Here is a 141,313-nt window from a genome sequence, read left to right as displayed (position 1 = left end):
TCTGAAGAAGAAAAAAAATGAAAGGAAAATAAATTAGTATTCATGGATATAAACAACTGTGTTGCTATCAAGATAAGCGTTGCCGTCCTGGCATCACTGTCCATGCAATGCAGATTAGTGAACAGTAGTGTTATGCTCAGCAACATGATAGACAATCTTTTAGAGGAGCATTATAAGTAATCTAATGCTTGCACTTGTGCTAATGAGGACAAAGAGAAACACATAATCTAATCACTTCTTCCTGTGCGGACAAAAAGGCTATGCCATGTACAGTAGAAATATCACAAATCCAGAATCCAAAAGAGGAGATGCCCCAAAAAGGTCCCGTTGCGTGCAAAAGCACTTTGAAAAGACGGTTATATTTGACTGGCAGTTTGGCAATAATTCTAGTAGGTGCCCAATATAAAAATTTATGATTTTTAGTTGTTCTTTTAAAGTTGAAAATTTAATCGAGAATGGTGCTAGTCGCGGGATTACGTCTCTATAATTTCTCATGTATAAGGACAATTTAAAAGTACATCAATAATACTACACCGTCAAAGATATAATATGTTCATGTGGCAGGTTGGATTAATGTTATCAAATAGATCTGATGTTATTAAACAAGATATACATTTCAATTTTTAAGATTCCTTGGCACTTGCAAATACAGAAAAAAGAAAGATGTAGTTTTGTACGGCTGTACCCATCAACGTGTTTTAAGACGACAGAGGCACATGCTTGTTGCGCCCTCCCTTTTCCCAATATTGTGTCAATGCTAGTATCCGGGTTTTCTGTTCCTTGTCTTTTGCACTGCTAAAATCATGGTGCCATTCAAACTTGGGAAATTATACAATGGAAAATAAAACATGACTTAAAAGTATAAATTTATAGAAATTAGAAATTAAATTTAAAACATATCTTTAATGAGATAATCTCATTATCATCACACAAGACAAAAACCCTTTTTTTAGGATAAGGCAAAATATTTTTGCTTCAAAGGGACCTTACCTTAGAGTAAAAACTTCCCCATCATAGGATTCCAGCATCCATAAGGAGAGCATCATGATAATCAATCAAACTAACACCCAACCAAACCCTACTTAAAGAAACTAAAATAACATTATTTTAGCATAAACCTCCAAGTAAGAAGACCATACAAACCAGATGATACAAAAGGCTCAACTCTACAAGACCTTCAAACATCAAAACCCTACAGCCACAGATTGCAGCAACAGTCACCAGTTACCACCCTATTCTGTGGTCCACCGTGTTGCCTCCCTCCCATTGGCCGCAATGGGCTCCTGCCTCTCCTCCGAGGCCCCCGCCGCCGGCGCGGGGCCGGCGTGGCGGAAGAGGCGGCGCGGGGAGCGGGAGGGCGCGGCTGCCGGCGGCGCCTTCTACAGCGGCGGCAAGAAGCTGCCCGGAGGCAGCGGGGCCGGGGGAGAGATGTCGGAGGAGGAGCTCGCGCGGGTCGCCGGGAGGACGTGCGCCAACGGCGCTAGCGCGGCGGCGTGCCTCCACACGCAGCAGGGGCGGAAGGGCACCAACCAGGACGCCATGGTCGTGTGGGAGGTGAGCTCGGAACCGCCGTTTCTTGCCTGGTGATTCGCTCCGGTGGGTTCTGACTTCTGAGCCCTGATCAGTGGCGGTGTTCGGTCCGTGACCGATCCTTGGTCCCAAAGGAGCCGCCTTTTCCGCCGCGTCGTATGCGTTTTAGAGCGTTGAGTGATCGCGTTTACTCGACCAAAGTGTTATTTAAGCTGTTCGTGGTAATGGCTTGGTTGGGTTTTGATTAGGGGCATATTTTGATTTTGAGAGTTGTTTTGATTCGAGGGGATAATCGTTTGTTTCCAAAAATATTTTGATTTTCTAAGTTAGGGATTCAGCTTTAGGACGGTGAATACTCTCTTCTCTGAGGTGTTCTTTGCAATGATTTAGATAGATCCGGATTTGTAATTGCAGTTGGAGTTGGAGTATTTTTTATGATTTAGTTTTAGGAGGCACCCTTTTGCGCCATTGGATGGCTTGGTTCGAAATGCGTAGGATTTTGCTTTCGATTATACGAGCTTTAATCTGAATTTGAGAAGTTTTTAGTTTGGAGAGTAGTAGTATAATTTTTTCTGATAATTTCGTAAAAAGGAAAAAAAATCGGATAGACGGGGCATGAATCGATTGAGATATTGGAACATGGTTCATTTCTCGTCTTTGCTTTGGTTCTAAACTTTGTTTGTAGTTTCAGGCGAGATTCTTTCCTGTGATCCTTGGCAAACTTTTCTACCTTTCTTTGTTTTGATCTCTTTTTATTTAAAGAATGGTATAATGTTGCTGTTTTCTTGAGTGGGATGTGCTTGTGATGTCAGGTGATTAGTTGGGCTAGTAATAGCTGACGTGTTCCATTTAGGGTCCATCATCATCAATTCATCGATTTCACTTTAATTTCATACGTGTTCCATTTAGGGTCCATCATCATCAATTCATCGATTTCACTTTAATTTCATGAACAAGTAAGTAACTGCAAGATATATGCCACGGTCTCTATAAGATATATAACTTTAATCCCAAATATAAGTCCATTAGGGTATTGACACGGTCTCTAATACGACACTTTGACTAAGCAAGATATATAGATATACATTATTTTAAATAGAAAGTATATTTCATGATGAATCTAGTATTACCAATCTTATGTTGTCAATCTATATGTTTTTTACAAATTGATGATCAAAGCTAAAAGTTTGACTTTGGACAATCCTACATAGACTTATATTTGGGATTAGATGTAGTAGTAGTCTAGTACTGACAATTGGTTCCATATCACAATAAGTTGTTGTGATCCTTATCGCATAAGTGGAGTTTAGCCATGGGAGAGGGTGAAGTGCACTTATGAATATCAGATACTCCGTCTAGTAAAAAATAAGTGTCGTTTTGGGTTGCGTGCAATCAACCGTTCTAAATTTCGGTTACAAATTATGTTTTATGTGTTGAGTTTGGATATTTAAAAATCATATGAATAGATTTGTCTCAAAAAATAGTTTCATAATAGTATACTTTTGCTATGTTTTATACATATATTACAACAAAAATTACTAGTCAAAGTTGTGTTTTGGGGACCGTACTGATGTCCAAAACGACACATTAGTGACTGGAGAGAGTAATTTCTTACTTTTTTTAGACCTCGAAGTAGCTAAGCGTATGTAGGTGTTGCCTTGTAGGTATTTAAGATATCTGGGTCACTATATGCCATAGTTTAGCAAGTAAAAGAAGTAAAGGCATCCACGTTTTAAGATGCACGGTGGATCATGTCTTCAGAGGACAATAAAAAGAATTTATGCCTGTAGATTCTCATTATAGTGCTATTGATTGCTAATATTCAAAGCAAAAAGGTACTTCCTTAATTAGAGTGAGGTACTTCCTGCACAAATATTTTTATTTTTGTAGAGCCTTGGAATTGAGTTATTGGCTTTTGGTTCTGTCTTGGGTTTTAGTTTTGCTCTTTGATAATATTTACTCGCATTTCTTCTTTATAATGTCCACTATACCAGAATTCACATTTTGATTCCTCTTTGAACATTCCATTGTGAATACATGGTAGTGTTGTAGGGACTATTTGATGCCTTCCAATAGGAATTTCTTAATGTTGGTATATTCTCATAAATTAAAGATGGTCAGTCACAATTGTTTTGAAATGGGCTTAGGCCTACTGAGAGTTACATTTTATAATTCCCTGTGAGTTTGCTAAGTCCATGCCATGGATGATCGGGTGTCCATTTAATAGTTTTATCCTTGCCTAAGTTTCCCCATAGTATTCTTTGTTGATGTTTCCTTTCTATTACTTCATAACTAATGGACAAATAAGATCCGACCAGCGCATTTTGTTGAAAGTCGGTCAAGGAGGGGTGTAGTCTGGAAATACTGTTCACGCGTGGTACTGTGGCACGAGCTCAAATTAGTTAGAGAGAAGATTAGTTAGATTGGTTTGTTAGTTTGAATCGGATTTAGTTAGAGATAAGATTAGAGATCGGTTTAAATCAGGTAGGAGTTAGAGATAAAATTAGAGATAAGTTAGAGTTGGATTTGAATTAGGACTCTGTAGGCCGGTTGGCCGACTATATATACACGTCAGCCGTGATTAATCAATCAATCAAGCAAGCAAGCAAGATAAATCAATCTGGTTCCCAGCCCCCTTCTATGTCTCCCCTAATGTTCTAAGTCCTCCCAATCTATACTCCAATCCCTCCCCTAGCAGCTGATGCCGTCCAACTATCCTCCCGGTGTGTGTTTACCCTAACACAGTCCATCTTCTCAGTTCTTTTAGCTGAATAGTAGAATACAATATACATAGCTGCCTCTACTTTTAGAAAACTACAGACATCACTATTCGATCAGACCATTGGAGACGCACAGAGAAAAATATTCACCTATCGTGCAGTAAATGCTATTACTTAACTGCTATATGATGTTGCCCTTCTGTTGCTGCAGAGTTTTAATTCAAGTGATAGCATCTTCTGTGGTGTGTTTGATGGCCATGGGCCATACGGTCATTTTGTTGCCAAGAAAGTTAGAGATTCTCTTCCTGTCAAGCTACGCACACAATGGAAAACTAGTGCTTGTGGGGGCACTAGTCCTCATCAAAATGGAAGCATTTCTGGAAGTATCAACTCTGAAGAAACAACTTCTGTTGTCGATGATGAATGGGGTGAATCTGTTAATGGTGATGAGAGTGAAAAGCTTCCTGAGATGTTTCTTCCACTTAAGCATTCTTACTATAAGGCTTTCAAATTGATGGACAAGGAACTCAAGCTGCATCCCACAGTTGATTGTTTCTGCAGTGGATCTACGGCAGTCACATTGGTAAAACAGGTAACAGATACTTCTAAACTTGCTCTGCTGTTTGTAGATACTGCAGCTTTTGAAAAAAGTGGAAGAAAAACGGCTTGAAATTTCTGGATGAGCTGGACATGGTTTATTTTCAGGGTTGGGATCTTGTAATTGGAAATCTGGGGGACTCAAGAGCAATAATGGGGACAAGGGATGCCTCCAACAATCTAACTGCTGTGCAACTCACTGTTGATTTGAAGCCTAACCTTCCCAGTACGTTCATTCCTCACTTTAATCATTTCATTGGGTATCCATGTGCATGGCTTTCAAACTGAGGCCCTTCTTAATCTGCATGTAGGATCTTTCTTTTCCTTTCTGTCCTTGAGGCGCCTTTAATCGAACTATGATATAAATATGATACTTGCCCAGAACAATGCTTCCTTTTGCTGGTTGTAATCTTTTATGTTCGTTTCTTGTTCTTTAGGGGAAGCCGCGAGGATTCAGCAATGTAAAGGAAGAGTTTTTGCTCTTCAGGATGAGCCAGAAGTTGCCAGAGTATGGTTGCCAAATAACGACTCTCCTGGATTGGCGATGGCAAGAGCCTTTGGAGACTTTTGCCTTAAAGATTACGGTTTAATATCTGTTCCAGAGATATCGTATCGCCGTCTTACTGAAAAGGATGAATTTATAATATTAGCCACTGATGGGGTATGCTTCTTATCATCCTACGTTCTTACTTAAAATGGTGCTGCAATCCAGAAATTTCGCCAGTCAATGCATTATAATTATATCTTAGTTTTCCGGTCCCTACCTTATCCCTAGGGAGTAGTTTTCTTTTTTTTTAGCACCTTTGCACGGATAGGTTTTACAACCTCCAGCTGCATCAACTTTGTTATATTAAAAAAGTTCAATGCCTGTAGGTTTGGGACGTTCTCTCAAACAAGGAGGCTGTTGACATAGTAGCATCAGCCCCATCTCAGGGAACAGCAGCCAGGGCTCTAGTTGATTGCGCTGTCAGAGCTTGGAGACTGAAGTTCCCGACATCCAAGAGCGACGACTGTGCGGTTGTCTGCTTATTCTTGGACCACGAAAAGTCGCCTGATTTGGTTCAAGAGAGTAAACCCAAGGTGGAGACGGCAGAACCCACTGGGGAGGAGGTTTTGACTCCAGGTGCCAGTGCTATGGTTGATGAAGACATTGCAGATGTAAATGTGGGTATATCCAGTGAAGAGCAAATCGAGCCCACATTGGAGCACTCCAACACATTAAGGGAGGTTGATGAGATTGTACCAGTTGATGAACCTCCTATCTCAAAGGAGCCCCAAAGGTGTGGATCTGCTCGCAGCCTTGCTGATTGCATATCCACAAACGAGGAGGAGGAATGGTCCGCACTTGAAGGCGTGACACGGGTAAATTCCCTCCTGAACCTCCCTAGAATACTGTCTGGTGACAAGAGATCCACCAGCTGGAGGAAGCGGCGGTGAACATCATATCCTGACATCCTGTGGTTGCAGATGCACATTTCAACCAGTTCTGTCATTTTCAGCCATGCGTGTGTAAAATTCTTCGGTCTCTGGGATTTGTTCTAGCTGATTTTTAGGCTTCCCCAGATTGTTTCGACCGGCAGGCGTGTACATTCCAGATTGTTTGTTCATTCTTGTGCTTTGGCCAGGAGGTGTTCCATGATAAGGCTTCTTTACTTCGTTTGTGCATAAGAAGGTTTTTGCTCTATCTATGAGAAGCTTTTTTGTAAATCATGCAATACCTCCTTTGCTTCTGACATTAAATGGATGCTCGCCTGCCGTCCTTTGCTATATTAAAACAAGAAGAATCCAATTTTATATGTATTATTAGGTTATGATTTTATTCACCTTCTTTGGCTTGGACTTTGCCTGAACCTCACCGATCCTTTCTCAAGCCTTCCCTTCCATTCGTAACGGCCTTGTGTGTTCTTTCATCGTCTCTGAATTCTGCACCAGCCAAATGTCACGATCCCCACTCGATCAATCACTCAAACACTGGAACAACCACCAAATCAGCACATGAACACCCAAACCATCTCAAGCTTCAGAGAGTTATGTAGCCAAACCGAGTTCGGGAACAGAGTACTGGTACAAGCCAAGGTAGAGAGAAGCTCAGATGGAGAATAAGCACTCTAGTCTGATAGAAGAGGAGGGGATTGGGAACAGAGCAGACAGCACGGGGGAGGATCGGAGGAAGAAGAAGCTGAAGGTAGAAGAGGAGTTTTCCTGTCAAAATGTTCTTCGATGTTCACTTCGGTCCAGGCCTTCCCTCTTGCAGTTGCCTTATCTCTGATGGCATGGGCCACCCGACAGAGAGATCGATGGCTGGGTCCACTTGGCAGCCGGGAAGCCAAGTCCGTGACACCAAACTGCAATAGTGGATCAAACAGAGTGATGGTCATTTGGAAGGCAAGAATGCCATGGGAATTGGGAAACAGAGTAATTTCTCCATGGTTCATGTCAAAATCTTCCGTTTCAACTTGATTTCGAATGTAAGAAGGTTAGAGGAATGGAATCAAGAAAACAATACAATTCCTACGTGATTGCTAATTTGCTATGAAGATCCCTCTACACGAACTTCAGTGATTGTTGGCAGCAGCTCGCCTTGGATAACCACAGGTACGAAAGTAATCGTACGAGACCCGGTAACATGCATTCGAAAAGTAAAGTAATCGTACGAGACCCGGTATCATGCATTCGAAAAGTAAAGTAATCGTACGAGGCCCGGTAACATGCATTCCAAAGGTAGACCTTATTCATCGTCTGACATGTGATATTTTATTATTTTGGTCATAAATACATATTGTTTTGAATAAGGTACGATCTTCAATGCATATCTTTGATAATTTTTTATTAAAATATATTTATAAAATTCATTGAATTTATGATATTATGAAAGTATTTTTCAAGAAACATCTACATAAATGATTTTAAGGTTTCCAAACTAAATAATTTTGAAGATATTATTGGTCAACCAAAGACATGTATTTATGAGGGGGTATTTTTTCATTTTCTTACCCATAAATTCCATTAAGTCATTTTTTTATAGATAATTCCATTAGCTCGCCTGTGAGTTACGTCATAATCTGGGGTCTAGCCCTAAAATGCTGGGCTAGCCCTAAAAGCTGGGCTTTTCAAACTGCTAAAGATGAGCCCATTTGTAGAATTAGCCCAAAAAAATTAGGTTGCCACCGTACTGTTGGGCCTGTTCGGCCCCATTATGATAACAGGCTCAGTCTCAGACGACCAACCAGAAATTAGGTTGCCACCATACTGTTAATGTGTTTTGAATTTTGAAAGTAATGAAATACTGTATTTTTATTTTTTTTAATTTGTTGTCTGTTAGAAGGATGATATATTTATTTCTTAAAATATAGTGACTGTTGTAAAGGTGAAATTTATTCGTACTAATTTTTTTTCAAACGGGTGATTAAAATTACTGAATTTGAAATTTTAAAATATAATAATATAAAAATCCAGCAACCGTCCTAGCAACGGTCGTCGTTGCGGCTGAGGTGGTGGACCATGTCCACGTCGCTGTCGCTCGCCCCCATCACAAAAACGACTCGTGGTCGAGGCCTCGAGGCAGCGGTTGCCTCCCGATCGTCTCTCTCTCGCCCTGCTCACCTCGACCATGTTGGTCGTTCCACCTTGGTCTCTCCGTCGGCCTTCTAGTTATCATGTCTTCGCCAATGTGGCCTCCTAGTGCTCCTCCGCCACATGCGCCCTCAGATTGGCCCTTCCCCTCTCTCAGGCCAACCCACGGCTAGCTAGGGTTTAACCCTGGTTGTTGGTCATCGTCGCCATGGTCGTCTCCTTCGCTCCGACCACCATGGTTGTTCTCAAGAGGAGCTCTATCATCATCGGCTCTTCCTCCCCTAGTTCTACGGCTTAGTTACCCCTACTCTACTCGATGGGGGTGGCTAAGCCCTAGGGCTTGCCACCGGCATCGCGAGCTCTGGTGACCACATTGGATCTCAAGGAGCTCCTCTAGGCCCCATGCTCAACCTCTCCGCCTTTCTCCCTCTTACCTGCTTGGTGGTGGTCTCGATCGTGAGGCCTTACCTCACCAGCCACGTCTCCTTCCTCCTTAGCTACGATGGGGGCTCGACCTTAGGGCCTTGCACCGCCACCACACTAGTGGTGGCTCAGCTACCTCGACGCTGCCACCATCATGAGACAATGAGGGCTTAGTCCTACGCCACTCAGGTGATCTACGGTGGCCGTCAGCCATGGAGCTTGGCACCCCTATGATTTTCTCTCTCGGTCAACTTTAACCTAGCCTAATTCACTCAATCAAGATGCAATTGATGCAATGCTGATGATCTATATGCTCGATGATGTTCTGTGATCTTGTGATGTGATGATATGCTCCATGATGCTATGATGTTTTGCATGAACTAGATGAAATCGACACGTTTTAATCTTAATTGAGCTGAAAGCAATTGCTGCCCATATGCTTACTGTGATGATTGCTAAAACTGAGCAAGGATGAAACTATACAGTTGTTAATCTCTAGCTAGTTGTGATCCTTGTGATGACTATTCATGCTAGTTGATCATGATCACCTAGAGATTGATTTTACTAGTCCCTTAATCACGTCAATGTGAGATGGCTTGATCTATATGCTACACTTCAACTCCTATCATGCTAGTTTGATCAAGAAATTCCTATGCATGCTAGTATAAGCATTTTGAGCAACATGCATTGTGTTTGTTCATTCATTTTCTTACGCAATCTCTCATCCTTGAACTCACCTAACAAAGTAGATCAGAATGAGAGGGATGCTTGATGATGCTTACGTCCTAGCTCCCTTGATTTTCCTCGTCCACCTTTGATCCTATCATGGCATTGCCTGAGCCTTAGCCATGATCATCACAAGAGAAAGAGAAGAGAGGGAGGGATAACCTCACCCTTGAGCTTGGCCAAATGGAGATGGTGGCCGGCCAAGGGGGTCTCCCCTTCTATTTATGCTTGAAAAATAGCAAGCTTTTTGTTTTGGTTTTGGCATGATTGGGAAATTTTGTAGATTGACACCTCACCTTTGCATGGCTAGTGACATAATAATTTTGTGACACTTGGATTATGAGGTGTAATGGTAAACTTGACTTTCAAGGAAAGGGTAATTTGGTCTTTGACATGTGGAATATTTGATAATTTAGGCTCTTTGGAGGCTAAACATGTAGGAAGAATTATTAAAAATAATTATTTTGCAATTGGAAATGGTGGCCTTCTTGTGTTTGGGCCCTTGGCAATGATACGGCCTTGCCCATGAACCCTTGCCCCTTGGGCTAGGTCGGGTTGGGCTGGTTTCTCTCTTGATCCATGTCGATTTGTAATCAACTACTACATACTAAAGTGTCTGGAATCGGTGAAATCTCAGGGCCCTTGCTACTGTACCTACTGTAGCAGTAGGCCCTATGTATGTGTATACGTATACATATATACATATAATTTTTTTCGGAAATTCTAGAAAATGTCGAAATAAATATTAGTTATATTAATAAATCGGCTGAAAAAAATCTAAAATGCAAAGAAAAATATCTCAAAACTCAAAAAAAAAAATGAAACGGATTATTTTAGTTAGTATTACTTCCACCTACATGTTAAAACTATGTGCATGCATAAAAGTAATATTGTTTTCTCTATAATTAATAGAATGTGTTTAACATTAATAATTCCATAAATAAATATTGAAATGTACAAAATTTGCGAACCTAATTTTTTGTCTTTTTTTTCATGCTCTACACAGCAAAATAAAAACGGGCATGGCATAGACGCGCTAATCAGACTAGTTTTTCTAAAGCTTAAGGGTTTTTCTGTAAGGCAGACTTAGCTTGAAAAGTCAAAGGACCTGCATGAAATTTCTAGAAAGTTTTAGGGTCTCTTTGCATAATTCTCCCGAAATGCCATGATCATCCGATGTGCTCTGATTAATAGACATAGTCTGACAGTCTAGGGGATTCAAAAGAATTTCTAGGTTGCTGGTTTGGTTTCCTACAACAAAATGCTTCCCCTGGGAAAGCAAACATTTCCTATAGCTACAATTTCAAAGCTGGGATCTCAAGGATGTATATAGCTCTAGATGTGAATATGCCAGTGTGAAGTGTATGTAATGATCAAGATATGTAACCTTAATGCAATGCAATGTAATTTCTATCTCAACATATATAAATGCTGAGTATGAGATGAGAGTCCTCATTCCAGTGAGCTGCAACGAGCTCTCAACTACCGTTAGTAGAAAAACCAAACACACAGAATATATGGGATATATTCAGCTTTTAACTAGGTCCGGGGGTATCACACCAACAACCATTCACTGCCACCTACACGACCAACAATAACTCCATGTTGCATTTCCTTTACTTCATTGAACAAGCTGAGATTCCGTACTCAAAATAAAGAATTTATTATTCAACCATTCTTTTATTCCTGTCATGCCTCCTGTAAGTCTGTAATTACAAATGTTGTCCCCCGTTTACCACCATTGCCTTTTGCCGTGGTCTCGACTTCCTATACATCCCCCCTCTTGTTACATAGAAGAATCAAGAACACAAAAGCTACTAGTTTCATATTCCATTTTGATGAGCGCAGCCAATTATGCGATGCATCTTGAAAGTTTGCTGCTTGCTTTCCTGGATGAAGAGCTGCTGAACAGCTGATGTCTAGAATGGACTGATCGAGGACTCACAGAGGAAACTCTTTCTGAAGAACATCAAGGTTGCGAGAATCGCATGCAGCAATCATGTCAGCTCGTGAAGCATTACTGAATTAAAATGAAACGTGTCAGTCAGTTAAAATCAACACTGCCTGTCATAAAACGGTAAAAGGTTCACACGTGGGTAAAGCAAAAGTGTATAAGAATTACCTAAGAGAAATCCTCAAGTACTGCCAGGCATTGTCTGCTTTTGGATTCATGGAAACTGCCCTTACATAGTATCGAATAGAATCCTCGTACAAACCCTGCGTAAGTAACATTGAAAGACATATCAGTAGGGGTTATGTGTTGACAATTGTTGCCATGCAAAAGTACCACAACAGGTAACAAAAAGAGAAGTTCCACCATAATTCATGACATCATTATTTTCTCTTAGATATATATTTAGGCGTTTGGTTTATGGAACCACCTCATCCAAGATGGGTTGGTTCATTATGGGATCATCCCATGATATTGTGGGTTGGCCATATTACTTATTTTCCTACTAGACTTGGTGCTTTTGAGGGATAATATGGTGATGGATAGATCCATTACGTTCCACAAACCAAGCAAGTGGATTTGTGCAAGGATCAGGCTGTCTGTTCATCATATCCCTCAAACCAAACAAAGTAGTATTCATCCATTCTGAAGTTACACAAGTTTAGTAGTTCACACTATCATTTTTCTGACAGAGTAAAATAGAAGTCATTATATGACACTTGTACAAAAGGTTGACCAGCATTCTCATAATTGAGTGGAAATCACAATAACAGAAAACCATGGCTAATAGAAGTGTAAAAAAAAACACTAAGCCTGAAAAACCCACTGATAATAGCATGGTTCTGCATGAGTGGAGTAGTGTTGAGAAGCTATAATAAACAAAATCAAAATATGCTATCTTATTTCACGTCACAAGGTATTATTAAAGAATGCAATTACACAGTTGATAACATAATCAAGTGATAGCATTCTGCTAGAGAAGAATTACCTGGTTGGCATAGCTAATTCCCATATTAGCCCATGCACGCACATAGTTGGGTTTCAAGTCTAGAGCCTGAAACCAGAAGCAAATATTGTCATTACTTCCAGGTGTTCAATCCATAAACAAGTTATGATACCCACATGCCACAATCTTGTCACCATTGGGGAATAATAAAAAAATAATAGTAGTAAGCCAAAGACAAGTTTAAATTACGACTGATTCAATCAGCCGTAGAGGTAGGAGATAATACAAGGATTGATATATTTATCAAACAAGTGAAGGTGCTAATTTTTACTGAGATGTCTTTGCAGGATTGGGCACCTTATGAATCAAATAAGTTGATGCCAAGTATTTTGGATTTACAATGATACTAGAAGTACTGGAATTTAGCAATAACCTTATCACATGGAATTTTTTCCCATCGAGGGCACGAGTTCGCAAAGGTTACAACATCAAACCTCAGCATCCATGTCTGTCTATGGACTTGTCATTCAGTGTTTCAGTAACAAGTCCAACAGGTCCAGAGATGCATTATTTAGGAATTAATGTTAGACCAAAACCATACTGCTTTTTACTGCTAGCTTTTGCAGCTTACACAGAATATAAAAGCCGGAAATGTTTCTCCAAAAAAAATAGTCAAAGCCCAACAAAAGACTGGATGAAGTGGCCATTTAAGCATCAAGCACAATAGAGACGAAGTGCCATCCTTGTTTAAACAAGCATATATATACATTTCGGTAGTTAATTGGACAGAACAATCAAAGTTGAAAGATTTAACATGTTTCAAAGCTAATTACCTGCTGATACGCCAATATTGCTTCAGCACTCTGGATGCTGTTTGCTTGGGTAGCACCAAGCTTGTTCCAGAGCGAATAGTCCTGTGGTTTGAGCTGTAGTGCTGTCTTAAATGAAGCTATAGCTTTATCGTATTCTCTTGATAGGTTGTATAAAACTCCCAGAACTATATGGACATCAGCATCTTCAGGTGACATCTGAGCAGCTTCATTAAACAATTTAACAACCTGATGAAGCATAAGCATTTAGTATGTCAGAATGTTTTTTTTTTTTGAAAAAATAATATCTTGAAACATATAAAACATGGGCAAAAGTACATTACTGCAGCTAAAAACATCTAATCACGTGTACAAGATAACTATCTGAAAGCTGAAGATGCCAAGGTTTAATAAGTTAATAGAGTAAATTGAAACATCGACGCTACAAGTAAATAGCATGCACTTACATCTGGACCATAAGGTGAATCAGTTGATTGTGGAGGGGCAAGGCCCCCATATTTTGGATGATTCTGAAGCCACCTATAAAGATATCTTAATGCTTCTCCCTGCTCCAATTCTGCAGCAATTGCATAGAAGAATTAAACCCTCCCAAGATAGAATATAATTGCTATTTTGATTAATTTCCCATTTGAACTAAATTTTAGAATGTTGAGTTATAAAATGCTATCAGCAAAGCTTTCCATTATTGGACATGAAGCTTGGAGAAGCATGGACAACAGGACAAGTTTTTCTTTTCTTTAAACTAGAAAAGGAAAAGGAAATAAACATGTTTTTCTCAGACATGAATTAGTTTTGTTTAGTTGTTCTCCGTTCCTGGTGAAATAGCTTCCATCAATGCGGAAATCATGTAACTTCCAATCATAACTTCTGTCAGTTAAATTATCTCCGAGAGTGCCATAGCAGATTGAACAGGACGCTAAATTACTCTCATGATTCCAAGCACTAACCGTTTGTGTGACTGACACCAAGAGCGAGAAGAACTTCCAGGTTTGTCGGATTAGCTTCTTGCGCCCGCATCATTGCTGCAATGGCCTGAATTTGAAGCAAGAAATTAGATTATTAGAAACAAAAACCACCTTATGAAAAGCAGAAACATGGAAACCCTAGGTCATAACATAATATTTCATAGTGCTGAAGACTAACAATAGAATTACATTTTCCTGATATAGATTAAATATTGAGTCACATATATATAATGTATGTAATTCTTGCAAGGTACACAGAATCGCAATGGAGCATGGTTCACATAATTCCTCATGAGAATTAGCATACCGCATGCAGAGCAGCTACAAACAGTCAAATTCAGCCATCCTGTATTAAAATTTATGCTTTGGCCTCTAGGATTTGGTTAAAAGATTCTTGAAATTTGATCTAGTTAAAACTCATCACGCACATAACTGATACACAGAAACATGCAGCACGTACATGTCGGACTACCATAGTGAGAAAAAGTAAGTACATGGTGACTTAGCATGTTGTTTGATAGACCCTTATTGGCATATCAACATCTAACATTAAAGGAAGACACATCACCTGTTTGTCATCATCATTTTCTGCATGTGTTATTCCAAGCAACCTCCAACCTTCAGCATTATCAGGATTCTTCAAAACTTCAGCCTCTAAAGCAAGAACAGCTTCACTTAAGAGGCCCTTGCGGAAGAGATCCTGTCCTTCCTGCATTGGATTAGGGTGACCAACATACGGGTTTGTCTCAGAAAAAACATAAACTCCTCGAGAAGCACCCGAACTTTGTTTGGAGGCTGACAGTTGTTCCTGGAACCTACAAATAAAGCATGGCAACAGTTAGTGGTACGATGTAACAGTTAAACCAAACAAAGGGGCTCCTATAAAACGTAACATGATTCACCAATGGCAAAATAAAAAAAAAAATTAATAATTGTGTCATAATTTACCAAACTAGATGGGATGTTGGAACAAAGAACCCAAAATTCTTTTAGTATTTGACATAAAGATCTGACAACACTCCAAGAAAGAAGCAATAGATGTTGACTCAACCTTAATGATATTGCCATGACAAAGCAAATGTATAGAGGCACAAGAGGCTTGTACTTACTCATCTACCCATGGATCAGCAGAGCTTTCACCAAAACCTCCTCCACTGAACTCCTCTGCCCATTCATCAGTGACATTTAATTTCGAGAACTCATCAATCCAGTTCTCATTTAGCCCGCCCTGATTATGTTCACTAGAGAACTCGCTAACCCACTTATCTGCCCCTTGTGAAAGCTGGAGAATAGAGATTAGTGGAAAATATCATCAGAGCACAACAGATATAAGTATGAAAGAAGCAACAAGTGTGATGCTTCTAACGCCAAGTATGCCAGAACACTGAACGGTTTGTATTAAAGGACAACCATTTGATCATATGCATTAAAGAGTTTTGCAGGTCCTCGAGCGAATGTTATCCAGCCACCATGGTCTGAGGATATTTAACCAGAACCTTCAGCAGTTCTGCAAGTCTGTACGGAGTGAAAGCATCGCACAATTTCTAGTTTCTCACACACTCATAGGCGCAAAAGCTCTTATAAAGCACCATGATGTTTCAGTGATTTATCAAATTCTATATTCTAACCCGAGAAAACTAAATCCCCATTAAGTGCCGTACATATATTTGCATACATCTAGCTCTCTGGTATTACCTCTTCATGCACAAACTGATCCGCCCATGAGTTTGCATTAGCATTGTACTGTGTTTGAAATTCATCAGCCCAGCCACTGGATTGGGATGCTGAACCTTGTTTTACTTGATTATCTTCTATAATAAGTTCACCGCGGCTCATCTTTGAAACAAACTGGAAGAACTTAGAATTCTTCCCCAAAACAAAGGAAAAAAATGTATTGTCAGGTCCTTAAAACAGGATGATCCAAATGACCCTATAGTTAAGATAAGGTTGGTAACAATATCGTCGATTAACTTGGAGTCCAGAAAAAACTAAAGTCAGTACTGAACAACAATGGTTCAGATATGACATAATATATCAATGCGTGATATAAAATTGAGCAATCAATATAAAAGTAATACACAGTGACACCAATCCACATTATGCCCTCCCTGCATATCCAATGAAGATTCCCCTCTGTCACTCCAGTAAGCAAGATCATATTTTGGTAATTAAGGCAAGTTAAATTCAAAGAGATCCAAAGTATAGCTCAAGTTTTACAATGTCACAGAATTTATGGAGAAATAATATCAGTTGAGAGAAAAAATTGCAAAGCACTTTTCCATAAAGTGGCATGCAATAAAATATGCAAAAAATTCTAAACTGATGAATCATGTGTCATCCTATTCAAGTCAACAAGTTATCCATAAGAATAAAATGCCACAAGCCCCTATACCACACAGTTTCACTGGATATCATACGAAAAGCCACTCCAAGCAGGATGTGCATATACAATGGTAAAAATGTTCCCCATTCACATGTAGCAAAATGATAGATCAAGATCGCCACATGTGCGCATTGCCATGGATTTTAATTATTAACAAATCACATCCAGTCAACCAAGTGTGCGCAGAGAAACTAATCAGAACAAACAGAGCAAATTAGGACGAGTTGTGATTCGTGATTCGAGCAAATTTTAACAGAGTTATATAAACAAATCAGGTCATCATTTATACCTGAAACTTTGGATCATTATTGCTTGCTAATGTTTGTGCAAGCATACGTGATTGCTCCATAGCAGCAAGGTTGGCCATGTTTGCTCCTCCCATCTGACCCATGGCCATCTGAGATTGATGCTGCCACATGATAAAAAATAGATGATAATTTAAACGTGGATACTAAAAATGAACATGTCAGGCAAAAGGATATTGAAAGAAGGCAACTCAAATTCAAGCATCCAAATTGGATATGGAATTGGATTGAGAGTAAATAATATCGAGAAGGAGATCCATATCCATTCCACATCCTATCTGTTTCTAAGAGGTCTTGTCTACTGAAATTGTTAACATAAGTAGCAAAAAAGCATATTTCAGAATTGATACTTGCAGAAATGCCAAACAAGCATGCTAAAGGCTCTGACCTGTTCAAACTCGGAGGCCCAACCATTGGGACCATATTGCTGCTCGAAAGAGTGTGCCCAATCTTCTGGGTTATTATTTTGCTTGCCGAACTCGGTAATCCATTTATCTGCAGCATTATGCATTGGGGCAGATCTCATAGCACTTTGGGACTGATTCCAGTACTCCTCCAGCTCTGGGTATGTTCCATGCATGGGGCCTCTCATTCGGTTGTCAATATCAAGTGAATGCAGCAATGTGTTGACCTGACAAACATAAAAAGAGTGAGATCATCAATAGACAATAAGAGAAATACTGAACCTCAAAGGTCATGTCATGAAAAAAATGAAAATACTGTACCATTCTAGTTAAACATGTGAACAAAAGACATAAGTATTTTGAGCAAACCTCAAATGGTCCTAGGAAATTTTCATATTCACAGAGGTTAGAAATTATATGTCAACCTGGGCTTGTATATATTCTTCCGGTTGGTCAGCCAAAATATGCCGTGCCATTATGCAGCTACGATCACGTATGCATTGTTTGTCACTTTCAGATAAACCAAGAGCTGGTACTGGAACAGGTTGAAACGGCACACCAGCTCGGCCACTTGCAAGAAAAGAATGCAAAACACCAGACAACACCCTTTGTGGCGGACCTGAAATGAATTATGTCGAGGGTCATTATATTATGTTGTATTTTGGCATCACTGTAAACTGTAAAACTAGGAAAATAATGTTGCGTCTGAGGTAAACTCTCCGTTTTCATATAGTACGGTAGCAGAACAATGCATCTATTTATCATAGCATCAAGGCTATTGTAGTTCCTACTATATCTTCTTCTCGATATGCTAAATTTAAATCCTCGCAATCGAACATAATTTGGCATAATAAAGACCCTCCAAGACATTTGCTATTCAGGAGTATGTGAGCACCATACATTAAAGCAGGATCTAATGCCAATTGTCATAAGCAATCAAGATACCAAAGAACATAAGACAACTTGCCCAGGATACAACCAAACCTTTTGTCCCAAGCAAATTGGGATAGGCTAGAGGTGAAACCCAACAAGAGCCACACGAACCAAAAAAGATAGTAATGAATAATGATACAAAAAAAGGTAATATATTAGTCACAAGAAAAACTATTAAGCCGTACATGATCAAATGATTTTCTCAAAAATTTACGCGTATTTTCAAGGAAAAAAACTTGGTACAGTATAATGAACTTGTGAATTTACCAAACTACAAGATTTGCATTTGGTACCATGTGGTGCACAGACAAACATCCAGTCCACAGACTAAACTCTAGAAATTTACCATCCAAGGGTGGTCCAAAGGTTGTCCCTGTATTATTATAAATTTGCTCAAATTCTGCAAATTGGGATCCAGCTCCTCCAAATTCAGGAAGCCCCGGAGGCCGAAAAGATTCGACCCAGTCATTCGCAGGACCCCCACGAATGAAGTCGGCACCCTGCAGGTGCTCAGTTACAGTTAGGACTTAGGAGTGCCTTGGAGGCACAAAAAAAGTAGCATTGAGAATAACCCTTACCCGTGCGAGAGGTCGTTGATCTTGTTTAAACTCATTCTCTGAACCAGGGATGGTTGACAAGGGAGCAGCTGTGCTAAATTCAGATGTTGATGGAACACTAACAGCAGCGCCAGGAAGTTCCTTTATTGACTGCAAAAAGAAAAGGGTGTAGCTATAGAAAAAGTTGTGTTGATGTTAAATATAACCTATTAATGCATTTGGAAGTTAACCAATATCAAGGAAACATGGTACAGTTAGTGGGTCAATCAGAAATTCTCACTAAGCATTGTTTACTGAGCATTTACTCACAGCCTCACTAGCTTTGCGAAATTACCGGACGATGCAACACACATGACACAAAACCAACCTAAACAACACGGGATGATCAAACCACCCAACTAGACTAGCAGAATCGCCCTTGCTTCCAGAACAATCGGCACTGTTGCTCCGTCTGCACCAAATCATCACCACAAGGACTCAAGGAGGACCAACCTAAACGGCAACAAATCGTTGATCCACGCCTAACCATCACCGCAGGTCCGCAGCAACGGTGGATCCTCTAAACTCGAGGCGAGACCGACGGGGTTGTACCTGCGCCTTGGAGGACTGGCCGAGGACGGCGTTGGCGAGGGCGCCGAAGGGATTGGACGACGACGCGCCGTCCGGGGCGCAGTTGTTCTGGCCCGTGATGAGGTGACGCATCGCCATCTCCGCCGCCTTCTCCGCAGGACGGCCGTGCTCGCCGACGCCGGCCCGGTGATGCTGAGAGCGCCGCTTCGGCCGCCGGCGACGAGGGGCGTGCGGCTCGAGGGAAGAGGAGGGTGAGGAGGACTGGAGGAGCCGCGATGGCTTTGCGGGTGTGGAGGGCAGTAAGCTGTCAGACCCGATAAGACCTGGGTACGGGACACGTTAGAGATTGAGCTGCGTACGTATGGGTGGTTGTGAACTTTTTTCCCCCTCTTTTAAAATTTGCAGTTAGTTGAATATTTTCTCTCATTTATTTCGTTTCATTTTCCGGTGTGAAACTAGCGGCAGATCTAGGCCACTAATTAGGTTTTTTTCTCATCTTCTTCTTTTTCTTTGATACTCAAAAATTAAGATGAGCTTCTAAGTACGTTCGGCGTAGAGAGCTTAAATCCACTCCACCCTCGCGGTAGATCAGTTCCTAGGTAAAAACATTAGAGAATACTAATGATATTTTTGAGGTTCAACGAAATCTCCTAGCAATTGACTCTAACAATATTTTTGAGGTTGAACGAAATCTCCGAGCAATGGACTCTAACAAAAATGTTTAAGATTCTGGCTGAGTAATGTGGTGTAAATGAAAAAAATGTGCATATAGGTAAATTTCCTTAGAAAGGCTCTACCAAATGATAACATGACAAACCATTCGATAAAATTAACAAACTAGTTTTTTCTTCTGTGTGCGTCGCATGATGCAAAGACGAGCATGCAACGGTAGTGTTTTTTCCAAGTGGAGCTTAATGTCAAGCAATGCTAGTTTCAGTTTTATCTTGGCTACTGTAGTTTTAGAGCATGTACATCCATGTGTGTTAGGAAGAAACCAAAAGAGAACGAGTTAATATCGGTGCTAAGTGATGTAATTTTTGCTTGCATATGTAAAAACACTTGGTAAACCTATTCGATAACTTTTTTCTTAGCTTCTGTTGTCTTGTATGGGTTTGTGAAACTCGTATCATTTGTGACGAATGTTCCCACTCATTCTCCATAAGGCCCTTCGGTTCGTATTGTTGGAGAATGGGTAGGCTACGCTAGGCTAAAACAAAAAATTTCTACCGTAATCAATCAGGAAACCATGCTAGTACCTCAACGCGCGGTGCAGCGGAAGAACAGTTGGAGTAGGCCGATCTAACTTCGTGCGCGTCAAACTCCGAACAGCTTCTCGATCAGATACGCGACCAGCCCCGCGCAGGTGGTCACGCTCGACTAACTTCGAGCAGGTGGTCGTACTCCTTAACCAGTTCCTCGATCAGCTCCTGATCAGGTCTATCACAGCCTCGACCAGTTCTGAGTGGTCGTGTCGTGCTATCCGACCAGATCCGAGTGGTCGTGTCGTGCTCCGTGACCAGATGAGTAGGTCTGTCGACCAGTGCGTCACGGCCGACGACCAGTCCCGAACACGTCATAATCAACTCGTCGAGAATATCAGTGCCACAATAGCAGTAGTGCCTCTACGGTATCCACACGTACCGGGTAAAAATACCGAGCACCGATGTGCTAGCACCTCGCGCGCGGCTAGGGTTTTCAAGTGGCTCAACCTATCCATGCCCCACCCCCACGCCTCTCCTTATATAGAGCTCGCTAATGAGCTCCTATATTGAAAGCTATTTAAGACTTTAACACCTCATGGATCACAATCCAATCAAACTCATATACGAATCCAATTCGTATGTTTTGTTCTAATCCATTAAGTGTGTGACCCGTTAGATTCATGTACAAACGGCTACGACTCGAAAACCCTTTCCAAACCGAAATCAATAGCCGTCCCTAGTAGGATATATTGACTATCGAGTATACACAAAAGATCATATCTTTTGAGCCTTGATATATACATGCACCGATCCCTTCGCCTCATGATATCAATCAAGCTCAAGGTGAGATACGTGCCACCCTTGTGATAGCTCGACCATTCACTCGATTAAGTAGTGGATTCATCATGATTAACTTTTTAATCATATTAGCATGTCCATGTACTTTCTCAATCCAACTACCTCGAGGGGCCCAAAAATATATCTTATGTTATTAAGGAGGGGTAAATTTTATCTTGATCGCTCACACCTCATGACATATTTTATGACAAACCAAAAAACTACCTTTATAACTATCCAGTTACGGAATAGCATTTGGCAGCCCCAAAGTATGTCACTATACATTCTAAGAATCAATGATAATCTCAGGTCTAAGGATCATGCAGGTACACCATTTGAGATAACAACTGATGGCACATCATAATAACAATCCCAGCAGTATCTCAAAGTGGGTATATCCAATATTATGTATAAATGTCCATATTATTGATCTGGTATCTCTATACCTATGATCCATGAAACATGATCAACAATCAAAACATGTGCTGGTCTTATGTATCATCACAATGATATGCGACCAGGGATCGACTAAGAATAACATCATGATATAAATAAAAAGTTTCACGAACAAATCACATACTTATCAATCAAAGTAAACGATAGTCATTCTTAGATAACACGTTATTCAGAAGTATATGAACATAAACGTGTGATATAATCATCTATATGATTGTCTCTAGGGCATATCATCTTCACGTATATATATTGGGCGTCGTATGTCCTCTGGACTTTTTCTTTCTATTATTAAAGATAGACCTTTCTGGTCACAGGATGCATTGAGTACCTGCGAGTATTTTTCTTTCTTCTAGGGATCTCCTTCACAGAGATAATGAAATGCTCCAAAAAATTATAGAAAATCCTAGGGCACCTAAATATGGTAACTATCAATTATTCATCGTCAGGTCCCAAAGTACCTTGTGGCTTACTGTCAGACTAATAGGAACTGGAAGATGTTTTGGTGGAGTTACTGTTCTTCTGCAATTTCAACTTCCCTTTCTCCATCACTTGTTCCTGAACTTGAGCCAACAGAATAGCTCAATCAACTGTTGAGGGGACTTGTGACTGCACTGTTGCTAGTATCTCAGGTTTCAGTCCTTTCACAAAATGAGATACACAAATCATTTCATCATAACTGACATGGTGCATGGAGATCTGGTATCGAACATCCTCAAATTATCTTGCATAATCATCCACTAATCCCTTCTATCTGAGATCCAATAGTTGTTCAATTGCTCGATGATAGTCATCAGCACCAAAATTATCCTCAACCACCTTGATAAATTGATCCCAACTTCGTAGACCATGGGCCAATTTGTACACCTAAAGCCAACGAGCCGCATTCCCTTCCATATGCAATGAAGCAATTATCGTCCACATCCCTTCACTAACATTGAATATCCTAAAGTAATCAAGGCATTTATCCCTCCAAATCTGTGGATTCTCCCCAGTGAATGTCGGGAAAGACAATTTGGGCAAGGTATGGCGCGGGAAACTACAGGCATCACTAGATCGACAACCAGCATAATCATGAAGAGTGTGAGATGGCTCACCAAAAAGTGTCTAAAAACCCAGTCGTTCTGGTGGTTGCAGCGGTCGAGATGTGTGGTGGACGCCAGAAGGCGCCCATGGTCTTGGTGGACTGAACTAATCCGCCTTGCCTACCACCTTTGCTCTAGCGTCAACCCAGCCACCACCTGATTTGTAGTCTCTAGTTGCTTCGCCATCAACTGTTGCTCGCGTGTGATCTGCCCGACTGCCTTTGTATTGAGATCGAGCTATGCCATCATATGTTATTGTGTCGTTGTGAGCAAAATGATGATCCCTGCGCAGATCAGGTCGATGGTCTCCATGATCCACTCCCATCTACTGTCGTCCTTCTTCTCCACCGCCGCCATCGCGTCCAAGACGAATGTAGTTTACACGGAGGGCTTCGGAGGAGCCATGGTGCCCGTGCCTCAAACTGAGCCAACCCAATCGGGATGTACATGATGTCGGAGAAGTGCCAAATGCGGCAAATAATCTCCTATCTCAACTGACCCTCTTCGAAATTTTACAGCTCAAGGTCGAATGAATGGATCGAGGCACCACCCCCTGAAACGCTGGCCAAGTTTCGATGTCTCTAATACCACCTGTCACACCCGTGGCCGTCGGTATGGATCACCAGGGCATGAGCACCATCTCTCAACAGACAGAGGAAGAAGAACATGTGAAAAGGGGAAAGAGAGGTAGGTAACTTTTACTTTTTTATTTCTTATTTGTTTGATGGATTACAAGACCGGTTATATACTCTGGCTCACTCACACTGCCCTCAGGGCCCCACGCACACAACTCAGCAGCCAGCTAGCGCCAACTCTTGCGAACTCTCCTTCGAATTCAACACCTGCTTCTGCTTGTCTAAACCTATTGTTCTCCGTCAGTTTGTTGCCAACGAGCTAACACTTCGGTCCTTAGGGGAGGTCTGTTCTGGCCGTACCGAGATAGTCTAGCCCAGTCTAGTCTACGATCTCTCCCAAACTTGGGCCCAGCCCAGCATATCGAAGCCCTTCTCAGAAGCTGGTCCGTTAGAAGCCCACGGGATATGGCCCAGCAAAATAATGGAGTTTTTTTTTACGGGACATCAAGTTCCAACCCTTCTCAAGTTCTCAGAAGCTCATCCATCAGAAATCTGCTGCCCTGATTTGCAGCCAATCTTCATTTTTGCCGTTTGGTACCTATGTTGCTACCCTCCGGGAGATTCTATTCATGGCGTGGAGTCTTCAGATTTGCTCATTTTGTCATGAAAGTAGGGACAATAAGGTTTATGCTCATAACTTAGACTTGCTCCTTTCGTCGTGAAAGTAGGGACACTAAGGTTGATGCTCATAACTTACATGTATGGTTGCTAACCCCTCCTGGTTTCATTGATGTCAGTGTGACCAATGCCGAATGAATAAAGTCCATCTTCCCCTAAAAAAAAGAAAAGAAAAAAGGAAAGGGAATCCCAAAACACACACCCTCTCAAAAATGAGAAAAAGAGGAGAAAGAAATCCCAGCACCAATGACCCTTTGTCTCATCGGCAGCCATGAGAGTCTGAGACGACCAATCACAGTCGCGTGTGACCTCGTCGCTGATGACTCTACGCGCGTGACGGTGAATACCCAGGCGAGTCCATGGAACGGGCCTGACACGCTCCACGTCTCCAATTTTTCACACGTGAAAACCTCGAAACGTTTGAAGCATGGTCAGCCAACGTGGGTTTGGCGCCGGGCACTTTGTATGGTCAGTCAACGTGGGTTTGCCTCCATACGGACATGGTGTCAGAATCAGAATCGGATTTGACTATTCGATTCGATAAAAAAAATTGAACACGGTAGCGATGTAAAGAATAAAGGGTCTTCTATCAGAAGGCCTACACTAACAAATACCAGTTACCAATTGATATTTTCAAAATCATGGCCCCGCACGACCAGACAACTCTCACGTGACCAGTCCCCTGGTCGTCGATGGATACCCGCGATCAGCCATTGTTGATTGCAGGGCAAGTACTCACCTAAACAGTCTAATCGCATTTAATGATATACACTCATGCATTTTCCTTCCCTACACACTCTCTCGATGAGCAAAGTCATGGGGCGACGCAGAGACGATGTGACCCAACCTATAATATTTAATGTTACGGGATGGTATCGCAAGCGAGCGTGACTGCCAGACAGGCGAGCACGATGGGCTTACAACGAGTGTGATGATGTTTTGCGGATGGTACATGGCGTGCAGGAATATCATGGTAGGCCAAGTGTGCCCACCCCATGTAATGATAATCTAGGAGTAGCTGTTTTCATCAAATATAGGGCAGTCGCCGTATTTGGCACAATATGCTTATATATACATGGTACACCTCGCCTCCTGCAATATAAAGGGGAGGACCGGGTTTGTAAAGGAGGACGCTCTGGATAAATTCATCCAACCCATAAGAAAATACATAGGACATAAGGCTATTATCCTAAGAGAGGTCTGAATTTTGATAAACCTTGTTGTTCTTGAGTTCCTTTGACACACACTCACCAAGAGCCACCAGAAATATTGATCACGCACCCATCGTTCGGTATACCCTAGATACGTTGTCAGGGATTAACCCTCGACAGTTGGTGCGCTAGATAGGGGGCATATTTTCACGTTTTAGTAAGTGTTGATAACTCGATTGAGCTACCCATGGTCGGATCCACGGCAACCACTGAGTCTCGTTTCGAGGACCCGATCGTCGTGAGGTATTCGTCATGAGATAGGCCCAGATGAGCCTGGTGTGCTCCAAGTTTGGGGCACCCAAAATTTGGAGTCCGAATGCTCCAAGGCTCGACATGGAGTTTGCATGACAAACCATGCAGCAGGGGGCAGCGAAGGCCCTTGTGTCCCAAGCACCGTTGGTGAGCCCTAGGCCTTGCGTCCAGAGGGAAACCGATATGACACTAAATAGGGAGGCGCTCTGATACAACCCCCGCATACGGTGCGGTCCTTGGTGGCGTCGTCGTCTAAACCATCACACCACGCGAGTGTGGGGACTCCCCTTTTCGTGATATGTCACCGCTCCATGCTCAATAGCTCGACTACGAGGCCATGACGTATGCGCAAAATCTATAGATCGTGCGAATGCTTCTTAGCCACTTGTCGGTGGCCGTGCTAGAGGGTTCGCCAGTAGCACCATAGCTACGTGGCCTAGCTCTCTTGGTAGGGTCCGTCTAATGCCAAACCGTGGCGGCAAACACCACATCCGTCGTGAGGACTAGTGAAGCTCGCGATCGCCAATAATTACAGAAGGCCACGCGACAGGAAAGATCACATGCTCCCTCTATGACAGGAAGTATTCGGAGACCCCCACTGTGTCAGGATAGCCGACCCACTAACCCATACGAATCTCTTTGCCAACACGACCTCTGCAGCGTGATCCGGAGCTAGAAGGCCAACCGAGAGCATTAAAAACATGCTCAGCAAGAGTAGGAAAAGAGCATGTAGCCGTACAACTCACCTCCTGATCGCAGTGAGTTGTCGGACTCCTCCACCCAATCGCCAGGGCAGCAAGATCATCGTCTCTCTCGTCGAGCACACGTCGCCGCCCATCAGCGAGCGACTCCTTGTTACGAGACAGGGTGCAACGCCTTGTCTGCCTAGCTACAAGAGGTGCGTTGGTCGGACAAGTCCCGGCCAGTCCTAGTCAAAAAATACGATGGCTCGACCAATCCCGAGGAGTTTCTGCAGATTTACACCACCATAGTGCAGGTCGCAGGAGGCCACACGAAAGTCATAGCCAACTATTTCCCGATCGGCTTAGTCGGTTCAACACGGTCCTGGCTTATGAACCTCCCTCACGTGTCGGTTCACTCCTAGGAAGACTTGTGCGACCATTTTATTGCCAACTTTCAAGGGATCTACGCCTGACTAGGGGTCGAGGACGATCAGGCAGCGATCGGGTGAGTCGTTGCAAGACTACATCCGACGTTTCACCGAACGTTGGAATACCATTCAAGGATCATGGGTGAGTCCGTTGTCATAACATTCTGGAGGGGGTCAGAGACCAGAAGATGATTGAAAAGTTGGCCACCAAGGAAGTCCGGAGTACCACTGAGCTCTTTGAGTTCGCAGACAAGTGCGCACAGGCCACTAAGGCCTGAGAGCGCCATAGCAGCCCAAAGCCACAGCTGACCTCCGACTAGCCCGCCTCTTTCAAAGGGGTCGGCTGGAAGGAGAAAATAACAAACGCAAGGTAGGACCGCTCGATGTCATGGTGTTCGAGCAGACCGGCCAACCACGTCGGCGCTTCGAGAAAAAGGACGAAAAAAAGGGCCAAGGCTACTGCCCAATCCACCGCACATAGGCCCACGACCTGACCGAATGCAAGATCATGTGGGGCATCATCGACAAGGAGCTTGCAGAGCGTAAACCCAAGCGCGACAACAATGGTGAGGATGGGGCCGACCCCAACCAATCGGCGCTAGGCTTCCAGCAGGCCAATCACATGCTCCACCATATCTTTGAGGGTGTCACAACGTATTCCTCGAATAATGAATACAAGTTGGTGGTACGTGAAGTGTGGGAGACCACGTCGGGCCCGAGTCCGTGTCTGAAGTGATCGGAGGTACCCCTCACCTTCAGCTAGGTAGACCACCCCACGTGTGTCAGATGCCATGGTCACTATCCCATCGTGGTTAAAGCCACGGTACAGAACATCCGACTGGGTCATATACTAGTCGATGGAGGGAGTTCCATCAACCTCCTCTTCACCGACACACTGGACGCTCGGCTTGCAGCTCTCGAAAGCCTGACCACAACTACTTCACAGATACATTGGAGCTGTTCTCCTATTTCAGGCTAAGGAACCTCTCATGGTTGTCAGCATCAAATAATAATTTACTCTCTGTTGCATGGAATGCATCAAATGCCGAAAACAGTAGCAGTAACACCAGTTCTTGGTTAGGTACCTACCCTTTAAAAACTGACCAGTCACCCGGACGTAGACTAAGTGGACTAGACCTCTCATGGAATCAAATTAGTGGGGAGATACCTATCTGGATATGGAGCAAGGTAGTCCGCATTTTGAACCTGTCCCACAACAGATTTACAGTAGTTGCACAGCCCCCAGCCAATACCACAGCTATGAATACCTCTAAGTTACAACATGCTTCGTGGGGCAGTACCTCTCTTAGCCGTTGGCCTCAACCAGGAATTACTCACACAATAGCTTCACCTCTATCCCTTCCAGCAATTTCAATCAGCAGTTTAGAGCAGCCTATTCTATCAATCTGGCTAACAATGAGATAAGTGGTCCGACGCCTTTCTCAGGGTGCTGCCCTGGTGATAGTCTTAGGATCATCGATTTGTCTAATAACAATTTCAGCGGTCTAGTTCCGTCTTATCTTCTGAATTGCAAAAGCTTGAATGTCCTAAGATTGAGGGGGAATTTCCTTACCGGAACATGGCCTGATAATATTGAGGAGGGGTGTTCTTTACATTTGATTGATTTAAACAGAAATCAGATCACTGGGCATCTGCCAAGGTCGCTGTCCAGCTGCCAAGAACTAATATTCCTGGATGTTGGTGAAAACTTTATTGCGGATTCTTTTCCATCTTGGGTAGGAGAGGTACATCAACTTCACGTCCTAGTCTTGAGATCAAACCAATTCTATGGTTCATTGTCAAGTCTTGAAGAGAACTCAACCTTGGAGTATTTCCGGAATCTGCAAATCATCGTTATTGCAAACAACAGGTTCAATGGTGCTTTGCCTACGAATTTGTTTCAGAATTGAAAGCTCATGACTGATCCAGCAGGAATTGGTGGTGAAGTTTATGCTACGAGTCCATTGGGTGAAGAGTGGTTCCGTCCATACCTGCTGGTGGTTAACATTGAAATGAAAGAGCTGTACATTGATGTGTCTGAAATCCAGATCGACTTTGTGTTGATTGACCTGTCCCACAACAAATTCCATGGCCCCATCTCCACGATGATCGGAAAGCTGAGTGCACTGCATGTGCTCAACATGTCAGGCAATGCTTTCACAGGGGAGATCCCACACGAGCTTGGCAGTCTGGTTCACCTTGAGTCACTCGACCTCTCATGGAATAGACTGTCAGGGGTGATCTCGACGGAGTTGGCAATGTCTTTGACATCCCTCGAGTGGCTAAACCTGTCATACAACACCCTTAGCGGCAGAATACCTTCAGGCCACAATTCTCCACATTTCCTAGTAGCTCTTTCCAAGGGAATGAACTACTTTATGGTTGCCCACTTCCTGTACAATGCACCCTGACAGGTTCATCTTCAAAGGCTCCAGCACCATCAACTCCACTGGCGTCCAAATCTAAGGGTGACTGGTTTGATGACATCATGTTGCATTTGTTCATTGGGTTGGGTTTGGTGTTGGCTTCTCTGTAGCGATCATGGTGAGAGTGGTGTGTAAGATGGGGCAGATAGTGGCACAACAACAGCTTCCCAACTCTACAGTTATAGCATGTCAGTTAACATATGTATGTAGACATATGTGGTGTACAAAGGGGTAACACTGAAAGATTGATACTCGGTTTGAGTAATTTAGAAGCACTATGAACTCCACATTCCCGTGGTGTGCTTGTTTCATCATGTTTGAGTTATATGTTGTGTTGGAATAATCAATGAGAATAAGCTTTTAAGGAAGTATCTTGGTTTCTTTACTCCAAAATATATGCAAATATATCTTGTTTCATCACGTTTAGGCTATTATGTGTGTTGCTCTTGAGGTGGCGATGCTACCCATGTTACCTGGACACCTATGCATAATTTTTTTTATCAAATCGGACACCCTGAATCCGAGTCGGATTCCGACACCCGTATCGGATTCCGAGTTGTATTTCGTGTGTCCAAAGTTTCTTTGCCGAATCAGACATCTAAATCCGAGTTAGATTCGGACACCCGTGTCCATGTCGAGGTAACACTGGATGCTACCTGCTTGATACTCGATTTCGGATTATTGAAAACCTCTAGAAAGTTCTTGGTTAAAAAAACTCTAGAAAGTTTGTATTTCCTGCGGAAGGAACACAAATCAACTGGCATGGGTTATTTGCAGCCTATGGCCACCCATCCAGCACTAGCCAGAAGGTCATGGAACATGTAGGCTCCAGCAAGTCTCTAGTTCTTGTGGCAGGCGGCGTCTGCTTAATTTGCTTCGCCTACTTTTAAACTCCTAATCGCAAAGAGGAACCTCTCTTTACTAACAGATTGCTAAATAACTCTAGGAATACCGTTCCTAATTGCATTCTTTTTCCATCGAGTTGCAGGTGAAATATGAAAGCAAACATACATATTTCAGTACAGGTTCTCAGGAGTGAGATGAAACCTCACCTGTGCAGGTTTCAGGACGGCGGCGCTGGGAACGGACCGCGTCGCTAGCCGTCCCGTCCCGGCCCACATGAGCTCAGTCTCAGTCGCATACCCCCGCCCCCCTACCCCTCGCTGGCCTGCCATCGCTGAAACCTCGTTGCACGCCGCGAGCTACGTGCTTCCATTGCCCAAAGCCTCCTTGCAGGCAGGGAGGCGGAGTGGAGTCTTGGGGGTCGGTGGCGAGGTGGAGTCACCGCAGAGACGTCAGGGGAGGGGAGGGTGGCATGACGGTGGTGAAAACCAGCCGCCGGCGCGTCGACGGAGGAGCGGAGCCGGCGGAATCGCAGCTTCAGCGGCCGCGCGTCAAGAGTAGATGCTCTCGAAAGCCCATCGGACGGTCCAGGAGGCGTCGTGGGTTCCATCAGACGGCTGTTCGATATACCGTACCGGTTCATTGCCACTAAATATCTGTGTGTTACAATTTAAATATAAATATTAAATACGATAATATTTAGTATAAAGATGTACGTATGTTATATGAGGGTCGCTAAATAAATTAAAGCGTGGTTTAATTTTAGATGGTATAATTTTTTTTATTTATGCTTAATGTTATCTCGTTAAATTATGCTGCTATTTTTTTATATTTTTTTATATTTTTATTAGTAAAATAAGTTATATTCGTAATTGGTAACTAACGGACGGAGAGGTTAAAGAATAAAGGTAGATGATAAAAATAAATAAATTATTTATTTTTTTAAAAAATTATTAAATAGAAAAAAGTAGCGAAAAGATATCACACGTGAACCGACTAGTATTTTACTTTAAAAATCGTCAGCCCAGCCCAGCCCAGACCACAAAGCCCAAGTAGCCTGTCGAGCCCAACACGGAACGCTAACCGTCTAGGCCTCTCACCTAAGCACGCCAAAAGCCACCACAACCCAAAAACCCCCCAACACCACCTCCTCCCCGTCGCCGTCGCAATCGCTGCCGGCGCTAGCTAGGTCACGCCTCCTCTCCCCGCTCCGACGATGTCGGCGCCCTCCGACCCTGCGGCGACCGAGGCCACATCCCACGCGCCCGCGTCCGCAGCGTCCGCCGCCTCCTCAAGCAGTGGCCTCACCTTTAAGCTTCACCCCCTCGTCATCGTGAACGTCTCTGACCACCACACCCGCGTCAAGGCCCAGGCCGCCTGCTCCGGGGACAGCTCCTCCTCGTCCGGTGCGGCGGCGGGACAGCCGCCGAGGGTGTTCGGGTGCGTGATCGGGGTGCAGCGCGGGCGGACGGTGGAGATCTTCAACAGCTTCGAGCTCGTGCTCGACCCCGTCTCCGGAATCCTCGACCGCGCCTTCCTCGAGAAGAAGCAGGAGCTTTGTAAGCTGATACTCGAATCTAGGGATTTTCAGGGTTTGATGACGCTTAGAATGCTAGGGTTTTGTGGGTGGTTTGATGAGTGCTTGTTGCGGTTGTGCAGATAAGAAGGTGTTCCCCGACTTCTACGTGCTGGGTTGGTACTCCACTGGGAGCGATGTGCAGGACACTGACATGCAAATCCACAAAGACGTGAGTATTTGGGGGCTAGTTTGGTTCATAGCCGACACGCCGCCCTGCCAAAATTGGTGCGTCAATGCTTGCGAGGGCCGCTGCTTGGTTCGGCGCCCATGGCTCCCTGCAGCAGTCACACCCGCGTCAGTGTGAATTTGCACCCACGCGCGGCCAAATCCGTGGCAGCCAGATCCTTCGCCCAGGATTTGGCGCACCGATGGTTTAGCGGGGCGCGCTGGGGCCGAATCCAAACAGCCCCTTGGAGCCATTTGTTCAAGTGCTTAATCTATGAGACTGACATTGTGCTTGCCTGCCTGGACTTTAGTGTTTGCTCATGTTCTGAAGAAAATGTGGGTCTCGATTGTAATTCACTGTTAGTATACTTAGCACTGGTAATGGTAGGTGAGACGCTGCACAAACAACAATTATGTTTTTTAATGATTGGACGTGGTATATGCTGTTTTCACTTCATGCCGTTGTAGGTCACGTGTATACTTGCAAATTATGTATCACCGATACTTAACTAAAACAGCCGTACCCGTATCCATTTGATACACTGATACTTCTTCTATGTTACCATAGTCCTTTGAAAATCACCGTATCGCCGTATTAGTGATACATAGCTTGCAAAATAAGAGAAGAAGTTCTATTAATGCTTGTGGAAGGTTGGGGATTCTTTCATTGTAGTATTGTAATCAGTGCTGGAGCAGATAGTAGGTAGCCGTTCTTGCCAATAACATAATGCGTTAAACCTGTTTTGCTTCTAATAAGGTTGCATTTGAAGTTTCACATTGAGGATACAATGTTCACTGCTGCAAGAATGGCATCTGAAAATGTGGCAGAAGTAACAGGAAATCGAAAGATAGTCAGTAGCTTGAGTTCGTTGATAATTTGATTAATATTTGGTTTCACACTTGTATGTAAAATGATGTATGGCTGATGTCAGGCCAGCAATAATAGATTTTACTTATGTTGAAATTATGTACACTGTTCTCAAACTCTATGTAGAGCTTTACCCTGGTCTGTATGGCTTGATAAAATGGTGGAAATTTGTTTTTGGCTTGATTAGTTTTTAGAGTTTAAGAGCCTCAGCTCCAGTCTCATTAATTACAAATGGACCAAAAAACGGTTGTCATGTTTAGCGTTTACAACATCAGTGCCCGCAGCGCACATGATAAGTTCCAATTGGCTTGAGCTTGAGCTTGAGAATAGTTGAGGAAGTACTTAGTCAAAATGGTTGTTTGTTTGATCTGCGCTATACATAATAATTTGCCTCCTGCATAACCTTTTTTTCTTATTTTTATCCAGTTGATGGATGTTAACGAAAGTCCTGTTTATCTTCTATTAAATCCTGCAATCAACCTCTCCCAGAAGGATCTCCCTGTGACTATTTATGAGAGTGGTAAGTGAATATGATCTTAAACTTGGAATCATTGAATGTATTGCAACTGACTTCTCTTGATCCTTGGTTCTCCTCTGAACCGTTTCAAGGATTTTCTATGTGCTGCATTGGTTTGATTTTGGGTGCACATTGGTTATGCATGCATGTAACCTATGTGAATCTGAGCTGCTGTGTAAACCACCAAGTCTAACACCCCGACATCTTAGTTATTGAATTGCTCATTTACTTCATGGTTTAGAGCAACAAAGGATATTTATGAAGTTAGCTGAAGATTTAATCTTGAAATGATGAAGTTTGTCAGTTCATGTTTATATAAGTTAAATCCTCTTTTTACCCTGTCGTTGTGATACACTGCCCTTTTCTACAAATGTTCATTTATCTGTTTGCTAAGTTCCTTCCCCAGATGCCATTATTTAGCTACATTAGGTACTATCATAACATGGGTAACCCTCAAATTCTCTCTTCTCACAAGATACTTAAGCCAGCCTGTAGTTTTTTCATTGTACTAATGTTCTTTTCTTGTTTGCTTTTTCTGTCTATTTGTGCTGCTAATTCCTTCTTTATCTTGTGTAATTTCAAGAGTTGCACGTTATCGACGGGAGTCCTCAGCTCATCTTTGTCAGATCAAATTATACAATTGAGGTTAGAATTCTCATGTTGTCATGTGTTTGTCTAGATATAAATGGTTATTGTTAACGCAAGTATGTTTGATTAAAGACTGTAGAGGCGGAGAGGATATCTGTAGACCATGTTGCCCATCTCAAACCATCTGATGGTGGCTCTGCAGCAACTCAGTGTAAGGATTCTCAAACATCACTTAACCTTTTGAGTAATAGAGCTCTCCTACCCATGGTATCTGTCTGGTCAAATTAATACTAATGGATGCTTTTGTGCAGTGGCTGCTCATCTTACAGGAATACACAGTGCCATCAAGATGCTCAATAGCAGGGTCCGTGTTATCCATCAGTATCTTGTTGCCATGCAAAGGGGTCTGTATATATTTTAAGTGCCATGGTGCTTCCTCTTTCGTCACTGGCATAATGTTTTAATTGCTCTCCAAAATACGCTGTTGTTCATCTTTAAACCAATGCTTCAAAATTTAATTGCCCAAACTTGTCAAGTTTCTCTGTTGAACTTTTGGCATAAATACTTCAACTGCAAAGCCTTTTCCCTTGACTGCAGGTGAGATTCCAGTGGATAACTCACTGCTTAGGCAAGTTTCAAGCCTTGTAAGAAGACTACCGGCTATGGAGTCACAGAAATTCCAAGATGACTTCTTAATGGTATGCTAAGTTTATTACTCATCTTTCGACAAACTACTTTCTCTTTTTGATATTTAGGTAGTTCTTTTGATACTGAAAGAGATTTCATCATACAAGTGCTATTATTTAAAATAGCAAGGCCAGCTATACTTGCCAGTAAGATTGATTATCTGTATTTTCCTTCATGTTGCATATTTAAGCTTGTATTATGTAATTATGATTTTTCCTTTCGTTCCAGGAATACAATGACACTCTCCTTATGACTTATCTTGCAATGTTCACCAACTGTTCAAGGTATGCCTTAATTCTTCTGTACCCTAGCGCTTGAGATTTCAAAAGTGCTGACACTTTTTTACTTGCAGCACAATGAATGAGTTGGTCGAGAAGATCAATACTAGCTATGAGAGACCCACTACCAGAAGAGGAGGCCGAGGTGCTTTCATATAATTCACCTGCGTTGCTTCTGCTGCTGCTCTCATCCGCGGAGATTTTTGGAAATAGTTTCTTGTATCCCGAGGCTATTTTCATGCAATCTACGGCTATACAGCAGCTCTTGAGTTACTTAAAACTTCCTATGTTCTCTTGGTTCGGTAGGGACTAGGCAAACATGATGATTTGCTCGATTCTGTGCGTAGGTGATAATCCCGCTTGTGCCGCATGATATGTAAAGTTCATCCTCTCACTAGCAATTCTGTTTAATTCGCAAATGGATATTGATGCTGGTTTGCGTACCTCACTGTGCTTAACAAAACCTTGAAATCAAGCACCGCGCTATTATTGTTGTTGTCTTGTTGACGCAGCTTTATGTGATCTGATGATCGATTAGCATGGTAAAAGTGCAAGAGTGATCTCGTGACATACGAATAAAGAGTAGTTCTATAGCAGCCGCAAGCTGAAGTAGCCTGTCGAAGGAGCATCTGAATGTTCAATTGGTTGTCTGATGGAGCTGATTATGGTCTACTTACATGTAGCATTGGGAGGAAGACAAACAGCATCTATCCAAATGTTACTCCACCTAGATATTGGGAGGAAGATAGAGCATGAGTAGAAGCTGGAGTCCAGTCGCCGTCGCCGGACGGGAAGATTGAAAGGTAGCAGCGCAAAACAGAAGAGGGACCACTTTGTAAAAATTAAGGGTTTTCCTGCAAAAAGTTGGAGGGGTTTTTCTATAAATAGTTCGATCGCAATTAATAGTTGGGATGCCTTCTAGCCTTTTTAGGGGCTTCATGCAAAATATTAGATAGAGATTAATAAACAGAGGGGCTATACGTAAAATTGGTTGACTACAGTAAACCCGGGGGTTAGATAAGCAGCTGCCGTTGGATCAAATCGGCACGGCCCAGATTGAGTTATGGGCCAGTAGGGTGAAGGAGCTGCTCGGACAAGTTAGCGTGTTAGAGGGGGCAAAATGCCAAAATCACCAAGTGACAGGTAGAACCACCCCACAAATAAAAAAAGATTCCCGATCAAAGCTGGGAACAAGACGGCCTCGCGCCCGCTACTCTCGCGTGCGCTGGCCTCCCCCATCGGGTGGTGCCCTGCTCGACTCCGGCGGGTCCTGCTCGCCCTCTGAAGCGCTTGCCTCCCCGATCCGGCGGCTCGACTCCAACGCTGCTCGACGCCGGCGGGCTGCAGCTGCTGCTCGCCCACTCGCGCCCCTCGCTGATTTGGTTGGTAGTTGCTGCTCCTTTTTTTTCCTCGCCAGCCTCCTCCTCCTCCTCCTCCCCCTTGTTGAGTGCCATTTGAGTCATCCGATTACAGTGCGTTGCTGCTTGGAGAGAGCTCTTCTTTTTTCAGATTTTGTTCGTGGTTGGCACCTTCAATCTTGCTGAGAGTTCGTTAATCCATGTATACTTGCAAATGTAATTTTGAGATGTAATCGTGAGGTTCCTCAATTCTAGCCAGCCAAACAAAAGCTACAGCGGAAGGGATCGAGAAGAAGGAATCGGGTGGTTGGAGGGGATCAACCCATTCCCCGCTTGGATTGTTTCTCTTATGGATGGTTTTCCCTAGCTGTCATACGAAGCCTTACGCCCGTTTCCCCCCTTCTCTGTTGGTAACGAACCCTAACTTGCTTGGATGTTCCCTTTTCCTGGCAGTTCTCCAGTGAGGAACTCATGGCAACGGAAGGAGTACGCTGGTCATATGGTCAGAAGACAGTAAGTAAGATACAGCTAGTGATTTCATCGACCATGTGGTTATCTATTTCCTGCTGTGAAATGTTTGCAACCTGCTGATCACCTCATGATCCATATCTTGCAGGTGGCTGGCAGCACGAGGAGGAGCTCGTCAGATAGATGGGGTATTGCCCGTACGCCCATGAAAATGTTGATAGCACAGGAGATGGCTAAGGAGGGGGACATGAATCAGAAGACCACTAACGTTGTAGCAAGGCTGATGGGTCTTGATAATGATGTGTATCTTCCTAAGCCTGTTGTGCCTTCAAATAGGAGGAATTTCCCGGATGGACATTTGTCTGCCACATTGGCGAGAGTTAACAACCAAATGTCATTTGAGAAGCAGACAAGTTCTGTTGAAGATGTGGAATATAAAGCTGTCTATGAAGTTGGATACCAGCCACCAAAGGGTGAACGTTTGCGCAATGAATGTCCACGAGGGAGGCCAAATGAAGATCATGACAAGAGAAGAATGGATCTTGTTCGGCAAAAATTCGTTGAAGCAAAGCGGCTAGCATCGCATGATAATCTCCTCCAGTCGAAGGAATTCCACGATGCTCTTGAAGTTCTGAATTCAAATAAAGATTTGTTTCTCAAATTTCTCGAAGAACCTAATTCACTATTTGCAAAGCAATCTGGACAACTTCATTCTGCACCAACATCACCTCAGAGAAAGCACATTACTGTGTTAAAACCCTCCAAATCAGTGGAGATGAAGGGCAACAAAGTAATTAAAAGGCAGAAAAACCATACAGTTGATGGAAACAGATTGGATAGGAGTAATCTTCAAAACTCTGATGCTGGTCATGCCAAAGAAGAAAAGCTTCCGAAGCACACCAGGATAGTGGTCTTGAAACCTAGCTCAACAATTACTTCCATGGAGCAGTTTGAGCAAAATTATCATGTCGATCTAGATGATTCTGAAGCACTTGTTATATCAAGGCATGTGAGTGATGAGATAACTTGGTCAGTTCAGGACATGTTTCGTCATCATGATGATTCTTTGCAAGGTTGCATGCAATCAAATTTGTTCAGCACAGATAGATCATATCATGAGTATTCTGAAGAAGAGGGCACTAGCTTGAGTGACTCGGAGATTGGAACTCCAACATCACATCATTCTTGGGATTACATCTACCCGTTTAGCAATCCTTGTTTGAGGCCATCTATAATCCAAGCTTCTTGTTCTCATGAGTCACTGGCAACTAGGGAGGCTAAGAAACATACGTCTGACAGGTGGGCAACTGCACCATCTAATGAGATCGGCCGAGAAATGGTGCTAATGCGAAGGAGCTTAAGCACACTTGGTGAAATGCTTGCCATGCCTGATTTGATTAAAGAAGAGCTTTCTGATCAAGTGCCCCTTCATGCTACCAACCAGTTGTGCAGCAATGAACCGAGACTTGGTGTACCGTCTAATTGTTATGTTGACGATGGTGAGGGAGAAAGCTCCCTCAGGAAAATATCAAGGTCAAGATCTGTTCCGTTCTCTTCATCAACTTTTGACAGCCTACGTTTAGATGGTGGACGTTCAGATAAAGAACGTGCAGCGCCCAAGGAGGAGATCAAACCTAAGAATGGGAAATCATCTTTGAAGGGCAAGATCTCAAGTTACTTCTCAAAACGTAAGAAAGTAGAAAAAGAGAAGGATACCTCATCTCCCTTGGGGACCTCGAATGGCCGTGTTCCATTGGCCAGTAATGCAGCACTTATTAACTCAAATGTATCCCAACCTGTTTGTACTAGGTTACAACATGATGCTGCTTTGGAAAATTTAGAGGATCAGTTTGAGAGTGGACCAACTGTAGTTCCGTTCAATGAACTTGAAGCACCCTCCTCTTCGAAGGTACTTTTGTTTATTGATTTGGTTACCTACATTTAGGCTTGTATTTCTTGAAATTGGAATGTGATAAATATTTGTTAACTTGGATGATTGCTTTTGCAGTCTCCAATTCCTCTCGAGAAAACCTTGCCATTTGAGATTCGGAATTCCCACTTTGATCAACCCATCCCTACATCAATTCTTGATGCACAATTTGAGGATGTTAATGAGAAATCCCCCAGTTCATCTGAAAGTGCTATTATTGCTAAACAAGGTAAATCATCATGACAGCTGTTCTCTGATAGCCAATTTGGTTGAAGCGTGTTAACTTTGAACCCCATGATTTATCGGTCCGTATGACCTCAAGTTGTTTTCTGTGGACACAAATTTTGGCTGTAGTATCAGTTACATGTGCTTAATAATTGTTTCTTAGGTCATATTAGTATAAGTGCAATTATCTTTCTTGTAGAACCTCTGTCAAGGTCTCTTCCGATCGGATCAATTGCACGGACCTTATCTTGGGATGATGCTTCTCAAGAGGCTCCAATGTGTTCTACCAAAGGAGATAGCCATGAGCAAGAGCAGTATGAGTTCATTGAGAAGGTTCTATCATCTGCTGGCTTCTGTAATGAGAAGACCCACACCATCTTTGTTCGGTGGCATTCACTCGATCGCCCTATGGACCCAACTGTGCTTAACCAATTGTTGGAACGCAAGATGGAGGATGCCAAGTGCAGAGAGAGGCGGTCAAACCAGAGACTCCTGATTGATTCTGTCAATGCTGCCCTGCTGGACATTGGCCAAAATAAACTTTGGGGTGCATACCCTTGCACTGAACGGCATGCTAATGCACAGAGAGTTGCTACATGTGATGTGCTGGTAAATGATGAAGTGTGGAGGTTAGTAAAAAGTTGGCTCTTTGATGATGATAAGAATATTGCTGATGGGGGAGACAATGCAGGCCTTGTAGCAGATTGGGTTTTAGGTAGGGAGATTCATGGCAAAGGATGGTCCGAAATGCTACGCCTGGAGATGGATGAAATCTGCAAGGAGATTAGCGGGGAGGTCCTGAGCACGTTGGTTGGTGAGGCATTTACAGGCCTTGCTGGCTGCCATTGATGTTCCTTTATTTTCCCTGCTTGTGGCGTCCGCCTATTGCTTTTATTTCCGATCTGGTGGAGACCATTTCAGAGGCTCATCTGCACTCCCTATAGTTGTTCTTTTGTGTATATTGCCCACATAACTGTTATGCGTGCTGCTCAAGTGTTCCCACTTCCTCTCTATCTGTTACATGTTGTGGACGCTTTCATTGGGCAAACCTGCAAGCACAGGCAGCCCAAGTCTAAGTCCAGCTAGGCGTCCATGGATTAGAGATAAGTTGATAGTTTTCTTAATTAGCAAGTTAGGAATGTCGGTTAAGAAGAGATTATGTTAGTTAAGATACGAGTCCTATTCTATCTCTGTTCGGTTAGGTTGAATTGTTAGGGCCGGCTATATATATGCCAGTTAGATTGATATGAGGAATTAAGCAAAGTTATAAAACCCATCTAAATCGGCTGCTCAGAGCCTCCTTGAGAGGGCGAGTACGTTTCCACCTCTTTGCTTTCCTTAACCAATACACAAGCCATATCATACATCTCATCACCATTGATACATTCACAGCAATAACGTTAATGAGTACAGCTGCATTTCAAATTCTTTTGGCCACAAGTTCTCTTCTCTATGAGTGTGAGGTGACAAAATAGAGGGTAGAGCTGGAAGCCTCAAGCACTGTGCTGTGCATCCTTAGTGCTAATTGCAGGTTCCTAGAGGATAATTACATCTGTCTTTCTCTTCCGAGCAAGTATCATTAGATTCCATGTGCTTCGTTCCTTGAAAGCCTACAACAGTCCAATGCACCACCTTCCCGTGCATTTCTTTACTGATCCTCTTGTCCTCCTCTGCCTTCCCCTTTCTCCAAATTGCAGCAAGGCCACCTGCAATGAGGAGGTGAATTAAAAATGCCCAGGCAAGCAGCAAGTTCCATTGACATTCTAGGGAATAACAGTTCTTCGTTGATGTGAGGGGGAATCCTTGCATTCTTTTTATGGATCCAATGGCCAATCTCCTAGGTATGCTTTCAAAATGCTTTTTTGCCTTGCTTAGTAGTACTACTAGTAGTATCTATTAGGCTAGTGTTTCCCTTCTAAGTGTTGTCACTTGTGTGCCAGCTTGGTGCTATGGTTTGCACGTTGTGGTCCCTTGATGTGAACTGTAGCCTGTAGTGATCTGTTGAGCGCTGGTCGCTGGGCCTCTCATGGTCCTACATATGTTGGTCCTGGATGTATGCTCTATCATAGATAGCTTTAAAGAAAGTCCATATGGGAAGTTGTTTGTTGGCCAAAAAACTATGGGTTTGGGATGGATCTGGAAGTTATATCACGAACGGGAGTCCTTGTGGTGTCAACTAATGTATAAGAAGTAAATGTCAGAAGGAGATTTCTACCGAGCCAATCGTTGAGGTGGCTCGTAATTTTGGCGAAGTTTACTACAATTCAAACACTGATTTAATTGGGGAGCAGTGCCCGAAGTTAACAATGGCAGGAGTACAGAATTTTGAAGGATATTTGTGTGGGACATTCACCTCTGAAACTCCATTTTCCTCTTCTTTTTGAGGTATGTTCTGCTCCTGATATTTTGTTTTGTGGTCGCTTCAATGGGGGAGTTGTGGAATATTGGTTTTAGTTGGTTTTTTGGAGTGGGAGGAATTGATGGATGCACTCTCAGATTTTGAGTTGAATCAGGAGTAGGATGAAATTGCATGGGCCTTGGAGAAAAAATGGTTGCTTCTTTATTTATTTTTTTATCTGATCGGTGGCTTCTTTAATTTGGAGGTGTCTTCTAGAGTTCACATGCAGCAGCTGTGGAGGGTTGAAGTGCCTGCCTTCGAAAATAAAGATCTTCATGTGGAAATTGTACAATGGTAAGATCCACCCTGGGGATCAACTTGAGAAGAGATAGGGTCCAGGTAGGTGATGGATGGTAATTGCATTATTTGTAGAGTAAGTGAGAATGTTGATCTTATCATGTTTTTATTTATGTCCTGCTGCTATATTCATCTGGGCATCTTTAAGTTTGATCGAACTCCAAGATTGGTTAATGATTCGATCTGGCGGATCAATCGACAACGGAAGCATTTCAGGGAGGCTTTGTGGTTTGGGAGTGCTGCTCTTTGCTGGACATTGTGGAATGCTCGGAACAAGATGGTTGCAGAGCATACGACTGACGGTGGTTGCTTGGAGCTGCACAAGCAGTGTGGTGAAATACTCGATGATGGCCCATAACCATCTGTGCAGCTCCAGGCGGCCGTACAAACTGATTTCTTTTCCACAGAAAGAATTGGAAAGCCGTTCTGATTTTCTGAAGCCGGCAGACCAGGACGCCATCATCGAAGACTTGACATTTCATCTTTTACCTTTTTGCTAATAAGAATGCTGGCTGTTAGGGAGTTCCAATACGCTGCAATATGATCTCTCCCTGTAAAAGCTGGTCTGTCCCTGCTCGTTTGCTGTTCTTTTGTATCAGTACCTGAATTCTAAGCTTTCTTAATATGATGTTTTATTTCAGTGTTTCACCACACTCTCTTATGTAACTGTAACAACAGATCGATTTTTTGTGATGATTAATTCCTGGATCGTTACTACTCCAAATCTGCATCTTGGACAGTGCAGTCCGAATTGAATAAGTATCTTTTTAGATAGAGAATAAAAGTTTTCTGTCACGAGTTGACTGTAGACGGTGGTTTGACAACCAAGAGGCGAAGTGATCCAATTCCAGTACAGAGCAAGCAATGTGTCGAATCGAATGCTCACCAGCAAAGCATGCTATTGATTCCAAAAAAAAGGGATAAATGCAAAAAACCCCCCTAAAAGTCACTTGGATTTTGACTTTTCCCCTCAAAAGTTATTTGGTTGCAAAAAAACCCCCTAAAGGTTTGATTTTGTTGCAAAAACACTCTCAAAAATTTAATTTTTTTTTCAAACTTCCTCTCCATGAAATATGATGAAAAGGATATTATTTTTGAAAACAAATTTCACAGAAGGTCTTAGAATTATCTCTAGTTTTTTTTTAGAATTTTTTTAATATTTTTTTTATTTTTTTGAATTTTTAGGGGTTTTTTTCAACAAAATCAAATTTTTAGGGTTTTTTTTTAACAAAAACAACTTTTAGGGAAAAGATAAAATCCAAGTGACTTTTGGGGTTTGCAGTTTTCCAAAAAAAAAAAAAAAAAGAGGAAGCATGACGTGTCAATGGGAGAAACCATGGACATGCCAATGGGAGGCTTGCATCAGAAGACAGGCCACGCCGGCGGCGACGATGAAGAAGCTGGCTGGCCGCCCCCACAGGCGGGCGCGTGATCAGACCAGAGCGACGCTAGCTAGCTGTTGTCCAAGGAGCGAAGCGACGCGTCCATGTCCGGCTGGCTGGGTGGAGCAGACCATATCCTAGAGCATCTCAGCGGCTGCCGTGACCGTGGACGAGGAGTCCCCAGCCTCAGACTTCTCCTCCCTCATCAGCGGCGGCGTACGTCGAAGGTGCCGTCCCGCGCCCCCGCCGTACTCCTCCGAGCTCCATCCCCATCGATCGACAGGCCTGTGGCTCGGAGCTCCGTCCCCTGCTATTGGCGTCGAAATCGGACAGGGGGAGAGCTGCGGAAGGAGAGACACAGTAGCGTTTGCAGGCGGAGTAGGAGGGAGATCCGGCGGATAAGGGGGAGAAGAGAGCCGGAGTCCATTCTCCGCGACTCGCCGTTGCCGTTGCCGGACCGGAAGGGAGAGCCAGCAATGGTGGGATATCGCGGAGGGACTATGCTGCAAAAAATGGACCGCGATTAATAATCACGATCCGTTTTAGAGAGCTATATGCAAAATATTGGATCACCATTAATAATTACGATCCATTTTAGGGGTGTTTATGTAAAACAATGGACCGCGACTAACCATCGTTATCCATTTTAGGGGGTTTAATGAAAAATATTAGATCGCGGTTAACAATCGCGATCCAAGTCAGGAGGTTTTATGTAAAATTTGTTGACCACAGTCAATCCTCGGTGGCCACGCTTGTGCCGTGGCCATGGCGGCTCGGTGCTCCGCCAACCTCCATCGCGAACCCACACACCCAGATGAGAAGAAGGTAGACGAGAGAGATGGAGGTGGCGGGCTCGAGCTCCGGGCGCTGTGCAGCACAGCGAGTCCGTGCCTGAACAGGGATAGGCGGCGGCGGCGCGACAGCGACGGGCGGGGCGAGTGGGCGCGGTCGTGGTACCTGAACAGGGAGGGGATCGAGCGCGGCTCGCTGTCGCGGCCCAAGAAGCCAAACTTTATCTGGGCCACCTACTGCTCCTTCGTCCGCGACGTCTGCCTCAGGCTTCAGTTGTAAGTGCTCGCCTTCTTCTTCGTCTCCTCCTTTCCCCAATCGCGTACCTGGATGGTATAGTTCAATCTGCGAGGTTAGACTTTACGCCAGCACGTATTGCAATGTTACTGAGTTTGCGGGCAAATGTGTGTTTGGTGGGGATGTTGATGTTGAGTTTTTCTGATGAAAGATGCCATTTTTTTTTGCGGGGAACAGGAATTTTATTACTGAATAATAATGTCTTTACACCCCTTTTTGCCAATTGTGCTAACTCATGAACTACTCTATTCCCATCCCTGTTCACATGGTTAAAACGACGATCCGGCAAATTCAAAGCAAGATCCTTTGCCTCCTTCAGTATAGAGCCAAAGCTCGACCGATCCCATTCGGTGGACGACATTTCCTCAACCAGCGCCGAACAGTCCCATTCAAAGATGGCCGGCATGTTCACCCATTCATTCGCAAGTCTACAGCCAACCAGGCACGCCTGCGCTTCTGCTTCCATGGGACTGCTGCTCGCCAAGAGTCCTGACCACGCGGACAGAAGTACTTCGCCATAACAATTCCTGATAATGCATCCGCCGAAGGACTCTCCGGAATGTGCATCGAAGCTGGCGTCAGTATTGACTTTCGCCCAACCGACCGGCGGTGGCTGCCATTTGGATGAATCAGGCGGCCTCCGCACGGGCCGAGAAGCCCTGACACTAGCCTTTCCTTGCCATCAGAAAATTGCCGAATTTGAAACAGAGTCTCAAAATAATTTTTCAGAAAACTAACCGACTGTGAGACAGTGGCTTCGCCCTTGACGTGGATAGCATCATTCCTCAAATGCCAGGCGCGCCAAAAAAACAGAAGAATACAAGCACAGGTTTCATCATTCACTGAATTGAGAAGCACCTGTAGCCAAGCCGTGCCAGTATAAGCAAATTCCGGTTCGGAGGGCAGATCCCAGACCTCCCTCATCGCCTCCCGCAGGGCTTTGGCCTTAATGCACCTCACCACAGCATGGAATCCATCTTCCTCCGCGTTTCCACACAGGGAGCACGTCGGGCAGGGAGCCAAAGTTCAACGCCAACGGCTCATCTGTGTGATGCCATTTTTTTTTTCTTGCTGCAGGCTGCAGATTACAATGGCAACGCTATCGTGCTCTTCCATCGCTTTTATCTCCTTCAATCTCTTGCCAAGAACGAGAGGCAAGTAAAGATATTTTAATAATGTATGCCTGGCGCTTCCATGGCACCACCCAATATTTCTCTGAGCTTTATATAGAATGTAAATTGGTCTCTGAAGATGTGATATCCCTGATAATTAATGCTAATCTGCTTTCTCCAACGCGAGATCATGCTATGGACTATATATCCTAGCAGAGAAAGGGAGTATTTTGTTTCTGTACAGGATCTTATCTAGTCTTGATGATTGGTCGGGAGTAGAATTGCAGGTTCCTCCAAATTTCCAAAAGGGAACTAATGTTTCAGGGGCCAAATGGGATCTTATCGCTTATTACCATGCATGATGCATCCCGTAACTAACACTTTAGCACAATTGCCCAAAGCATCCTTGCATGACTGTAGCAACCTAGCTACAAAGCAAGTTTAATTTGTTGACATAAGGAGCTTGACCTTGGTGCAATGGCTTCCACATTGTCGCGGTAAAATGGATGCCTACTTATTTTGTCTACAGGGTCACTAACTAGATTTTTGTCATGTTCTGACACAGAGAGAATAACGAATTTCTTTTTCTTGTCTAATTTCAAAGCGTTCACATTTTGCTTTACGACCATCAGACCCTAACATTAGTACATTACCTGACTATGTACCTTTGTTGGTGTTAATCGAGGGTAGTGTGTCATAAGAAAAATATATATACAGAGTGTGTATACATGTACATTCAAGCTGGCTTCGTGTTAATACGTCCATGGCTCTACGCATGTGCATTATATGATCTACTGGTCTTTCGAGTGGCATAAATTGCCTTGGTGTTTTTTTTATGAAAGATGTGTTGAAATTATTAGAATCCGAACAAGTAATTGCGGAGATTCATGCCGGAATGTCCACTTTGCATTTTTACCAAGAAGGTGAGCAATTTGCCCTTCTTAAATAATTGGTCTGGATGTGAGTTATAGCTTTAAGCAATTTACCTGGAGCACCTATATTGCAATCGTGGACAAAGGTATGATTCTTTTTTAGCAACTCTATCGAACTTGAAGCAGCACTTTCCAATAATAACCATATCAGTAAGTATTAGCAACTTGTTATACTGATATTTAATTTCTTCTCGGTAACTCATATCAGATTCATGTTCAATTCTTCTTTCTTTCATCAGTATATATCCCTTGAAATTTAGCACATAGTTGAGTACCTAAAATATAGAAACACAAATTTATACAATTCGCTCCATTCTATTGGTTCTTTATTCTTTAACAGTTGAAAGTTACTCACCAACTCTTTGTTCTTCCAGACTGTTGCAACTGTTTGTGTATTTCTTCCTTTAAAGATTGAAGACACTAGACCCACCTTGCCCATTAGAATGAGTTGTCATTGTGCATATGAAACAATGTATCGGGAAAACCCTGATGCTGCTAGCAGAATCTACCAGAAGATACTCGAAATTTTACATCCTTCGTACTATAGTTCTGTTTGTTTTTTATTCTGATTATAGATTCTAGTCCCCAAAGAAAAAGCAAAAACAAACAATCACAATATAAAAGCTGATTCTCACAATCTGCAAGCTAAGTTTTACTACGAAATTCTACAATCTACAATCTGGTGGGAATGAGCTTCCACTGATTCTACGGAATGGACTGGATTCTCACAATCTGAAGCTAAAACAAAAGTCCTATTACTCTTGACACTTAGCCTGCTGTTTTGTGATATTTTGGGGCTTTGCTGTTGTGTAACTTTTTCAATTAAAAACAGGAAATTCTTGAGAAGCAAAAGCCCTAATTTTGGTAGGGGAGACATTAACCCTAATTTTAATGAAGACAAGTGTCATAAAGAAGGCATCTAACCCAGTTTGTAATGAAGATCTGACTTTAGGTTTCAGGAATCCAGCAAATCCTATCAAGCTAGTGAGTATCTGATAATATAATAAACAAATATTTGATGGAGCAGGTTTGAATCCTGAAGGATGCAAAATTGAGAATAATTGTCTCGTTTCTGAAACAGGAGATTTTCTACAAGGACAGTTTGTAACGAAGACCTGACTTAAGCTTTCAAGAATCCAGCAAATCCTATCAAGCTAGCGAGTATCTGATAATACGCTAAACAAACATTTGATGGATCATGTTTGATTCCTGAAAGATGCAAAATTAAAAATAGTTGTTTCGTTTCTGAAACAGGAGGTTTTTGACAAGGACACCTTCAGTAAAGATGACAGGACGGGTGATGCGGAGTTCGACATCGAACCGCTGATGCAAATCATTCAGATGGATCTGGAGGACATCCACAGCAGCACCGTGTGGCCGAGCAGGACATCCTCCTCAAGTTGAGAAATGCTTCAGGTATCCAAGGGCAACACTAACATTTGGACTGAACCCTGGTGTCCTATTTGGCAAAATATGCATGAGCTTCTCATTATTCCTCCACAAGGAACCTGCATCCCAAACATTGTTTCTGATCTCTGGATACCGAACACAAAAACCTGGCACACGTACAAAATAGAACATTTTTTTATCCTGCTGCTGCTCAAATAACTTCAGTTCCCTACCATTCCTTCTGAGGAACTGGACAGACTATGTTGGCAGCCATCTCCGTCAGGAAGCTGTTCCACCAAGGATGCGTACAGACATTTGCTGAACTTGCAGCACCAACCGCTGCAAATCAATGGAAGAAGGGCAATTTCAGCTGACACCCTGAGTATCCTCAAAGCAGCCTGGACTCCGGAGAGACAAGCTCCTGCAGCATCGCATCAAGACATTTGCATGGCGATTGAGCAGGTCATGGAATCATGCCACCATTTTCACTAGTAGCTGCTGATATGGAGTCGTTGATAAAAAATTAGATGGCTCAAAAATAAAATAAAATCTAACAGACTCAATTTGTTCATGCATATTGAGTCGACTGTAGAGGAATGAAACAATCAAGCTCATGTGGTATTGACACATGTATTGCGTATTGGTACTATATGAGCTGCTATGTTTGCTTTATTTAGCTTGCGTGCTTTCTTATGTTACTGTAACATGTATTGGCACATGTGATTCATTTCTATAATGAAAACAAGTGGTAATTTCAAATGCAAGTCTTGTTTGCAAGAGCTAATTTGTGATTCTATCTGGCACTGGATGAGTTGGCTCTTGATGTTTCCTGAAAATTCGACATGTGGACATCACCAATGTCAAATTTTGGTTCCAATGAAACTGAAGCTAGCTTCCTTGCTTTTTGCTGCTGCCCACCAGTTCCCTTCACTAGAGAATTCCCATGTATTTGAGATGGAAGGAGATGGATAAATTTTGGGCTATTTGGATTGAGGTCCTTGCGTAATTGCCTTTGCCTAATGACATTGTAAAAACAAATACCTGATTAATCAGTGAGGTTTATGTTGGAATTAAGGGATCACCCCATCCATGTTGCCGTACTCCACACATGGTGCTGGTGACCATGGTTGCCGTGCGTGCCTCAGCTGCAACAATGGTGCCCACGCAGGAGCTGTGCGTTAAGGGTGTGATTGTTTGTCTGTATTTGGAGATCATAGTCTGGTGGATACGTATAATCTTATAAAGAAGCTTGTTTAGTTGCTCGTATTCACCTTTTTCAGTTTGGTCTTATGGATGCAAATATATGCTTCCAGTCTGGCTCGGTAGATACAAGCAGAATCACTTGTCAGTGTCATAAATTTACTTTCATGCAAGCAATTAACTATAATCTTAACTCTTGCTTAACCTTTCCAGACAGATACAACCAATAAATATTCTTCTTTTCAACACATATGACTCAACTCAGCTTGCTTCTCATCAGTTCGCATATATGGTCCATAAAGGCAACACCCCCATGTAGGCAACCAATCACACTCTAACCCCTTCGCTATTGTTCAGCTGCTCTGCTCCATGTTCGCACCCCAACCGTCGAGTTGTCACGCCTTATACAACCTTCATGTGTATAGCTGCGAGATATGGAGGCCACAACAGATGCCTCCAGACAGAAGAGATCAATGCTTGTTGTCACCATCATTGGAGAGCCGGACCACTAGCTTCATCACTTGAAGGTATGGAGTCACCAGTACTGATCGAAATCGGAGAGGGGGAGACCTAGGGGAGGAGGGACACATCGGCAGTGGGAGCAAAGTAGAAGGGAGAGCCGGAGTCCATTTGTCGTTGTTGTCGCCGGACGAGAAGGGTGAGCCATGAACCTAGGGAGCGAGTGCTGACTGCAGAGGGACTATTTTGCAAAATAGTGTCCGTATTAGATAGGTTTATGCAAATAGTTGCATCATGAATTTGCGATACTTTTTGAGTGGTTTATGCAAAAAAAAAATTGGATCGTGATTAATAATCATGATCCACTTTAGGGGGGTTTATGCAAACAATTGGAACACGGTCTGAATTAGGGTTTTATTATGTAATTGCCAGCAAGCTACCGTCGTTGGATCACAAAGGTATGCGATTAGATGGGTGAGTCAAAAGGAGCTCCAACCCGCTGCGCCCATGACAGTTCAGTGCTCAGACGGTAGCCATAGGCTTCCACGCCGCGAGCCTCCAGACGCCATGCGGCGCAACGGAGTCCGTGGCAACCGCCATGGTCCATGGCTGAGGCCTGAGGTCCTCCAGTCCATCCCCTTGGTGGACGGAACCGACACCGTCACCACAAATCTTCACCTCCCGACGCCGAGGAGATTGGCAACAGCTATGGCGATCAAGCAGGAGCAGCAGCAGCATGGGATCCCGCACCACATTGGCCGTCACCGCGTGGGCAACGAGGCCATTCGGATGGGCAACGAGGCGAAGCGAGATCCGGTGAAGGAGATGGTGAGGTGTAAGACTGACAGAGAAGGTGGAGCAACACGCGGAGGTGGGGTCTACAACAAGGAGGAGATCTATGAGACCATGCCACCTGTGAAGGAGGTTATGAACTGGTGATGGACATGCTCTCTGCAAGTGAAACAGACTGGGACATGTTTGGTTGGCTTGCCTGTCCAGCTCGTATCGCCTTGCTCGGTAAGGCTAGTGTCGGAGAGCAGTTTCGGCTCGCCCAAGCTGGCGAAGTAAATCCGCAAGGCAAACGGCGGCAAGGAATCTAAACGCGCCCTATTGCCTAATTGAAGAAGGACATGCATCTCACCTGTGATTTCAAAATGTCTAACTAAACAAGGAAGAATTACCAAAGCCAGTGGCAAAACCAATATTGCTTTATTCGAACCCTAAAAATGCTCCAATGCCACTTAACAAGCTCACTGACATTGCGACACGAGAAACAACCAAATGGTCCTAGGAATAGTTCTTTACTGCAATCACCCACAGGTCAACAGATAACAGTTTCATTTTGGGATAAAGCGATCGCAGGTCAACAGATACTACTAGTTCTACTTGGTTACACAATGGAACAGGGCACTACAACATCAACACTCGAACGGCAACAACAACACATCTACTGAAGAGTACGAATGTCGGGATGGAACTTGTTCCTGCAGCCCATCTCGCAGGCATTGCCACAGATTGTTAATCCTGGCTTTCGCTCCAGGAGTTGAGCAATGGTCGGCCTGCAGCCACGACGTTCTACCACATTCTTCCCAACACCAAGCCACCGTAGTCCTCGAAACAATGGAGCCTCAAAGTGCCTCAGGAAGTTACGAGACAGCCTACTACAGTAGGCGAGATCAAGCATTCTCACAGAACATTTGCCAGTGTCAGGGCGCATTGAACCTAGCATCTCGAGAGATGAATCAGTTATGAGGAGGCAGTTCCGCAGAGACAGGTTGCTTATCTGCTCACAGTTCTTGGCGATCACTGTCACAGCTCTACCTGATATTCTTGGTACATTCCCGAGGTCAAATGAGACTAAAGTCTTCTTGATGGTGCCAGTACCGCACAACAATGAAGCTATTCCATTACTGCTGATCCTTTTGCACCCTCTCAAGCACAAAGAAGATATTGGGCACCTCTTGTTACCGAGCGCTGATAAACCGGCATCAGTAATGTCAGCCCCCGCAAGATCCAGTAGAGTTAGCTCGGAAAGCTGTGAGATGGAAACCAAGCCGGAGTCTGCAATGCTCTTGCAACCCGAAAGATCAAGAACCTTTAACTTGGTGCAGGATGCGAGAGATATGGCTGTTTCACTGGTTAGGAGAGCACAGCTAAGCAACCTCACTTCTGTAATATTTGGAGCTGCCTTATCAAGATCAAGGCATGCCAAGTCTGACAAGCACAAACCATTACTGACCTCAAATTTCTTCAGGTCCTTGCCGGAGTGAAGAAGGGCTGCATACCCTGCATCGCTTACTTTAGAAAACCCACCAAGTCTAATGGTTCTGAGTTGCTTGCATCCTTCAGCAAGCATCAATATCCCAAAGTCGTTTACCCTTCTAAAGTCGGAGTAACGACGTGTAAGAGACAAATGTCTCAAGTTGTGGCTTAAGCCAAGGGCTTGGAGCCCGATATTGGTCAAATCGTCGGGCAAATATGGTTGGCTAACAGGTTCATCTTCCAGGCACAGCTCAACTAAGTTTCGGACATTTCTGGTGATCAAGACAACAAGTTCATCTGTTATTGTGTCAAGAACTAATGAGAGTGATTCCAAACTGTCAGTGATGTGCGTCTTCAGAGATGCGGTTATAGGGAAGACTGTCTTTGCCCGCGAATGAGAGACAGGTTGCAGCAACAGATCCTTGATGGTATTAGGAACAAAAGGCAACCCAGTCTCGTAATCAACGGTGTGTGGATCTAGCAGAGGGAACTTCACCCAAAGAGTCTGTATTATGAGATTAAGGAAGTCAGGTTAGACTCAGCAACCAAATTAAATTAACTTCTCCCAAGAGCACCATTTCATTATTCAAAGAATCTGGCTAATAATATGCAGCCTACTCTATGCTCTAGTACTGAAAGATACTGAACACAGTTTCACAAAATACAACATCACTACAAAATGGCCATGTTTTTAAGTTAGGAAGAGTATCATATTCATACGAGACAAATATCTCTCACCTCCAAGTAACCACATCCCGTGTAGATTGGTGCTAGGAAAGTACAGCCGAATCCAGAGTAACGAGAATCTAAAATGACTGGAGAAACATCCATCTCCAGCTTTAATGACCTGGATTTAAATACAGGTTTCAGCATTCTCAGACTTCCCATGATTTGGATGAAGAACACGAATTAGTATGAAAGTCAATCGCTATGACTTGACAAAAAGTAGCCCAAAACCACATTCAAAATGCTCATCTCACTGTGAAGAGAAAAAACTCAACGATGCATAGCTCCTGATTCGACATGCAGCATATGTTCAAGACATATATTCGCGTTGTGCATACACTCCGGCACAAACAAGCCAATGCCGAAGAGCCGTACCTTAAATTGCGGCATCTCTCACCAATAGCCATGAAGAAATCCTTCGAGAACGAGCACTTGAGCAGCGAGAGCTCGCACAGGCTACCCTTCGCGATGGCCGAAGCTGCGGAGTCGTCGAGGAGGCTGCAATTCACGGCGAGGCTGCGTACCGCGCGGTTCCCCGCGAGAATCCTGCTTAGGATCGCGTTCGACGGAGCAAACGCCTACAGCGGCGAGCAACCAAACCCCAGCGGTTAGGGGAAGGAAACCGTTTGGCGGGGTGAGAAGAGGCGAGACGGAGGGCGAGGTGGGGAGGCTCACAGAGAGGTCGATGGCGGTGACGGCGGATATGGCGGCGTTGGCAGTGGCGTGGAGAGCGCGGCAGGACGCGGCGGCAGAGCAGGCGTCTTCGACGTCGAGACGGCCGAGCACCTCCACCAGGAGCGCCTCGGGGAGCCGGTTGACCAGGCCTCCGACTTCAGCACTGCCGGAGGGATCTCCGCCGCTGCGGTCACCGCTGTCGCCGGCGGCGACGGCGGTTCGGGGTTTCTTCTCCGTCGAGTCCTCCATCCCGTTTGCTTCTGGGATTGGGCCTGGCCGCCCGCCGGCGGCGGTTCGGGGTTTCTTCTCCGTCTAGTCCTCCATCCCGTTTGTTTCTGGGATTGGGCCTGGCCGCCCGCCGGCGGCGGTTCGGGGTTTCTTCTCCGTCGCGTCCTCCATCCCGTTTGCTTTTGGGATTGGGCCTGGCCGCCTGGAGCATGGACTCTTGATTGGAGAATTGCAGATTTGCGGAGAGAGAAACAGGGAGTCCCAGGATATGCCGCCGACACCCCAGGTCCACATGGGAACAGGTGTATGACAGGTGGGCCATATAGTAACCCGTCAGTTTGCCCTAGCATTCGTGATTAGGATTTGGGAATGGTGAATAGCGGGAGGGAATCGTGGGATGGGTGAGTTCGTTCCATGGTTCAGGAGTTTGCTAAAAGAAGAGGATTTGCCAATTCGGGAATGGGATAGGAAGGGCTAGGTTCTTTTTTTAGGTTGTATTTTATGTAAAATTACTAAAATGTACGTAAATAAAGTGAACTATTCCGATATTAAAACATTCGTTAGCATTGTATTTTCGTATCTAAACCCGAACTCGCAAGAACTGGACAAAGTGTTCGGAATAGAGGAGGATGTCAAGTAGGGATGATAACGGGCATAATACATGTGGTAGAAATTATATATATTTGTACTCGCGAGTTAATTTTCAAATCTGATCTGCACCTGTTAGCTGTCACGGGTAAAGATTGAAACCCCATGTCTACCACTTGCGAGCACACCCATATACCCGCTTGTGACTGTGAGACTTTAGGGATGCTACTCATGGGAGTTGACATCTGGGTGCGTGAACAGCCGGTCGAGGGTCGGCGTTGGGTGAGGATGGGCATGGACAGCATGGTCGGATTCGGGGACAGGCGCGAAGCCGTGGACGGGTGTGGATATATCATATTCATATCTTGTTTTTTTAAAGAAAAGACCAAGATCTATGGTGATTTGAAGATATCGAAAGATATTTTTGGCGTTTAGTTGGAGCAGTGCTATGTGTACCTAGTAAATTCACTATAAATACGACATCAGGTCTGATACAATTTGTAAGATATATAAGCGTTCCAATAACACTAAGATAAGGAACATTGAGTCTTAGTATCTCTTTTCATTCTATGAGGAACGATGACGTTCTAAGAGAAATGGTGAATTAGGACACTTAAAAATTAATGATTTTCAAAATTTCATAAGATAAACCCATCTCAATTTCTATCTAAATGTGCTCTAGATTTATCTAGTATATCTACTCTACCGCTCAAAAGAATTACAACATTCTCTAGCAAGATAAATTACAAGAAAGTAAATGCAAAAACGTAAATAAGGTAGAGACACATATTCGGTACAAGGGATTTTTATCCCGTGTTATCGATGGTATAAATATCACCCCTAGTCTACATTAGAGCTCTAACAAGAATATTCTCCCGATCGACACCCAATCATGACTCTTGAGCCAACAAGCTAAGGCAAGGTCTCAAGCTGGATGAGCCACTAAGGCAAGGTCTCACCACTAGCATCTCTTTTGGTTACTTGCCGCTGTGATCACTTCGGAGCTTAAGCTACTAAGGCAAGGGTTTCTGCGTCTCCGTACACGTGTCTTGCTACCGCTCGATACCAAGTCGGAGAGTCAACAAGCTTGAGTCACCAAGGTCCAAGATGCCAACGAGTCACCAAGACTCTAAGGTGCTAGCGTACCTCTCGGTGCAATCTAGGATCACTCCTTGATCCTTTCTTCAAGCTGCAGCACCTAGATACAACTTACTCTAGGCCTATAAGCACTAAACACTATCTAATCTTGTGCTTAATCACCTTGGATGATCACTTTAAGTATTTCGGTGGCTTGGATATCTTTTCAAGTGTGTATGAGCTTCCTCTAGACTCCGCAGCATGCCACACCTTTAAATGACTGAGTGGAGGGATATTTATAACCTCAAACCCGCTAACTAGTCGTTTTTCACATAGCTTAGAAAAGCTGTTAACACCGGATAATCCGGTAAGAACAGTAGTACTAACACCGGATCATCCGGTGAGTACAACCTTAGAAACTAGCCGTTGGAACTCCACTCAATGCCTCTGTGAACACTGAAAACTCTGGTATACCTTCAAATCTATCACCGGATCTTCCGGTGAGTTATCTTGAGCCATCCGAGGCTTTGCAGCCTCTCTATGTAAAATGCTTCGGTGCATTTATCCGGTGTTCATTCTATTCATACCGGATCATCCGGTGAGTTAAACATTTTCTTCTTTTCCCTAGAAATGCTTCGGTGCAACTATCTCTGTGATCACCAGACTATCCGGTGAGTTAATCTTCATTCTTCATCATTTTTTTCCAGAACTGGTACTCCCCGAATTTCATTACTCAGTTCAAAATCATCTAGTACATTCAGTATCACATTCTTCCCGACTGTTGTAAACCCTATAATGACTTTTAAGCTTTACACAATACATAATGCGATTTATGTTTGGATTTAGAATTTGGATTTCATCGGGAACCTTTATGTATATGTCCGAATCAAGTGACCCATATAAGTATACGATCACTACATCTATCAACTACATAGATAGATGATTTTGAACTGCCAATGAAATTAGATATCAGAACGTGATTCCGTTCATTACTGAAGAATATGTTTCATTAAAATCAATATTGGGTCTCTGTGTGAACTCTAATGCTACAAGATTTACTTTATATCTCACCACCTCATTGTTTTTGTTCCGTTTGTAGATGAAAACCGACTTGTATCCCACATAAAAGATGTTATGAGGAGTATGTATTACTGATGTGAATACCTCCCTTTGAAGAGTGAGTACAATTCTGCATGGATTACATCCTTCCATTGTGCCTAGTCCGAGCACTTGTGGCACTCTATCATGGTTTTGGGATCTGGATCATTGTGAAGGCCGTTTGCAATCTTTGAGGAGAAGTGTCGATAATTGTAGTTTTTCTGTCAAATGATTCTCCAGAAACAATATAATTGATGAAAAATTTATTTACCCTTTCTGACCCATAGTGATTTTCTATTATGATAGAGTCAGAGTGTTTTGATGTCACAGCCTCAATATTTATGTGCACGGTTGAGCTAGGATGTGGATGTTGATTATCCATTGGATGTATAATATCTATAGGCCTTGTGTGTTGTTTACCTTGATGTTGATTTGTATTTACTATTTTTGATGAGGGATTCCTCTATTTCCGCGATAGCTTGTAGAAAGTTTTATCCTTTTTTACCGTATTTCTCCATCTCTTATTTTGATTTAGGAGATGAGTGGTTTTGTTTGGTACATTCACTCTTTTCGGCACATTCCTAACATGAATGTAGGATTTAGTAACACCTTTATTGCCAGTAAATACATCTAACAGGTTGTTTGCAATATGTTACAAATTTATGATTCTCTGAACTTAAGAGTTAAAATTCTTGAGTACGTGGATCTAAGGAGGAAATATCTGTAACATTTCAATTGATTTTCTGTCATTCTTTCTGGTACTTAAAATCTCCCTCTAATACCAGGAAATGATCCTCACCAAATATGCAGTCAACATACTGAGCTGTAAATAGGTCCCTTGTGAGGAGCACGAAGTATTTTATGATCGACGGAGAGTTATACCCCACGTAGATCACCAATTTCCTATGTGTGTCCATTGATGTACGTTATAGTGATGAGATCGATAAGTATACAGCGCAACCGAACTTTCACAGATGAAAAATGCTAGGTAAATTTTCACATACTAACTGTAGTGGGGAAGCTATGCGATATGTAATTGGTCGCAATTGAATTAAATCAGCAGCGTGTAAGACTGTATGACCCCAACATAAAATTGGTAAGTTGCAATTATTTAATAATAGTCATGTTGATAACGTGTTAGTAGTAGAATTGTAATGAACATTAGACTAGAAAGTGGACATATTAGAGAGTAGAAACTTGTATTCATTCATAAACAATGTTTACAAATATATACAAAAGGAAGGGGTGGCAAAGCACCTGTTGGGGAGGTCAGTTGTCCCCCAACGAGTGTCCCTCCATTAGTAATTGTTAATGGCAGTTAGCTAGCTAATTGATCATATGTGTTTATTCTCTGGATGACGGTTCGTAACAATTATAAGACCACAATTGTGAACTTCTTAGCCTTACGGTTCATTATGTCTCATGTCATGTTGAGCCTTATGAGTCCATGTTCGACTCGTTAGGTTTGTGAGCGGCTTCATTTGCTATGTTAGCTCAGCTTGTTAAGAGGCTGTTTAATAGAGTTCTAGTTCCAAGAATCATTGGAGCAAGGTATTGATAGTTTTAAAATTTGTGAAGCTAGAGCTAAGTGTACAATAGAATTGTTTGGGTGAGTCATCTTGCTTACATTTTAAATTAAAAATGTATACTTAAATAACTTTATACTCACCTATAAACACTAGATCTGAGGTGAACTAGAAGCCCGAGCTATACCAAACAGGATCCAAATAAATAAGCTAAAACCTAGGCTCGACTCAACAAAGAATTGAGCCGTGTCAAGCTAACTCACGAGCTTCGAGCTTTTTGTCCATCCTAAATGGTAATAAGAGCCAACGCGACACTCTCCCCCGACCTGCCCTCTTGCACTCATCTCCGGCATCCCGGATCTACCACCATCAGCCACGTCGCGCTAACCCAACTCCACCGGAACCATTGCCCCAACACCGCCCATCCAGCAATCCTTCCCCGCCCATAGCCAGTGGCGTACCCACCGCCTCGCAGCCCCACGCCCACCACCACCGCCGGTCCGCACTACCTCATGTGACCTCCCTCTAAACCCGCCAATGGAGAAATCTCGGTAGAAACCAAACCACCGCCACAAACCTCATCGGAAAAGTCGTTGCCTGAACAAAGCTCAAAAATCAGGCACCTGAACATTAGGAGACGTGTAATACTAATACATTTTTTCTCCTACCTCAGGACATCCAGTCGCTCTGAAGATGTTGACGCTGCTTGGATGCATACAATCCCCTTCCCAGAACTTCCGTTGTCATGTATTTTCTATTCCATTATATTCCTTGCTCTCATCTCCTTTCAGTCAAGCTTGTCAAAGACCGTCAACTGTCAAGTGACTGCAAGCTGCAAAGAAAGAGCACATGGTGGTACTTGCTGCTAGTATCAATAACATTGAAATTATTGAATTGAAAGGGCCTTAAAAGGACATATTTATCAACTCGTCATGATGAAACTCCCAGGATTCCATGCATCTCATAGTTTGTTCCGAGAACATTCGAATATCATTTGGGACTTTAAGAGAGAAAACAACGGCCGAGACTGAAAGACCTGAAGCGCTACTGTTATGTTTTAAGACGAGGGTTCAAAATTGAGTAACTTTTAGTTTATTTAGATTTTTTACTTCAGTTATTCACTTACATTTCACATTTCAGCAGAATGCAGAACTTTGCCCTGAGAACACTCATGTAAAGCCTTCTAAAACAATAAAAACAAAACTAATGTGGCAGTTACTAAAACTTAAAGCTACATGATTATCAGCAGGTGGAAGGGGTAATGAGCTGTCCCCAAGTGGCAAACATACGATAAAAAGTACAATGTGAGATTTCAAATTGATGATGACAGAATGATCAATGCTATGTATTTTAAGTCCACCAAAATAGCCAGAAAAAGGATATGTACAATTGCACAGCTCATGTTCATCATTTCAATCATGTTAAGAATCCCAATGTTCCAATTATATCGGGTACCCTGGGCACAAAAAGTTCACAGATTTAAGAACTATATTAAATTATCCTAGACATTAGTTTGTTTTGGCAATGCACATTAACAACTAATCTGCACAAATGATTGGAAAAGGTGGATGCATTGCACCATAGAAGTAGCATTCCAAGTTAGTTACTTTTTGGTCATTCAGTGACAAGTAGTAACTCTGGTAAATCGAAAACTAGTATTGATCATTCACAGATTTGAACATTGTTGTCAAGAAACTCAGCATTTTTAACAGAAAACATGCAGTATGAATTTAAAAACTAATGAACTATCATATGGCTGATAAAAAAAAGAAACCAGTTCAAATGACTTTGTTTTGTATGCTTCTTTCACAATATCAAAAAATCATCAATCCAAAGGTAGAAAAACTTACAGGCAAAGGAAAAGTGCTTCTTGTTCTAGAAAGGGCAGACGAACTTCTATTTTCGTGAGATGGCAAAACGAAAAAAGAAAACATAACAAGATCAGATTTTACCAAACATAGATTGGAATACTGCACGAAATGCTTCATTACTTCAACAACATTCACTCATTCAGCAATAGCTATATTTTGGAATGTTCTTATGTTCAATTATTTTGAACACAATCTGTTTAAGAAATTTCAAAACATTAGCCAATGTAAGGTACAATACAGATTCTTCGGCTCTTAAAGTCTTCATAATCCATGATATTTCTGCTAGAGGTTAAGATTCTCCCATAACTTATACTAAATTCTGTTAAGCACGTGAACAATTGCTATCTGAGGAGTCTGAAAGGATGATTAAATATTCAAAACCCCTCAATCTACCTTATTTTAACTTGACTGCAAAAACAATGGGATAAAAGAATGTCAACAACCTTACAGTTACATGTGGTGGATTTACAGTAAAATTTCCTATCCAGCCTTCAACTTATCTTCCAGTTTTTCCATGAGACAATATATCTCTGAAGACCTTCATTTCATCATCTGAATATGATGATTTTCTCCCAGTAACCAACTTCATTATCTCTCTCGCGTTTCTATCTTTTGATATTGCCATGAGACCTTTCAATAGTTGGTTAATAGTATCGACACTCGGAAACCAGTTCTTCTCCATGCTGTCCTTGCAAAACCTGAATGCCAAATCAAAGTCCTTTCTCTCACACAGGTAATGCACCATTGTCTGGTAAACCTTACTGTTTGGTTTGCATCCCCTCCCATGCATCGCACCAAAGACTGTATTGGCCATCTCATGCTCGCCCATCATGAAGAAACCCTTAATAACTAGATTGTATGTGATCTCATCCGGTTTGATCCCTGCCGCATACATTCTCCGCACCAAATCATTAGCCTGCCAGCCCCTTCTCCTGTTAATCAGGAACTGGATCCTCACATTGTAACTGGCAAGTGTCGGCTTGCAACCCCTCAACCTCATGAGGTTCCACAGACCATCCCCAACTTCACGCTGACCGTACTTATAGAACGCAGCCATGAGCGTTGTGTACGTGATGACATCCGGTGGCAAACCTTCCTTCTCCATCTCCTGCATAACCCGGTACGCTGCACGCAGTTCCCCCATATTGCACAACATATTCACCACTGTGTTATACGAGATGTCATCCAGCTCAACGCCGCACTTCTCCGGCCCCTCCTGAAACAGCTGCAGAGCCTCATCAAACAGCCGTGCTCGTATCAGCACCTTCATGGTGGCATTGAGCGACTTGGCCGTGCGTCGGCACCCATACATCCCCATCTCCTGAAATGTCCGAAGTGCATGATCCGGCATCCTGGCCTTCCCGTACAGGCCGATGATTCTGACCACGAACCCCTCCCGCCTCCCCTGGGGAAGCGCCTTGTGCTGCTCGAGGATCTCCTCCACAAGGTCATTTCGTCGAGCACCTGCCAGGCGCGCCACCGCATCCTCGAACGCGAAGCGGTTCTCCACCAGGAGACGGTTGTGCGCATTGGCCCTGAACAGCTCGTACAGCCGCTCCGGGTCCCGCTCGTGCTTGATCCTGACAAGCACCGGCGTCTCGTCCTTAGCGGCGGCGGCCGCGGCGGGGGAGGGCTGGCGGCCGCGGCTACCCTTGGAGGCGGAGATCGCAGCGCGGCAGGCGGCGATGGTGGGGAAGTCGGCGGGGTGCGTGGAGTGAGCGTGCGCGGAGAAGGGGTGGCGGCGGGGCTGCGACCCGGAGGCCCGGGAGAGCCCCGCGGCGATGACGGTGAGCGCGACGGCGTCGAAGGCGGCGCAGAGGTTGCGGATGGCGGCCAGGTAGAGCATCTGGTACCGCTCGATCCCGAGGCAGAGCGGCGTGGCGAGGCGCGATAAGTCTAGGACGCGGAGGCGGCCATGGGCGTGGGGGCGGCGAGGCGAGGGAGAGGGATACGCGGCGGCTGCGTGCTGCGTGCTGCGTGGAGGTGCGACGCGCCGCTCCCGTCCAGCGGATTCGCGAGCGGTGGGCGAGAGAGAGCCCACGGTTTCCGAGCCAGAAGGCTGGAACGGTTGCCGGTATTGGAGCCTTTCGTGGGCCTCCAGCCCAGCCAACTGGTAGATACATGGGCTTGGTTCGAGGCCACAATCTCTTGGGCTCAAATTCTCCCACTGAAAAGGATTCGCCTCATCGCCTGTTTGGAACTCTTTGGAACGGGAATTTCACCGAAATTCGAAGGAAATGCTGCTTGACAAGACTCCGGGATCTGATGGTTTCACGGCCAGATTCTACAAAGAATGCTGGCCCATGATTAAGAAGGATACCATGGAGATGTTGCAGACGATTCACACTGGAGATGGTAGGAAGCTACACCTTTTGAATTCTGCGTTCTTGATCTTAATCCCCAAAGCTCAGGACGCTGAATATGTCAAAGACCTCCACCCCATTAGCTTGGTTCATAACTTCGCAAGCTCATCACCAAGTTGTTGACTAACTAGTTGGCGTCTTGGTTGCCTTCGATGATTTCCGTGAGTCAAAGTACGTTCATCAAAGGTCGTTGCATCCACGATAACTTTCTCCTTGTCCAACAAATAACGAAGTTCATTCACAAGCAAAAGAAGCCCCGGGTTCTACTCAAACTTGACATTACAAAGGCATTTGATTTGGTTTCCTGGCCTTTTCTTCTTGAGGTTCTTGAACACCTGGGGTTTGGTCCTCGTTGGAGAAATATGCTATGCTTGCTGTTGGCATCTTCGTCCACACGAGTTCTTCTCAATGGCTGCCCGAGAGAGGTGATCGAGCATCGCCGTGGTCTCTGTAAAGGCGACCCACTATCACTGATGCTCTTTATCCCCGTAATGGACGTTTTGAATGCGCTATTTGTCAAGGTGGACCAGGATGTATGCAGACGATGTTGTATTGTTCATCCACCCATCAGCTGGAGACCTGTCAACAACTAAGGCCATTCTCCACTACTTCGGCATGGCATCGGGCTTGATCACCAACATGCACAAAAAGCTCCATCCTTCCTATCCAATGCCAGGACAGCGACCTGGACATGGTTTGTCCTGAGATGTCGTGCTCCATATCGACCTTTCTGTGCAAATACCTTGGCTTGCCGCTGACATTCAGTAAGCTGAGAAAGGAGGACCTGCAGCCGCTCATTGATAAACTTGCTGATCTGCTTCCGGGCTAGAAGGCAGGGATGTTGAATATTGCAGGAGGATCCGTTTTGGTGCTTGCGGTTCTCACGGGCGTTCCTATCTACACGCTCATGGTCCTGGAGATTCCGAAATGGGTGATCAAGACTATTGACAAGCGACAGAGGGCCTTCCTTTGGAAGGGAAGACAACAAGTCAATGGCAGACATTATGCGGTGGCCTAGGCGCGTGTGTGCCGACCGCCGGAATTGGGAGGCCTCGGCTTACACAATCTAGAGGTCCTTGGCTAGTCGCTTCGTATGTGTTGGTTGTAGCTCCAGAAGACACAGCCGGAGCGTCCATGGGCGACAATTGGCATTGTTGTCCATGCCAACGTGCGTGCGCTCTACGCGATGTCCATGGTTTCGGTGGTTGCGGATGGCAGAACGACTTTGTTCTGGTTCGACCGATGGCTGCTGGGTCACTCCGTGAGGCATCTTGCATCGGCTTTGCTTCCGTTCGTTTCTAAGAAAGCATTCACTGGATGTTCCGTCTTTGAGGCCTTACAGGGACGTTCTTGGGTCCAGGACATTGGCGGAGGTTTGTCCGTCCTTGTGATGGTGGGATACCTCCAACTATGGGACACAATGGACACCGTGGAGTTGTCTACTGATCGCCCTGACCAGCACTTGTGGACGTCGATGGCCTCTGGCGAGTTCTCCACCCGCTTGGCGTACCGAAGGTACTTCACAGGTGCAGTCAGATTTGAACCATTCAAGCGGACTTGGAGGTCATGGGCACCCTTATGCATTAAATGCTTCATTTGGTTGGCGTTGCTAAATAGGTGTTGGACGGCAGACCATCTCGCGCACCGGGGACTCCAACATCCGCAGAGCTTCCTCCTATGTGACCAAGCAAGCGAAACTGTCCAGCACCTTCTGGGGGAATGTGTCTTTGCTACGGAAATTTGGTTCAAAGTATTTCAATGGGTTGACCTCCAGTATATGGCGCTGGGTGGTATGGATAGTGAGTTCCAAACTTGGTGGAGCCGATCACACCATAGAGTGCCCAAGGAGGTTCACAAGGGCCTAAACTCCTTGGTTATCCTTATGGCGTGGTCCATCTGGAAGCATCTCAATCGATGTGTCTTTGAGGGCGATCAGCCGAACGTGACGGGTGTGCTGAGGCTTGGTTGTGGTGTATGGGGGGAGCTAGGGAGTTGCGCCATCTGTTAGAGCGAGTTTGTCGGATAGGGTCGTTCATTGCTGTTTGTGGCGCGAAGTAATTCAAAAACTAACCCGGCCGTTGGCACAGTTTTGTAATTTCAAATATTTCTTCTCTTAGTATAATGACATGCAGCTCTCCTGCGCGTTCGAGAAAAAAAAATTATGTATGAAGTTTGAGGTTTGGTTTGTAATTTGCATAACTGAGCTGGGAACTACCGTTAGTTTGCATTAATATTATATATCTGTGGGCCGTTTTGCATGACTTTTTCGTTGAACATGTGATCTTTACCTGCAGTGTTTTGTGCTTGGATTCAATTCAAATGTTTGCGTTTAAGTTTAGCTTGTTAAGTTGTAAGTTGCTTGCTCATAGGACTACGGATTCGCTCAGTAGGCATAAAAGAGCATCTGTGTGGGCTCTTTAGTATGTATTCTGTAATTTGGCGATTATGAATTCCATTACTTTCTTATATAATTTCCTGGGTTGAGTAGTGAATTGCTCTATTTCCATTGTGCCTTTACTGTTGTTGTCCAGTATCGTCATGCAAAGGTGCCCCATTTGCATGTTTATAACTGGACCTGTTCAGATACCGAGCTCATGTGTTTATGTGTTAATTGAGTGATCGGATCTTCAATTCAGTCTGTTTTAATTTCCAGCTACCTTATGATGCCTCTCAATAAAAACTATCGTATTATGTGCTAACGTATAGCAATATGCTTTTTCCTATGCACAGTTGATAAGAAATATTGGGCCCTTGGTTCTTGATTTTATTAAATAATTGTTCAGTGTTTCAACTAAGATAATGTGGTTTGCTTTCAAACTTTAGTTAGAATCATCACCTGCATGGCCGGGACCAACAACCGTGGGACACTGATGGAGGATTGGATGCTTCCCTCACCCAGCCCAAGAACACCAATGTCAAGTTTCTGGAGCGAAGAATTCAGCTCTGGTCCATTCTACATTTTCGGTGACAATGGCAGCAACAAAACCCAGGATGCCATAGAGAAGGGCAAAACTATCGTTGATTCAAGCGGAGAAGAGACTGCTCTAGATACGAAAACCCCTCTCCAGTTTGAATCAAACCTGTTTGGAGCCAACCAGAAATCAACCTCACATGGAGGTCTTGCAGAGAGAAGGGCTGCAAGGGAACTTCTTCACCAAATCGGTCTCCTGTGATAATTTCACCCAGTGTGAGTCCAAGGGAACTTCTTGAGTCACCGGTTTTTCTTCCCAATGCCATCGTAAGTATCTTTGTTCATCGTGTAATGCTATCAATATTCGTTGTGTAATGCTCATTGATATCATGGAGAACATGTTTGCCAGTTCTTGGTGAAGTCACATGCAAAACACAACATTTTTGGACTATTTTCTGACCTTGATAGCATTGATTTCTGTTACAAATTTTCAGTTTCTTACTGCAAAAGTGAAATTCCGAAAAAACGATCGAAGCTTTCCATATAGTATTGATGATGTGAACCTTCCGTAACTCGTTATGATTTCTGCAGGGGCAACCTTCTCCTACCACTGGTAAATTGCCATTTTGGATGCCTCATAATTTTAAATCAACGAAACCGTCGGTCCCCAAGAAGGCTGAAGACCACTTACATGACGATTGTGCATTTTCCTTCCAGCCATTATGAGATCTAAGCCACCAAGTTTTTCTACTGTAGAGAAGGTAATTTGCTCAAGCATTATTGCCCCATCACCTATTTTCTGCCATTTCTATTCCTTATAGCTGCACTTTCTTTTTCTTGCAAATTTGACACACGCAAACACATCTATCAGTTCATAATGTATTGGCCTGATGAGTTTCCAGGGTTTAAGTGTTGTTCACCAAAACCTGTCTTCAGCGAATGATAATCAGCAGGAGTTAACTCTTCAATCTAACTCTACTGCGACCAAGGATGTTACTGAGACAAATCTTGTTAAACTTAAGACATGTGATTCCATGTTAGATAATTATCATCCTTCCCCTGCTGATGAACAAGAAGAGAGCGAGGAAAACCAAAATGGGGAATATTCTTCAGGTCCAGTCACCTTCCCTGCCGAGGATGGATATAACTGGAGAAAATATGTACAAAAGCAAGTGAAGAACAGTGAGCATCCAAGGAGCTACTACAAATGCACTCACCCGAATTGCCCTGTCAAGAAAAAGGTGGAGCGTGCTCAAGACGGTCATATAACCGAGATAGTCTACAAAAGGTTCTCACAGTCACCCTTTGCCGCATCCCAACCGCCGGTCAAGTGTACATCTGTTATGGAGTCCCGAGAAGCTGTGGATGTCTCCTCAACCCTCTCCTCGAATGAGAAGGATGACAGGGCAATGCATGGTACCATTCTTTCAACCTATGACGGGGACGAAGACGAGACTGAATCTAAAAGAAGGTTGGATCTTGTCTACCTAATACAAACCTACCATTCCAGTAAATCAATGCTCATTGGTTCTTTTGAATTTATTTCAGGAAGATGGATGTATCTGCTGCTGCTAACACTACCACCAGTACTATTGACATGGCTGCTATGGCATCAAGGGCTGTCCGGGAACCTCGGATTATTGTGCAAACCACAAGTGAGGTGGACATCCTTGATGATGGTTACCGTTGGCACAAGTATGGGCAGAAAGTTGTTAAAGGCAATCCAAACCCAAGGTCAGCTTTAGTGTCATTTCCATCTCTTCCATCGTTTGTTAGGAAACCAAGTTTTAACCTTAGCTTCAGAATAGTTGAATATTAAAGAAGAAACACCCTTCTATATGTATGCAGGAGCTACTACAAATGCATTCACGCGGGCTGCTCGGTGCGCAAGCATGTGGAGAGAGCCTCAAATGATCTCAAGTCTGTCATCACGACGTACGAGGGAAAGCACAACAATGAAGTTCCAGCTGCCAGAAATAGCGGCAGGCATCCGAGCTCCGGTCCCGGCGCCGCATCACAGGCTGGAAGCCTTCACCGGAGCCCAGAACCGGCGCAAGCCAGCATACCGCAGTTCGGCAGTGCTGCTGCCTATGGCTCAGTCTGTCTCCCACCGCAGCTCAGTGCAGATTCAGGCGGCTTCTGCTTCGGAATGCTCCCGCCTGGCATGGCGGTTCCGGTACCGTCTCTTGCGACTGTCGCGTTGGTGCAGATTCCTGGACATCCATCGACGATGCAGGGATACACAGGGATCATGCTGCCAAGAGGTAACATGAAGGTGAACCCAGAGGAGTCCATCTTGCCAGCAGCAAATCGGACAGCCGTGGCAACTTACCAGAAGCTGATGGGCAGGTTGCCTCAGGGTCCTCAGATGTAAATAGCAGGCACAAAGATAGGATAGATAGGTGTTTTTCTGCTTGTGTACATAAACAACGTCAGTGTTCAGTTGTTTCTTTCATTGTAGTTCCTTTCTTTTGTTTCAGTATTTCCTTAATACAGATAGCTCTGTTAATAGCAAGCAGGAGGAGAGAACGAGTTCTGGGGGCAAGAGCTGAACTTGAGTGTTCAACCCTTCAGGCTTTGCTGTTGTGTTAATCGAATTATTCAATCTAGGGTCTGGAGCGGCAATCAACTTAAAAATCTGCAGATTTGTGTTAGTGCTGTAACAGATCAAAGACTAAGGTCGTCCCAGAATTTGGCCAGTGTTTTGCTTATAGTTTTCTTTTTTTTTCCTAAAGAAAACTGTTATGTGATTGTCCTTTTCTGTTCTAAACCCTGAGTTGTTTGATCGCTGAGCTCAGACAGTACCTTCGTTTCTGTTATCAGGGTACATTGGTATCTCAGTATGCTGGACTTTCAGCATGCCTGCTGTTTCGGCTTAGATTCTACGGGGCGCTATATTTCCAGTGTATTCTATCGGAGCAAAAAATACATGATAAAGTGTATTAACTGTTTCTTCTCTTCCAACATAACCAGGATCTGAGTAGTAATGTGTTGCACTGAACAAGGGTGACCAAGGCAGTTCCAATACATTACCATGCCAAAATTTCAGAACTCCACAATGAACGCTCAAAACAGCAGAGCACACCGTCACTTCTTTTTTGTGTGTTTGAAACAAAATGCATATCCTGGCAAACTCCAAGAGACTATTAACACTTACACAGAGCAAAGCTCCACGAGCTGTGGCGAAAGCTATTGTCACGGATTCTGACAATGGCTGAGGATGTAGAAGCGGCAGCCTGTGAAGTCATGATAACCGATTATTGCAGCTTGTTTATGAAAGCCTTGAACTTGTCCAGCTTGGCACTATCCTTCCCTCTATATTCAGACTTTGCAGAGTGGAAAGCTTTGTCTCGTGTTTAATCTGCAGCAAAGTAAATTAATTTACATGTTAGAAGAACAGAATACTGGGGATTTTGTGAGGCTGGAAGTGGGTGCAGAGTTGCAGGCTTGCAGCTGGGCACACGATATTCTCATGGCCGATTCTGTCATAGTATATGGTAAAGGATCTACCTGTTATTATAAGATATGATTAATTTTCATCTTATCTCTAGTATTATTTGAAATTCAAACCATCATATACTCTATATAAACAGCCCACAAGACTCAATACAAATCATTCATAATTATCGCACTATATTCATCTTTCTACATGGTATCAGATATGGCACCACTCTTGAGATGCCGCCTCCACAGCTTCCGCCGTGCCGCCCCTGGGAGATGATGCGATTTCCATGATCTCTCCCGAGGGTTACGCAACCCGTAGTTTAGTGTTCATGTTGCCGATCAAAATATCGGCTATCGACAATTAGAGTTTTCCCCGATCATCTTCAGATTGAGTTTTCTCTTAAAAAAATCTGATCATAGATCGGTTTGCATCGTCTTGCCGACCCGTTGACGTTCCTCACCTCCGGACTTCACAGCCTCGGCTTCGACCTCTCCGGCATCCTCTCCTCTGATTCCGTCGTGGTAGGACGCAACGTGCTCGTCAACATGGCCCTCATCTGCGGCCTTCCGAACACGTCGTCTGTCGTCGTCATCACATTGGATCATCGTCACTGGTTTGTCGTCTGCAAGCACGAGCCCGTCACACCACTGAGAACGAGTTCGTCATTGCATGCAGCGCTGACGCTCGTGGTCACGCCATCATCGTCGGGGTCGCTGCCTCTCCAAGCACTGACTCCACCCCATGCTGCTTGTCCTCGTCACCACGCCAGCTATCGCTTCGAATTAGTGTCTTCCTCCAACACCTCCAGGCCACCCTATCGAGGTCCTCGAACGGATCAACCTAACTTTGTGCATGTATGTGTTCATGTTGGTGCTTTAGGCCTGCATCCTCCTCCACGGTTACGACCACGATCACCTCACTCTCGGCTACCTTAGCAACAAAAGGGCTATCATCATCTTGAGCAGATCATCGGCTTCCACTCTAGTAGGAGCGTCCACATTGCTCACGCTACGATTGCAGGGGATGCTAGAGTATATGGTAAAAGATCCGGCTATTATAGTAGAGTAGAATTAGTTTTCATCTTATCTATAGGATATCTTGAGATTTAAATCATCATGCACTTTATATAAACAGTCCACAAGACTTGATACAAATCATCCACAATTATCACAATATATTCATCTTTCTACATATTCAATCTGTGATCCCTTGATTGAGGCCAACACAGCAAAGTTTTTCTCATCTTTCCTTCTCTTTCAGATGCACAGCACAGTGCACACAGAACATAGATCGCACAGCACAGCAGCACCTTCCATTCCAACAGTGGCTTGTCATCCAAACTCTGCGAAAATTTGCCATGCAGCACTTTCAAGCCTCAACAGCGTGGTCAGAGTTAGGAGAACAGCTTCTGTGACCATGGAGACGATGCATGATGGTCTGAGGTAGCTTGGAAATGTGTACAGTTGCAGAGATCAGAGATGAACTCACCGAGATCGCGTGATACCAGATCGGCCTTCCCAGTACAAACAAAGGAGAGGACTTTTACAGTACACCTAAATGAGTGTATGCCGTCCATTTTCTTTATCCGGTGGTTTAGATTGACCCAATGATACTCTATCGCCCATCAGTATCATGTGTATCATTAAAGAGTATCATAAGTGTAAGATTGGAAACAAAAAATCATGATAAATTTGTAAATTATATGTTTAATTAGGGAAGGTCAAAATATTAGTTTATTCTTCAGATAAGCTTTCACTTATTTTGTTCATTTCATTTATTAGGGTTTCCACCCTCCGTCAGTCGATCGATGATTGGTGACGAAGATCTGAAGTCCGGTCAGTCAATAACGTAATTACCCCTAAGGATATCAAGATAATTACAATAATACTTACTAAAATGGACAGTTGGATCATAATAATGATACTCTCCACCCATTTAATATCATGGTGTACCGTAAAGGTTCTCACAAAGGAAGGCTGTTTGGAGGAATCGCTCACGTATTGTTTGAAATCTGCTATAACACGCAAGAGAGGTTCACTGAGACAAATAGAAGATGACTTAAAAAGACACGATTGAGTTCTCAAGCGAGGACAGCTGTGGCATTCAATCCAATCCATTTGGTGAAGGACGCATAAAAGCGTTTGAAAAGACTCCGAAAAAAATACTTCTGACCATAAAAAATATAAGCGTCAATCATAAAAATTACTTATGAAGAAAAGACTCATTAGACTACTTAAAGCATCTCCAGACCCCTTCTATCTCACTCTCCATCCATTAAAAAAAGTCTCCAGCAGACCCTTGACGGGCATGCCACTCCCGTCCTCGATCAGAAACGGATCTTCAGACTTGGAGAAGAAAAGTCACTAGGTGAACAGTACCCATGACTTTGCTCTGATGTAAATAGCTGAATTGGAAATGGAAGGTCAAGATTTAGTGGTACAATACTGGTACAAAACCATGATATAGTAAAATAAACATATTATTCTTATGAACAGTACTCGTGCTACAGTACTAGCTACAAATTACTATTCACTCTCTCACGAAAAATAATGTTCATATGTGACTTTGCTTCTTTGTCAGAGTATCCGTTTCCTCACTCTCTCCCTTGGTCCTCCCCCCAACGCCATCCTGCCCTTATGCACTCCCGCCACCCACAGGAGGAGCGCGCTGCGGGGAAGCCAACGCCTACTTCTGCTGCTTGTTCTTCCAAGGAAGGCGCCAGATCCTCGCCATCCAAGAAGGTCAGCTCAGGAACACATCCCTTTTGTTCAACCGTAGATGAACTAGATGGATCCGTTAGCTGATTTGTGTTCTTGCCTTGTTTCTTCATGTATGTTTGTGCTGTAATGTGTGTGAAGTTCGAGTAGATTGACCTGTTGTTCGACTGATTACCAGTTTTAGCCCTTTCCGGTGTGCTGCAGCAGCGGTTACCGAGTCGGTTCTTTAGAATCCAGATATTTACTTTGTTCTAGGTCTTGTTCCAGATGCCATTTTCCTAGCCTGATCTAAGTTTGCGTTACTTACATGTTGAATGAAATGTCAACTGCATGATTTATCAACCTGCCCAGAGCTCCGTTTGATTATTATTCGGATGTGTGGCAACACCTTAGTACGAGTATCGCGAAATAGGAACCCTCACTATTGCTCAAACTAGACATCTCAAAAGTTTTTGACATAGTCTCGTGGCCTTATCTGTTGGATCTCCTGCGTGCTAGAGGTTTTGGCGCTAGATGGCGCGAATTGATGACCATCCACTTCTCAACAGCGTCATCAAGAGTTCTTCTCAACGGCGCACCCAGTCACAGCCTCTAACATCTCAGAGGGTTACAACAAGGGGATCATCTGTCCCCCTTTCTGTTCATCATCACCATCGACCCCCTCTAGTGTCTCTTTGAGTTGGCAACCATGGCTGGTCACCTCTCCATGATAAACCACCGTGGGGCACATATGAGGCTGTCACTCTACGCGGATGACACTGTTATCTTTCTAGCGCCAATCAAAAAAGAACTAGATATCACTAGAGAAATCCTAGACACCTTTGGACAAGTCTTAGGGTTACGAGCAAACCTCACAAAAGGCTATGTGGCAGCCATATGTTGCGACAAACTAGATATGGCCGACATCCTACATCCCCTGCAACTTCCGCTTTGGCCCCTCCCTTTCAAATACTTAGGAATGCCCCTATCACTCAGGAAGCTACGACGTGTGGAGCTACAGCCTCTAGTTGATCGGACAACGGGTCGGATGGCCGGCTAGAAGGGCCGGTTTCAACCCTGCAAGGTGTGTAACACTCCTTAAAAGTGTTCTGCCTGCCCTGCTAGTCTACATTATGACAACACATCCGCTGCCGGTCTACATTCGCAGGCGTCTAGAGAAGATCATGCATGCTTGGTTATGGGTAGGCACAGATGAGGCTAGTAGGGCAAAGTGCAAGATTGCATGGGATCGGGTCTGCAGGCCGAAAGAGCTTGGTGGCCTTGGCGTACTAAATTTGGAGAAATTTGGCCGCACACTCAGACTGAGGTGGCTATGGTTTAGTTGGATGACGCCTGATAAACCATGGGTAGGGTTGGAAACACCATGCAATGGCACCGATCGACAACTCCTCCACACCCTCACGGTGGTGACGGTAGGTAATGGGTGCACTGCAGATTTCTAGTGTTGTAGGTGGCTTCAGGGCTCAGCACCCCGGAACATCACCCCTAAACTCTTCAACGCCCTCCAGCCACAACGACAAATAGTCCAGGCCACGCTCACTAACAACGCTTGGATAAACAACATGAGAGATGCCATCACGCCGGACCTACTTCCCGATTACGTCAACCTCTGGCGGGCCTTACAGGGAGTGGTGTTAACAGATACAAGGGATACCATCATTTGGAAAGGAACATCCACAAGTGAATACTCGTCCCGCTCTGCATATACTGCGCAATTCACGGGAAGCACCAAAGTTGATCTTCAATCGCTTGTCTAGGACTCCTGAGCACCACCTCAGATCAAATTCTTCGCCTGGCTACTGGTGCAAAAGCGAGTGTACACGGCGGATCACTTGCAGCGCCGTGGATGGCCAAACTCGTATTTCTACCCCCTGTGTTACCGGAACCTAGAGACAATCGACCACATCTTCATGGAGTGATCCTACTCCTCACAAGTGTGGAGCATGGTGGCTGCATGGTCCCACCTCATGGAGCTAAATGCCCAGTTCCATCCGCCTCACTCAACATGGTGGTGCGGCTATGTCGTTTTAGCGTCGCAACAACATTGACGGAAAATCCAGAGTGTCATCCTTCTCACGGTGTGGCACCTGTGGAAGGAACGCAACCACCGTATTTTCGATGGGCAGCATGTCTCCTGCCAAGCCCTCCTCGTCATCATTAAGGAGGAATTCAGTGCTTGGGTGATGATAGGAGCCAAGGTCTCCTAGAGATATGGTTACCACCCCCGACATGTGCATGTACTGTGTAAACACAGCGTACTTAGATAGTAAGCCTTTTACCTGGTGTTTTGTTTTGGTCATCTTGTACCACTTTGTTTCTTCTAATGAATGAAAAAGCAGCTTTCCTGATTTTCGTCAAAAAAAAAAAAGTATCACGAAATGGTTGCTAGAATAGGATAGTGTAGGAGGAACAGACCACTGTGCTGAAACTGGACTGTTCTGGGGAATGAATATTCATGTCAATGCTTTCTCCATGCTAGTCCTTTTACCCATTTCAATCAGTTAACACCAGTGGTGATAATGACAGCATGCCCGGTGGAATTTTTGGAACAACCGATATGAGAACTGCCTGATTATATTAATAAAGCAGAAGAAAATAAATAAAAAAAGATACAAACTCCGGCCCCGGCGAGGAAGCTCCTCGTCGACATCTGGCGAGCGCCAAAGCACCAACATACGCAGGCGTTGAGCAACACAAATTTCTTCTCCAACACACGCCAAGGCCCCAGCCGGAGGCAGATCGGGTCGCAAGCGAAGATCGTTGATGTTTTTGTGAGGTCAGGACCTGCACCGGCAGCGCTAGGTTGGAGATCATTTTTTTTTTTCGAGAACGTCTTCCGAGAGGAGCTTTCTTGATCTCTCGGATCGGATCGACGCCAAGACTGGACTGACTACCTGAGGAGCTCGATGATGTACGTACGGGACGAACAGTGCTCAACAATTCCAGTATATTATAGCGACACAAAAATATGACCAAAGGGTATTAACCATTTCTTCTCGTCCAGCATAACCAGCATTTGAGTAGTAATCTCACGCACCGAACATGGGTTCCAGTACATTACCACGTCAGAATTTCAGAACTCCACAGTGAAAGCTGAAAATAACAGAGCACATCATCACCTTTTATATATGTGTTTGATACAAAATGCATATCCTGGCAACTCCAAGAGACTTTACACTTGACGAGGGGCCTCTTTAACACCGGTGTTTCTAAGTTAACGCTAATTTTGTTGGAATGTCACTTTATGTATCTGGTATTTTCGTCACTACAAGGTACAATCAAAACTTCAATTCTGCATGTTCAGTGCCCATTAACTGTTGTCTGCTGGAAATTCTCTCTCTGATATATTGCCTTCCACCTCTCAAGCTCTTCCCTGCAAATGGACAACACCAAACATTTGCATGAGACTATTAAAAAAAATGTAGGAAGCACAATGATTCTCCTATGTAAGTTCACTCCCTCGCTCCTGCGCACGGCGTCTGTTACAGTCAAATGTCTCTACCCTATACTATGATGTCAATTATTATTGCTATATCTCGTTAACAAAAGGAAATAGGAAATGTTAACATACCCAAAAACGGTTTTCTATAGTAAGTTCTTTACAAAGAACTACGTGAACCCCAAAGGGTATAAAACATGGCACACAATATGGTAGTTGGTATTTTGGTGGTAAAATGAGGTCAACAAACCATACTATGTTTAGAGGATTTTTCATCTGAGTTTGCATATATAATATATGGTTACACTCCATTGTTTCTTTGTCCAAACTTTCTTGACATTAAATAGCAAGGGGCAAATGCAATTTCCTAAGGAAAATGTATCACGAAGCAGTTTATAGAAAAGGTTATAAATAAAGTGTCCTAAAGAACAAAATCCAATAGTATCAAGGGCCTATGTTATATCTCCATGGACAAGAATCTGTTGTGCAATAGGTTTTGTGAGAGGTCATACGTTCCACTCATATTGGGGTCAACTGAGTTATGTGGGTTCATGAATAGGTTTTGCTGAGAGAGGACTCATACAGTACTTTTGGGGAAACTTTGTCCTAAAACAGTTAAGCTACTCATATAAGGTATACGTAACTAAGGTAAGTCAACAAATTAATCTAATAAGATTCTCAAAGAAAGATATCGTCACAAAAGTAATTCAAGTACTCAAATAAGAAACACGAGTAGGGAAAAGGATCACCTTAAGCACCATCCTATTGAATCATAATGAAGAAGGCCGAGGACCTTACGCCTGCCATCATTTCTACGACCAGCACCACGTTTGACCACTGGAAGTTGCTTAATTCCTTTGACTTCCATAAGCACCTTGGCAGTGCTCAGGTCTGTATCTGGGAAGCAGGTCACTAGTCCTCTTTCATTGCCATGGAACTGAAAACCTCGAGTGAGGCATGATGAGACAAGAGATGAATTTGCCTGCAAAATTGCCAAGTAAATGCATGTTCTGCTAACTTAAAGAGTAATAACAGCAAGGACTCAAGTTGTCGACTTAATATGAACAGTTTACATACATCCAAGGCAGATGAGCTTTCCTCAGTACTACTAGAGTTTTCACTTGGTTCAAAACCTTTACGACGAATGTCACCTAATGTCACAATTCCCTCCAGAAAATCTTCATTATCTACAACTAGAACACAACTTTGCTGCTTTTCTTGCATAAGCCTTGTTGCCTCTTTGATGGTGAATGTAGGTGTAACCTTAACATAATGCTTTGACATTGCTTGTGATACCTGGAAGAGTGGTTGTTAGTAAGTTGCATAATGACTTGAGAATAAGAGTATCGCAGTTGTATTAATCATTCAACTTTCTACAAACAACTTTCCAGAAAAAAAGAAAAACTTCAATTATCATCAACCTTCAAGTCGTCGAGAAGCATCTCTTCATTGTTACTACCATAGTGGTAGGGATCATCATCTAGAATTGTGAGTTCAACATCATCCCCATCTGATCGTCTCCAATCTGTCTCATTCCTATCTGCAGGAGGTAATAGTGAAGAATAGCCATGTCGAGGAGATGTCGCCTCAAACGTATCTTTGCTGCCAGATTGATTTACAACAGATGGGACCCATATTGATAAACCAACAGCTCCCTGTTAATCAGCACAATTAAACAACTACAATGAATATGTTAAATTATATGCTAGTGTAGTAAAACAGCAAACGCATTGGATGTAACACTACCATCAGAGGAAGTATAATTCTGTAATCCTTAGTCAATTCAAAGAGCAGGAGCACAGATGTCAATGGGACGGAACACACTGAAGCTAGCGTAGCAGCCATTCCCACCTTAATTGAGTAGAAAGTTAGCACACTCTTAGCATTATCAACCTTTTAAACTGCCTGATACAAATAGGAAACTTACTAGTGCATAAGCTTGAGGATGTGCGACAGCAGTGTTACCCGGAATGGCAGAGTTTATTAATTCTGCAGCTGAGCCTCCAAAAACGGCACCAACAGCAGCACCAATCATCAAGCTTGGAGCATAAAGGCCACCGACAAGTCCAGAACCTTTGCAAAGTGCAGTTGCTACAACTTTTGCAGCAGCTAATTGAGCTAAGAGCCAGATTCCAGGGGCTGAAGCACTTTTACCCGTATGTAGAATCTCATCAACATTGGTGAAACCCCAATATAGTATTCCAGGGTACCTTAGAGCTATTAAACCAGCTCCAAGACCACCTAAAGCAGGACATACTACAGCAGGAAGGCCAAATTTTTTCCTTATCAAGTCAAAAGTCTTAGTGAACCAAACAACCAACTGTCTGAATACCACACTCACAACCCCACAAAGCATGCCTAGAATAAGGTAGAGTGGTAACTCTGCAGAATATAATTTTAGTCAGTTGTATATTTAGACAACGTAACATTTAAACACAAAATGTTGGGAGAAAATATCAGTATTGCAAGTTACCGAATACTAAATGGCAAGAAAAAAATGATAGCTGCTAAAAACAGTCAGAGGTACTTTTACAAGGAATGGCACGCGCTGTACATTGTGGTCGTAAGGAGATTAGCCACAAAACCATGAACCTGTCACATTTGATTATTAAAAGACTATGGAAGGGCACTACATCTATGGGTTTTGCTCCAGGGAAAGCAGTTAGTGCGCGTGCGCGTGCACACAAGAAAATAGAACACTCGTTCAAGTTCAAATCATAAGCCTAGGTAGGAGGTTTAAATCATCAGATGAAGCTGGATGGGGTGCTGGATTCTAAAGGAGGAAATAAAAGCTTTTAAGTCCCCCGGTTTCGAAAGGGAATATGAATTCTAGATAGGTGTTGGAGGAGGAAATAAAAGCTGGAGACTACAAAAGGGAGAACATAATAAATTTGCCAAGGAAACATAAGATGCCATACTAATGAACAATAAAAGGCAATATATTGATTTAAAATTGGAACAAAGGGTTGATTTGATATTCGCTCACATTAAAGTTTCTCGTATAGCAAAAAGCGACACATAAATGCATGTGCCGCAGATCACACAGTGGACTAATATTATCTCAAAAATAAAACAAAGGAAACTAGAACCAAAAGACAGGTGAAAGTGAAATCAGAACACCTACTTTCCTGTATTTAGAATGAAAACTAAGAAACATCTACCTTACAAACACCAAAAATGATCAGAATAAGGTAAAATACCAGCAGCAGATTTTAGTTCATACGTCGGGACAATAAATGCTGCCTTTTCCCCTAGCAAAACATTGGACACAGTTGATGATATAACTGATGCCAATATAATCATAGCAGTAGTAAATGGTGGTGAGTTCTCTGCTCGAAGTGGCCTCAATACTGTTTCGATAGCAAAAAAACATCCAGCAACTGCAGCATTAAAACCTAAAGAAAGACATAGTAACACAAGTCAGGGGAGAATACAAGACAAGAAACTCAGCAGCACGAAGATTATGGCTATCAAAGAGACAAATCAGAAAATGTATGGTTATGTTCCCCATTACAGAAAAGATCAAAATAATCCAACATCTTAGCATGCTGAAAGAACTGGAAACACCTCAGTACCTGAAGCGATTCCAGCAGCTGATCCAGCTGCAACAAGAGCAATCCTCCGTTCCCTGTTGTTCTCCATCATTTCAGCACAGCCATTTGCGCAAGATTTACCAATATCAACGCTAGGTCCTTCTGGCCCCAATGAACATCCCGTCCCTAGAGTAATTGCAGCTTGGATGGCCTTGATTGTGGGAAAGATGGCAGCCATGAAATCAACACCTTCCCTTTGAGATGATAATGATTGCTTTATCTGCTCAAATATCTCCAGTAATCCATGCATCATACCAACAACAACTCCGCCAGTCACTGGAATCAACAATATCCTATGCCAAGTATCAGCCAGCCTCTGCAAACGGAGCCAAGCAGCACCCTCTGTGGGTGTGCCTGCCCATGCCCATTCATGAATGACATGTACCTGAAAAGGTCAGCCAGGCACTTTTGAGACAAACATTCAGAAAGGTTCAAATAAGAATGAGAATTAGGTTCTCTAAGTCACTAGACGAGGCCGTTTCATATGGTTTGCTAAAACTAAACGAGGCATCTAACTGATCAATCCAATAAAACCAAGCTCTATCTGATCAATCCACATCATAAAACATTGCACAGGAAATACCAGCAGTTCACCAGAATCACCAGCAAGAAGACACTAAGTAGCACAAAATCATCACCCATCAGACCAAAATGACACGTAAGAATCTGCCTAAAAACTCCATAGCTTCAGATGTCATGCACCAACACAACACTCTACAAGCAGAGTCCAAGTAAGCACCTTCCACACAGATCAAAATTCTGCACAGGCGTGCTACCAGCCGACCATCCCTACAGTATCAAATTTCACATAGAGAAGGCCAAAACATGCATTAATGTCTCTAACATAGCACCCTAAACAGCACATGAACGTCTCATAAAATAACCACTCTCCCCATTCCCTTAAGAAGAAACGCAATCGGCAAACTGAATAACACCTGCAGACCAGTGGGGTTTCCTATATATACAGATCTCACTACAAGAGTAATCATCTTCCACGGCCATCAGATAATATAACCGTAAAAAATAACGCAATTGCCCGCAGGGATCTCTTACTCACCCCACGATTGAACGCCGCGACGCAGATGCCGGTGCCGAGCCCAAGGAGGCACCCGACGAGCAGCAGCGCCCACTCGGGCGGCGCGCCGTCCCCGAGCTCGTCGCTGTCCTCCTCCCCGCCAGCCCCCGCGGCCGGGGCCGCGGCACCGCCTCCCTCCGCGTGGGCGTGGCCGTGGCCGCGGCCCCGGCTCGAGAGCCGGCGGTCCAGGTTCCGCAGGAGCTCGCGCATGCGGCTCCGGCGCGGGGTCGCGGGCGAGTCCGGGTCCGATGACGACGGCAGCGAGGCGGCCCCGGAGCGCAGCGGCTCGAGGTCGCTCCCCGCCATGGCGGGCCACGCAGGGGTAGCAGCAGGACTTCAAGCTAAGGCGATCGCATCAGAATAGTTTCAGGGTTTCGAGCCCCTGATCCCGCGTCCGATCTGGGGGATCTCCCGCACCGGATCTCGTCGGCGGTTGGCAACGGCGATGCGGGGTGGGGCGGGGAGGTGTGGGGGCAGTTACGTCAGGACGAGGAAAGCTAGGTACTAGGTGCGCGCGTGTTTTTGCAGATTGGCCCTCGTCCGAGTTCGTATTTCCGAATATATATGCCCTCCCCGTCGTGCAAGGTTGGACAGTTGGGCCGGTCCGGTTGGTCTTCTTTTTGGTTATGCCGACATGACAGCCCCATTGACCTGAGTTAGGCAGTTTTGCATTAAAGCCCATTTGGCTTCGGTATCAAAGCATTTTTACTTTTTTATTTATATTTTATTTGCTGAGAATCGAGGGTAAAGAACATGTCAGAACTGCAGCGGTAGATGGCCCAAACCACAACGCATGACATATGTAACATACTATCTCTAAAATTCACTCACAACACATTTTACTCGTGGAGCGGATTTATATATGCATATCATATCTCTTATATTTTCATCCTCACTTTGTGTAATAAAGTTAACTCAAATATACTATAATTAAAATACAAAAATTTAAACTATCAAAGTGATATTAAACCTACCATACTAAAATACTTTAAGTTACACGAGCAAAAACCAAAAACACTAATGAACCAAGTGTTACACCATAGTTGTCACTTGTCATAATTGCAGTGGAGATGGCCAGATCCACGTTGGATATGCCATGGTTGTCAAAACGCGTTGTGCAAAGTTGCAGGCACATGTCATCCTGTCCTTGTAAGCCAAGATCACTGATGGCAATGGACAGAAAGCGTAGAAAAATTCAGTTCAACAGACAGGAACACGACCAGAGCTTGCCCCTGCATCAAAACAACCCTTTGGGCAAGGAAAAGAGCAATACATGTTACTACTAGTTTCTGCATTCTCAGTCAAGCCACTACCCCCCCCCCCCCCATCTTTCCATTGCTTTCGAGAGAAGAGTTGTTGGGTAAAATGTCACACTGAGAGAAGATCTCCGACATTGCCATTTTCCCCGACAACCTTGTCTCAAAAGATGAGCTTGTTAACACCACAAAGTTGCAGCAGGCAGCAATGCTGTTCATTGTCACCAACTTCTGATGCACTTCCTAAGGAACTTCAGCAGAAACATGAGAGATTCCCAGCTATTCAACAAATACAGATTTGCCCATGAATGCAAGTTTTTTCAGGGAAACTCAGAAAAGTAGAGCAATTTTAAGTTGTGAAGCTCTTTGTTCACCAAAACCATTCTCTAGATGACATAAAGGCCATTTTCATTTCTGAAAGTTTCATCTGGGAAGCTCAATAGTAAGATGAAAATGAAGTTCTACCAAATAGCAAATTAACTGTACTGTCATAACAACTCCACTTACATATAGCTTCTGCCCTAAAAAGTGACATATGGTATCATGGAGCAGCTCGGCTATTATACTGATCACTAACAAAACTGTAGCTGATATCACAGATTCAGAAATATTGAGATGTGAAAACTTCTGAACCCTTTATAATACACCAGAGGAATTTCACATTACAAAGAGCTTACAAGGGTCATGGATGTCATCTCATATCTTACTCCTGTATCTGACCAGCTTTGCCAATGTCTCCTGAGCAGCTAGAGTCTGGGCATGGCCATGGCCAAGCATGACTGTCCGGATGCTAATGCAGGTCCTGCACAGCTCTTCGCCACTGTCGAACAGCCCACCTCGGAGCAGCAGCTTTGCCCTTGTCTCGAGCAATGTCGCCTTGAGCAGAGTCACCTCCTGCCAGACAAATTCATCAACACGGTGGTTCGGTTGCAGCTTCTTCCTCCAGCATAATGACCCGCGGTTCCAGTCCTGCATCCGCGACGCATAAGTCTTCTCCACCTCCTCGAGGACGTTAGTGCACACCTTGAGCAGCTCTAAAGCTGAACCACACCGTGAGAATGTCATGAAGGAGTCAATTGCCAGGGGCAGTGCCGTCTTCTTTATGAAGAGTACCATGTCAACTGCTTTAAGCTGAACAGCAGGTGGCTCAGACTTGAAACCAAACACAAGGAATGCACTAGCCCACAGGTGGTCAGAGTATACTGAGGGGTTTCCGGCCCTCATTACTCCATTCACTGCTGCAGTTGTCAGCGCCAAACCACCCCTGATCTTGCCAAAGAGTTGTGTGATCGGATGGAATTGGATCCAGCAACCAGGATGTCGAGTTGCCTTTCTTGCCAACCCAAGATTAACAAGTAAGAGCGCCGACTCCACCTCAGCTTTCCGTCCATGTGGAGCTAGAAAGCAATGTGTGCCACATAGAAATGCAGTCTTGAGGGATTCACCGAACAGGTGCATACCACTGCCTTTCATTGGTAGCTTGCTCGCTGTTGCAGCTAATAGTGTAGATGACACAGGAGTAGGAGCTAACCAAGAACCGGCAATGACCATCCTTGAGGTAAGGCTTCCTCCTTTTGCTCGGTCCATCAATGCAAAACAAAAGACCAAGACCTTTATCAAGAAAGAATTGTTATGGCAGAAGCCATCATCATTGGCACCAATGGGGAACAAATTGTCGCTCAGTGATATTCTCTCAACAGCCTCAAATAGAGTGGAAGGAGCAATCATGAGCTCAGACAGCAGTGAACCAACAACCCACAGGCCAAAGCTCAGCCTGCCTAACCGCTCATCAAACTTCCTGAGAACTTCTGTTTCCTCAGGCGGGTAGTCTTTCTTCCTCTTCCCCTGTATCAAGGCCATTGCATCAATGTAGGAGAGCTGTGGTAGTTGCATTGGCTCAAAGTTCATCACGTGTGGCAAACATGTGGTCACAATGACATGCGTCGCTCCAGTGTTCCTCGGGATGAAATCATGGAGATCCTTGCCTTCCCACCAATCCCTCTCACTCTCAAGATTGTCAATTATGAGCAAATAGGGCACATCGCGGAACAACTCCCGCTTCACCCGTTGGAACGCATCAAACTCTTGCTCCTCAAAGCTCCGAATCCTACCCCTCTCTTTCTCGGCTTCTGCACTGATATCCAATCCCAAACTCATGGATAAATTGAGTATGTTCTGCCTCAAATACCGAGCTTCGCCTCCAATCCACAGCACCATCTTGTACCGCTGCGAGTACCGGTAAGCAAACTCCAATGCCAATTCAGTCTTGCCAATGCCTGAAGGGCCTATGATGCAGACTATGTTGGCACTGCCGTAGCTCTTGCTGTTGCACCGAAACCTTGACCTCCTGTGCTTTGATCTTTGCTTCTGGAGGCTTCGCCCTTTACCAGATGACAACTCAATAACTGGATCTATCCAAGCCTCCAATGTTGGCTCCTTGCACTTGCGCATCTCCAAACTGATGAATCTGGCATTAGATGTCCTTACGGTATCGCTCTCCTCGTCGGCAAACCCATCAGACACACCGCTTGATCGTTCATTTGTACTGGAACCCCTTAGGCAATCCACTTCTTGGATATCCACCGTTGACCCAAAAAGCATGCCTTCGATTTCACTCAGCTCCTTCTCCCTTCCCACAAAATGCCGGTTGCGTGGAAAAGGCAGGCCCTCAGACGCTTCATTCTCCTTCTCAGCGATATTCTTCCGGCCAAGCTTGGACCGTAGCAGAGTGACTGTCCTCGACACACAGCTCCTTGAATTGCTCTCATTCGCCTCAAGCTTGAATTCATGGCACCGCATCAGCCCTTCAAATGCTTCCTTCCCTTCCTTATCCTCCAATTTACCATCAAAAAGCCCTGCAATCTCTGGCGGCTCAGTGTCAAACAATATAGGCACAAGGTTCTTCTTCTGAGCAAAGAATCTGATCTCCTCAAGGCTAAATGGATTGAGGAAACTTGACATGGTGACCACCACAACACCAAATGCCACCGAGCAAATAATCCGGTCGGCAATCTCATGACTCTGTGAGTCCGAGTACTTGGCGCGGTCGGCGACGAACGAAGCAATGCCTTGCAGCTCGAGCTCTGACTTGAGCCATTTGCAGAACCTGCCGAGGCCGCCATTACCGTGGTAGCCAATGTACACATCGCAGCTTCGGAGCTTGGCGTTGGAGGACGGCGACACCACGGAGCCCCTGGTGAAGGACACCCGCGGCACAGGGAACGAGAACGACACGCGTGGCGGAAGGGGGCCGCCGCCACCGCCACCGCCACCGTCAGAAATCTTGGCGGCGTCGATGCCGCTGGAGTCGTAGCACTCCGACGGCGGTGTGTAGGACGCGCTGGGCGCGTCGATATCCTCCGAGTGGGACCCATTGGAGCATGACACCGGCGACGGCGCCACGGTGGTGGTGACACTGACGCCGGTGGCCTTGGTTTCTTGGCGCGGCTGCGACGCCGGCGGCTCGAGGACTCGAGGCGAGATGTACGGGGACTGCAGCGCCGACACGAACGCGGAAGACGGCGGCGACGGCGAGTAGAGGTGTGGCGTGATGGAGATGGCCGGCGAGATGGGGACAGACCGGTCGGAGCCGCCGCCGCCGCATTCAGTGGCGCTGGTCCTGATGGTCAGGGACTTGGTGGCAATGGGGATATCCTTGGGCACATCAAGAAAGCTCGGAGCTTTTTGCTCTTCCTCCATGGCTACCAAATCACAAAGCTCGGCAAGCTTGCTGGAAAGAGCTGCACGATCTGGCGCTCCTCATTTACCTATCAAAGATTGAGCAAAAGGGGGAGAAAAGAACATGTTTTTTATTAGAATCCAAAAAAACAGAGAGAGAAATAAAGAATATACTGCATCTCATTCAGAGAACTAACACAACGAGAGGTTGCAAGAACCTGCAGTCCTCTGCAGGCTCTGCACATGATTAAAAAATGTGCAAAGAAATCTGAAGCTTCGAAACAGGTCAAAGGGGAAACCTACTGAGATGATGCAACCTTCAATAATCCAGCCTCATCAGAACTGCTGAGGATTTCCTTCAGGTCAGTTCCTGAGAGGGCCTCCAAGGACCAAAAATGGCAGCAGGACTTGGATTTGGATTTAAAAACGGGCACCCTGCCTTTCCCACTCAAGCCATTGAATGGGATGGGTATGAGGCTATTTCCAACCAGTTCCCTTCTTATTTTTTTTTCTTCTCGTCACTGTTCCTTTTATTTTTCTTTATCTTTAACAGTTTTTTCAAAGAGATTTACGAAAAAAATAAGAGAATCCTAAATAAAATAAATAACTTTAAAAATCTTTTGTAAAAGAAATCGTTAGAACGGTAAAAAAATAAAATTCCTACACCAAACAAATATAATTAAAAAAGAATCAGTTGAAGATGACCCTCCTGTCCTAGGAGGAGATGAAGCGTGGAGGCCCATTCATGTCAAGCAAAGTACAGCTTCAGTTCAAAGTGTCTTGAGATGACCACACCCTTAAAAAATTAGAAACCAAATGTGGCATCAAAAGGTACAAGTAAATGTGGAGCCACTGCTAGTCCACTGTGAGAAGACCAGCACCATTTCCAATGGGGAGAAGCAAGCAAAGAAAGGCCAAAATCCACCCACCAACAGTAGTGTGCAAATGCAGCAATGCCAATGCTGGCCTCACGCCCGAAGCACCATCCTGTCCGTCCAATTCCAAGATCAAAACTCCTGCCACGACTGTTTGCAAATCACACTTGACCACCGTCCTCATTGGCAAATATGTCCAAATTAAGTAGCTTTTTGGTGAATATGTCCAAACGAGTCGATCGTTTGGTTCCTAATCCATTTCTTAGTTGGGATTTTTTCGATAAAGAAAATTTATATTGAACTTTGACAGTTATATTAAAGTAATATAATTATACTGGGAATACTCTTGGTTTCTGTATAACCAAGATGTACATAACTAAAAAAAAATACAAAAGAGGTTAACATAAGGGCAAATTTTGTATTTTAGACAACATACGGTACCGTATTTGCAAAAATAGACAACAGTTTAGCATATTTACAAATTTAGCACTCGTATTCGGAACCTCAGTTACCGAATACTCGATTTTGGAACCTCAGAATCCGAAAACAGCCCGGACCCACTGTTTTCGGCAACTCAGTTACCAAATACGGTACTGTTCACCATATTCGGCAACTCAGTTACCGAAAACACAGTAAACAGTGCCGTATTCGACAACTAAGTTACCGAAAACACAATAAACAGTGCCGTATTCGGCAACTCAGTTGCCGAATACGGCCTGTCCAGTCTGCCGCGCCGGGACGAGTGGCAGCGCTACAGTAAAGAAGCTAGCAAGCTAGCGTCTGAGCTAGGAAGGCATAGAAATGCCGGTTTTTTATTTAATTCGCGAATTTTTTTGGAGTAAAAAATAGTCCAAAAATTCTAAACGTTTTCATTAGCAAATTAGAGATCACTAGCAACCCATTTTAATTAGTTTGATCCAAAAAGCCTGAGCCAATATTTAATTAGAATTATCCTAATAAACCAACTTTTATAAACTCTAGCAAATTTTAATGCCTCAAATAAATTCACAAAAATCTAGAAAAATTCACTAATATTCTTCTAATGTGGTGTAATAATTTATAAAAATGTTTCCAACCCTATGTTATTTGGTGAAAAAATGAGTTCCTTTGTAATGATCCATTTATATGTATTTTCATTATTTCATGTGATATTCGCTTTTTAATTCAATTTAAATAAAAAAAATTAAACATGCATAATACCTTGGTTCTCAGGTTAATTCAAAAATTCTCAATATAATATGTTGCCGGCACGTGTCTTTTTCAGTCACAAGCTGAGGTGAGGCCAAACGAGACTCCAGGAACTGTTCATACCAACTGTTTATTGCCTGACGTTGTCAGCTTGGTGCCGGCAACATATTATATTGAGCATTTTTGAATTAATCTGAAAACCAAGGTATTGTGTATATTTGAATTTTTTTTATTCAAATTGAATTAAAAAGCGAATATCACATGAAATGATGAAAATACATATAAATAGATCATTATAAAGGAACTCATTTTTTCACCAAATAACATAGGGTTGAAAATATTTTTATAAATTATTACACCACATTAGAAGAATATTAGTGAATTTTTCTAGATTTTTGTGAATTTATTTGAGGCATTAAAATTTGCTAGAGTTTATAAAAGTTGGTTTATTAGGATAATTCTAATTAAATATTGGCTCAGGCTTTTTGGACCAAACTAATTAAAATGGGTTGCTAGTGATCTCTAATTTGCTCATGAAAACGTTTAGAATTTTTAGACTATTTTTGTACTCCAAAAAAATTCGCGAATTAAATAAAAAACCGGCATTTCTATGCCTTCCTAGCTCAGACGGTAGCTTGCTAGCTTCTTTACTGTAGCGCTGCCACTCGTCCCGGTGCGGCAGACTGGACAGGCCGTATTCGGCAACTGAGTTGCCGAATACGGCACTGTTTACTGTGTTTTCGGTAACTGAGTTGCCGAATACGGTAAACAGTACCGTATTCGGTAACTGAGTTGCCGAAAACAGTGGGTCCGGGCTGTTTTCGGATTCTGAGGTTCCAAAATCGAGTATTCGGTAACTGAGGTTCCGAATACGAGTGCTAAATTTGTAAATACGCTAAACTGTTGTCTATTTTTGCAAATACGGTACCGTATGTTGTCTAAAATACAAAATTTGCCTAACATAAGAGAAGAAACAAGAAATACGTGCTCCGATACTTCGATTAGATCGCCACCCATAGACATAGGTAAAACACTCTCTGACCATCCGCTCCAAATACTAACATGCCACTATAACAGTATCCCTAAAATCTGGCTTCTATAGAATAGCCCATGTACGGAGCCAGTGGATACAAAAGTTGATAACCTGCAAAAAAAGATAAAATATTTCTATTGTCAAAAACCATATCATTTCTGCATAACCAAAGCGCCAGCAAGTAGCAGCCATCCCTGGCAGTACTTTCGATTTTAAATCCCTCCTAAAACCCCGTAACCAAGTACCGAACATATATGACACACTACGAGGTCGGGAAGTCCTAAAGCCGTTTGTATGATAGTCCACACGGCATAGGCAAGACGGCATTAAAAAGAGGTGTTTAATTGTCTTTTCTTGGTGACAAAAACAACATTTCGCATCCCCTTACCAATTTATCCTTTATCAAAACTACACCATAGCGTAAGTACCAAAGGAAGATTCTGAATTTGAGTGGTACCTTCAGTTTTCAAAGGCGTTTATTAATATTGGAAACATCACTATGCACTAAGGCAAGATGATGAGATTTCATCAAGAAATACGCATTCGGGGTTAAGTTTCAGCTGAACTCATATTGCTCCTGAGTAAACACAATATTTGCGATTCAAAGAAGTAAAGCATTTCACGCTATTAATCTTGGCCATATAAGATCCCTTCTAAAAGAAATCTTTGGAGGGAAGGTTTGGAAGACTTCTACTATTGTATCATGTTTGTTCCTTACAATATTGTAGAGGCATGTATACTGTTCTCGCAGAGTAGAATTACCCGACAACTAGTTTTCCCAAAACCTGACCTGGGCACCATCTTTGATAGTAAAGGTTTCAAAGCGGAGAAAATCTCGCTTCACCTTCATAAGTTTGACTCAGAAGTGTGAATCTCCAGCTTTTCACTGGACCTAAGATAAGGGTTTAGAGCTCATGTATTTATTATGAATCAGCTATTGCAACATATCACTAGACGTGAGCAACTTAAAAGGTCATTTACTGAGTAAGGCAATATTCTTAGTATCTAGTTCCTAAATACCTAGGCTCTCTTGATCTCTAGGTCAGAACATGATGTCCCATTTAGCAAGTCGGTATTTTGTCTTTGATCATCACTTTGCCAGTAGAATCTAGAGCGAAAATAATCAAGCTTTTTAAGCACACCCTTTGGTATATCAAAGAAAGACATCATGTACATGGGTAGACTGTTGAATACTGAATTTATCAAAGTCAAGCGAACACCTGTTGAAAGGTGTTTTCCTTTCCAACTACCGAGTCTCTTCTCCAACCGCGACCCCTTTCCAATCTGTATTCCTCAGTTTCCTATAATGTATAGGAATGCCTAAATACCGTAAAGGGAATATGCCCATACCACAGCTTAAAAGCTTGGTGTACTACTTGATCATGGATTAGGCTTCGCCAAAACAAAACAGTTCACTGTTATGAAAATTGATCTTAAAACTTGATAGTTGCTCAAACGCACAAAGCAATATTTTCATATTGCGAGCTTTCTCAATGTCATGATCCATAAAGAGAATCGTGTCGTCGGTATATTGTAGAGTAGAGATATCATCATCAATAAGATGAGGCACTACTCCACTTATTTGCCCATTTGCTTTGGCCCTTTTGGTAAGAACGGCTAGCATATCTGCTACTATATTGAACAATATTGATGAAAATGGGTCACCTTGTTGGAGACTTTTTTTGTTTGGAAAAAAAAATCCGACATCATCATTCACTTTAATTGTTACACTTTCACCTGAGACGAAAGGTCTCAATCCAAGAGATCCACTTGGATGAGAAACCTTTCATCCGTAGTGTCTGTAGAAGAAATAACCATTTGACCTTGTCATAGATCTTCTTAAAGTCTACCTTAAAAAATACACTGCTCATTTTCTTTCTATGCAGTTCGTGCATTGTTTCATGTAAGATGACGACTCTCTCTAGGATATTTCGTCCTCGTACGAACGCAGTTTGAATTGGACTGACTACTTGATCCACAACAGAATTAATTTGGTTAGTGGCTACCTTTGTTTAATTTGGCATCTTTCCGTAGGAAGAATGGAAACATGTTTAATTCAGCATCTTTCCCAGATGGCAAAAAAACATCATTCCAATTTCTTCCAAAACTTGCCTTGTGCACTCTATCAAATGAGGAACCGAACGCAACCACAGGGGGATGGCGCACCTTTGGCAATTGTCCTCTCCACGGTCGCATTAGCCATCCACGACGAGCTTGAGGTTGGGAATTCTTAGAGGAGCGATCAGAAGATGCACTCTTCTTCGTAGTAGTCACAACCCTAATTTGGTTTAGACTATTGACAATGAGATGATTTGTCACAACCTCTATAATACAGGAGGCCAGCCAAGCATCATTGTCATTGTCAACACACTTTTCCGCTTGGATGATCCAGGCGTGTCACGATGATAACCTCCGCGGCTGATGGAGAAGCAAGGCCGAGAAACTAATCAGAACGATCTGAGGTTGGAGTTGCCCCGTCCATTCAGGACGCTGGCCAAACGGAATCGCCTCCGAGAGATCCGGAGTCGCCTCCGGGAATTCCGTAGATTCAAAAAGGGTACTGCTGTTGCCACGATTGTTTTGCACTGTGCAGGGAGAGTGAGTGTGTGCAGTTGGGACCCATACGTCATAAAGACATGAAGTTGTGGCAAGATTCAGTAAGACAAGCTTAGTCACGATATCTTTTTCGCCGTTATAAGGGCCCGTTTGGCAGAGCTCCAGATTCAGCTTCTGAGCTGAATCTGGAGGAGCTCTGCCAAACGGCAGAATTTAGCTTTAGCTCCCTGAGTGAATCACTTCTCCTGATTCACTGAAATGAACTAGAAGCTGAGGAGCTGAAAAAAGTAGCTTCTCCTGAGGAGCTGACCACGCTGATTCTCTTGATTCATAGAGTTTATCCTAGAGAATCATTAAGAATCACTTTCAGCCACAGAATCACTTCCTCAGAGAATCAATTTTTTTAGAGAATTTGAATCAGGAGAAGCTCTGTCAAACAGACCCTAAGATAGACTAGTTGAACCAAGCAAGCCCTTTGCACTCGTACTAGTGAGAGTTCTTGTGCTTGAATCTTGAGACATTGCAGCAGTTGTGATTCTCATTTGGAGCAGTGCTTAGAAAGTTTTTTTTAGTACGGCAGTGCTTAGAAAGGTGGGTTGGGCGTAGATTAGTGCGGGTTGGACCATTGAATAATGGCATCTGACCGCTTAAGCCCTTGTTTTATGTGCTCTGGGTGGTGCTCCCATTGTTTACTTTACAATACCATAAACTTAGGCAATGGAACAATATAGGATGTGTTTTTTTTCTGAGCACGAGGTTTTGTAGAGTTGTATCTTATATAGTTGAGTAGAGATATATTTGTTGAAAAAAAGTATTTACTTGATTGTATTTGTTTGCATAGGTTGATCTGAGTTTGTGTTTGATTGACTGAATCTAAAGTCGTATAATAGAATGCAAAAGTTAAAATTAGAATTAGTTACTCGAATGAAGATAATTTTATAATATTAATAGTAATAACTTTATATATAGGTGTAAAGTTCGCATCTGCTGAGATAGCTGCAATCGAGAAACCAGAAGTAATCTAGTTTCACTCTCAACCTAGAATGAAACTAAATTGCAACAGTAGATATCAAACAGCTTTTTTCTCGAGATTCTGCGTATCCGGCTGGGTCAGAATTCCAGAGACACGGAGATCACACACTCGTAGTGATGAGAGAGATCTTGCAAGGTAGACCAGAATAGGACACGAGATACTACCAGAGCGTGGCCTCACCTCTGTTTCGCCTAGAAATCTGTACCCTGTGGAGACGGGGGTAGACCCGTCCAAACCTGCATTGCCTACAATGCTGCTCCGTAGTCTCTGCCCTTGCATTCAAATCCAATGCCACCTTCTCAGCACGAACAGGAACAAAACTCTCTCTGCACACAAGGGACACAACATATTACACCGATGAGGCGATGAATATGATTCTCTCTCTCTAGCACATGTTGCACAGCAGACGTAGCAGACTGGCAACTGGGTGGAGACATTGATGATTTGATTAGCTCTTGGCCTTTCCTGGGTGTAGATGACTCACATGTTGACCAAAGTGATGTTAGAGATAGAGGGGGCATTTTATGGTTTTCTCTAGGGCAAAAAGGGCAAAACAAGAGGATAAGGACTTCACTGTACCGGCGGGCTGAACTCAACTTCAAAATATGGCGAAGCTTGCCTTAGGGCACGTTTGATTTTGGCCAAATTTTACCATAATTAAGCTACATATATTTGACTTTCTGAGTGAGTTTGTTCGATTTCCTAATTGCAGCGTGCCGTACTTATATGTTATAGATTTTTTTGCCAAAATTTATCACGGCTGTGATGGCCTATTAGGTGTAGCATGGCACAGTTGGCGGAAATTTTTTTTTCCCCATTGGTTATCTTTGAAAGAAATCATAACTAAAAAATGAATTTATATATCGGTCTATTACTGCTAATGGATCAATAGTAATAGACCATCACTGCTATTCATAAGTCGCGTGAGAAAAATTTAACATCGTGGTTTATGAACTGACAATGATAATGGTACTCATGCCGTCATATAGCTTGAGTCGGTAGTTATTCCTAGCCCATCATCAGTACCAATTTAAACCATCGACCGGCAGTGATAACTGGGCATCAATATCGGCTGGTGGTATGAGCCAACAATGATGTATCGACTATATAAAAGCCACCATCTCCTTCCTCAAGTCCGAACACAACAGAGATGAGCTCTGTTCTTGCTCGATGACAGTCATTTTTTTTCACCAAATTCTTAGTGGCTTTAAATTTTTGATGAATCCACGTACCTTAGGTGTTCCAAGGTATATAACTTCATCTCTAATCTATTTCTAGTTAAATTTTATTTGCTAAATTGCACTAGATTTTGAAATGATCGAGATGAACATATGTTCATGATATTTTAAGATAATGTAGATGCAGTTATACCTTATTTATGATATGGAAGCCTTAATTAGTAGCTTATGGTAAAAAATATCATTATTGATTTAAATTAGCTATAGGTATGAGAATATTTATTTATTTTTTTTAATAAAAATTAGAAGAATTAGCTATAAAATTAAGTATATAGCAAGCTCCAATTATATTTTATATTTTAATTAATTAGAAAGTTCTAATATAGAAACTTTAGGTATGAGCATTTTATTTTTTATTTTTAATGAACTAAAAAAATTAGCTATGATATTTAGGTACATAGCAAGCCCTAATTATATTTTTTATATTTTGATTAATCAGCATGCTCTAATATGGAAACTTTAGGTATGAGCGTATTTATTTTGATTTTTAATGAATTAGAAAATTCACCATCATATTTAGGTATGTAGCAAGATCTAATTATATATTTTTTATATTTTATTTAATTAGCAAGCTCCAATATAAAAGTTTATGAATGAGCGTATTCATTTTTTATTTTTACTTAATTAGTCCTACATAAGGGTTGAATAATAATAAAAATTTATAGGGATGACACCAACAAACACTCATCGGAAGCGAACACGAAAGCATACAAAAGGTGGCTCCTCCAACCTGGGCCAATTGTTGTTACGAGATGATAAGGTAATTTATTTATTGGTGATTGCAAAATCTTTTAGATATTTTGAATATAGATTTATAATAATGATATAATTGTAGATGGATAGAAGATAGATGTACGATGTGAGCCATGTGAGCATAGAGTATAAGAGCGGCGTTGAGTATTTCCTGCTAGTAGCCGTGATGCACAAGTCAAATATATAGTCTCAATACATATGTGGTCCATGCATCGATTGCGAGGACAAGAAGTAGTTTTTCATCACCCAGCAGATATATTCCCACTTAACGCCAATGGGCTTTATGTCTAGCTATACCCGTTGGACTAATCACGGTGAAGCTGACATCGTACAAGACGAGCAACACATTAGTAGAGATGATGAAGACTTGTGCACCGATATGTCGACTGATGAATACACCGATATGCCACCTATCGAAGATACGTTTCAAAAGTTTCATCGTATGTTAGAGGAAACACCGTTGTTCCCGGGCTGCAAGAAGGAGCACACAAAGTTGCATATCGTGCTTTCACTGCTAGAATTGAAGGTAAGCAACATGTAGTCTGATACAAGCTTCATAGAGTTGTTATTATTCTTGAAGAAATTGCTTTCAAAGGGAAATATGATGTCAAAAACACATACTAGGCTAAGCAGGTTGTGTGACCATTGGGGTTGAAAGTATAGAAAATGTATGCATGTCTAAACGATTGCATATTGTATCGCGAAGAGCATGCAAACTTGGAAGCATGTCTAGTTTGTGATGCAACATGGTACAAGTGTGACAGTGATGATATTGATGGCGAAGGAAAGAATAAAAGACTTATTGTCAATGTGATGTGGTATTTTTCTATAGTCCCATGTTTGAAGCGTTTATTCACAAACAAAAGACATACCGAATTGATTCGATGACACACCAAGGAGCGCAAGGATGATGGAATACCGAGACACCCCGCTTATTCTACCCAGTAGAGAAACATCGATAGGAAATACAAGAAGCCATTCGCAGAAGATGTGAGGATATAAGATTTGGGTTGAGTACGGATGGAATGAATCCATTCAGCAACATGAGCAGTAGGCATAGCACTTGGCATGTGACTCTGTGTATCTACAACCTTCCTCCTTAATTGTGTATGAAGTAGAAGTATATTATGATGCCAGTGTTAATACAAGGGCTGAGTCAATCTGGCAACGATATCAATGTCTAACTGAAACCATTAATGGAAGATCTTGTAACATTGTGGAATGATAGTGTGTGGGTATGGGATGAATACAAATGAGAGAACTTCACCCTACACACAATGCTGTTCGTAATAATCCAAGATTGGCCAGCCCCTTGGTAACCTATCGGGTTAGACTGTCAAAACCTATTGTGCATGCATGCATTGCTTGGATGAAATAAAGAGCTTGTGGTTGAAGAACTACCGAAAAAATGGTATACCTAGGTCATCGTAAATTTCTTCGTAAGGAACACCCGCACGACAGCAACAAGAGAGTTTTTTATGGGAAAGTTGAGACTCGATCACCTCCTAAGTATTGCACGAGAAGACATGTATATGAGATGGTAAAGTGACTTAGGGTTATCCTTGGAAAGGGACGCAAAAGTACACCGGTTCCGAAATCTAATCTTAGAGCTCCTATGTTTACAAAGAAATCTGTTTTTTATGACTTAGCTTATTGATCGGATTTGGTGGTTCAACACACAATCAATGTCATGCACATTGAGAAGAACGTATGTGATAGCTTGATTGGTACATTATTAGATGTACCTAGCAAAACAAAGGATACACTCCAACTACGAAAGGACTTGAAATGTTTGAAACTCAGACAAGATCTACATCCCGAAGATATAGAAGAAGGCGACAAATATCTTAGTCCCACTAGCTACAATCTGAGCAAAGCGGAGAAAATTGCAATGTGCAAGTGCTTGCATGGAATCAAAGTTCCATCCAATTACTGTCACATCCCAAGGTGTCAATTACATAATTAAATATATATAATCATTATGACATCTTAAAATCATGTTTTAAGTATTTAAAATGTTTCAAAAATATGTGTCTTGAATCTATGCTAATTTCCACTGTTTGTTTTTGAGTAGAAATAGTTTGGAGATGGTTAGAAAGACCCTAGACCCTTGGGAAGAAATTGAGAAAAGACCCTCCCCTGGCTGTCCAACCGCACCACCACCGGTCTGACCACCAGAGGCGTGCATAGCCATTTTGACCTTTGTCCCGGGGCGGTCTAACCGCCCGAGCCAGTGGTCTAACCGCTAACGCACAGTGGCTTATCACTTAAGCCATCGACTGATCTCTCTCTCTCTCTCTCTCTCTCTCTCTCTCTCTCTCTCACTTACTCTCTTCGCACAAACCGAGGGAGAGAAGGGAGAGGATGACCCCAATGGCCGGAGATCAACGGGAGAGGCTCCTCCGAGTTTCCCGAAGGCTTCCCCGAGCTTATCCCCTTCCTCCTCTTCGTCGGAGGAGTTTCTACGCATGTTCATCCACCCAAGCTTGTATGTCACCCTGGAGCTTGATCTCCAAATTAGAGCTTCCCTGGATTGAACCAATCAGATAGAGAGTTCCCCTACACTGAGGTGAGCTTTCCCCTACTGTTTTTCTATCGTTTCCAAGCTCTAGACGACAGCCTTTTTGGTTTGAACTAAGTAAACCCGAGTTAAACTATAGCTCTAGATCTCATCCACAGGGTTCCACATGTTTGGACCATGCATGTCATCCGAACCATCATAGAAAATATTCCCCCTACCTTGTGGAGCACTTTGATACCCTTCGTAATCAAAGGCATCGCCGGAGCCTTCATCGGCGACCCCCTTTAGTGGGCCTATGTGGTCACTTAAGTTGTATGGTCCTCATGTCATGTGGGTAAAGTTGTACCTTCTGTAGGGTGTAAAAAAAAATTAAATTGCCATGCTCTCGGTCATGAGCATGCTCCTGTCCATTTGCATCGGTCGTAGAGTCACGAATATGGGATGGTTGGTATGATTTTGTTGGACATGATTGTCGATGGTCGTTATTTACAAGAGATGGATCCATTTACATTTATGTTCATGTTGTTTACAGGTTTGGAAGGTTTATGTCTCTGGGTTTCTTACGCATATGAATTTACTTAACCTTGTGCCTTTCTCCTTACTAATGACTTAATGCATAATCGATGGAGTCGAGTTATCTATATGTACATTATATGGATTAAGTCTTGTGAGTACCTTCGTACTCACGCTGCTCTTTCAGGTACTTCTAGTGAGAAGAAGCTTGTTCTAGGCTACTTCATGCCCGTCGATGTTGGTGGCAGGCCTGAGTGGACAACTACTCCCGAGTGGCGAAGTATGAGGAATCATCCAAATAGTATTCCAATTAATTAGTAGGAGGATCATTTGCTTAATCACAATCTCAATGATTAATCAAATACAATTTCAGTAGTCCTGATACATGTTTTGTGACTAAGATCGAAACACATGTCTTTCCAACATATAACATCACAACAAAGCTTAAGAAAGAGCGAGTAATTAACATTAGATTGCGAGTTCTTAAGCATTCAACCATTTACAACAATTTACATAAAAGGTTAGATCAACTACATAGCAGAAATAAAACTATATACAACAAAAGAAGAGTGGAACCACATGCCTTTAAGCTCCACCCCAAAATCTTCACCACTCGAGAGTAGTTGCATACTCAGGTCCGCCACCAACATCGGTGGGCATGAAGTAGCCAGACACCGCATCTTCATCACCAGCACAACCTGAAAAAGCAGCGTGAGTACGAAGGTAACTTAATCCATATAGGGTACATATAAATAGCTCGACTCTAAGGATTATGCATTGAGCTATTAGCAAGAAAAGGCCACATGGTTCAGTAGAACATATGCGACCGCAACCTAAAGACATATGTGTGAGCACCTATACTTAACCAAACAAACCTTTCCAAACCTATAAACAACAAGAACGTAAATGTAAATAGAACCATCTCATGTAATCAACGACCATTGACAACCATGCCCAATAAAACCATACCAACCATCCCACATTTGTGACTCTATGATCGATACAAATGGACAGGATTGTGAGATCATGTGATGAAAAATTAGTTTGATTGATGAAATTGGCAGAGCAAAGTGATTTAGCATAATGATATTTGGTTGATGTTCATTAGTTGCTAAGATATACTTGGATAGCATAGTTGGTTTGATGCACTATCATTAGTTGGGTATGCTTATGTTAGTGTGTTGGTTTTGCTTGGAGTTTGCGTGGTGTTGCGTGAACAGATTTTGAGTCAAGTCGGGAAGAACTTGAGATCGTACTCGATTGTTGTTTGATTCATGTGCAAGTGTTGCTCGAAGGCGAATGTGGTCGATGACGGATCGACGAACTAAGTTCAGGGAGGAACTGAGGTTCGGAGACTAGGTTCAAGGGGAACTGAGGTTGTGGTGATCGAGGATGTCATGCGGGACATTCGAGCTGAGAAAACAATGCATATGGAGACAAGGCTACGCGATGGACGCAGGAGGCGATTTGATCATGAGAGGACGTGAAGACTAATTCATGTTCAAGTCGGAGCAAGCATGAGGGAGTCATGTGGTGGTTGGACTTGTGACAAGAGTTAGTGTCAGAGACAGACTCTGAGTTGGCTACGTATATGCATGTATACATGGGAGATGTGCATGCATGATTATGTAAGAGTTGTTGGCTAATTATCTTAATTAGCAAAAAGTTGTTTGTCCTTTTGTTATTAGAGGAGGATAGAGACCAAATTGAATACGACAGGGAGTTGCAGTTCAGTTCGGTCATGTTTGTGCGTGTGGCTACCCTATAAATAGAGAGGTCTGTTGTATTGGGTAGGAGAGCGCAGAACAGGGCAGCACAACGCAACAGAGAGATAGAGAAACTCGAGAGACAGCTGTTTTGGGATTTCGTGAAAATCCTTATTGGATGATTTGGAGAGGCATCTTGTAAACACATCTATGCAGTGAAAATCAAGTTTCGTAAGTTGATGAGTTGCTGATTCAAAATATTCTCTCTGTTCTATATTCTGCATGCTCGGTTTTGGTTTTCAATTAATTTCATGTTTCTATGTTTCATCTTCGTTTAATCCATCCAAAACCTTGCTAGAATATCTAGTGTTTGATCTGAGAAAATTTTGAGTGGATTTGGTTTGATCTCGAGTAACTTTTTGTTAACTTGACTAGGTTTTGATCTACTCGATTCTGATTGATACTATATGATTCAACTAGGAATAACTTTTGATCCACATATCTGATTTACTAAATTCTTGTTGGGTTAGTTTCGTATTTGAATCTAGTCTCTGCTCACCAAAATTGAGAGCAATCTGACCAGCAGATCTTTCTATACGTTGTTTTTTACTAGAGCTTGTGTAATCTGTTTTGAGTGGAATACCGAGTATAAATCGAGTTTCGATTTGGGTGAGTTAATATTTGAATTTGGTTTCCGCAATCATTCACCCCCCTCTAATAGGGTATTGTGCGCATATTCGATCCTACACAGGAGCATGTTTATGACCGAGAGCGCGGTAATTTGAATTATTTTTACACCCTGCAGGGGAGTACAACTTTACCCAAGCGATACGAAGACCATACGGTTTGAGTAACTACACAGACCCACCCAAGGGGGTACCACTGTCAACCTTTCTCATACCCAGAACCACCTACTTACAATGCCCCTATGGCACCAGGGTTACCGCGCGCGTGGTCTGGACACCTCCGGCTCCCCGTCACCATGCTTCTCCTTTTGTTTTTCTGTTACGCGTTATAGGGCCACAAGGCAAGTATCAGCACGACGTATAATATTTGGCTTACCTTATCATTAGATCAGCATACGGTTAGTACAGAAAGTGCTAGAGCCAACTACACCAACGGACGGTGCTTAAATGATGCAAGCAGTCTATGGTGCCCGGACTCCTCTCCTGAATTACCCCGAGGAACTCCTCTAGGGCGGAAGACACCCCTAGCACCACCCACATCTTGCCTTAACCTCACAACTCATCCAACCATCAATATCATAATCAATATTTGCGAATAATAATTAAGCCCTAAGCTCGCAAACAACAGATGAACTAATACTTGACTTCTACTGAGGACCTATGCATTGCTAAGCATTTCGAACAACTCTCAAGTTAGACATCAAAATGTTATCAAGGCTATAAGGATATGGATAATCAACAACTCAAGGTAGAGGTAATGCATCAATATAGGTTCTACCCATAGACGCCCGACATCAACTCACTGTACATGCAAACTTACATAAAGCATAGCTTATCAATTTAGACTCTACAATTCAATCAAAGGGTGCAATATGTTTAGATGCTTGCCTTGCTGTTCTAGGGTTTGCCTGATACTTCCCGCACAACACTCGCAAAACTCCGGGAGGTTGGTGTCGCCTTCACCGCTTGGATTGTCAGCACAACGCTCTCTAAACGGAATAAGAATGCATTGCATAAATAATCAATGATGAAAAAGTGTGCGCATGATACATGCTTGAATAATACTAGAGCGTAATGCTTCGAAAATATTTGCAAAAGATCGTTAAGTGATTAGGGTTTCGAAGTTTGAAACCCTAGATAAGCTAACCTAAGTTCATCTAGCTTTCAGAGACTGGCGGTCAGACCGACTTTGAATTGATGGTCAGACCGTCGATGTGCAGAAGGTTTTGGTCTCTGGTGGCTAAACCGTTGTATGACGGTCAGATCGGCCCTAGTGGCGGTCTAACCCTTGTATAGGATTTTCAACTCGGATTCTTTGGCCCTAACTGGCGATCAGATCGGACCTATCGGCGATCAGACCGTCAGACCTTGTCGGCAGCGCCTTTGTGGAGTCACGGGCGAGGACTCCGGCAAAACCTTCAACGACGAAGGGTACCCAAATGTTCTATGGGACTAGTGGAGTGCTTCTAAAGTGATTTGGATAACATTCACCGAGCTAAACTCAAAATACCCTATGGATTGGATCTAGGCTAGGTTGAACTTGGGTCTAAACGATATGAGGGTCGAATCGAGGTCAGAAACAATGGAGAAACGGTAGGGGATGCCTCACCTTAGTGTATGACAGCTTCCTAGCGGATCAATCCACGCCGAAGAAGCTCTAGTTTGGAGATTGATCTCTGGGGTGGCGTGCGGGCTTGAGGTTGGATGAGCATGCCTCCGGTAAGGGAAAAGAGGGGTGGAGCTCGGGGAAGTCCTCCGGAAGTTTGGGGAGGTTCCCACCGTCGATCTCTAGTCATCGTGGATGTCAAGGTGGAGTGAGGAAGAGAGTGAGGGAGTGAGTATGAGAGAGAGAGAGAGAGAGAGCAAGAGAGAGTGATCGATTCACTTAAGTCGAGCCTCTACACTCTGGCAGTTAGACCACCAATGCTCCCGGTTAGACAACAGTAAGTCCACGTGAGAAGCCCACGTGGCTGCACACCTAGCGGTCAGACCACGGGTAAGCTCGGCTAAATCGTGAGGGTGTTTTTGTTGAATTTTCCTAAGTGTCTCCTTATCTTCACTCTCCACCTTTTTCTAAGTATTTGGGGCTCTCCAAATTGCTCTAAACCATCTCTAAAATACTTGAAACACATTTCGACTCAACTCGATAAACAAATATGTATAATTATATGTGATGATGATCATGCATGTTTAATTATGTAATTAGCATTTTGGGACGTGACAAACCTCCCCACTTAAGAAGAATCTCATTCCGAGATTTGGTAGGCTTGGGGAGAAGGTGGCGGTGGTGGAATGGGAAAGATTTCTCTTTAATTGGAAAGAGTCACGTCGATTTTCACTGACGAAAAGAAAAGATAATCATTGGGCTTCCCTATGAACTAGCTCAGACTGCAGCTAGGCTCGGTCAAACTGTGGCTCGGTTGGATCATGAAAATGGCGATTAGACCAAAGGTTTCTAAGTGCACTCATTGGAACATAATTTCCATTCAACACGGTGATGAATATAGACATGGGAGTTATCCAAATTGTGCAAAATTATAATGACATTTGCAAGTTCTCAAAAAGCTCGAGATACTCAGAGTGGATTTTATCCTCACGCCCCCATGTCACCTTGCCTTCGGTGTGGTTGCTCCATTTTACTTTGATGAACTTAATAGAATACCATCGAGTCTTGCGTTTCGCTTCGTCCAAGATTCGGATTGGTTGCTCATAACATGAAAGATTTGACTGCAACTCTTGGTTTGCAATTTCGATCACCTTGGTTGGAACTCGATGGCTTTTCTTCAGTTGTGACATGTGGAACACGTTGTGGATAGCATAGAGGGATGAAGGCAAGTCCAATTGATAGGCCACCTCTCCACACCAAGCAAAAATTTGGAATGGTCCCACATATCGGGGTGCTAGCTTTCCTCTGACTTGAAAGCGTCAAACCCCTTGAGTGGAGAAACCTTGAGATACATAAAGTCTCCAATCTCGAACACAAGTTCTCTCCGAAGGCGATCCGCATAGCTCTTCTGTCGGGATTGGGCAGTGAGGATACACTTTCGAATAGTCAGAATGTGCTCTTCCGCCTCCTTGACCAAATCCGAGCTTAGGAAAGTCCTCTCACCAGATTTGGACCAATTCAACGACGTTCGGCATCTACGACCATAGAGAGCTTTAAACGGCGACATCTCAATGCTCGCTTGGTAGCTATTGTTGTAGGAAAACTCCACAAACGGCAAACATATGTCCCACCGCTTCCCATAAGTGAGAGCACAAGCCCAGAGCATGTCTTCTAGGATTTACCCACTTGGTTTGACCATCGGTTTGAGGATGATATACGGTGCAATGGAAGAGCTCAGTTCCCATGGCCTTATGCAGGCTTCTCCAGAAATGAGAAGTGAACCGTGTTCCTCGATCAGAAATTATCTTTTTTGAATCCCATGAAGGCAAATAATTCGAGTGAGGTATAGCTCCGCATATTGCTTGACCGAATATGTGATCTTGACAGGAAGAAAATGAGTGGATTTTGTCAATGGGTTCATAATGACCCAAATCGAGTCATATCCATGTGAGGTCTTCAGCAGCCCAGTAATGAAATTCATACCGATCTCCTCCCACTTTCAGGAGGGAATGGGTAAAGGTTGGAGCGTACCGGACAGTTTTAGGTGTTCAACCCTCACTCTTTGGTAGACATCACACTCAGCAACATATCGAGCGATTTCTTGCTTCATGCAAGTCTACCAAAATCTAGGATTGAGGTCTTGGTGCATCTTTGTGCTCCCAGGATGGATGGATAGCAAAGAATCATGAGCTTCATCCAAAATTTTCTTTCTCAATGTCTCAACCTTCGGTACGACTAGCTGGTTCCCAAACCACAGAACACCTTGGCCATCTTCACAAAAACATGTGGCCCTACCATCCTTCATCTTTGCTCGGGTTCAGGCCTTGCCCTTATCACCCTTTTGAGCTTCCTTGATTTCATCCAGGAGGGTGGATTTGATCTCCAAGTTGCAAGAAATTCCTCCGGACCCATCTCAAGCCTAAGCCTTCAGAATTCATCACAAATTGTGGTATTTCTGAGCTCGGCCATAAGGTAATTGCATCGAGCCTTCCTACTCAGTGCAATGACAACAATGTTCACATTCCCAGGATGATAATGCACTTCTAGTTCATAATCTTTGATCAGCTCGAGCCATCTCCGTTGCCTCATGTTGAGATCGGCTTGGGTGAAAATATACTTGAGGCTCTTGTGGTCAATATAGATGTTGCACACATTTTTGAGGAGATAGTGCCGTCAAATCTTCAGGGCGTGCACTACCTCTGTAATAGATTATGTGTGGGATAATTTTCCTCATGTGGCTTCAATTGGCATGAAGCATAGGCGACCACGCATCCTTCTTGCATGAGAACACAACCGAGTTCAAAGCGAGAGGCATCACAATAAACATCAAAACTCTTGTAAACGTTCAGTTGTCCTAGAACTGGTGCTATGGTGAGACGAGACTTCAATGTCTAGAAAGCCGCTTCACACTCCTCGAACCATTCGAACTTGACATTGTTCTTTAACAATTCGGTCATGGGCTTGATGATCTTGGAGAAGTTCTCGATGAATCGGCGGTAATAACCCGCAAGTCCGAGAAAACTCCAGACTTTGCTCGGGTCAACGACAACTCCATTCTCAAACAACACGTGACCCAGAAAAGCAACTTCCTTGAGCCAGAACTCATACTTGCTAAACTTGGCTTAGAGTTGGTGACCTCGAAGTTAGCCAAGTACAACTCGAAGATGCTCATAATGTTCTTCTTTAGTCTTGGAGTATATAAGAATGTCATCGATAAAAACCACGATAAATTTGTCGAGTTCCTCCATGAAAACTGTGTTCATCAAATACATGAAGAGCGTCGAAGCATTCTTCAAGCCGAAGGACATGATGGTGAACTCATAAAGCCTGTAGCAGGTGGAGAAAGTCGTCTTCAGAATATCCTCCGGTTGGACTTTTATTTAGTGGTAGCCCAATGTTAAGTCAATCTCGAGAAAACTTGGGCACCGGTCAGCTGATCAAATAGAATATCAATCCTAGGAAATGGATACTTATTTTTGACCGTGACCTCATTCAACGGACGGTAATCAACACACATCCGCAGAGTACCATCCTTCTTCTTCGCAAAGAGTGTTGGGCATCACCAGGGTGAGGAGCTCAGACGAATGAAACCCTTCGATTGCAACTCTTGAATCTGCTTCTTCAACTCTGCCAACTCATTTGGCGGCATCTTATAAGACTTTTTTGAAATTGGGGCCGTACAAGACAAGAAATCAATAGAGAATTCCACTGCTCGGTCGGGTGACATTCTTGGTATTTCTTCTAGGAAGACATAAAAAAAATTCTCAGACCATAGGAATATCCATGATATCCATGACTTTGACAACCTTCAGAGTGTACAAGTGGAGACCACCATCCCCAAGTTGAAGAGAAACCCGATCACCCTTGGGATTCTTGAGAGAAATGACTCTCTTGGCACAATCAAGCTGAGCCTGATACTTAGCCAACCAATTCATTTCTAATATGATATCCATTCCTCTAGTATCTAGCAGGATCAAATTTGCAGAAAACCAAACTCCCTCAATTAGGATCTTAGCCTTAAGAACAACTTGGTTGATTGTCAACTTAGTACCGGGTGTATTATAACCAAGTTGTCAACTTAGTACCGGGTGTATTAATGTGATAGACAGAGGGTAGGGTCTCGGTGACCAAATTGTGACTCAAAACATAACTACCCTTGGTAAAAGAATGAGAAGCTCCCGAATGTGCTCTAGCGATCAGACCGCCAATACTCCCGGTCAGACTGCGGTAAGTCTACGTGGCAAGCCCGCGGGTAAGCCCGGTCAGACCACGAGGGCTGTTTTCGCTGAATTTTTCTATGTGTCCCATTATCTTCACTCTCCACCTTTTTCTAAGTCTTTGTGGCTTCTCCAAAATACTCTAAACCATCTCTAAAGTACTTAAAACACATTTAGACTCAACTCGATAAACAAATACGTATAATTACATGTGATGATGATCATGCATGCTTAATTACGTAATTAGCATTTTGGGATGTGACATGCTGCCGGTTAGGTCTCGCGGTCTCACCGCCGTTTGGGTCGGTCTGACCGCCAGTTGAAATCAAGTCGGTTCAAAATGTCAGTTGAACTCCGTAGTCTGGAGTTAGACCACCACTAGGACCAATCTGATCGCTAGACCCTGTGGTCTAATTGCCCATGGGTCTGGTCTGACTGCCAGAACACAAAACTTCCTACACGTCGATGGTCTAACTGCCGCCATACCGCCGATGTGACCATGAACTGCTCAAAGCCCCATGAACTTAGGATGTCTTATCTGAGGTTCAAACCTTTCCCAATCTGAGTCGTTTGTCGATCTTTTGCAAATGTTTTTGAAACACAACACTTTATTGTTATTAGAGCATGCATCATATGCACACTTTTCCATCGTTTAATTGTTTATGCAAGGCATTCTTGATTTGTTTAGAGAGTATTGCACTGGCGGTTCAAGTGATCGAACGCGACACTGAACCACCGGAGTTTGTGAGTGTTACGCAGGAAGCATCAGGTAGGTGCCGGAGCAGCAAGACAAGCATCTAAACATATTTCACCTTATAATTTAGACCATGTGGAGTCTAAACTGATAAGTTATTGCTTATGTAAGTTATGCATGTTACCATTGCAATGTCAGATTATATGGGTAGAACCTATATTGCTGTATTACTTCTATCTTGAATTGTTGATGATCTGTATCCTTGTACCTAGGTTAACAATGTTGTTGTCTAATTGAAAAGTTTTCTTCGACATGCTTAGTAATCTATAGGTCCTCGATAGAAGTCGAGCAGTGATTCAACCATTGTTCACGAGTTTAGAGCTTATTTTTGTTCACAAGAATAATAATGATGTTAGGAAGTATGAGTTGTAAGAATGAGGCGAGATGTGGGCAGTGCTAGGGGAAAGTCGAGAGAGGAACTCGGATTCCATAGATTGCTTTTATCGTTTAAGCATCGACCGTTGTTGCAGTTGGCTCTAGCACTTTCAGCACTAACCACATATCTGATTATGGGAAGGATGAGACGAGTACCTTGTGTAGTTATGATCCTTTGGATTGAATGTATCAGGTGTTGTCGGCATAATAGGCTTATAAGGGGTATCTAGGTTGCTCAATGAGTAGTTCTAGATGACCACCACACCTATAGACGCATCTCCCAATCGGTCGGAGCTTATTTGGAAAAGGTTATCATGAGTACCCCCTTATGTGAACTTGTGTGGTCACGCAAGCCGAATGGTCCTCATGACGTGTGGGTAAAGATGTACCCCTTGCAGGGTATAAGAGCAATTCAAATTGCTGCGCTCTTGGTCATGAGCATGCTTCTGTCCATTTGGACAGACGTAAAGTACCGATGCGGGATGATGGTATGGTATGTTGGAACATGGTTGGTGATAGCTTTTGATAAGATAAGATGGTTCTGTTACAAATATGTTTATGTTAGGGATATTGATGAGATACGATGATTCTGTTATAAATATATTTATGTTAGAGATTTTAGGATAATAGGGTATATATGGTTAAGTGTAGATGACCACACCTTTGTGTTAAAAAATTTCTTTTGCATATGAATCTACCTAATCTTGTGGTCGATTTCTTGCTAACTTATCCAAATGCATAATCCTTGGAGTTGGGATATTATATGTATCCATTATAGATTAAGTCTTACGAGTACCTTCGTACTCACACTACTTTTACTAGTGTTACAGGTGAGGAGGAGCTAGTGTTTGGTTACTTCACACCTGTCGATATAGGTGACGGGTGGGAGTAGTGTAAACTACTCGAGTGATGAGGTTTTGAGTGATGCCTCAAGGAAAATGGCTTTGCCTGTGTAGTATCTCTAGGTGGCTAGGAGGTGAGACTGTTCTTTTCTCCTCCTAGCGTTCGAGTGTTGTAAATTGTTGTAAATGACTCAAAATATAATTTCATTACTCGCTCTTTATTAATCTTTGTTGTGATGACATATGTTGCGAATGCATGTGTTCCGATCTTAGGCACAAAACACATGTTGGGACTACCGGGATGGTATTCTAATCAATCGTTGTGGTCGTGATTATGTAAATGATCGACTTAATAATTAATTAGAATATTATTTGGACGGTTCCAATATAGTATCAAAGCTTAGTTTGATGAAATAGCTTAAAATATTTAGGATGTAGGTTAATAAAATGTGTCAACATTACTAAAGCATGTCGTCGATGCATAAGAGACCTTCATATGACACCATACTTTCTAGTACATAGTATGTGAAAAGGAGGAAGTCTACCAAGGGGTTTGACAGTGTATATATCATTAAACCAGATTAAGTAGCTTTATTTGCATATTAATGAATAACATTAATTATTATGTATTAATGAATGGTATGAATTACTATGTATTTGTGAAGGTGTCTTTATTATTAATTTACATTAAATATGTCTCATTGTATGCATGTATTGAGACGGAGAGAGAGAGATGGAGAGAGGAGAGGACAGAGGCGAGAGAGAGACGTAGGAGAGAGAGGAGAGGCAAAACACTGTTGGTTTAAGGATTCAGTCGGTAGTGGTTCTACGGTTATCACTGCCCCAACCGATAGTGATAGTGGGGAACTATCACTGTCTGTTGCCCACTGCCGGTTTTTTAGAGCCAGCTGTGAATGGGGTTTCTGTACTAGTGAATTTTCTTCAACTTTCAAAGGATTTAGACATTGGCCCAGGTCTCTTCTTTACACTCCATTTGACAAGTATAAGGTGTCATTTCTCTCTACCTCTTTGGCTCTTTATTTAAGGGCCTATTTGATACGAATATAAAGGAAAATCACAAGAACTGATATGGCCTCTTTGGAAGAAAGGAGTGGGCCTATGAATCTTACATAATAACATGTTTCATAGAAATTTCAAAGAAACTCTAGAATGATGTCTATAGTATGGTAAGATCCTTTGTATATCCAATTTTTTCCCATCCAAACCGTTTTTTTTTTTTGCATTTTTTGTGTTTAGTAAACTTCTATTATTTGCATTTGTGCTTTGCTAAAATTTATGTCATTCTTCTATTCAAGTGTTTAATTTTTCTATTCTTCAATTCCAAAGAGGCTCTAAGCATTTGTTTGGAATGCTTCAATTTCACATGAATTTGCATAAATATGATGCGAAACGGCTCAACTTCCAAAGAAAACAAAGGAAAATTCCCTTGTTCGAAAATGTCCTGAGAGGTACATTTCCTTCAAGAAAGTTCCATGTGTTTTTCACGTGGAGTATTCAGACACCTGTTTTGACGTATGTATGTTTTCCAAATCCATGTGGAACATTTGGTTAATTCTCAGGTGTTCTCGGTCACAATATTTTTCATTTCTGGTTTTCTGGCTAAGGATCTGCACAGTACATAGGCATGCATATAATTTAGTGTCATAACTCAAATACACTTGAAAGTAACCTTACTGCGCTCGTGTCTGCTTAAAAGCGGTTTACGGAAGGATCTTTAATTTATCCTGTAAATCTTTTTTCAGGACAGATGGTACTGGTAAAAAAACACCCAAGAAACTGACAACCCGATACAATCAAAGAGCAAGACAAGGACAGTTTTCTGTACTTCTTGCAATATAAATAACCGATTAAATATAGTGAAGCAGTTTGAAATTATAAGTTAGAGATTAGTACCTCCTGAGCTCTAGTAAAAGGAAACAGCAGATATCATAAAATCATGTGTGGTGTTTCAAAGAAAAGTGGAAAGGAGAAATGTTTTTATGGACATGTTAATATTACCTAACCTGCTGCAACCTCCTTTTATTTAAAAGTTGTTATAATTTCTTCTTAAAAAAAGGTGTTGTTCGATCCTCTTATAAGAAAGTTAATAATTTAGATAACAAGCTATGTACTACTATAATACTCACTCTGCTCAAAGATAGTTAAACGTGTCATTCTAGAAAATACGCAGTCAAATCTCTCCAACGCTGAACAATAATTTAAGCAAGATTTCCACAAAAGAAATAACAATTTTAGTAAGAAACTTTAGATTGGTCACATGGACGTAGCGTGATATATTTGTCGTAAAAAAATTCTTTTCATAACTGAGTAACTTTACAATTTTATTATTATTTACATATAAAATATGACAATCAAAGTTGCATACGAGATCATGTTAATGTCCAAATCGAAACATACATACTAACGCGGAGGCAGTGGTGGATCCAAACAAGCAAAGTAGGTAGGGCGAATTTTAAGAAGAGATTAAAAAATACCTTAATTAAGACAATAGGTAGACGAGATGAAAAGATCCTCAACATAAATCGATAAAACCATATAAACCTGCAAAATGGAAAAGAACCGAAGGTAAACATATATGCAATTATGCAAATATGCCAAATGTAACCTCACGCATAGCCGCAGCCTGCACAGCCGCACGCACGGGGCATGACCGCACGCACGACCATAGGCCGCACGGCGGCCACACGCACGACCGCAGGCCGCACAGCGCACGCACGACACGGCGCACGCACGGCCGCAGCCTGCCCGCCGCAGCGCCGCCCGCACGCCTGCCCGCCGCGCGTGCCGGCCCGCCGCACTCACGCGCGCCCGTCGCGGCGGCCGCGCCCGCCCGCCCAGCGCACGCCTGCCTGCCGCGCTCGCAAGTCGCGCCCGCCGCGGCCGCCGCGCCTGCCCGCTTGCCCTTCGCGCGCCTACCCGCCCAGCGCGCGCTCGCTCGCCACGCTCGCGCCCGTCGCGGCCGCCGCACTTGCGCCCCGCCTGCCTGCCTGGCTGCCCGGCGCCCGCAGCACACCCGCCGCCGCAGCACGCCCAAACTGAAACACCACAGCAGGGAGAGCAGCTGAGATTAGGGTTGCATTTATTTGCATTTTGTGGGCTGCGAATTGTGTGAGCCTGAGTCACTCAACCAGTGGGCCTCACGAGCCAGGACAACACCACGCTGGGGAGCTCGGGCGGCGGCCCAGGTTCGCCCTAGCTGTGGATCCGCCCTTGCACGGAGGGGTTATGTTATAAAGATCAGCTGAAAAACTAACGGTGCTCCTTTTTCTTCAGTACATATATACTAGTGTTTTTGTGGTTAACATTGCTTCTGCTTCTGTGTTTGATAATAGAGGTTAAACAGTGCGGGAGCACACCATGTGTATGGCCATGCTGCCATGAGAGAAGCATACGAGAATCTCTCAAAATGGAGCAATTATTTGTTCAGTCCAAGAGAGTAGGCACTAACTGGCCGGTGTGATCAATTGTTCAGCACCACTTTCATTTTTGAAAATAAGATGGGCATGATTTGAGCTACAAGTACCCTTCCATTTTGTGCAAAACGAAATACTAGGAAATTCTGTTCAAAGAACTAATCTACTACGTATATCTGCATTATCTCAAAAAAAAGAAAATATGCAATTTATACATACGTCCCATCACACATGGAGGAAGCGTCTTCTTGTATCCCACGAAAGGTCCAATCAGTCCATCACAGGTGACACTGACAGACACTCGTTCCTAAACTAGGAGCTAGGCCACCAATGACCAAACACAGCCCCTAATCCGACACTACCCACACCTAAACTCCTACTGACCGATCATGTCCAGCAAAGCTAGCACTACTACTGGTAGGAACTAAGCTCTGAAGAGGGCCACCTTGCATCGATCACGTACCTGAACCTGATAAAGAATCCAGAAACCTTTCCAAGTCCAGTCCCTGCGTCTCGGCGGATCGGTTCCAACAGACCATCGCTTTCTCCTTTACAGCCGCATGATGAGAGATCTAACGGATCACTAATCTGAGTTGGTCACAAGACTCATAGCTCGATCATAAATAAGCAAGCTCAGCTGCCGGCATGCCAACCAAATCGGAGAACGGTTGAGCATGGACTTTTCAGGTGCCGGGAGCTGTGCGAGACGTCGACGGCGCTGGAGAACGGGCTGCTTTCTGCGCTTCAATGCTGCCGCTCGGCTGGGAACGGAGCGAGAGAGTGTGGGGATGGGTGGACGGACGGAGAGCACGGGCGCGAGAAGGTGCCGGGGACCAGGGCAGATGGCTGGATGGATTGTATTGTGTCATCTCGTGTCTGAATGCGCATAGCTGCTTGCCAGCGTCGTCGTATGCGCCTTTCCCTGGACAAGTGCGCCTGAATCCTGCACCGCATCCGACCGTCCGCAGCAGTGGCACAGTAGCGCTGCTCCGGCGCCTCATCGCAAGTTGCATTCCACTGCCCGTAGTGGGCATTTTGCGGTTGCAGATGAGCTCAGTTCCATGCCCATGCACCTGCCGAATCTACTCGAGTGACATGCAGAGGAAAATCCATGCGATCTTTTGATGGAAACTGGGCTGTCGATCTGGAGGTTCAAAATTGCTCTGTCGAATGAAAAAAAAAAGCCATATATGAGGGCCAAATTGCTCTGTAACAGGCACATTAGCTTGTTTCCACTCTTTTTTCAAAAAAAAATGAAAACTTGTTTTACACTGATTTGCCTCTCCACATCATGCGAATGCCGATGCAACCGATCTTATAATTTTGCATGAGCAAAAAACGTCACCTCCCTTACATATTTTTTGAAAACTTTTAAGAACACACATGCATTGTCTTCACAGGTTTCCGTAGGTATGCTTGTGCCCCTCCCGCAGATAAAAGTGTATAGTATCAGACAAGTGAAATGAGTTAAGCGGTACAAGAATCCGTTGTTCGATGCATCGTTGGGGGATTTGAAACTTAAACTCCCCTGCCCTGTGCAATCCGCTGTAGGGATGCAAGTTTTGCATTTTTTAGTCATTAGGTTGACCCAAAACTCAAAAAATAAACTAAGGATTCACTCCCACATAATTAAGTTAATAAAAAATAAACTAAATAATAACCTAAAACTATCCCACTTGCATTCCTACTCCACTCAGATCAATGGGCACCGTTGTGAATTCATTTCATGCAGTTTTTTTAACAACGTTCTCCACATTCATTGATTTTTTTTTTGTTGAGGAAGGCTTCACTTGCGATGATTGTTATTTCCATTCGCTTCCATGGGCCGTTATTCACTAGCCCACTACAGAAGCCAGCGCCGTAGATGGGCTGGACCTGGCCATTGACGAGATCATTGGGTCTCCAGTGGGCTAAAATGAAGACATGGGCCTTACCAGACCAAACTGCAACGGCATTTCGGTGGTCATGTTCGGCTGCTACAGCCACCGGATATTGTTGTTGTCCCTATGAACATTGATGTGAATTAATAAAGCCCTACTTTTCAATAAAAAAACTCGCTCGAAAAAAGTTTAGAGTAGCACACTTTCAGATTCGTGCTAAGGCAAAAGCGAACCACCGAGTTCACCGAGCGCTAGTGACGGATAGCAACTGTCGTTGAGGTTCGGATTAGGGTTTGAAAAAGCTCCGATTCTATAGGTATGGCTGTGGGCGGCAACCTGCCCCAATGATGGCGGTGGGCACGACAACTAGCCATGGTGGGTGACAGCCGATTGGACAGAGTTGGTAGCAAGGGGCTAGCAAGCATGACTGGTTAGCGAGGAGGCGGACATCATAAGCAGATTCGACGCCTCCCGCCACCGGTTACGAAGTGGAGGGAGGGGCGGTGGCCTCTCGCAGTCAACAGACTTGAGAAAGAAGGGAAGGGTTAATCGTGTGCTGAATTCTTGTGGACCGTGGGCCGTGCTGACTGTAGGCAGCGTTCGGTCGATGAAAGGTCCCCTAGATCCAAGCTCGTGTACTAACATCTGCTCTTAAAAAAGGCACACTAAGGCCAACTCCAGCGGACACCGTATCCGGGCCGGGAGAGGCATCCACGTCGGATGCGGGCCGTTCGGCGTGCGGCATCGGTCTCCAGCAGAGTATTTATCGGGTTGAACAACGATGCGGGGAGAGGCAACGAGTCGGCAAAACTGTGGACGAATGCGGCGGCTGCATCACTGTGGGCGAGGGCAGTTGTGCGGCGCTCGGCACTCCCGCGGTGGGAAGGAAGCGGAGCTGGAGGGGGCGCGCAGAGGGGAGGCGGGCGGCGTCGGCGGCCGACGCAAGCGTGAAGAAGCAAGCGACGCGGCCGAAGAGTAGGCGTCCCCGGGTCCGGAAGATTGGGCGGCGGCGGATCTGGCGAGCCAGATCCCTGGATCCCCCCCCCCCTTCGGTTTGCTCCGCGGCGCTCGCAGGTGCTCCCTGGTACGTCCTCTTCGCTGCTTGTTGCCGGAAGGCGGGGTGGGGAGGGTGTCGATTGCGGTTGCGGTGCATAGGCGGTGGGCCGGAGGTCGTAGGCGGTGGGCGGAAGGGGTGGAGAGGGTGGGGTTTGGGGAGGTCGTAGTACGTCGCATCCGGCACCACGGCGGGGAGTCCGATTGTTGGGAGGTTGTTCGGAAATTTTGCTTGTATGGTACATTGGAGTGGGTCTGCAATTGCATTTGTGGTCATGGCTTTTGAGCCGGTTGAAGGCGACGGTGGTCTTCGCCGGCATGAGGTCGGAGCCCCTTATTGTCCAGTTCGTGCAGGAGGTTGTAGTTGCAGCAGCGTAGGGGAGGGTTGGGCGAAGGGCTGCATCTCATGCAGAGATGCAGGGAGAAGGCAGTGGGACGATTTTGAGATGAAGGAGACAATAAGCTAGTATGTTGAATGCAATGTGTGCCATTTGCATCGATTTTGTATGTTCATTGCCATGGTTGTGAGCTTATGTGTACAGGCATTGATTAATGGAATAGATGAACACAATTAGGGTGAAGCTGTAGTGGTAATTTCTGCTGATCATGGCACTTCCATGGGATATGTTAGTTTGTCCTTCATCTGTTTTAGGAGCTGAATGTTCATACTCAATGTTTAGTTACTGCTTTGTTAATTTCAGTGGAGGCATTGTTGTATGGAATAGATGAACTCAATTTGGGTGAACCTTTTGTGCTATTTCCTGCTGATCATGGCTCTTCCATGGGATATGCTAGTTTGTCCTGCACCTGCTTTAGGAGGTTCATGGTTGTACCGAAGGTGTAGTTAGGGCAATGTTAGTTTTAGTGCAGGACTTGGTGTAGGGAACTGATGAACCGAAATAGGGTACATCTTCTGTGCTATTTTATGTGTTAGACTAAAGGGTGTGGTACTGCATTCCTGAATTTCCCTACAGGCTTTGATTAATGGACTAGATGAACCTTTCTAAATTGGAAGGACTGAATTGTAAGGTGCACTTGAACTGAATTGGATATAGGAAGTGTTGAACTGTACAGTACTTTGGGCATTCTTTAGAAACCTTGTCATTTCATTGCAGTAGGGAGGAAATGATGAACCACTTTTGTAGGCACTGTAGGTTGTTACCAACAAATAATTGGTTTGTGCACCAACACAAGTGGTAGTTGCCAACACATGAAGTACATACATTTGTAGGCAATGAGGTAGGCCATGTTAGGTTTATCCTGTGGTTAGGTGAGATGGTTCCATATTATGGGTTTGGGTGGAATGTCTTATGGAATATTGGATAGTATGCGTGTTGATGATTGGCCTCATTATAGATGGACGCTCCAGAGCTTGCGGCCCTTCTGTCAATGCTCCAGGACAATGTGCAGGAGGCTGCACAAGCGTTGAAGAAGGTTGCCGTCGACAATTTGACAACGGACAGCTGCCCTACGGCCATGGATATGAATCGGGCTCTACTTGAGGTAGAGAGCATAGCTCAGGACTTGGAACAGGTTGTGTTTCAGGTCAAAGATGCTTTGATCAGCGCTAGAGAAGCCGACCACTCAGCCACCGAAGACAACCTTAGCGTACCCGGCATTCATGAAGCATCGGTTGCACCGGGCAGTGGAGAAGACGACGTACTGTCCGACGAGTGGAGCTCGGAGACCGTGTTATGTCCTGAGTCCGTCGAAGAGTACTCCATTGAGTCTGATCGATCATGGAGGCTATAGGATGATATGTTGCCTAGAGGCTACTATAAGCCGAATAAAGTAGTACTGTGTGCTGTAAACTTATTTGAATCTTGTTTCAAACATGTTATGTACCCTCTCTAATATGGGATGCTACATGCTGCACTTGTTCTATACATGTTCGGTACATGCGCTTATACCTAAGTCTGCAGGGATTCTATGGAGTACGCAGATTTTCTGAGAGGAGACGACGATGCTATTCCATGGGATGATGTAGTACCACTGACCCAAGAAGGATTGAGTGCCTCGCAGGCCCCAGCGCCCGTGGTGCAGAGTGAGGGTGCAGAAACAGAGGTAGCTGCTGGTGGAGGCCGTGGGCAGAGCTACACGATGAAGGAAGACCTACTACTTGTTTCTGCCTGGCTCAACGTTAGCATGGATCCGGTGGTGGGTTCGAACCAAAGTTTGGGCGCGTTTTGGCAGCGGATCGAGTCTTACTTCCACGAGCACAAAGAATTCCCGTCCACTCGCAATAAGAAGTCCTTGCAAGGGAGGTGGGCATTCATTAACGGGATGGTACAAAAGTTTTGCGGCCACTACGCGCGTGCAATGCGTAGTAGACGCAGCGGTACCACGGAGGGTGAGACGGTACGATGTTGTATGCTGCCTTCACATGTAACTTGTAAATGATTTTGCACTCGGCGTGCTCTATATGTTTTCTTGTTGTGCAGGTTGTTGAGGCTTGCAAAATGTTCCAGGCAGTTGAACATAAAGAGTTCACGTTGCTTCCTTGTTGGCGTGAATTGAGGCACCATCCGAAGTGGCAGTCCGAGGCGTCGAGGAAGAAGCAAAAGACGTCCAGCGCAGCAGAAGATGGCAGCCCGTCATCGACTCAGAACATGCAACCATCACAGGCTGCGGGAGTTCCACAAGAAACAGGTAGCGAAGGCACGGTACGAGCTAAGAGGCCTGTTGGCCGGAGCCGGTCCAAGGAATTAGGGCGCGGTTCGACGTCTTCCAACTCGCCGTCGGCACCAATGAAGGAAGTATTCGACAGGCAATTTAGTATGAAGGAAAAGTTCGAGAAGGAAAGGGCCGAGAGGTTCGCGGAGATGATGTATGTAGAGCGACAGCGCCTTCGCCTCGAGGAGGAGCGAATGCAACTAGAGAAGGTGAAGGAGGAGATGAGGATAATGAACATGGATTTATCGCAAATGGACGATGACCAAAAAGAGTATTACAAAAGTCTTCGTCAGAGTATCATTGCTGCTAGGCGTGCCTCATCGGGTTCTACTTTCTGAAATTTCAGGTTGTGAGCTAAACAATGTTTTTTCCTTCGGACTAATATGCCTTCCTTCGAGTATATGCTATTGTCAGACTTCTAAGGTTTTGACATGTAAGAGTCCAGTTTAAGACTTGTGTTCTGAACTTATATGCAGTTTGTGTTCTGAAATATGAGGTTGAAAACTGATATTCTGTTGTCGTCCATTATGTGACCTGAATTTTCGGGCTATATGGTCTGAAATTTACAGGATCTGTTGTCATATTTGAGCTTATGTTCTGAATGATGAAGTTGAGGTCTGCAATTGCAGCTTGTGTTCTGATATTTCAGATTGAAAACTGATATTCTGTTGTCGTCCATTATGTGACCTGAATTTTCGGGCTATATGGTCTCCGTTTGGTCTGAAATTTTCAGGATGTGCTGACAAATTTGAGCTTCTGTTCTGAATGATGAAGTTGTGGTCTGCAATTGCAGCTTGCTGTCTGAAATTTCAGGAAGTGGTCTCAAGTTGTCAGCTTGCGGTCTGAAATTAGAAGGCTCTATTGTCAAATGTCAAGTGTTGTTCTGAAATATCAGGTTTTGAACTCACGTTTCAGCGTGTGTGCTGCAAGGTCTTATCAAATTTCAGGTTGTGGTGTCACATTTAAGCTTGTGGTCTGAAATTTCCAAAGATGTGGTCTCAAAGTTCAGATTGTGTCCTGAAATTTCAGATTGTGTTGTCAAATTCTGAATTTGCAGGATGACTAGCATACCAAACATAGTACATTGACAATCATGAACTACCACATTACAACGAAGATAATACGATACACTATCAGTACGAAGCACAGTACAATGCACTAAACGTGCAGCTCCATACCGATTACACAACGTAGGGAATGCGGAAACATAGAGCATCCAATTACTACCATGACGCTAAAAGTCGCCTCCGTGTAACTGCCAAAGGTGTTCGACAAGGTCTTCTCGGAGATGAACATGTGCCTGCTTGCATCGAATTGCATTATACCGTTGGCTCAAGACCATCAATGGTGGCGTCACGTCGTGAGAAGCCTGCACGTCTTCACCTGCTCCCTCGTACACGTAGTCCACATCGTCGTCTTCGCGCTCGTCTTCAATAATCATGTTGTGCATGATTATGCATGCGGTCATGATGGTGGACAAGGTTTCCTCGTCCCACAACCGTGTTGCCCCTCAAACAATGGGAAACCGCGACTGAAGTACTCCGAAGGCGCGCTCCACGTCCTTGCGAGCCGCCACTTGTTGCACGACAAAGTGTTGCCGCTTGCGGCCGACAGGAGACGGAATGGGTTTCACAAACGTGGCCCATTCCAGATAAATTCCGTCAGCAAGGTAGTAACCCATTGTGTAGTCGTGACCATTGATTGTGTAATTAACCTTCGGTGCCTGTCCAGCGGCTAAGTCATCGAGGAGATGTGATCGGTGGAGGACATTGATGTCGTTTAGCGAACCAGGCATGCCGAAAAACGCATGCCAGATCCACAGGTCCTGCGACGCTACCGCCTCAAGAATGATAGTTGGCGCGTTAACATGCCCCGTGTAAGACCCCGCCCACGCCATAGGGCAGTTCTTCCACCTCCAATGCATACAATCAACGCTTCCTAACATCCCGGGGAAGCCTCTGCGCGAGTTGATGGCGAGCAACCTCGTAGTGTCCTCCTCATTAGGAGAACGAAGGTACTCATCGCCGAATGCCTGCACAACAGCATTGACGAAACGTCGCATACTCTCAATGATGGTGCTCTCACCAAGACGAAGGCACTCATCGAGAGAATCAGCCGGCGCATCGTATGCTAGCATACGAAATGCCGCAGTCACCTTTGCAATGCCGACAGCCCGAGCTCTCCAGCTGTGTTTCTCCGCTGCACGAACCAGGGGTCCTTCTCTTCAACAGCTGCAACTATCTTCATAAACAGGTTGCGTTTCATCCGGAACCTGCAACAACGCACATGATTACGAACAACACACCCATTTTTTAAACATTAACACTTGCGAATGTAACAATACCTGCGTCGGAATATGTAGTCGGGGTACACGGGAGGATCGGCAAAGTAGTCGTTGAACAACCTCATATGGCACTCGTGCCGGTACCGGTTGATACGCTTTCGACCTGGGACTGAGCCCCCCCATGGTCGCCTCTCTGATTCCTCCAGGTCGGCTTGCCAAGCTCTCATACCCTCCATGAACAAATCATCTTCTTCATCGGACGAGTCGTTGGACGGGAAACACAACTCCCTCAAGTATTCCTTCCAAGCTTGCCGAGGATCTATTTAGCTACCTTGCATTTGCAACCATCCTCCTGCCCCCTTCTTATAATGCCTCGAACAATCTTCTGGGGGAAGCAAGCACCCTTCCTTCCACGAGAAGCCACTACTCCAAAACCTTCGTCTGCAAGCCACGTTGTCTTCCGCAACAAGCCCGACAAAATATCATACCTAATTTTACGAATTATAAAACCTAATGAATGTCAGCACAAATTTTCGACGTACCATTTATTTGCGTAACATGGACCCCGAAAATTAAAAAAAAAATCCTGCAACGGCGGTTATGGCGGTTACCAACAAAACATTAAAAAACATGAAAGAGAAAATAGAAGTCCAGATATAAGGGTTCTGCTGGAGATGAATAGAATGAAGGAGACTGTAATAGTGATAGGGGATGCTGTAATAGTGTTTTTAGGATGAAAATTTAGAGTATCTGCTGAAATTGACCTAATATTTGGAGACCCAAGTTGGATTTGGAAGCGCCTCGAACAACTCATTTGTCTCGGAATGCGTGAGAAAAGGTCGCTCCGCTTGAGGAGGCTACTGTCTCGAACGTTACCTTGTCCATACGTGGCTAGCTCGTGGTTCATTAGCTTAAGGCAATGAATTGATCTTATCATTCAAAAATCATCTCAACATTCTCCGATTTTTGCGTACTTGTTATCTATCGTTTAGAAATTTGAGCTGTAGCACTTCGTGAACCGCGGGATTTGTCAGCTTCTGCACGAGCAAATCGATCGAACTCCCTGTAGTTTGTGATTGGTTCGATGTGTAACGAACGATGTTCTTTACTTTCCTTTTGGGTTCTTTTTAGGAACCAATCCGTTTCCTTATTCTAGCTTTCAACAAAACCAGTCTATTTGAAGTAAAGAATGGGTGGAGTTTTTTTATTTTTTGAAACGAAATGGGTGAAGAAATTACGCATAAAATTTCTGCATTTTGAAAGAACACTCGAATGTTGTACGCCCAAATTGACTTGAAGGTGATAGGCAAAAAAGGGTCTAAGTTTGTGGTCTCAACGTCTCAAAAACTGCCACTTACGTGGAAGCCTGGCCGAAGTTCTTTTGGTGATGGATTCGACTTTCCACGACTCCTGAAGATCCTTGGCCGTCGAAATGGGCACGCACGGTGGCCCCGTCGACAATGCAATGCGTATTTATTTAGTTTAATAACCTTTGATTTAGTATGAGTTTTGATGTGATTTAAATTGATTTAAAATTTTATTTAAATATATTGATTATGAATTAATTGAAATTAAAGTTAGATATATGTGTTTACTTACCTTGCCCACGAGTATTAGATGCTCGTCAGTTTTCTTCCAGAGACTTTATCTAGTGTAAATTTTATCATAACTCATATGATTTTAGTTCACGTGTAAGAGACTTTGAGTCCCAGTACTTTGACGGACCACATTTTCCTTATCGTGGTTCTCACCCCCAGCGTGCTAGTGTTGATCTACATTCACCTGCTTTCACTATTTTAAGCCGAATGAGCTAGTACTGGATTCTCATGGGATTTCTGTCTAACCCTAGTACTGAGCTATCTATCTACTATTCTTCTTATATGTAGGTGGCAGGTCAAGGTCTGAAGAACAAGTGGCTCATTGACTCCGATTGTTTGCACCATATGACCGGAGATGTATCATGATTCTCCAGTCTCACCTCTATGAAGCGAAACGAGTATATTACTTTGAGCATCCTAAATACCCTCATAGAGTATACAAACTTCAGAAAGCTTTATTGGGCTTGGTATGTGTCGGAGAGTTAGCTCCTATCGCAGGGATCCTGAGGGACCCTTTTTTAGATATTCGGCCAGAGGGATGATTCTGAATATGTTTGCTGAAGAAATAAATGGATATGAATGCGATGGTCGGTGGGGTGGAATGATCTAATGTAGAAAAGAGTAAATGCACTGGGGGATTTTTAGACAGGTTCGGGCCGTACTGCGCGTAACACCCTACTCCTGTGTGGATGCTATAAATGCCCTGAGAATGTCTCTCAGGAATGTGCTAGTTACAAGAATGTCTGTCTATCCTAGAGCCTGGGGCTTCTTGTTCTTCGGTTTCTATACTCGTACGAAGGTGTTCTTCGATCTGTGTGTGTCTGTTGGCTTTGAGTGCGCTTTGCCTGAGAGTTCGAGCGTCGCCCTTGAATTAACTCTCCTTCTCCGACTTTAGCACTTCAGACCTCTAGACTCGCCGAGCTTCTTTTTGTCCGCGCTGCTAGCCGCTTTAAATACCCGCTGGCAGTAGCGTGCCCCGAATGGGAGGGCACGAGTTCCAAGGTGCCATAAATGGAAAAGGCGTCATCATGGCCTCTGCGCGAAGTGACGGGGGTTGAAAATGCGCCCCGCGCCCGGTCTTCAGTCGTCATGATGGCGCTGGCAACGGGCGCCGTGGAGAGGTCCCACCGGACAGCCGCAGAGTGACCCGGCGTGCCCGTCCTGTCTTGTTCGCCTGCCACAGCAGCGCGGTAGACGGAACGTCTCGGGTCTCGCGATGCTATCCTGAGGCACGCCAGATGGCACGGGATGGGACCCGTGCATTAAATGTCCCCACGCCCTTCTGCCAGAATATGGCAGGAACTAACACCGAGCATGGTGGGAGTAGTTGGAGGTGACAGGCCACGCGCGCTCTTAAATGCGGTCTCGGGCCTTTCACCGGCTGACACCTCATCGCTGGACCCCTGTGGGGGCCACTGACGGAGGGGCTTCCTGGGTCGTCGGGGAACCGAGCGCTCGGGGGTCACTGTTCACCTCCCCGAGCACTCTCTCCCGAGAACGCCCTTTCTTGGTCCTCGGGGAACCGAGTGCTCGGGGGCCACTGTTCACGGCCCGAGCACTCTCTCCCGGTCTTGACTGTATGGATCCTCGGGGAACTGAGTGCTTGGGGGCCGCTGCTCGCAGCCCCGAGCACTCTCTCCCGGAACTTTCTTCATTGAGTCCTCGGGGTACTCGGGTGCCCGGGGGGCTACTGCTCGCAGCCCCGGGCACACCTCTCCTGGTACTCGGTTCTCCTGGTCGTCGGGGGACTTGGGTGCTCGGGGGTCACTGTTCACCTCCCCGAGCACTTTCTTCCCTGTCACTTAGTCTTCGCAGATCATCGGGGAACCCGGGCACTCGGGGACCACTGACTGTGGCCCCAAGCGCCCTCTCCCGGGACTTAGTCTTTTTTACCTCGTGGGGGTCACCCCACAGGATGGCGCCACGTGGCGGATTGCTAGCCTGGCCTCGGGATTCGGGGACCCCTGGTTCCTGATTCACCGACAGCAGCCCCCGGGCCTATTGGCAGGCGATGGCCCAGAGACTGCGGATGGGCCCTTCGTCATCAACGAGGCCGAACCCAGCACCAACGCCCCACGGCGCGCTTTCAGGAACTGGGCTCTCCGGCCCGGGCCTCTGGTACGGTCCAACGGGGAGCCGAGCAGACGCACGTCCAACCGACTCCCGAGGCGCGTGATAACGAGGCGGGCGGCGCGTGATAACGATGCAGGCGGCGCGCGTGGCAACCATGCAGATCGAGGAAAGTGCGCCTGGCAACGGCCGACAACCGCGCGGCCCGAGGGAGATTCGCCTGGCGGTTGCGCTGGCCGAGGAAATCGTGTCGCCGAGCGCGCTGCGGCGGGCGACGTTTGAATTTCCCTGGAGTATAAAGGAAGGAGGGGAGCGAACCGCCCCCCCTTTACGCCATCTTGCGATCAAGCCTTCTTCTTCCTTGCGCTCCTGAGCCCTCATCCTCCCTTAGGCGATCGGAGCACCACTCTTCCCCCACCGTTCCAACTCATCCCCCACCCTGACAAGATGCTGAGAGCGGGAGGAAGCCGCCGTGACAAGACACCCGACAGCGTGCTGCCGGAGTCCCGACTCATGAACGAGGAGGCGGCGGACAAAGTGCGGAAGTTGATGGTGCCCGAAGGCCAGCGGGAGGCCTCGGTGGTGAGGCCGGCGAGCTTCCCGCCGGTGACCGACCGATCGGAGCGCATCATTCTCTTCACCTCCTTCGTGGCGGCCGGGCTGGTGCCGCCGTTCTTTACCTTCTTCCTCCAGATCCTCGACACGTTCGGGATCCAGCTGGCGCACCTCAGCCCGAACTCCGTCATCGCTTTGGCGGTCTTCGCCCACCTCTACGAGATGTTCGTGGGGGTGCCGCCGTCGGTGTCGCTCTTCCGACACTTCTTCGTGCTGCGGCCGACCGGGAAGAAGAAGGGCTTCTCCACCGCCGACGTCGCCGGCTACTGCAATTTTCAGCTACGGGACGGCCTGGGGGAGCAGTACATTCCCCAGGTACTGCGAAGCAAATGGGATGACTGGCGGTGCGACTGGTTCTACGTCGACGTCAGTCCCCACGATCGCCTGATGTTGCCGGAGAGGGCGACAGAGCCACAGAGGTCAACCTGGGAGGTGTCGCCGCAGGCGGACGAGCGGATGGAGCCGGTCCTGGACCGCATCGACTTCCTACGCCAGGCCGGCCTCACTTCGGTGATGGTGGTAGCGGATTACCTGCACCGCCGCCTGGCGCCTCTGCGGGAGCAGGTCCGGCCCTGCTGGGTGTACACGGGCCCCCAGGACATCACCAGGACCCAGATCGACCCGGAGTGGGACCTGGACGATGCGGCGCTGAGGGGCCTGCTCCGGGTGGTGACCGGCGGGGATGACCTGACCCGGGCGGAGCTTCCCTGGAAGGAGCTGGTGCTCTGTGCCGACCCGAACCGGGTGGCGCTGCAAGCGACGCTACCCGAGTTCGATGCCCAGGGGTTGGTCGACCGGCCAGGGCACCGGAACCTCGGAACTATCCAGATTCCCGGGGTGGATGAGGCGACCGGCCGCGCTCTGAGTGCCTCCGGCGGGGACACCGCCAGAAGCAGGAAGCAGACGAGCGGTAAGGGGGCCGCAAGAGGCCCGGCGCAGACTGGTGGCTCGAGCACCACGGGTGGCGGGCCGCGGGCCAGTGGCGCGGGTGCCGCAGGCGGCAGACCGCAGGCCGGCCGTGGGGCTGCCACAGGCAGCAGCCGCCAGGCTGGTGGAGGAGGCGCCGCCGGCAGTGGGGCGGCGACAGCGCCGGGGGACAGAGGAAAACACCCCCGGATTTTTGTTCCTACGCCGACGTCCTCGTTGTCGCCGTCGCCTCCGCGGCAGCGGCCGCCGGCGGCGGCGCGAAGGACGGAGGCCGGGGCGGCCAACCGTCCGGCGTGGGGCCCGCGACGGAGGTGGCATCTGCGGTTCTAGAACCAGACCTTGATCTGCTTGGGCTCGATGTTGCGGAGGATGGGGCATCTGTGGTTCTGGAACCCGGAGACCAAGACCGGCACTCGAGCGGGTCTACAGCGAGTGCCTAAGCCAGCCCGCCGCCGGCGACGGGCACCCGGGCGCCGGAGCCCATAGACCAAGGCCGGCACGGGAGCGCGCGTACAGCGAGTGCCCAAGCCAGCCCACCGCCAGAGACGGACCCCGCGGCGGCCCCGCAGAGCCCCCCGCGGAAGAGGAGGGAGGATTTCGGGCCAAAGCCGTTGGGCCCGGAGTACAAGATCCCGGAATCGAGATGGCAATACCGAAGACCGAAAACTGCGTAATTTTCTCCCTTTTCCCCGAGCATGCCTTGCCCGGAGTGAGTTCGGAGACTGACCTTTGTTTTCTCTTTTAGGCCGCCTAAGGACGCCGCCGGAGACCAAGGACGGCCGGAGGCGCCGAGGCCGGCTCTAGCCCCCGAGCCGAGTGCGCCTGAGCTGAGCGCGTCGGCCGAACCAGAGCCGCTGGCGCCGCCCCGCCCCGAGCCGATGGCAGAGGCCGCACCCGAGCAGCCGGCGCTGGCTGAGCCCGCCCCGAGCACATTGAGTGCAGGGCGGATGGCCTCGTCGAGGGCGGTGCCTGCGTGGCAGTATTCGGGGACCCCGAGCCCCTCAGAGAGGGCTCGCAGGGGACCCAGCGCCCGGCCGTCGCCCAGCCGGCCTGCAGAACCTCTCCCGGACGTGCTAGGAAGCGCCCGGGAGGTGATCGAGCGGCTGGAGGCGGCCGTGACGGGGGAGAAGACCCAACTCGAGGCGGAGAGGGAGCGGCTGGCGGAAATCAACCGCCTTTTGGAGGCCCGCGTCGCCGCGGCGCGCGCCGTTCACGAGAATGAGTGGCGCACGATAGAGGCGGAGCGGGAGGCCCTGGAGGAAATACGCACGGAGGCCGTCGCCGAGCACAAAGAAGCCGCCCGCCTGGCCGAGACATCGCGGCGGTGGGCCGCCGAGGTACTCGCCACGGAGAGGTTGGTGCGGGCTCGGGAGGACGCGATCCAGTCTAACGAGAGTGCGGTGGAGGCCTCCCAGGCGAACTTAACCCGCCAGAAGGACATGGTTGAGCAGAGCTGCGCCGAGCTCCAGCGTCGGGAGGAGGACATCACGATTCGCGAGACCGACATCAGCATCACGGCGACGGCTCTGGACGCCCGGGTGGAGCTACTGACTAGCCGGGAGGCGGAGGCTGCCGAGGTGTCGGCGGCATTATCTGCTCGGGAAGAGCGGGCCGCCATGTGGGAGTCAGAGCTAACTGCTCGGGAGCAGGCCCTCTCTGCCCTCGCCGAGCAGGTGACGCAGAAGCAGGCAGAAGTCTCGGCGCTCACCGCCGTCCCGACCAGCACGGCCGAGGGACTGAACTTGGAGGAGCAGCTACAGGTCCTGAAGGATGAGGTCGAGACCTCCAGTGCCGAACGGACCAATGTGAAGCTGATGATGGGAGACATCCTTCGGCAGGCACGGAGGTCCGTGAGGGTGGCCGGGCTCGGGCGAGTCCACGTGGGCGAGAAGGGGATGGATCGAGCTACCATTGGCCACATCGCCCTCGGCTTCGAGGAGATTAGCCAATGACTCAAGGCACTTCGCCAGGCCGTGCAGGAGGTAGCTGCCCGGGAAGGGCATGGCCTTGCCCAAGCGGTGGCCGAGCACGTCCTGGCTTGCTACCGAAGCTGGGATCCGAACTTCTCGCTGGAGCCAGCTCGGGAAGGGGTGGTCGAGGCCGAGGAGGAGGCCGCCCGGGAAGCTGTCCGGGGCGTCACCGCCGAGGTGGCGGCTTGCTTCATGCGGGAGCCGCCGCCGCCGCCGGACCCGGGCAGCAGCGGCGAGGAGTCCCCGCTACCTTCTGAGCCCGATGACTCAGACTTAGATTAGGCTTTTGTAATTTTCTTTTTCTTTGACTTGATGTAAATATGGGAGTGATCCCTCAGAATAGCTGTCCTTTCTCTTGAATATAATGGAAGCCTTTCTTTAGGGTCGCAACTCCAGTGTTCTTTCAAATGCTTGATGAAGTCTCTGTTCTTTTCACTTGATGTCCCGAGGAGTACTCAGTCAGACCTAGCCCGACCTTTCCCTTCCCGAGAACGAAGTCGCCCCGACCACTCAACGCCCGAGTAGTGAGGCCTTCTTCGCGCGTTCAGCCCCCGAGCCCTCACGAGTCCGCAGCGGCTAAGTCAAGAGACAAAGGCACGAACTTCCTTGCTCGGGAGATAGGTCGATCCAGCACGGAGCATGCCACGACCAGTGAACACTTTTCCATTTTGCGACCACTCAAAAAGGTAGACTGGAGACACGTGCGGGCGGAAATGCGACCAAGAGTCCCCACGGTTTGGTGGTGCCCGGGCTAGGACGGACCGGACCGAGCACCAATAGCCCGCCCCCAGGGTCTAGGCTCTCGACCGCTCTTTGCTCGAGCGGTGAGATTACCCGAGAACCCTAGAGGCTCGGTAGTTCCCGAGGCCTTTTAAGCGGACCGAACACCACGACCACCATGAAGGACTTCGGTCAGACATCGCCGTTCGTACGGTACACCTTTCTACTGTCCGTTCTGTTGTTCCGGAAAAAGTGGACACGTGGGCAGGGTTGTGTGCGTGAGGAGACCATCTCGCCGAACAGGTTAGAATACGAGGGCCCCGAGGATAACTCGGGAACAATATGTTAATGAATGTAAATTCGTATGAATTTAACCACTCACCGGACAGCTGTCAGCTTTTCGGCCTACCGATCCAGGAGAGGCATGCGCTCCGAGCTCGAGGTGCCCGGGAACTTGGTTCCTTCGGCTGGAGCGCCCGAGCACTGGGGAGCGTGATGGGGAGCCCGGGACCAGGCGATCTCGACCACTCATGCCTGAGCAGTAGGACCACCCGAGGACCCCTAGGCCCGAGCAGCGACCTGGGCACTGAGGCCCTCGAGGTCGAGCTGCTCTTGCTTTTGATTGTTGATCTGTGATTTTGAGTAAATAGAAAAATTCCTTGCTTGGTGTGCTATGTTAGTGCGGTACTCATTATAGGCTGCTCTCGTTTTCGACCCGAGACCTCTCGAATACCCGGACCGGTGGACTATACAGGCAGAGGCATAACCCAGAGGTCCTATGGTTCGGTGGCGCTCGGGTATGACAGACCAGACCGAGCACCGACAGCCCGCCCCTGAGGCCTAGGCTCCGGACTACTCTTTGCTCGAGCGATAGGATTACCCGAGAACCCCAGGGACTCGGTGATGCCCGGGGGACTGCCACGACACCGAATACCACAGCCTACCACGACAGACATAGGTTAGCGGTAACTGCCCGCGCGCATACCGATCGGGATTCTTTTATCGACGGGGAAAATGAGAGAGTAATTTTTTCTCGCACAATCGAGCATCTCACCAGACAGATTAAACATATGGTTTCCAGAAAAAATAAAATTTGACATAAGAACTAGACATTGATAACATATGTATCTTATTGACAATTGACAATTGACAATTTTTACAAGTCTGGGTGGCTTACCCGGTTAGTGGTAGCCCCTGGTCAACTTGGGCAGGGGGGAAGCCCCCGGCCTAGTTGACCTGAGCACGCATACATGCCATCTACGGGAATAATTTGCGCAGATGCTCGATGTTCCACACGTTGGGAAGCGACTGCCCGTCCTCTGCAGCCAGCCGAAAGGAGCCTTCTCGTGGGACACCGATCACGGTAAAGGGGCCTTCCCACATAGGGGACAGTTTATTCCTTCCTTCGCGCGATTGGACGTGTCGGAGAACTAGATCCCCCACCTCGAGAGACCGGCCCCGGATGTGACGCTGATGATAGCGCCGCAGGCTTTGCTGGTAGCGGGCTGCTCGGACGGCGGCACGCCGCCGGCGCTCTTCCAAGTAGTCGACGTCATCGCGCCTTCGCTGTTCCTATTCGCCTTCAGAGTAGGCATGCACCTGAGGGGAGCCAAGAGTGAGCTCGGAGGGGAGGACTGCCTCAGCGCCGTACACAAGGAAGAAAGGAGTCTCCCCGGTAGCGCGACTTGGCGTGGTCCGATTGGCCCATAGCATGGCAGGCAGCTCGTCGATCCACCCTTTCCCGTGATTTGCGAGCACGTTGTAGGTCCGGGTTTTGAGCCCCTTCAGTATCTCCGCGTTGGCGCGCTCGACCTGCCCATTGCTCTGAGGATGAGCGACAGAGGCGAAGCAGAGCTTGATGCCGAGGTCCTCGCAGTAGTCCCCGAACATGGCACTTGTGAACTGAGTGCCATTGTCGGTGATGATCCGGCTCGGGACACCGAAGCGACTGGTGATACCGCGGATGAACTGGAGCACCGTGTTTTTGGTCACCTTGATGACTGGAACCGCCTTCAGCCACTTGGTGAACTTGTCGATGGCGACATAGAGGTACTCATATCCCCCGATTGCTCGGGGGAATGAACCTAGAATGTCCAGCCGCCAGACCACGACGGGCCATGACAGGGGGATGGTTTGAAGAGCCTGAGCTGACTGGTGAATTTGCTTTGTGTGGAACTGGCACGCCCTGCAGCGCTGAACCAACTCGGAAGCATCCTGGAGAGCTGTAGGCCAGTAGAAACCTTGCCGGAAGGCCTTCCCGACCAACGTACGGAACGATGCATGGCCACCGCACTCACCCTCATGGACCTCAGCGAGAAGCTCGCCGCCTTTTGCCCGGGTGATGCATTTCAGGAGGACGCCGCCTGCGCCACGCCGGTAGAGATCCCCATCTACTATGGCATAGCGTTTGGACTGCCGAGCAATTCTTTCAGCAGAGGCATCATCCCCAGGGAGGAACTTTTCTTTCAAGTACCCTCGGATCTCGTCCATCCACAAGGCATCTTGAGAACTGCCAGCAAACGCAGCGCACTCGCCGGACGGTGACACCCTATTGGGGCTTCCCACTGAGGGCGCCGCCAGGGTCCCCTGAACTGGGCTCGAGGTTTCCCCTTCGTCCTGTTCGGCAGGCAGGATGGAAGGCCGTGTGAGTCTTTCTTCAAAGACTCCGGCTGGGACGCGCGCACGGGAGGAGGCCAGGAGAGAAAGGTCATCGGCCAGAGCGTTGTCGCGGTGAGAGATGTACCGCAGCTCCAGGCCGTCGAAGTGCCTCTCCAGCTTCCTGACTTCCGCCACGTACGCCGCCATTTGAGGATCCGTGCACTGGTATTCTTTTGATACCTGGTTGACCACCAGCTGGGAGTCTCCCTTGACCAGGAGGCGACGAATCCCGAGGCCCACCGCGGCCCGGAGGCCAACGATGAGGCCCTCATATTCCGCCATGTTATTGGTTGCTCGGAACTACAGCTGCACGACGTACCGGAGTTCTTCACCCGTTGGGGAGGTGAGAACCTCGGGGACGGGCGTCCACTCTGCCACGAAGTCAGAGAGCGCCTGGCTTTTGATCGCCTGGCGGTTGACAAAGTGCAGGTCGAACTCCGCCAGCTCCACCGCCCACTTGACGACGCGCCCGGTGTCTTCTCGGTTCCGGAGGATGGGCCCCATTGGGTACATGGTAACCACCAAGACCTTGTGCGCCTGGAAGTAGTGGCGCAGCTTCCGGGAAGCAACGAGCACGGCGTAGAACAGCTTCTGGGCTTGGGGGTATCTTGTCTTGGCATCCCGGAGGACTTCACTAATGAAGTACACCGGTCGCTGTACATGGCGGGCCCGGACTGCGGCTTCACCCGAGGGCCTGTCACAGCCCCCGAGCTCGGCGACGTGGTCGGTGCTGGCCGGGTGCTCGGGCTCGACTCCCTGGTCGGGAGGAGCCAAGTGAACTGGGGAGTGCTCGGGGGCGGCCGGGAGCTAGGACCCAGCATCTTGCCCCGAGCACTCATTGTGTTCCACCACCAGTACCATGCTCACGACCTGAGGAGTGGCTGAGACGTAGAGCAGTAGTGGCTTGCCCTCAGAGGGGGCCACCAGTACGGGCGGCGAGGTGAGATACTTCTTCAGATCACGGAAAGCCTGCTCGGCCTTCGGCGTCCAGTCGAAGTGACCGGTCTTCTTCAGGAGCTTGAAGAGGGGGAGTCCTTGCTCCCCAAGTTTGGAGATGAAGCGCCCGAGGGCCGCCATGTAGCCAGCGAGATGCTGCACTTCCTTGAGTCGAGCCGGGGGTCGCATCTGCTCGATGGCCCGGATCATCTCTGGGTTGGCCTCGATCCCTCGGCTGGAGACCAAGAAACCCAGGAGCTTGCTCGCAGGTACCCCGAAGACACACTTCTCGGGGTTGAGATTCAAGCGGGTAGTGCGGAGACTGTTGAAAGTCTCGGCAAGATCTTCAAGCAGGGTGGCGCGGTCTCGGGACTTGACCACGAGATCGTTGATGTAGGCCTCGACATTGCGGCCAACCTGCGAGTCAAGGGTGATGCGGAGAGCGCGCTGGAAAGAAGACCCGGTGTTACGCAAACCAAAAGGCATCGATACATAGCAATAAGTCCCCACCGGAGTGGTAAAAGAAGTTTTTTCTTCATCCTCTATGGCCATACGAATTTGGTGATAACCAGAGTTTGCATCTAAAAAATATAAAAGATCACATCCCACGGTTGCATCTACAATCTGATCTATGCGGGGTAAAGGAAAAGGATCTTTTGGGCAAGCCTTGTTTAGATCGTTGTAGTCCATGCACATGCGGAGCTTGCCGTTGGCCTTCGGGACGATGACTGGGTTTGCCAACCACTCGGGGTGGAGGACTTCTCGGATGAATCCGGCGTCAAGGAGCTTACTTACTTTCTCCCGGATGAACTCCTGGCGCTCGGGCGCCTGCCGCCGGACTTTCTGCTTCACCGGGCGTGCGTCCGGAAGCACAGCCAGGTGGTGCTCGATCACCTCCCTAGGGATCCTGGGCATATCAGACGGCTGCCATGCAAACACGTCAACGTTAGCCCAGAGAAAGGCGATGAGCGCGCTTTCCTATTTGCCGCCTAGGTCGCCGCCGATTCGGACGCCCTGGGAGGCGTCTTCGCCCACCACGACCTCCTTCGTAGGAACGGAGGCGTCGGCAGCGAGTCGGGGTTTGGATGAAGAGGGTCCCGGGCCCCCTGGACGACCTTCGACCTCAGCACGAGCTGAGACCAAGGCCGAATATAACTGCTCGGCGTAGGAGACAGCGCTGCTGGTCTCGGTGGACACGGAGATGGGGCCCGCCAGGCCCGACATCTTAACCGTGAGGTACGCGTAGTGCGTGGCCACCATGAACCGAGTGAGCGCCGGACGCCCGAGGATGGCGTTGTAGGGGAGGGGGAGCTCCACAACGTCAAAGATGACGTTCTTCGTCCGGAAGTTGTCCCAGCTCCCGAATGTCACGGGCAACTCGACCTGCCTGAGGGGCAGGGAGTGCCCGGGTGTCACCCTGTAAAAGGGGAGTGACGGCCTGGAGGGCACCTGCAGCTTCTCGAAAGCCTCCTTGGAGAGGAGGTTAAGGCCTGCGCCCCCGTCGATCAGCACTCTGTTGACCTTCAAATTGTAGATGGTGGGGGACACTACCAGGGGTAGTCGCCCCACGCCTGCAGTACTGGCGGGGTGGTCAGCCAAGCTGAACGTGATCGGGGCATCTGACCACTTCAGGGGCCTTGCGGCCTCTTCGCTCGGGGTCACCGAGCACACCTCGCGCCGCATGGTCTTGACACTGCGGCGGGAGGAGGGCGTGTACGCGCCTCCGTCGATGAAGGCGACGGTGTGCTCGGGCTCCTGGAAGCCGAGCTCTTGGTTGTCGGGGGCGGCTCTGTCGTCGCCGCCCCTACGGGGCTCCTCGCGGTCCCTCTGGCGCTGCTCGATGAGGCCCTTGACCATGCGGCACTCCGTGAGATCATGCCACCTAGTCTGGTGGATCTGGCACCACTTCCCCGGCTCAGGCCCCGCGGGAGCGGGGGCCCTTGCCGGAGCGGGAGCCCTTGCGGGAGCTGGAGCCCTAGGAGGGGCTCAGGCCGAAAACCTCGCGGGCGCAGGCCGTTTGTCGGCGGCCGCCCGGCGTGCTTGCCGGCGGTCGGGTTCCTGGGCCGGCCCACGGGCGGGGCCCTGGGCTGGCTCGACGGGGACAGCCTCGCGCCTCCTTTTCTTCTTCTTTTCCCACCTGTCGGAGCGGGAAGGACCTGGCTGATCGGCGGTGGGGTTCTCAAGGCGCGGAACATGCCACGCCCGAGCTTCCGCCGCCTTGGCGCACTTATCGGCCAGCGCGAAAAGCTCCTTGTGGTTTCGACCTCGTGCGTGCCCAGTTTCTCGAGCATCAGCTCGTCGTGGACACCCTGCCGGAACGCGACAATGATGGCGTGGGGGGTTATCCGTGGGATGGTGTTGCGGACCTGGCTGAAGGGCTGTATGAAGCTCCGCAGCGTCTCCCCCTCCTGCTGCTTAACTGCGTGGAGGTCGCACTCCAGGCTGGGGCGCGTAAATGTGCCCTGAAAGTTAACCACAAACTGGTGGCAAAGATCATCCCAGGAGCTGATAGATCCTGGGGGTAAGTTCATAAGCCAAGAGCGAGCATAACCCCTCAAGGCGACATGAAAGTAGTTGGCCATCACCTTTTCGCTGCCGCCAGCCGCTTGGACAGCAGTGGTGTATATCTGGAGGAACTCGACGGGGTCGATGGACTGGCGGGTGCCTGAGGAGAGCTTGCGCCACAAGCAGCGCACTCCCAGGACTGGCTTCGCCGAAGGTGAGCCTACGCCGCAATGGCGCCCGGCGCTATCCAGGCGTGGATCTGGCGGTAGGAGTTTCGGCCACCTACTGGGGGTTGGATGGTGCACCAGCAACGGCGGCGCCGGCCCTGCTGAGCCCAGCGCCATGGTCTCCCTGAGAGGGGAACGCCGTGCGTGCAGATCGTGGCTGCTGCTGGGAAGCAGCAGCGATTGGGGCCTCCTGAGCGAGGGGCTCCATTTCCTCACTAGAGCTGGAGCCAGAGCGCCGGAGACGATGGCCACCAGCTATTTTTTCTGTAGGAGAAAACAAACAAACAAATTCAGGGATGCTTCCCCCCTACCTGGCGCGCCAGCTGTCGGAGGGTTAGTTCCTGTCGCAGGGATCCTGAGGGACCCCTTTTTAGAGATTCGGCCGGGGGGATGATTCTAAATATGTTTGCTGAAGAAATAAATGGATATGAATGTGATGGCCGGTGGGGTGGAATGATCTAATGTAGAAAAGAGTAAATGCGCTGGTGGATTTTTAGACATGTTCGGGCCGCACAGCGCGTAACACCCTACTCCTGTGTGGATGCTATAAATGTCCTGAGAATGTCTCTCAGGAATGTGCTAGTTACAAGAATGTCTGTCTATCCTAGAGCCTGGGACTCCTTGTTCTTCGGTTTCTATGCTTGTACGAAGGTGTTCTTCGATCTGTGTGTGTCTGTTGGCTTTGAGTGCGCTTTGCCTGAGAGTTCGAGCGTCGCCCTTGAATTAACTCTCCTTCTCCGACTTTAGCGCTTCAGACCTCTAGACTCACCGAGCTTCTTTTTGTCCGCGCTGCTGGCCGCTTTAAATACCCGCCGGCGGTAGCGTGCCCCGAATGGGAGGGCACGAGTTCCAAGATGCCATAAATGGAAAAGGCGTCATCATGGCCTCTGCGCGAAGTGACGGGGGTTGAAAATGCGCCCCGCGCCCAGTCTTCAGTCGTCATGATGGCGCTGGCAACGGACGCCGTGGAGAGGGCCCACCGGACAGCCGCAAAGCGGCCCGGCGTGCCCGTCCTGTCTTGTTCGCCTGCCACAGCAGCGCGGCAGACGGAATGCCTCGGGTCTCGCGATGCTATCCCGAGGCGCGCCAGATGGCACGGGATGGGACCCGTGCATTAAATGTCCCCACGCCCTTCTGCCAGAATATGGCAGGAACTGACACCGAGCGTGGCGGGAGCAGTTGGAGGTGACAGGCCACACGCGCTCTTAAATGCGGCCTCGGGCCTTTCACCGGCTGAAACCTCATCGCTGGACCCCTGTGGGGGCCACTGACGGAGGGGCTTCCTGGGTCGTCAGGGAACCGAGCGCTCGGGGGTCACTGTTCACCTCCCCGAGCACTCTCTCCCGAGAACGCCCTTTCTTGGTCCTCGGGGAACCGAGTGCTCGGGGGCCACTGTTCACGGCCCGAGCACTCTCTCCCGGTCTTGACTGTACGGATCCTCGGGGAACCGAGTGCTTGGGGGCCGCTGCTCGCAGCCCCGAGCACTCTCTCCCGGAACTTCCTTCGTTGAGTCCTCGGGGTACTCGGGTGCCCGGGGGGCTACTGCTCGCAGCCCCGGGCACACCTCTCCTGGTACTCGGTTCTCCTGGTCGTCGGGGGACTTGGGTGCTCGGGGGTCACTGTTCACCTCCCCGAGCACTTTCTTCCCGGTCACTTAGTCTTCGCAGATCATCGGGGAACCCGGGCATTCGGGGACCACTGACTGTGGCCCCAAGCACCCTCTCCCGGGACTTTGTCTTTTTTATCTCGCGGGGGTCACCCCGGGGGATGGCGCCACATGGTGGATTGCTGGCCTGGCCTCGGGATTCAGGGACCCCTGGTTCCTGATTCACCGACAGTATGATAGGCTTAGGTCTTTGTTGATAGGGTATGGATATGTGATAGAGTCAGCTGATAAAACTTTGTTTACTCTCAGGTATGGTAATAATTTCTTACTTGTTCAGATTTATGTGGATAATATAATTTTTTGTGGCTCTTCTCATGCACTTGTGGCCAAGTTTACAGAAACTATGAACAGAGAGTTCGAGATGTCAATGATAGATAAGCTCAACTTCTTTCTTGGACTTCAAATCAAGTAGTGCAAGCAAGACACCTTCGTCCACCAAGTGAAGTACACCAAAGATCTGCTGAAGAAGTTCGATATGAACGATACAAAGCGGTTGGCGACACCGATATTTACCCCGACCGTGCTTGATCCGGATGAAGATGGAGATGAGGTGGACTAGCGAGAGTACTCGACATCCACATTGTTATATGCTTCTGTGCTCGCTTCCAGGCTTCACCGAGGATGTCTCACCACCAAGCGTTGAAACGCATTATGAGGTATCTCAAGCACACTCTCGAGTATAACCTTTGATTTTCTGCATCCTCTTCATTTTCTCTTCATGGCTTTTCGGATGTGGATTTTGCTGGTTGTAGAATTGACATGAAGAGTACCTCTGGTACTTGTCATTTTTTAGGTACTTATTTTGTGTGTTGGTTTTCTCGCAAATAGTCTAGCATTGAGCAGTTTACTGCTGAAGCTGAATATGTAGCTACTGCTAGTTGTTGCTCACAGATTTTGTAGATGATTGCTATTTTGAGGTATTTTGGGTTATATTTCATGAGTGTGCCGCTTTTGTGTGATAACACCAGTGCTATAAGCTTAGCCATTAACTCAATTCAATACTCCAGATATGAGATTTCACTTCTTGAGAGACCATAATGAGAAAGGAGACATTGAGTTGAGCTATATAGATACCCAACACCAGCTAACTGACATCTTTATCAAGCCTCTAGACGCAACAAGGTTTGCCTTTCTGAGATGAGAGCTTGGTTTGTGCCATCCCTATAGCTGAAAGGACAATGATGTCGCCTAGAGGGGGGAGGGGGCGAATAGGTGATTTTCTAAAAATTCGTCCTTTTTTACCGTTGGCCTAAACTTGCAGCGAAAAATAAACTAACGGATTTTTTCACAAGTAAAAATCCTAAATATACTAGGCTCAACTAGTACACAATCACTCTAAATAAGTGTGAAAGTTACAATTCTAGGGTGACAAAATTATTCAATTCTAGCAAAAGACATACAAGAAAATATTAATTGAAAAAACCATAAAATACTGTTCATCGGAATATCCAAGTTAATCCGGATACTCTGGGTTGTACAGTTCTGGAACCTCCGGATAATTCCAGAATCTCTAGGGTCTGTATAGAAACGAGCTCAAAACTAAAATTAAATAGTGCATAAAGAGTTCTAGCTCAAACCAAATGAAATCGTGTGTTCCAATTTATTATTCCAAGTAGATACACGGAGAATCTACAATAAAAAACACACAAATGAGTAGATCGAGCAATATGCACAAATATTGAGCAAGAACTCAAATATAAACAAACCGAAGTGTAGACACAAAGATTTGTTTCCCGAAGTTCGGATTCACCACCATGAATCCTATGTCTCTGTTGAGGAAGCTCCAACGAACTGGGTCTCTTTCAACCGCTTTCCTCGATCCACTAGCTTTATCTCTTCTCTTGCGGAGGGGATATCGAACTTAACAAACTTTCCCGCAACTCACCACACGCATGAGAGCTCACCGGGAAACACCTAGCTGGCTAGGAGGCTTCACCTCTAAGAGTAACAAATGCTTCATGAACTTCTCGCCGATGAACTCAAGTGCTCAAGATTGGATTTAGCTCACTTGCACTCAATCTTCCAACCTCTCAACCCAACTTACTTTTCTTCTCAAATCTCTCACTAAAATAGAGTGGGAAGGAGTTATTTTGGCTCTAAAAGGTTTTTCTTTCGTGCCCTTGCAGCAGCTCCAAAGGATGGGGGTGAGGGGGTATAAATACCCAACCTCTAAAAACTAGCTGTTACTGCACTTTTTTTTACTGACCCAGAGTATCCGAGTTAACCCAGAGACTCCGGGTTGGCACATGAACGCTTAACCGAGAACCCTGATCGGAACTCAACCTGGAGACTTCGAAACCCGGAGTATTTGGGTCTACCCGGAGACTCTGGGTGAACTAAAAAGCCCCAAACCGAGACTTCCCCTCAGAACCTCACCTAGAGACTCCGGACAACCCGGAGAATCCGGGTCAACCCGGAGTATCCGGGTTCACCACAGTTGGCACTCTAAAAATAGCGATAACTTTTGATCCCGAAGTCTGATTTTGACGATTTTGGACTCTATAGAAAGTTTATTCAGAGGGCTACACATCCCAATTGAATTCATGACCTCAAACACATTGGATCAAATTAGGAACACTCCAAAACTAAATTCGGACACTTCCATACTTTTCGCACCGGGATTTCTAAAAAGAACTCTCACTTGAGTTTGGTTAGAGACTCTTGAGCACTAAGACATGACAATTAGCTCTACATTGCATCCCTCTTAATAGTGCGGCATATCTATACTCAATTTTAAAGATAAAACTCGTTTGAACCACTTTGAGCCTTTGAATAACTTTTAAGTACCGTTTCTTTCATTCAAACCTTGAGAGTTGCCAACTTTCATATATTTTTCACTCCATATCTTCTTGATTCTTCATATGATTGATGTGAATCACTCATAACTTCCCATGGCCTCACACGGTCCTTTGACGCAAAGCCTTCACTCGCTCTTCACCACCGTCTTGGTCCTTCGGCGCCATGCCATTTACTTGCCCTTCACCACTGGATGGTCCATCGTTGCCGAGTCTTACTTGCCCTTCATCGGCTTGCCATAGAAAACCACTTTGTATTCGACATCTTCAAGAATTTACTTTATCAAATATGGAATCCACTCTTGTTCTTCACTCTTGGCATATATGATTTCAATTCAACATATACCTTCTTATGGATCCTAACCCCAACTCACTCTCAAGAACAAAACACATGGGTTAGTTCATAAAACCTAATTGATAACTTTTGTACCTTAAGTTACTTGATCTCCACATGTAACTTATTAGCCTTCATGAATATTGTCAATCTTCACATAGAACCTAACCCCACTCATTCTTAAGCACATAGCACACGGGTTAGTCCATAAAACTCTATTGATAATATCATACCTTTAGTTACTTTATCTCCATAAGTAACTTAGTCTTCAAGTTTATTACCAATCTTATTGAGATTTTTCTTCTCCTTATGAGCATCACTAAGAGCTCAATGATAACGATGCATTTCTTTTGTTCTCATGGTATTTCTCAGGAAATCCATATTCATCACTTATGCATCTCCTGAGCATCACTTAGAGCTCATTCATCTTGATATCTTTTCAATCTCCCCATTCACTTAGAGCTCATGCATATCTCTCAATGCGTTACCTATGGAATAACCTACTAACAAACTCAATACCATTGTTAGTCCGTAGGTATTGTCATTAATTACCAAAACCACACATAAGGGCTAGATGCACTTTCAATAGCATTGTGTGAGATGGAGTTGCCTTTGTACATATTCTATCTTAATTCTATAGCATTTGCATTGCATAGGATTTTGTAAGATAATCATGTTAACAAGTTTCACTTATATGTTCTTTTCACTTTCTTGTACTAGTTGTGAATTTATGCTACGTGTAATGGATGTATAGCAATTTGTGCAAACTTAAGCTCTTATTGAAACATGGCTAAAGTCTGTTGAGCAAGTTTATCTTTTCTAAGAATAAACTTGAAATGTGAACATAATCTCTTGTCATCATTAAGTATTTGCTTTAGCTTGATCAGTGCTTAAATTAGGGTTAGTTCTGTAAAAAGCTTGTGCTAAGTCGTTTTGTTCAGTTCAGCGGATTAGGGGTCTTTGACCTTTGTCTATGTAAATATTTAGCCTATGATTAACCCTTGAGAGAGCATGTGCTCTTTTGTGTCGCAAAGGCACAACTTATTTTGGCTTTATGAAAAATTACATATCTTGAATCCTATGTTGAGTTAACAAAATGAATGATCAAGTTTGAGCTAAAATTGAATCCAATACGGTGGCTTAAGGCTTCATGTGGTTTGCCAAAAAAGTGAACCCATGGTTACTTAAAGCTCACTTGAGGATAGTTAAATGATCAAATGAGAAAGTTAACTTGTGCTTTTTAATCTGCTAAGAATGTTCTTTTTTATATTGTTAAACTAAGACTTGGATTGATATATGGTGTTTGCATAGCCCGTCGGGTTGAACTTGATTGCCTAGTTTGAACTTGATATAGCACTAGTTTTTCTAACCTTTGCACTGATCATGAGACTGTGGATGCATTTGTGATGACATCTTTTAGATAATTGAGCAACATGATCAAAACTTGTTTCACTCCCAGTGCTTGTGACATGAACTCACTTTGATACTATATGCTCCTTTGAGCTATATTGTTTACTCCTCATAATGCTTTGATATCTCTAGTCCTTGCAAGTGCTTTGTGATCTATATGTGAAACTTTGTAGATTTGTATTTCATTTGCACATCTTTGGCATTGTCTTGTATCCTTAGTGTTTGCATTGACAAAGGGGGAGAAAATATGTCTAAAGATATTATGCATAAATATTCAACAAAGAGGAAGAAAATTGTATTTATTTAGAAATAAAAGGAAAAAATAGCAAATGTGCAATCATCAAGGAGGAGCATGTGTTTTTGGGTTTTTGAGTTTTCTTCCTTTTTTGAGGTTTTTGGCTCGTTTTTGCCTCTCCTAGAGTTTTTGCAATCTTTATTATGTCAAGTGACATATTTTGCTTTTTCTTAAGTTTTTTGTCACTTGGATGAGCTTATCTTGTTTTAATTTTATCAAACGAAAATCTTTTATTGTGTCAAGTGACATATTTTGCTTTTTCTTAAGTTTTTTGTCACTTGGATGAGCTTATCTTGTTTTAATTTCATCAAACGAAAATCTTTGTGCTTTAAGGGTTCTCAATGCACTCATCAATAGGGAGATTGAGAAACCAAGTTGAAATGTACTTTTATTTACTTGTGATGAGTGATTGACATTGGTATTTATTTGATTTGATGATCTTCGGTTTTGCATGAGTTTTGATGTGATTTGAATTGATTTAGGATTTCATTTAAGCATATTGACTATGGACTAACTAGAATTGGAGTTGGAGATATGTGTTTGCTTGTCTTATAGTATGTAGGTGGTGGATGCAACTAGACGGTCAACGATGGGATAATCAGGGCCAAGAGTGCTTGGTGCCAAACAATCAAGGGAGTCAAGGGTGATCCTAACTGAACACATGGAGTTCAAACAAAGTATGGAAGGCGGATGAAGACAGCGTGTTGATAAAGTCAAGCGAAGGGGATGCCGGTGCAAGTGACAAGGCAGCCCGATTGATTGGGAGCGGGAGAGACTTGCCGATGCTCAGGATCATAAGATGGAGTACACGCGTAAACATCAGAGCGCTTGCTTATGGTGTAAGCAAGTGGAGAGTCACGCTTTGAGAAGTGTGCTAGGGTTTCACGGTTTGAGGCAACCGTGGGAGGACTGGAGGAGTACGTGTCACCATCATAAAACTTGCATTGAGGCGAAACTAAGTTGTGAAGGGGCCGCAGCCATCCAATGAACCAAGAAGAAAATAGACCAAAATACCCTTAGAGGTAGATAAGAGTGTACTACAAGAGAGAGATATTTTAGAAAAAAACTAGAAAAATTAAGTGTCAAATTTCTAGACTTATAAATAGAGAGGTAGGATTATAGGAGGAGATGAACCAGCCATTTTGAGCCCCTTGTGCCATCCATATGAGAGCTTTATGCTATGATTTTAGAGGAGAGAAAGAAAAATGCTTAACCTATGTATTAGGTGAGAGCTTTGTGAGAAAAAATCTTTATAATCTCCTAAAATAGGGCTGACCTTTGTTGTAATGAAGTTTATTTTTCTTCATGTTATTATGCTTACCCCTTCTAGTTTTCCTCTATTGGTTTCTTTATAAATTTGTAAGTTTTTTGTTTCTGGATTTGATTTTCGTTTTGATTTTTGGACTGAAATTTTAACACCTTATGAGGTCATTCTTCTTATTGCTAGAGACATAAAATTCGTATACACACACTTATACGATGGAGTCTTGAATTCCCTTGCCTCTAGATAATTAATTTAGAGAGTTTCATTGCTCGGTATTTATCTTTCTTTTTTCTTTGCAAGTTGTGATCTTTTGAGTGCTAAGACACATAGATTGATCTTAAATGAAACATATGAACATATACCATCTGTGGAGTTATGTTGTCTCGATTTTCTCTTGTTAAAACTTCTCTCTATTTTTGCTTTCGCTGAAGATTTGAGGTGCATTGGGTGATCCAAATAGAAGAAGGCCATTTGATTTCATAAGAAATTTGTTAAGGCGTCTATTCACTCTTATCTAGTCATCAATCTCGTTCCTACAGTATTGATCCTGTGCTATAAAGATTGCTGAGGATGTAGGTTGTACCGTGTTGACTGCACGATTGATCCTACTATGATGCGCTAGATTTGTTGACGATGATAGCGGGCGATGCCCAAGCGACCAAGAAGACAAGCCGTGATGAAGAACTTGAGTAGTTACGTGGAACGCTTCCCAAAAACCTTATTCGGTGCAAGATCTCTTTCGGTTATCGGTGCATACCGATGGCAGGATGGAGTAAACTATAGTGACAACGCAACAACGAGAGAAAAAGGAAAAAAAAACCTCTAATTCTTATATAGACTCATGTAACAAGAGCGTTCTCAAATCGAGTTCTACTCTCATTAGTAGTCTATCTTCTCACTCCAATAAAATGAGGGTCTTTAGATATATATAGAGAAAAAAATTCACTACCTCCACCTCTATTAACAATATGATACTAATATAAGATTGATCTAATCATAAACCGTATCTTATAATTCGAGTATTTAACATTTATTAAAAAATATTAAAGTTAAATGAGCTCATGTAATTCAAACGGATAATAGATAAGGGTTAAGCCCTCTTGCCCCATGGTAGATCCACTCCTGCTGACACAGTGACAGGTGACGACTGTAATACCGATCAGTCCGTCACTGATGGTGGAGCGTGATGTCTCCCGGTCCAACACGGCGTAGGTCAGCTTGGACGTTTGAGTCACTCTTGGCATTGACCGGTACTTCCAACAAATTGTCAGCTTGTTGGCATTGAATTATACGCGCAGCGTCCTCGTGTATATGTCATCGATTAGGCTCGCGATCTGGAACGGCGACCATTGACTGTTCCGGTTCTTACAAATGGACCGTGGGGGGTCCGAAAACAATCTTCCAAAAATGAACTAATTGCGATCACACATTCACACTCCAGCTCTTACAAATGGACTATTCCAGCTCTTACAAATGGACTATTGCCATACAATGAACCACACAATTGTATGGCAATAATGCAATAACCATCAAAACTCGAGGCTACTCCCAGCAGCCACTAAACAATGTTCTAGTGTTCAAACAAGAGTTGGTGGTGCACCTGGTAAGAAAGCCACAATTCGCGATCCATAAAAAATCACTTGTTGACTCAAAACCCACGAGCCTCTTCCGTTTAGAATTCTCCATCCCATTACCACCTCGCGTAATCTAACCATTAATCACCCATGATTGGATCTTGGCATGCGTTGTGGCGTTAATCTTGCCGCTAATCGCCACCCCTAAGCTAGACCCCCTACTGCTGCTTCTGGTACAACTTGCACACTGCCCGGTGGCAGTTCAAGAATCGAGGAAGCCAACGTGACTCTCAGTTCTGACAAGCCATATCATCAAGTAAACTTCTGAATTTCTCTCTCTCTCTCTTCGGGTCTAGTTCAGATGATTTCAATTGTTTCTTTAGGAAGAAATGCATGCTGAATTTGTGATAATGGAGAAGAGAAGGATAAATGTTTCCAAAGAAGCGTGATTTTAACAATCTTGCCTCGTCGTGTTTCAGATATTTTTGGAGCGAGAGAGCTGAGAGGAGGAGATCGATGGGGTGCGTCTCGTCCAAGATCCTGGCGAAATCAGGGAGCTTTCAGGAGAAGGTGAGCCACAGCTTCCAGAGGAGCAGCGTGGTCGAGGAGATCATCCTGTCCAGCTCCAAGAGCAACGGCGACCAGTTCCTGGCCCTCCTCTGTACGTCGAACTCGTCGGCCACGGCCGGGAAGGTCAAGGAGTCCGAACAGAGCCCGGCGGCAGCGGCCGAGCCGGCCAAGATCGAGACTATCAACGTGTCCGAACTGCTCGCCGGGCTGGAGGAAGAGAATTACGCTGCGGAGCAAGGGCAAGAACGGCAGGACAGTCGTGAGGACGGCGGCAAGTCGCCGGCTCAGTGCGCGGCAGACAGCGTCGCCGGCCCATCTAGGAGTTTCCGCACGGTGGAGGAGTTCGATGCGCTGGTGACGCAGAGCAGCTCGTCGGAACGAGCAACGGCGGTAGCAGCAACGACGTCCAGCCACGGCGCGACGGCCG

General features: G+C 45.2%; 11 protein-coding genes, 1 long non-coding RNA gene and 1 pseudogene across 27 annotated transcripts in view; 7 read left to right on the top strand and 6 right to left on the bottom strand.

Moving 5' to 3' along the window:
* Positions 1-1,130: 1,130 nt before the first annotated feature.
* LOC133899020 (probable protein phosphatase 2C 66) lies at positions 1,131-6,686 on the top strand. The gene is made up of 5 exons (XM_062339907.1): positions 1,131-1,554; positions 4,462-4,842; positions 4,956-5,073; positions 5,285-5,508; positions 5,721-6,686. The coding sequence occupies exons 1-5, from the start codon at positions 1,147-1,149 to the stop codon at positions 6,282-6,284; spliced, it is 1,695 nt and encodes a 564-aa protein (XP_062195891.1). The 5' UTR covers positions 1,131-1,146; the 3' UTR covers positions 6,285-6,686.
* Positions 6,687-11,208: 4,522 nt separating this feature from the next.
* LOC133898750 (peroxisome biogenesis protein 5-like) lies at positions 11,209-19,742 on the bottom strand. Of its 2 annotated transcripts, XM_062339435.1 has the most exons (15): positions 19,435-19,742; positions 18,865-18,993; positions 18,633-18,786; positions 17,779-17,972; positions 17,338-17,580; positions 16,934-17,053; positions 15,957-16,127; positions 15,371-15,543; positions 14,830-15,076; positions 14,244-14,328; positions 13,743-13,852; positions 13,300-13,524; positions 12,509-12,574; positions 11,692-11,786; positions 11,209-11,589 (listed from the first exon to the last, which is right to left on the bottom strand). In XM_062339435.1, the coding sequence occupies exons 1-15, from the start codon at positions 19,549-19,551 to the stop codon at positions 11,511-11,513; spliced, it is 2,208 nt and encodes a 735-aa protein (XP_062195419.1). In that variant the 5' UTR covers positions 19,552-19,742; the 3' UTR covers positions 11,209-11,510. The 2 variants fall into 2 exon arrangements, with proteins under 2 accessions (XP_062195419.1, XP_062195420.1); XM_062339436.1 differs by lacking the exon at positions 15,957-16,127.
* An 11,437-nt stretch (positions 19,743-31,179) lies between these two features.
* LOC133899032 (COP9 signalosome complex subunit 6) lies at positions 31,180-35,269 on the top strand. Its single transcript, XM_062339929.1, has 9 exons — positions 31,180-31,645; positions 31,746-31,834; positions 33,125-33,218; positions 33,799-33,860; positions 33,936-34,014; positions 34,115-34,207; positions 34,401-34,501; positions 34,719-34,774; positions 34,843-35,269. The coding sequence occupies exons 1-9, from the start codon at positions 31,303-31,305 to the stop codon at positions 34,925-34,927; spliced, it is 1,002 nt and encodes a 333-aa protein (XP_062195913.1). The 5' UTR covers positions 31,180-31,302; the 3' UTR covers positions 34,928-35,269.
* A 681-nt stretch (positions 35,270-35,950) lies between these two features.
* Positions 35,951-42,092, top strand: LOC133899031 (uncharacterized). 8 transcript variants are annotated; one of them, XR_009906311.1, is made up of 7 exons: positions 36,168-36,482; positions 36,580-36,639; positions 36,743-38,503; positions 38,603-38,753; positions 38,949-39,563; positions 40,447-40,590; positions 40,690-42,092. XR_009906311.1 is itself a non-coding variant. In XM_062339923.1 (6 exons), the coding sequence occupies exons 2-6, from the start codon at positions 36,480-36,482 to the stop codon at positions 39,596-39,598; spliced, it is 2,625 nt and encodes an 874-aa protein (XP_062195907.1). In that variant the 5' UTR covers positions 35,957-36,150; positions 36,382-36,479; the 3' UTR covers positions 39,599-39,747. The 8 variants fall into 8 exon arrangements, 7 of the variants coding, with proteins under 7 accessions (XP_062195910.1, XP_062195907.1, XP_062195912.1 ...); XM_062339923.1 differs by lacking the exons at positions 40,447-40,590; positions 40,690-42,092 and adding an exon at positions 35,957-36,150 and having other exon boundaries at positions 36,382-36,482; positions 38,949-39,747; XM_062339922.1 differs by lacking the exons at positions 40,447-40,590; positions 40,690-42,092 and having other exon boundaries at positions 36,157-36,289; positions 36,382-36,482; positions 38,949-39,747.
* A 1,016-nt stretch (positions 42,093-43,108) lies between these two features.
* On the top strand, positions 43,109-48,353 carry LOC133899030 (uncharacterized). 7 transcript variants are annotated; one of them, XR_009906309.1, is made up of 5 exons: positions 43,109-43,893; positions 44,990-46,940; positions 47,038-47,117; positions 47,211-47,372; positions 47,603-48,351. It is a non-coding gene; the product is annotated as an uncharacterized LOC133899030 (long non-coding RNA). The 7 variants fall into 7 exon arrangements; XR_009906306.1 differs by having other exon boundaries at positions 47,038-47,372; XR_009906307.1 differs by having other exon boundaries at positions 44,990-47,117.
* A 1,841-nt stretch (positions 48,354-50,194) lies between these two features.
* Positions 50,195-53,154, bottom strand: LOC133899344 (F-box protein At-B). The gene is made up of 4 exons (XM_062340329.1): positions 52,668-53,154; positions 52,368-52,570; positions 52,005-52,113; positions 50,195-51,771 (listed from the first exon to the last, which is right to left on the bottom strand). Exons 1-4 carry the CDS (start codon positions 52,914-52,916, stop codon positions 50,452-50,454), a joined length of 1,881 nt encoding a protein of 626 aa, XP_062196313.1. The 5' UTR covers positions 52,917-53,154; the 3' UTR covers positions 50,195-50,451.
* Positions 53,155-57,281: 4,127 nt separating this feature from the next.
* On the bottom strand, positions 57,282-61,086 carry LOC133899633 (pentatricopeptide repeat-containing protein At1g80150, mitochondrial). The gene is made up of 2 exons (XM_062340656.1): positions 57,853-61,086; positions 57,282-57,781 (listed from the first exon to the last, which is right to left on the bottom strand). Exon 1 carries the CDS (start codon positions 60,899-60,901, stop codon positions 59,552-59,554), a length of 1,350 nt encoding a protein of 449 aa, XP_062196640.1. The 5' UTR covers positions 60,902-61,086; the 3' UTR covers positions 57,282-57,781; positions 57,853-59,551.
* Positions 61,087-64,258: 3,172 nt separating this feature from the next.
* LOC133899525 (probable WRKY transcription factor 2) lies at positions 64,259-66,703 on the top strand (annotated as a pseudogene).
* Positions 66,704-73,578: 6,875 nt separating this feature from the next.
* LOC133898878 (chloride channel protein CLC-f) lies at positions 73,579-79,101 on the bottom strand. The gene is made up of 9 exons (XM_062339677.1): positions 78,581-79,101; positions 77,506-77,908; positions 77,131-77,325; positions 75,858-76,312; positions 75,677-75,781; positions 75,352-75,585; positions 75,008-75,226; positions 74,680-74,912; positions 73,579-73,864 (listed from the first exon to the last, which is right to left on the bottom strand). Exons 1-9 carry the CDS (start codon positions 78,902-78,904, stop codon positions 73,792-73,794), a joined length of 2,241 nt encoding a protein of 746 aa, XP_062195661.1. The 5' UTR covers positions 78,905-79,101; the 3' UTR covers positions 73,579-73,791.
* A 1,186-nt stretch (positions 79,102-80,287) lies between these two features.
* On the bottom strand, positions 80,288-83,980 carry LOC133898320 (uncharacterized). 2 transcript variants are annotated; one of them, XM_062338970.1, is made up of 2 exons: positions 83,836-83,980; positions 80,288-83,621 (listed from the first exon to the last, which is right to left on the bottom strand). In XM_062338970.1, the coding sequence occupies exon 2, from the start codon at positions 83,551-83,553 to the stop codon at positions 80,551-80,553; it is 3,003 nt and encodes a 1,000-aa protein (XP_062194954.1). In that variant the 5' UTR covers positions 83,554-83,621; positions 83,836-83,980; the 3' UTR covers positions 80,288-80,550. The 2 variants fall into 2 exon arrangements, with proteins under 2 accessions (XP_062194954.1, XP_062194955.1); XM_062338971.1 differs by having other exon boundaries at positions 83,832-83,974.
* Positions 83,981-113,151: 29,171 nt separating this feature from the next.
* LOC133898627 (glutathione S-transferase T3-like) lies at positions 113,152-114,806 on the top strand. The gene is made up of 3 exons (XM_062339314.1): positions 113,152-113,510; positions 113,718-114,153; positions 114,237-114,806. Exons 1-3 carry the CDS (start codon positions 113,152-113,154, stop codon positions 114,804-114,806), a joined length of 1,365 nt encoding a protein of 454 aa, XP_062195298.1.
* A 1,172-nt stretch (positions 114,807-115,978) lies between these two features.
* Positions 115,979-116,530, bottom strand: LOC133898626 (uncharacterized). Its single transcript, XM_062339313.1, has one exon. It carries the CDS (start codon positions 116,528-116,530, stop codon positions 115,979-115,981), a length of 552 nt encoding a protein of 183 aa, XP_062195297.1.
* A 23,655-nt stretch (positions 116,531-140,185) lies between these two features.
* LOC133898936 (uncharacterized) overlaps positions 140,186-141,313 on the top strand; it is a 1,704-nt gene continuing 576 nt past the window's right edge. Inside the window, exons 1-2 of the mRNA XM_062339766.1 lie at positions 140,186-140,632; positions 140,796-141,313. The exon at positions 140,796-141,313 is cut by the window's right edge and continues 576 nt beyond it. Coding sequence (XP_062195750.1) covers positions 140,833-141,313 — 481 coding nt within the window. The 5' untranslated portion in view covers positions 140,186-140,632; positions 140,796-140,832. The remainder of the gene's footprint in view (positions 140,633-140,795) is intronic.

Source organism: Phragmites australis, chromosome 18, assembly GCF_958298935.1.
Source record: "Phragmites australis chromosome 18, lpPhrAust1.1, whole genome shotgun sequence".
NCBI lineage: Eukaryota > Viridiplantae > Streptophyta > Magnoliopsida > Poales > Poaceae > Phragmites > Phragmites australis.
Note: the sequence above shows the minus strand (reverse complement) of the source record. Positions and strands in the feature narration are given on the sequence as shown.

Coding starts and splice junctions, on each gene's coding strand:
- LOC133898878 (XM_062339677.1), bottom strand. CDS start 78,904: ATGGCGGGGAGCGACCTCGAGCCGCTGCGCTCCGGGGCCGCCTCGCTG. Junction 77,909..78,580: donor TCGCGGCGTTCAATCGTGGG/GTGAGTAAGAGA, acceptor TGACCTTTTCAG/GTACATGTCATTCATGAATG. Junction 76,313..77,130: donor TGAACTAAAATCTGCTGCTG/GTATTTTACCTT, acceptor TATATTCTGCAG/AGTTACCACTCTACCTTATT.
- LOC133899633 (XM_062340656.1), bottom strand. CDS start 60,901: ATGCTCTACCTGGCCGCCATCCGCAACCTCTGCGCCGCCTTCGACGCC.
- LOC133899031 (XM_062339923.1), top strand. Junction 36,640..36,742: donor GGTCATATGGTCAGAAGACA/GTAAGTAAGATA, acceptor CATATCTTGCAG/GTGGCTGGCAGCACGAGGAG. Junction 38,504..38,602: donor AAGCACCCTCCTCTTCGAAG/GTACTTTTGTTT, acceptor TTGCTTTTGCAG/TCTCCAATTCCTCTCGAGAA.
- LOC133898627 (XM_062339314.1), top strand. CDS start 113,152: ATGGACGCTCCAGAGCTTGCGGCCCTTCTGTCAATGCTCCAGGACAAT. Junction 113,511..113,717: donor TGTCCTGAGTCCGTCGAAGA/GTACTCCATTGA, acceptor CTAAGTCTGCAG/GGATTCTATGGAGTACGCAG. Junction 114,154..114,236: donor GTACCACGGAGGGTGAGACG/GTACGATGTTGT, acceptor CTTGTTGTGCAG/GTTGTTGAGGCTTGCAAAAT.
- LOC133899020 (XM_062339907.1), top strand. CDS start 1,147: ATGATACAAAAGGCTCAACTCTACAAGACCTTCAAACATCAAAACCCT. Junction 1,555..4,461: donor ACGCCATGGTCGTGTGGGAG/GTGAGCTCGGAA, acceptor CTGTTGCTGCAG/AGTTTTAATTCAAGTGATAG. Junction 4,843..4,955: donor CAGTCACATTGGTAAAACAG/GTAACAGATACT, acceptor GTTTATTTTCAG/GGTTGGGATCTTGTAATTGG.
- LOC133899032 (XM_062339929.1), top strand. CDS start 31,303: ATGTCGGCGCCCTCCGACCCTGCGGCGACCGAGGCCACATCCCACGCG. Junction 31,646..31,745: donor CGAGAAGAAGCAGGAGCTTT/GTAAGCTGATAC, acceptor GCGGTTGTGCAG/ATAAGAAGGTGTTCCCCGAC. Junction 34,775..34,842: donor ATGTTCACCAACTGTTCAAG/GTATGCCTTAAT, acceptor TTTTACTTGCAG/CACAATGAATGAGTTGGTCG.
- LOC133898320 (XM_062338970.1), bottom strand. CDS start 83,553: ATGGAGGAAGAGCAAAAAGCTCCGAGCTTTCTTGATGTGCCCAAGGAT.
- LOC133898626 (XM_062339313.1), bottom strand. CDS start 116,530: ATGCGACGTTTCGTCAATGCTGTTGTGCAGGCATTCGGCGATGAGTAC.
- LOC133899344 (XM_062340329.1), bottom strand. CDS start 52,916: ATGGAGGACTCGACGGAGAAGAAACCCCGAACCGCCGTCGCCGCCGGC. Junction 52,114..52,367: donor GAGAGATGCCGCAATTTAAG/GTACGGCTCTTC, acceptor ATTTAAATCCAG/GTCATTAAAGCTGGAGATGG. Junction 51,772..52,004: donor CGGGATGTGGTTACTTGGAG/GTGAGAGATATT, acceptor CTCATAATACAG/ACTCTTTGGGTGAAGTTCCC.
- LOC133898750 (XM_062339435.1), bottom strand. CDS start 19,551: ATGGCGATGCGTCACCTCATCACGGGCCAGAACAACTGCGCCCCGGAC. Junction 18,787..18,864: donor ATCAACGACCTCTCGCACGG/GTAAGGGTTATT, acceptor GAGCACCTGCAG/GGTGCCGACTTCATTCGTGG. Junction 13,525..13,742: donor ATTCACCTTATGGTCCAGAT/GTAAGTGCATGC, acceptor ATGCTTCATCAG/GTTGTTAAATTGTTTAATGA.